At 44.4% G+C, this 114,499-nt stretch overlaps 5 protein-coding genes, 1 long non-coding RNA gene, 4 other non-coding genes and 1 pseudogene across 11 annotated transcripts; 3 read left to right on the top strand and 8 right to left on the bottom strand.

The window, feature by feature from the left end:
* Positions 1–1,152: 1,152 nt before the first annotated feature.
* Positions 1,153–3,539, bottom strand: nkx6.1 (NK6 homeobox 1). Its single transcript, XM_030724038.1, has 3 exons — positions 2,725–3,539; positions 2,434–2,606; positions 1,153–1,767 (listed from the first exon to the last, which is right to left on the bottom strand). The coding sequence occupies exons 1-3, from the start codon at positions 3,281–3,283 to the stop codon at positions 1,519–1,521; spliced, it is 981 nt and encodes a 326-aa protein (XP_030579898.1). The 5' UTR covers positions 3,284–3,539; the 3' UTR covers positions 1,153–1,518.
* Positions 3,540–7,845: 4,306 nt separating this feature from the next.
* rpl17 (ribosomal protein L17) lies at positions 7,846–14,409 on the bottom strand. Of its 2 annotated transcripts, none has more exons than XM_030723965.1 (7): positions 14,403–14,409; positions 11,790–11,839; positions 11,577–11,617; positions 10,208–10,342; positions 9,942–10,040; positions 8,849–9,040; positions 7,846–7,925 (listed from the first exon to the last, which is right to left on the bottom strand). In XM_030723965.1, the coding sequence occupies exons 2-7, from the start codon at positions 11,827–11,829 to the stop codon at positions 7,878–7,880; spliced, it is 555 nt and encodes a 184-aa protein (XP_030579825.1). In that variant the 5' UTR covers positions 11,830–11,839; positions 14,403–14,409; the 3' UTR covers positions 7,846–7,877. The 2 variants fall into 2 exon arrangements, with proteins under 2 accessions (XP_030579825.1, XP_030579824.1); XM_030723964.1 differs by lacking the exon at positions 14,403–14,409 and adding an exon at positions 12,215–12,278.
* On the bottom strand, positions 7,998–8,063 carry LOC115776409 (small nucleolar RNA SNORD58). Its single transcript, XR_004019452.1, has one exon. It is a non-coding gene; the product is annotated as a small nucleolar RNA SNORD58 (small nucleolar RNA).
* On the bottom strand, positions 9,385–9,452 carry LOC115776411 (small nucleolar RNA SNORD58). Its single transcript, XR_004019454.1, has one exon. It is a non-coding gene; the product is annotated as a small nucleolar RNA SNORD58 (small nucleolar RNA).
* Positions 10,104–10,172, bottom strand: LOC115776408 (small nucleolar RNA SNORD58). Its single transcript, XR_004019451.1, has one exon. It is a non-coding gene; the product is annotated as a small nucleolar RNA SNORD58 (small nucleolar RNA).
* On the bottom strand, positions 11,682–11,751 carry LOC115776410 (small nucleolar RNA SNORD58). The gene has a single exon (XR_004019453.1). It is a non-coding gene; the product is annotated as a small nucleolar RNA SNORD58 (small nucleolar RNA).
* A 4,952-nt stretch (positions 14,410–19,361) lies between the features above and the next one.
* LOC115776332 (E3 ubiquitin-protein ligase TRIM21-like) lies at positions 19,362–23,746 on the top strand. The gene is made up of 2 exons (XM_030723963.1): positions 19,362–19,469; positions 22,052–23,746. The coding sequence occupies exon 2, from the start codon at positions 22,061–22,063 to the stop codon at positions 23,714–23,716; it is 1,656 nt and encodes a 551-aa protein (XP_030579823.1). The 5' UTR covers positions 19,362–19,469; positions 22,052–22,060; the 3' UTR covers positions 23,717–23,746.
* Positions 23,747–28,425: 4,679 nt separating this feature from the next.
* Positions 28,426–43,741, top strand: LOC115776403 (E3 ubiquitin-protein ligase TRIM21-like). The gene is made up of 2 exons (XM_030724072.1): positions 28,426–28,518; positions 41,809–43,741. The coding sequence occupies exon 2, from the start codon at positions 41,818–41,820 to the stop codon at positions 43,471–43,473; it is 1,656 nt and encodes a 551-aa protein (XP_030579932.1). The 5' UTR covers positions 28,426–28,518; positions 41,809–41,817; the 3' UTR covers positions 43,474–43,741.
* Positions 43,742–49,859: 6,118 nt separating this feature from the next.
* LOC115776321 (uncharacterized) lies at positions 49,860–51,797 on the bottom strand. Its single transcript, XR_004019444.1, has 3 exons — positions 51,662–51,797; positions 50,429–50,516; positions 49,860–50,288 (listed from the first exon to the last, which is right to left on the bottom strand). It is a non-coding gene; the product is annotated as an uncharacterized LOC115776321 (long non-coding RNA).
* A 7,938-nt stretch (positions 51,798–59,735) lies between these two features.
* LOC115776320 (E3 ubiquitin-protein ligase TRIM21-like) lies at positions 59,736–66,963 on the top strand (annotated as a pseudogene).
* Positions 66,964–68,549: 1,586 nt separating this feature from the next.
* mfhas1 (multifunctional ROCO family signaling regulator 1) lies at positions 68,550–94,991 on the bottom strand. The gene is given in 4 exon segments (XM_030723942.1): positions 68,550–70,994; positions 71,534–71,834; positions 91,539–92,030; positions 92,033–94,991. Coding segments are annotated over 3 exon segments (3,078 nt in total). The 5' UTR covers positions 94,488–94,991; the 3' UTR covers positions 68,550–70,994; positions 71,534–71,703.
* Positions 94,992–114,499: the final 19,508 nt, after the last annotated feature.

Below are 114,499 nucleotides of genomic sequence, written 5' to 3'. Positions count from 1 at the left end.
TTCCGCTGCTTTGAACCGTCAGAGGCAAAAGTTTGTGTTTCTGCAGTTTTGTAAATAAAATGACACAAAAATAAAATTAAAAAAAAACTGAAGGTCTGGATTTGGAAGAATGCGGTTCTTCGTGTGAACTTTGAATAGCCGAGCATCAAAAATCAAAAACCATCAGAGAAAAATTAGAGTGCAGAAACAGAAAGAACCGGATTAAATATGAGGAAAATCCTATAAAAAAAATCCTGTAAAATAATTCTAAAAAAAATGGATGAAAAAATGTGATCTGATAAAAAAAAATGTGTTTTCATATTTTTAGCTGAGTTCAGTTAAGCTTCACATGAACTTCATCCGCGTTTCTGCTTTGCGGGTAAAAATGTACAAAACCGTAATTTAGACTCAGACGAACCTGCAGACATAATAAATGAGCTGAATGCCCAGGTGAGAAAAATAAATACTTAAATATATAAAAATGAGGAAAAATCCGGTAAAATCTCCGGTAAAAAGCGGCCTCGGTGACGCAGCCTCACGCGTTAAAATGAGCCTCAGACGTCGGTGTCCGCTGCGGTTTAAACGTTAATTATTGGCTCAAATTTATGGAATATTTTCAGAAGAAAAACGATCAAAATGATCGCGCATCAAAATAAAATGATCAGATATGAACTTCATCGCATGTTAAAGCGTTAATCAGACTCTCTGAGGTTCCAGCGAGCTGAGAACATAAAGAGCATATATTCATTTAAATTAATCATTCAGCAGCTGGTTTAATTTCACCGCTGATTTTAGCGCGGAGGCGCCGCGATTCAAGCCGGGAGAGAGCGGCCTGCAGCCCGCTGTGCCTGCACACACACACCGGTAGGCTCAGTGAAGAAAAAGAACCAGAAACTACAAAACGGGTTTCTCATCATTTACTGCGTTTCTTCTTTCTTTACATTCACACGTCCGGATCCTGCGTGTGATGGAGCCGCAGCGGCGGAACAGGTGGCTTCACGCCGCTGCGCTGCTACTCAGTCGGGACCGGGCGAGCCGGCGGTGCGGGGCTCTACAGCCCAGATCCGCGCCTGAGCTCCGGGAGGACCAGGACCAAAAGTTACCGGTGGAAACAGGAAGCAAACATTTGGAGCTTTTTTTTTTTTTTTATTAAATAAAAGTGCATTACAGGAGCCTGCGGGGTACACAACTGCGCAGGCGCAACTCACAACCCAGAACATATAAATAAAAATGTGTGCGAGCAGAAAAAAAAGCGCCGGTTTGTGTATGTACAAGTGCTGCGTTCAGGGTCTCCACCTCATGTGAATGAATGGAGAGGCCTTCAGGGACACGCAGCAGGAGGGGGTGGGGGGTAAACCCAAAGGAAAAATAGAAAAACACTTAAATTATTCACATTTCTATTCGTACACTCACGCTGGTATTTACAGTGAGTCCGCTGTGTGAGCGGGTCCGGGTCCGGGCCACCGTCCATAGAAGCAGGTAAAAATAAAAAGTGTGTTCAGGTGTTTTTCAGGTGTTTTTGGTGGAGTTCCGGTCCAGTTAGGAGCTGTCCGTGTCGGCCGCGTGCAGCAGCAGCGCGGAGCCTGCGGGTTTGTGTTTCTTCAGCAGCTGTGTGATCTTCTCGTCGTCCGAGTTCGGGTCCAGAGGCTTGTTGTAGTCGTCGTCCTCGTCCTCGTTGTCCGAGGTGCCCTTGAGCCGCTCCGTCTCCGAGTCCTGCTTCTTCTTGGCGGAGGCCATCTCCGCCGCGTGCTTTTTCCTCCACTTCGTCCGTCTGTTCTGGAACCACACCTGCGGCAGCGGCACACACAGAAGCGCGGTCACATTTACGCGTTTTAACTGCGATCACCGAGCCGTGAGGGCGCGCGCAGCGGCGGCCTCAGCGTCACGGTCAGCCCCCCGACAGGCTCATCGGCACCTTATTAAATATGAGCTAGAAGAAAACTTAATCCAGCTTTAGCCGATTATCACTTATCACCCACCAGGCCACCGTTAGGATTTGGGTTCACTTATTATCTCATAAAAAAAAAACAAAAAAAAAAAAACAAATATATATATATATATATATATATATATATATATATATATATATATATATATCTATATATATATATACTATATATATATAAAAAAAAAACATTTTTTTTCTTCCTTATATTGAATATTTATATCTGTAAGATAAGATGAAACGGGCTGAGCGCTCATGAGCTGCACAACACACACAAAAATATCAGAGCAGCGATTATAAAATATTTTTGCTTTAAATTAAATAAAATAATTTTGGCAACGAATACAAAAAAATTCAAGCTTAATTTTGCCTGAAAAATATGGAACTATAATGTAATTAAAGGCCCGCTTGGAAGGAAAACCTCCAAATTTCTGATGTAATTATTGATTAATGTTTTACGCACAAACACAAAGCAGCGGACACACTACATATTTCTGCTTCTTTGGTACCTTCACTTGGCTCTCCGTCATGCCCAGGGAGTAGGCGAGCCGCGCTCTCTCCGGCCCCGCCAGGTATTTAGTCTGTTCAAAAGTTTTTTCCAGAGCGAAAATCTGCTGTCCAGAAAACGTGGGCCGCGTGTGCTTCCGTTTGCCGTCTTTGTCCAGTAGGACGGAGTTCTGATCTGAAACAAGAAGCCGACAAAAGCGCATGAAGACACTCACAGCCTGCTTTTACTATTTTATTCTACTGCTTCTACTGGATTTTTCTGGCACATTTGAGCGGATGTTTTCTTCACTTACGGGGCGAACACGCAAATCTGGCGTCCCTCCAGTGCGGGCTCTGCATCACCCCCGGCCAGAAGATGGGCGTCCTGCCCGGAAGGTCCGCCAGGGGCTTCGGGTACCGGGCCACCGCCACGGCGGCCGCAGAGGGGCTGAAGTAAAGTCCGGGAGGAGGCGGCGGGCTGAGGCTGCTGAAGCGGGGCAGTCCCGACAGGATCCCCGCCGAGGAGGAGGCGGCGGCGGCCGCGACGGCCGTGGCCCCGGCGCAGGAGACGGTAGGTCGGTTCAGGATGTCGTTTATTCCGTGCGGGGTGGCAGAGGAGCACTGCTGCGGGGAGCCGAGCCCCGAGGACAGCCCCGTGGAGCTCTTGATCCCCGGGGAGGACACGGCCATACCGCCCGGGTTCGGGGAGGTGGTGGCCGGTGAGGTAGAGGAATTGGGGCCGCTGGAGGAGAGCGGGTAGGCCGGGTACAGCGGGGTCTTCATCTCGGTCATGCTGTGCAGAGCTGCCAAAGGAGGGGTGCTGAGGAGGAAGGCGCTCTGTCGGGACCCGTCCATCTGACCCACCGCTAACATTCCCTCTCTGTGGCGGACAGCAGCCGGGTTCCGGGGGGAGCAGGTCGGGTCCAGACTAAAGCCGCTCTGCTCTGGAGTCACGCTCAAAGCCCATCTCAGGCTCGGACTGCAGCCAAATCCCAAAATGTTCCACAAAAGCGCCCAAAGCCTGAATCCAGCTGGGAGAGTCCCGGATCCGGATCGTCCTCAGGACCAGGATGGTGCAGGGAGCCGCGCGCTGCTTCCGCCCCGGAGCTGCGTCAGGTAATAAAAGCTGATCATCTGCTCCGAGGACCAGCTCAGGTCCAAAGTTTGAGAGGAGGAAGAGGAGGGCGGCGGGCCGGGGGGCGTGGGGGGAGCTGAGGGGGGCAGTCCGGATTGGGTGACCTGAGGGTGACGTAGGCCGTCTGGTTTTAGGAGGGCCTCGTGATTGGCTCAGCTGCCGGGCTCTGATTTGTGCAGGAATGAGATGAGTGACGGGAAATAAAAAAATGGAAAAAGCTGCTGGAGTTTGAGAGCGAAAAATGTGAATTTAAAGGTCAGACAGAGACAAGAAAAATATGCTTTAAATATTTAAAGTGAAGCCGGATCAGAGACGCGCCTGTGTGGGAGGAGCTCCGGGTTAAATATATGCTTTAAATAATAAACATGACTTCACTGTTCATTAAAATAGCACAAAAATCACTTTGGTTGGATTTTAGTCATTTAGAGGCCCAGCAGAGAGACACAAACCAGCAGGTGGAGCTGCGATATCAAGCTTTACAACTTTAGAAATATTAGCAAAAAGTTACATTAATTTTATAATAGTTACTCACACAAGTCTCCCTGATTTAATGTGAGGAAAAAATAAATATTCAGGTTTGATACTGCTGACAACGATCTGAGGCCACAAACTTCATTTAAACCAGAGCATTAAATTCAGTTATTATTTTAGGTAATTAATGTATAATGTTTGAGTTTATTGATTATAACATTTACTAAATTAAAGCTGCATAAAATGTGTTTAACCTCAGATTAATCAGAGCTTTTTTATTTTGTATAAAATATTAAATTGATGTGATTTCTCCTGAAGTTTGAGTCTTCGTGATTCAGCTGCTTCATTCTTTAATCTAAAACAAGCTCTCAGATCTGCGTTTATTGGTTTTAGATAAAAGTTGGTTTCACTTTAAAAAAGAGCCTCAAAAACCAGCGAGTCAAACCCAGACAACGCTGTGCTGCATTCACGTGCCTCATTCACGGCACGGATAAATGAACACCGGCTTTATTAACAGCTTAAGCATCCATCAGGGACAAATTACAGACACATCCAAACATATTCATATCAGCAGATTCATCCAGGTGAAGGCTTGACTGTATTTTATTAATCGCCCATTTTTGTCCATTTTTAAACTTCTTATGAACATAAATGGAGCTCAGGTGTGTTTTTATGATTTGATGATATTTGCAGACTCTTTGAGTTTCATGGTCTGAAACACATTTCCTCAAAGTGGGAACCTGGTTGTCCCAGTGATGACCCCTCCTGGGTCAGGGACGGGTCAGGTCTTCATTTAGCAAATTTTACAATAAAACACAGAAAACGAATTATGAACTCGTATAAATTAAATTAATTTTCAGAGGAATATTTGAACATTATCATTTGTAAAAAATAAAGGTAAATTAAATTAACGGAGCACATTTTTTTTTAAATGTAAAAAGAGAGAAAAACTGGATTAATAAATTCTAATCTAATCTCTTCATGCTGTAGATGAAACCTGCAGGAATCTGCAGGATCTCTGTGCTTTAAACTAAAAATAGATTTTAGCTAAAAACACACCGAGATAAACATCTGAGTCACTTCCTGTCTGCTTTCATTCAAATAACTTTCAGCTTTTAAATCATTTGTCTAAATTCTCCTCTCTTCTCCATGACCCCTCGCAGGGCCTCGAGCCCTGGGTTTGGTACTCATTTCAGACTTTTATTCTGAAGGAATTCACTGAACGGGTGAATGGTGCAGCAGAAAAACCAGGAGAGCGTCTCAGAGCATAATTAAATTTTCTTGTATCAGATGATTTTCTATTTCTTTGCTTTAAAGCCACCAATAATCAATAATAATCTCATGATTTTTCTTATAATTACTGGGGTAAAAATATGATCAAGATTTAACATTTTCTGGAATAAAAAGTCTTGGTTTGATGCTCTAATTCAGACTTTTACTCTGAAATAAAGAAACCTCTGGCAGATGTTTGAGGGGTTTGTTCCTCCAACATGATACATTAGAGTCAGAACAAATGAGTCACAGCAAACAGTAACAGGAAGTGATGTCATTTCCAGCCCTGGGTCGCCTCTCAGGACTCATGTGATAAAAGTAAAAATACACAGTAAAAATACACAGTAAAAATACACAGGTGTTAGTCTTTCATTGAAAATATGAAGTCAAAGAATAATCAGAAAAAACTATTAATCTTATTTTTGGATGTTTTAATTTGTGAGCGACGGTTTCAGTCTCTGATCAGTCTGTTAATCAGCTGATCGAGGGTTAGGGTTAGGGAGCCTATCCCAGCTATCACAGGGCAAGAGGCGACCTGTACACCTGTACAGGTCGCCATCCTGTTGCAGGGCTAACACAGAGAGACAGACAACCATTCACATTCTCATTCACACCTCTGGATAATCTCAACACTTCCTGCTTAAATATCGATTGAATAAAGGTTATTAATAACTACAGCTCTGTGGGAGCCGTCAGGCCTGCACATGAATCTGTTTGATTTTACAGAACAGCTGATTTCTTCTTTCTGAGTAACTTGATGCAAATATAATTTAGCTCGCCCTCAGATTGTTTCTCATTTATTGATCAAAAACAAACTATAAATCCCCTGCAGCAGCTGTACAGATGTTCATTATTCTCTCTGTTATGATGCTCAGTGAGGAAGACGCTTTAGACGACCCTGAAACTCAGTGGTGCGCATGCGCCCCCCTGTGGTCAGGCTGCATCAGCACAAACTCAGGCTTCATTTCAACCCTCTTCAGTTTCATCATCTAATGTTTCAGCAGATGTCAGCTGATCTCTGACAGGAAGCTGCACATTAAAATCCATCAGTTTAGAATCTGTTTATGGGAATGTTGGAAATGTGAAGCAGGTTGAATTCCTGACCAGCAGGTCCAGTTTGGACGCATCCCTGAAAAACTCAGAAAAAGTTCAACCTGAAGGACTCTGAGCGAAGCTCTGCAGCCCAGCTGACACTACAGCAAGTTTAATCTGTCTGCAGATACTGATTTTAAACAGCTGACCAGGATCAGATCTGTATTTGTGTTATCTTATAATCATCAGTTACCTGGATCCACAGGTGACTCAGTGATTCTCAGTGTGAGGCCCAGACAAACAGGTGAACTTCAGAAGCTGCCAAAATTTCAAATATCTCAATTATGATACTTTATTTTGTCACTGAGAATAAAAAAACTAAAAACCTGAATTGAACTTTAAAGATCTGCATAAGAACCTTTTTCCATCATTTCAGTCTCACTGCAGCCCCCGGTGAGAGAACCGCTGTTCTAAGCAGGCTTTAAAGAACTACTCTCCATCCCGGGTCAAGGCCTGCCCACACCATACAGCTCTTCTGGAGACAAAAAGGTGTCATCAACCCAGCTGAGAGGAATCATCACCTCCCAGATGTGTGCAAATACCTGGGAGTGACCATCTCATGGGACCTGTCCTGGACTCATCACATTAACTGTGAAGGGGGCCAGACAGCGTCTCTACCTCCTCAGGCAGCTGAGAGACTTCAAGCTCCCACTCAAGGTGCTCAGGAACTTTTTCACCTGCACCATCAAGAGCATCATGCATGGGAGCATCACCACCTGGATGGGAAACTGCACCAAGCAGGACTTCATGGCCCTAAAAAGGGTGGTTCGTTCAGCTGAACGGACCATCAGAACCACCCTCCCCAACCTGCAGGACATTTACACCAAGCAGTGCAGGCTGAGGGCCATGAAGATCCTAAAACAGCCCAGCCACCCCGGACACTCTCTGTTCTCCCTGCTCCCATCAGGCCGGCGTTACCGCTGCCTGAGGGCTAAGACTGAAAGGTTGAAGAAGAGTTTTTACCCACAAGCCATCCGTCTGCTCAACTCTGAGCCCTAACTGGACCATTATTGCACAATGTAATTATAATATTCTATAATTCCATGTAAAGTGTGTATAGTGTGAATTACTTATATTCTTATTTGTGTGTATATATGGTTGCAGGTACAAAATACATTTCAGTGCATAACTGCACGTGTGACAAATAAACACTATCTTATCTTACAAGCACCTGGAGGATCACCTGTGCTGAACACCAGTCACATGACAGCAGCAAGGTGTCAAACAAACCTTACAAAGTACCACAGGTGGATGCACCTGAAAAAACTTTATTTGAATCCTTTTCAGTGGGAGTATAGCAGTAACAAAATGTGGACTTAAAAACTTTTATTATGGAAGGCAGCGACAGGAAGAGGCTCTGCAGGGAAACAACCATCACCTGGGGCAGGTAGAAGGTGCTGCTGAGGTGATGAAGGTGCAGCGCGACCCTCCGAGTGCACAGAGAAAGAAAGGAGTCTGAGACCTGTTCATAACAAGTTTTCAGTTTTATTAGAACGTTTACTCGCGTGCCATCAGCTTCTGCTTCTTCAGCTTCTTCTGTGAAACCTGCGGAGAAAAAGGGGAGGAGTTATTATCTCATCAATCAAACAGGTGGCGCGGCAGCAGCCTCCACCGACAGTCGCTCAGTCTAACAGGTTGTTTTCATGGAGAATCCAAAGGTGTCCTAAGGAGTCATCACTGCAACACATGAGGAGGACGAGGCAAAGACGAAGGTGACGGTGACTTCAGACATGCAGCCGGAATCATTTTGGATCAGTACTTCATGAACCCGCAGACCTGAGGGGGGGGGGGGGGGGGGGGGGGTTCATTTAAACACCTAACCGAGCTTTTATTTTGAAAAACGAGCAGCTTGATCTGCATTAAACTCGTTTCTCAGGAAGCTTCAGTCCAAGAACCGCGTTTCACTAAAATCTGAGCGATGCTCGAGGAGCTCGAGTTTTACCAAATTCCAACCAGCGTTTGTCGGCCCTTCGGCTCGACGAGCCAAAAATCCGACATTTGTCCGCTGAGACGACTGCAGTAAAATCTCAAAGCTAAACTTCCTCCTGAGGGTTTTACAGACCGAGCGCTGCCGGCAGGTAACGCAGCGCCATCAGCTGTGGTGCAGCGAGACGGCGTGCCGTCCTGTGAGGATGTCAGTGGGAGGAAATCAGCTGAACTGATGCTTCTCACTTGTGTGAACACTAAGACGTTACCGGTGTTTAGACCAGGGAGCGAACGAGCCAATCAAATCATCGGGTCAGTCCTGCTCCTGAACGACTCCACGATGGAGCAGCTCAGGTGAAGCCTGAGTGCTTCCTGCTGGCTCCCAGTGGCTCCCAGTTTTCTGACCTGAGTCTTGATTCAGTCGAGAACGATATAATATTTTGATCACCATTTTCTTTTTTTGGTCCCTAAACGCGCTCTGTGCTGCACGCCTGAAGCCGACGCCCCCTCGCTTTCCCTTCAGTGTTTTTGGGGTGCTGCACCTTTTTCTTCTGGGCGACCTCCTCCTCTGGCTTGGGGACGATCTGCTCCTTCTCCGTCAGGATCATCTCGATGTGGCACGGCGAGCTCATGTAGGGGTTGATGCGGCCGTGGGCGCGGTACGTGCGCCTCCTCATCTTCGGGGCCTTGTTGACCTGGATGTGCTCGATGACCAGAGAGTCCACGTCCAGACCCTGAAAGCACAAAACGGGTCAGAACCACAGAACCGACACGGGGCCATCAGCCTATTTCAGGTCATGTCAGAGCTGAAACATTCAGACAAACGAGTTATCAAAGATGACATTTGTTCTGCTTCTGGTCTGAACAAACAGACACTAGAGCCTCCTTCAGGGCTCTGCTCCACCTCACCCTCACACATAACACCAAGCTGCTGTGTTACATCAGGTGTGCGATGGTTAAAGGTTCAGGGATGCTGAAGGTCAGACTGGAACAGCTGAGCCGTCCTAACACACTTAAGAAACCACCTGCAGGTTAATAACCAAACTCTTCATGCTCCAGATGCTTCAGTGAGCCTCAGATCGCTCAGACGTTCTCACGTTCTTTTCATGGTTCATTCAAAGGTGTCCTAAAGAGTCATCACTGCAATCTGCTGCTCACTGATCACAGCCTCAGCTAAAATCCTGGAGAGCCTGCAGACAGACTGTTCGCCCTCACAGGGAAGCCCCGCCTCCTTTAAGCTGCCTGCAGCCATCACACCTCGGCAGGTCAGAGCAAAGCATTTTCCTGCAGTTTGTTTTCTTACTGATCACTTTAAGATCCAAGATATTCAGGTAGTCTTTTCTCATGTTTCACTAAAACGTGTCACTGAAGAAGCAGAAATGATGCACCTGTAAAAATACCTAACCATGGACCCGCCCCCTGGAGCTACTCAGCAGCACATGGAGGACATTTTGGGGTATTTAAAGCTGCTTTTAGGAGCAGACAGATGTGACATCATCTCCTCTAAAATGCTTCGATAAAAGCTTCTCGTGACCGACGTTTCCTCCCAAACCCAATCTAACTGGAACCTGTTTCATCCTTTAAAAATACAGCCTGTTATAGGATCCCATAAACCCTCCTCCCACGTGACCTCACCTTCAGCTCAGCGTTGCTCTCAGCGTTCTTGAGCATGTGCAGGAGGAACTCGGCGCTCTTCTTGGGCCAGCGTCCCTGAGTCCAGCCGTGCTGTTTGGCCTGAAAACAACAAAGATTTAGAGCAGCGCCCTTCATCTCTGAGGCAGCTTTAATCCTGCCACTGCTGCTCAGATTATTAGATTTTAGTTTCATCTTTAATCCAAAGGTGTCCTAAGATGGTCATCACCGCAGCTACCAAAGCAGCTCCACGCGCTCCGCAGCCTCACCTGAGCACAGCGGCCGACGCCACCGTTGTAGCGGCGGAAGGGGACGCACTGGTGCTTGACGATGACGTCCCTCAGGTACTTGTTGGCCTTGCGGATGTGCATGCCCTTAATGGCCTGGGCCGTCTCACGGGTGTTCTGAAAGGAGCAAACAGAGGGTCAGAGAGCGGGACAGAGCCACGCCGCCAAACGACCTTTATTCACTCATACTACAGCAGAGAGCAACTTGGGGGTCAGTATCTCACCCAAGGATACTTTGGCATGCAGACTGGAGCAGCCAGGAATCGAACCACCAACCTAGTAGGTGACCTGCTGACGTACAGCCACCCCAAAGACTTTAACATGTTTCAAAGGTCTGAAAAAGCTTTACTGGGATTCATGCTGCAGCAGGAAATCTACGGCATCACCCGATGAGCACTTCCCAGAAACACAACTGCACATTTAATCAGCCTACAACTGTGATTGGCCCGTTCAGCATCGTAGACCATTTTCAGCTACTTTTCACTGCAGTTCTTGAACTCATCAGTGAAAAAAATCATCATCTCGATATAAGAAACAATAATCACAGCAATAACATAAGGACTCACAGATATCAGTAAATTCCTGGAGGGAGATTTCTGAAGCTATGGTAAATGGACTTGTTCTTATATATTGGGGTTACATATCTTGCCCAATGATACATTGGCATGCAGCCCTGAGTAGCCAGGAATTGAACCTTCCGATCATAGGTGACTTGCTCTACTTCCTGAGCTGCAGCCACCCCAGCTATCAGAGTGGATGAGAGGGAATGTATAAAGTGGAGAAACTAGAGGAACAAACATGTTTACAGTAAAAACCAGCTGACCACAGCAAAGAGGATCCAGGATCCTGGCATTTTATTTGTTTCTATAGGCACCAGTTGACCGTGTGGTGATTAATGCATAACGCACAAGAATAAAGGTGAGGGCAGCTCTACACAGCAGACTGAATCCAGCCGTCCTGCTTTGGCGCAGGAGTGAAGATGAGGATGGGAACATCGTGCTCTCCTCTCACCGGGTCTGAAGGTTTCCCATCATTCCCTGTGACTGTGAGCTGTCTGTGGGACTTTTCCTGTTAGAGCCACGCGTCTGTAAACTAGCACAGACTCATTTTTAATGGCTATTTTTCCTCTGTTGTGTTACTCTAACATGTTAGAGTAACACCATCTACACACACAGCACCAACAACACTAACCACATAAGGTACGACTGGCTGCTCATCAGTTTAAGGAGCTGCTGCCTCTGTTACTCAGAGCAGGTAAACTGGAGCCTGTGTACACCTGAGAGCATGTAGGAGAGCCCCCCCTCCCAAAAAAAACACACACACAAAACAAAAAATCCACGTGGCCTCTTACCTTGAAGTGCACCCGCAGGTTGGAGCCCCTGGACTTGCAGGCTGAAACACGGAATGAAACGTTAGCGCTCATAATCACCAGCCCGCCGCACTGCGCATGTCTGCGGCAGCTCAGGTGTTTCATGAGTTTGTTTTCATGGGGAATTCAAAGGTGTCCTAAGAAGTCATCACAGCCGCCCGCTAACCCCCACAGATATGGTTCCCCTTTACTCACATTTAGTCGGGTTCTCGGGGTCGAGCGAATAGCGGACCATCTTCAGAGATCTGAAAGAGAGACACGCGTCAGCTCAGGTGAGCACACAGCAGGTAACAACCGTCCGAAACCACACAGCCAGCCAGCAGGTGAGTCCGTCAGGTCTGAGAGCCGCTGCGGTGGAGAGGAGAGCCGCCATGGCTGTTTTAAAAGGCTCAGCACCGCCACACGGAGCCAACATGGCGGAGAGTACCGGAGCCACAACCCGGCGCCTCCGCAAATATCCGAATATAACCCAACGTAACGGCCCCAAACTCACAATTCTAACATCATCACACACATTTACACACAACAAACACAATCCAGCGGGTTACACGGAAGGATGCAGCAGATTTATTCAGATTAAAGACAGATTCTGCTCCCCGTGAACGGGACTGAGCTCCTACCTCTGAGGCCGCGCAGGGAAGAGGAAGTGCCGCGGCCGCGCGCCTCTACTTCTGCCTTCCTTTGGCCTCCCGCCCCCTGGAGGTCAGGAGGAGGTGGTGCAGAGAGGTGGGGCCGGTTCACGCCGCAGTTTTCATGGTTTTATTTTCGAGTTTCCTAAAATATTCTTTCACATCAAGTTTTAGTTTAAGTTGGCTGTAAAACCGCGTTTCACTCTTTAATAACCACAGAGTTCATTTTATACTTTATTAACTCATTCAGCCCGACCTTTTCTATAAAAATGTGCCCATACTTATTTCTAAAATATTGTCTTACATTGAACCCCCCCCCCCCCCCACCACCACCACCACAGAAAACTATGACCTGTACCCAAAATATTTATTTTTTACAATAGTCACTTATGTGTTTCAGCACGAGGAGCCTAACCCCCCAAATAACTCATAGAAATCAAATGAATTACTGTTAGTATTATAATATTCTACACCAAATGTTATGTTTTCTATGAATGTGAATGAAGACTCTTCCCTAAGCTCTGGTCATGAAATCAAACCTAAACTCATTGGTTCAGTAAAGGGTGGGCGGGGTGATGTCGCCTTGTCACCTGTATGAGTTCCCCAAATGACCTAATTAAAATAAAACATCTGTGTGGTTCACTGAAGGGAAAACATTCACAAAATGTAACAATTAAAAAACTGGAGCAAATTCCACTAAAATGTCTTTTTACTCTAAAACATGTGGACTGACTCAGTCAGCCAAAGTCAGGATGCTGCGGCTCACTCTAATAAAATATGAGAGAAATCTTTCCCTTGAATATTTTATTCATAAACAGCGCAGGCAGTTGGCTATAACGTGCTAATGTTATATGTGAAATGCCAGTGTGTGACTCAGCTGCCACAGATACAAACTTCAGTGCAGAGCAGTGCAGGTCAGAGTAACTGTCAGTGTGTGTGTTATTTGTGAAGGAAGACACCTGAAACACTTTAATTAAAAAATGATAACATTTAATCTGTTAAAGAATCAGGAGAATTATGTGTACATGTGGACAAATCTTGCCAGCAGCTGCCTGTACCCCCCCCCCCCCCCCCCCCCCCCCCCCCCCCAGAAGAGCACTGCTCTAAGTTAAACGTAACATTTTATACTACAAGCGCTATAAATTCAAAAACAGTTGGAGAGAGGTTTAGAGAGCTGTGGTTTAGACTTGGCCTTCTCTGATTGGTTCGTCCACTGGTTGTTCCGGCATCATGGCACAAGCTTCTCCAATCAGCAATAAAAGCTCCATAAAAGAAACACACACACCTTCCTGTCTTCATTCCTAATCATGACTCGGCAGTTTTATTCTCCTTAGCAGCAGAGTACGATGACCTATGCACACCCTTCATCCTCAGACACAGATGTTCATGTTTTGGTAAAACCTTTAAGCTCAACATCTGTCTGCTCTCTATCTGATGTATTTATTTAATTGTCTATTATTTGTTTCAGCCACTGCTTATTAATTAATTTCCTGGAGTTTATTTTTAAACAGTTGTCATTTTATTCATTGAATAAAAAATAAACCCCAACATAACATCACAAACCTACCACTTCCTGTCACCAGGTTTAATTCACTTTCATATGAACATTTATATAAATATGTAACTGTACATACTGTTGTTACTGCTGTAATGTACTTATATTGTGTACTAAATAGACAGGAACGAGGCGGGAGCTTGCTCTCAACTGGCGCTTTCTTTATTATGAACAAAATGGCAGGATGCCTTTCCTAACTGCCTCGACAGCTAGGCACGGATACCCATTAGGGGCATACAGAACGCGTACCACATACGCACTTTCCAACAATACATTACATCCCCCTTTCTCAATAGAAAACAAAATGCAGTGCTACATGTAACAAACTGAAAGAAAGCATTTCCCAAAACACTACCCCATACCCGGGTGTAACCATAACCGAAACAATACTTTCACTGATATCTGTAATCTTAATACACAGTGAATATTTAGCTTATCAAATGAACAAGTAGTCAAACTAAACTAGGAAGGAGAGGTTGCTAGCACATCACTTCCAACAGACGTCTTACCACGCCTGTCTCTGACTAAGACAGTTCATAAGTTGAGCCTTTCAGGTGGTCTTACTGCTCTACCCAGTCTAGTGCGAAAGAGTCCACCTGTTTGGGCCTGCGTGAGCTGGGGTACCTCTGAGGGTGATGGAGGGGACGCTGGCAGGCCTGCTGATGACTGTGGCTCCTCAGCCGCTGGTTCGTGCCAGGGATCATCAGGCAGATCATGCTGGGACTGATTGGCAGTTTGAGTGGCACTGCGGAGATGTTGCATTTTGCGCAGAAACAGCTTGCCCTTACTGTCCACAATGTATGACTGTGGTGAACTGTGTTGCCGAGTGATGACTCCAGGGATCCATCTCTGATTACAAGGATACGGTGCCATCCTAACCTCGTCCCCAGGACGTAGGTCTGGTCGCGAACGACTTGCTCTTCTGTCGTATTAGAACTTCTGGGTGTCTTTAGTCTTGTCTAGTAGGCACTTTACTTTGATGGGGTCATAGGTCATCAGTCTAAGTAGTGCACGAGCAGTTGGCAGTTTATTGCGGGGTCTCCTGCCCATGAGCAGCTGTGCTGGCGACAGGCCAACTGACTCAAGAGGAGTTGTACTGTAGTCCAGTAGAGCCAGGTGTTTGTCAGTTGCTTTGCTCCACAGTCTCTTAACTGTTTGTACTGCCCGCTCTGCTTCACCATTGGAGTGTGGCACGTGAGGTGAAGATGTTTTATGTATAATGCTGTAGCTTTCGCAGAACTCTTTGAACTCCTCAGAAGCATACTGCGGTCCTTTATCTGTCCGTAGAATGGCAGGGATTCCATGTCTGCTGAACTGAGATTTCAGGGCTTCAATAGTAGTGCGGCTGCGCTGGTCTCTTAACAGTTCAACCTCAATGTATTTAGAATAATAGTCCACTAGTATGATGTACTCTTTGTCCTCAAACTCAAACAGATCAGAGGCCACTACTTCAAATGGTAGCTCAGGTGTTTCTGTTGGAATGAGTGGCTGCTTAGGAAGTCTGTTTTGAATCTCAGCACACTTACAACAATTTCTGTTCACGTCTTCAATTTCGGCACTCATACCTGGCCAATATAACACTTCACGTGCTCGTTGTTTGCTCTTCACCATGCCCAGGTGAGACTGGTGTATTAGCTCCAGCATGTGTCTTCGCATGGTGGGGGGGACAACGATGCGCATTCCTTTGTACACTACGCCGTCGGTTACAGCCAGCTGACTTCTTGAGTCCCAGTACGGCTGAATAGGGATGGGTAGTTCCCTCCTGTTGTCTGGCCAACCTTGCTGGATGATTTGCTGGAGAGGACTTAATTCCTCTTTTGTGCATTTCTGCAGTTCAGTGTACTTGTCGTTACTTACAGACAGAAAGTTGAGCATTGAGACACATTCCAGGCTGCCTGCCTCTGGGGGTCTTATCTGACAGCTGTGCCCTGGACAGTGTATCAGGGAGCTCCCTCTTCTGTACTTAACTGTCATGTCATACCACTGCAGCCGCAAGCGCATCCTCTGTATGCGCATCAGAGTTGACAGTAACGGTTTCTTATAGATGTCCTCCAGTGGCTTGTGGTCATTGTATATTGTCACATGTTTCCCTATTATGTAGTGGTGAAACTGTGACAGGCATGAACAATGGAGAGCATCTCCTTCTCAATCTGTGCATAGCGCGTCTCAGCATCAGTCATTGACCTAGATGAGAAGGCGACTGGTTGATCATCCTGTATCAGAACAGCTCCCAGTCCTGTGCTGCTTGCATCACAATACATTTCCATGGGTTTTGTCACATCATAAAACTTCAGCACAGGGTGACGAGTGCATAAGCGCTTAAGTCTGTCAAATGCCTGCTGCTGTGCTGGATCCCATGAGAACTCCACATCACTTTTTGTAAGTTGTCTTAAGGGAGCATCGATCTCACTAAGGTTTGGAATGAACTTGGACAAATATGTCACAAATCCCAAGAAGCGGCGAACATCTTCTTTGTCAGTTGGTGGTGGCATGCATCACACAGCTTCTGTTTTAGCAGGGTCTGGTTTTAATCCATCAGCTGTTATTAAATGTCCTACATATGGCACTGCTGGCTGCCGGATGTGGCATTTGCTGAAGTTTAGTCTCACATTGTAGCTCGTGGCTCTCTCTACAACTTTTCTGAGTATTTTGTTGTGCTCTTCCACTGTGGGTGCTGCGATGAGAATGTCATCCATTATGCCAGTTGCCCCACTGATGCCCTCCAGCATCTGGTCCATGATGTGCTGGAATATTTCCGGTGCGCACTTTATGCCAAAGGGTAGCCTCAGCCATCTGAACCTCCCTATAGGGGTGTTGAATGTTGTCAAGAAAGATGATGCTTCGTCTAACTCAATCTGCAAGAAGCCTGACTTTGCATCTAGTACAGAGAGCACCTTTGCATTGGGCATAGTAGATAGAACCTCTTCGATTGTGCGCATTGGGTAATGTTCCCGTTTGATAGCATGGTTCAGGTCACTTGGAGTTTGTCTTTGTTTGTGACCACAACCATAGAACTCACCCACTCAGTTGATCAGTTGACTTTGGTGATGTAGCCATCATTTACCATCTCATTGAGCTTATTCACTATTTTTGCTCTGAGGGCTACTGGTTGTCGGCGCACAGGATGCACCACTGGTTTTGCTTCAGGGTCGATCTTTATTGTATATTTGCCTGGCAGTGTTCCTGTAGTACGTGTTAGTTCAGGAAAGTTTTCTAGACCGGCAGGTGGGCTCGGGTTTGTGGCGGTGTTGTTAACTGTGCTCACATGGTCTGCCACTCTGCCGACTTTTAGAGAGTCCAGTCTAGCAATTAACCCAAAGGCCTTGGCTGTTGTGCTACTGAGCACATTCTCTTGTGCATTGTCCACTATTTCGAACTCTGCTGTGCATTTACAGTCCTTATACTTTAGTGGAAGGTCGACAGCAGCGACTGGTTTTTGTGTGTGATTTGAGTAGGTTCTCAGCACTCTTTTGGAACTCTTTAGCTCCCCCATGTGGTTCAGCAGCTGATAACAGTTCAGAGTCAGAGTATTGCATTTTGCACCTGTATCTATTCTAAACTGCACTTTGTGAGACAGGACATAAATGTCCACCAACCACTTATCATCTGTAAGCATTGATGTGGGAACATCCTCTGTTGTCAGGTTTATGTCCAGAATGTCCTCTTGGCTCTGTAAAGACGTTGACTCTACATTAACTGCACCTACTAATCGGCTTTGGCAGACTGATGCCCAGTGATTTGGTTTTTGACAGCATGAACATAAAGAGCCTTTTGCTGGGCATTTTCCTCCATTCCACTTGTGTTTGGGGTCTTTACCGCATCTTGAACAATTATTTCTTTTATTTGGTGCAGTTTGCATTGGTTGTGTGGGCTTATGCTGCTTGTGACTGTAAATCTTTTTGTTTTGGTTATAGTGCTTCGGTCTGGTTGACACATGCACCACCTGTGCATCTTCCTCTCTAACAATTCGCATCTGTATTTGAGACATTTCGTATTGCTGGGGAATTTCAACTGCTTTAGCCAGTGTCAAATCCTCACCTTTATCCAGCAGTCTCTCCTGGACACGTTTCTCTCTGACTCCTGCTATTATTGCATCGATCAGCATGTCATCTGCGTTTGGATACTCACAGTCCATTAGAAGCAGCTTTAGATCCTTCACGAAGTGGTCAAAACTTTCTGTTGTGCCTTGCTTTCTCTGCTTGAAGCGGTGTCTGGCGATCCGTTTTTTTTTCTCGGTCTGATGTACCCGGCGAACTTATCCAGCACTTTCGCGGGGTCGTCTTTTTCGCCATCTGCCGCCTGAAGAGTCTTGTAAATCTCTCTCCCTTGCTCGCCTGTCCACGTACCCAGCCAGCCGGCTTTCTGTTTCACTCCCAGCGCGGCGAGGGGTCCTGCGAACACGAAGCTAACGTGGCAGCTGAACCGCTGAAATTCCTGATATAAATCCGCGGCATCCCAGTCAATTTTTGGGTGTTCAAACTGTGTAGTCATGGCGGCATGGTTGCCGTTCTTAATAGACTTCTGACACCATGTAATGTACTTATATTGTGTACTAAATAGACAGGAACGAGGCGGGAGCTTGCTCTCAACTGGCGCTTTCTTTATTATGAACAAAATGGCAGGATGCCTTTCCTAACTACCTCGACAGCTAGGCACGGATACCCATTAGGGACATACAGAACGCGTACCACATACGCACTTTTCAACAATACATTACAACTGCGACCCACATGCAGTACCTCCGTGGCCCACCAAGGGCCCCCGGACCACACTTTGGGAATCAGTGCTTCAGATGGCAGCTGTTTATTAGCAACCTGTTACACACCAGCAGAATAAAGTCAGCAACATTTCAGCTCTCAGAAAATATAAATATGAAAGAGACTGTTCATTCAAAACAGTGATTATAGACACGAGAAGGTCCAGATCGATCGCTCAAATCCATCCATCCATCCATCCATCCATCCATCCATCCATCCATCCATCAGAAAATATTCAGAATAAATCAAAACTAGAAAATCCATAAACACAAGACACTGGATCAACAACCCAGGACTGTGACAGCCTCCATCATCTGAGGCTGGTGGTTTTAAAGCAGCGGCTGACAGTCTCATGGATAAAGGGATAATTCATGCTGGAGGTGCCCCCTCCCTGAGGACAGTGCTGTTAGTGAGGGCATGAGGATCTACCCTGTCAGGACTCTGGTGCTTCAACAGAAACTAAAGAGGTGGTACAGGAAGCAGCTGGAAGGAGATCAGAGCTTTAAAGAATTCATTTCTAACATTTTCAGTTTAAACCATCGTTTCAGCTCAGAGAGAACATCTGTGACCTCCTTCAGTGGCCACCAGAGGCTCTCAGTCTGCTGTGGAAAAAGGAAATCCAGGTGAGTTTCATCTGAGGCGTCATTACTGTGTGACCTTTACCCTCACAGCACTCCTCACTCCTCCCACCTGCTGCACAAAGTCACTGAGTATAAACCGGCTGATTCCTCCTCCTGTGAAGGGAAGGGCAGGAAACACAGAGCAGCAGCTGCAGGAAGAGGCGGAGCAACATCTGAAATATGAGAAGTTCAGCTCATTTTCCAGAAGTGAAAGTGAAAGTGTGAGAGAGCAGCAGCAGCAGAGCTGCAGTCGAGTCCTGTTTGTCTCTAAAAGAAGATTCACAGAGTCCATCAGGGTCCTCTCAGCAACAGTGGTGAGTGCAGCTGATCACATTTCCTGTTTCCACACAAATCTGCAGTTCACTCTGTTCATTTCATGCTGATCATCACAGTCACACTGTTCAATAGGAATCTGCTCATGTAGCCACAGATCCTCTGCAGAAACATGGAGCTGCTGTTTGAAGCAGTCTCACTGCAGCACTGCTCAGGACTTTGGACTGAACCTCTGTGCTGTGGACTTCAGGCTGACTCCACACTTCCTGCTCTGATCGCTGTTTATTCATCACTTCCTGCTCTGATCGGTGCTTAATTCTATTCTAGATTTAACAGGGAGCCAATGAAGAGAAGCCAATATGGGAGAAATCTGCTCTCTCTTTCTAGTCCCTGTCAGTACTCTAGCTGCAGCATTTTGGATCAGCTGAAGGCTTTTCAGGGAGCTTTTAGGACAGCCTGATAATAATGAATTACAATAATCCAGCCTAGAAGTAATAAATGCATGAATGAGCTTTTCAGCATCACTCTGAGAAAGGATGTTTCTAATTTTAGAAATATTGCACAAAGGTAAAAAAAAGCGGTCCTACATATTTGTTTAATATGTGCATTGAAGGACATATCCTGGTCAAAAATGACTCCAAGATTTCTCACAGTGTTACTGGAGGCCAAAGTAATGCCATCCAGAGTAAGTATCTGGTATGACACCATGTTTCTAAGTAGTGTTTCTCAAACTATGGGGCACAGAGTCATGATAGGTGGGGTGTGAACGACCTAGGAGAAAATTTATGCGGAACAAATGTGCGAAACATTGGATTAATTCTGACGGTGAAAGAAGGAAACATTAACAGGTCACCAAAGGCGACTAAAACTAAACATGACATAACCAAGAAGATGAACCAGAATCCAATCAGATTATAAACAGAGGAAGTCATAAATGACTGAGGAAGATCGCAACCAAACTTAAACACAAGAGGTTCTCAAAGGTCCAAGACCCAGGAACATTGGCATTAACACTTATCCTCCTCCAGGGGACTACACCCACTGGGGTTTAAATACCTGGGTCTCTACACCTTTTGGTCTGAGAACTGAAGAAGCCTTTTGGATGAAAGGTGAAACGTCTTCAAGAAACAGCCCATCGCCGGATGATTGCTGACATGTTTTCCACGCCTCCACCGCTCTCTGCGTGTTTGTGTGGTGTTCTCGCGGTGCTGAGAATTTCAGATGTTATTTTTTTCTCTACTTCAGCTCCCAGAACAGATCGCTAGAACCGCAGTTTGCTAGCGAGCACCGCCATTAGCACTAGCCATCATCCGGTACCGGAAGGACCCCTTCCCCATCAAAATATTTTTTATACTTTAATCCCTGATTAGTGACTAAATATAGACCTGCAGTATAAACGTATTTAGGAGAACGTGTCACGGTCCTGGGCTGTGCCCAGTGTTTTTGTGTTTGTGGTTTAAGGTTTGTCAAGTTCTTGTGTCTTAGTCTTGGTCTTTGTGTCCACTTTCTGTCTCATTTTGGTGGCATCTGGTTTCTTGTGAAATGTGTTTAGTTTTTCTTCCCCTTCTCTCGTCAGCGTAATTTTGTTCCGCTGTGCTCCTCACATGTTTCCACTCCCGTCATTACCTAGTCTGCATATATTGTCTGCATCCTGGTTAGTTTTTTGTTGCATCGTTGTTTATGTCATATTGGAGTGCTCGTGTGTTCTTGTCAAGCTTGTTTTGTTTTTGGATTTCGTTCTGCGTTTGGCTCCCAGGGGCATTTTATATTTTGTTTGGTGTTCACCTCAATAAACACTTTTTAGTTATGTCAGTCTCCGGAGTTCTGCATCTGGGTGCATCCCTGCCTGTCACACAGCCTGACATGATAGAATGCTTGTGAATAAAAAGCATTACAAGATTACACTCACGCAGCCCACAGTTTTTCAACATAAACACTGATAACACAACAGCAGCAGGCAGCTGTTTTAGGTGCAGTCAGTCTGCACAAGTGCAAAGAGGCGGAGCCCTTATAGAGACAGTGAGCTCAGGTGGAGCCTCCAAAAGTAGCTTTTCCCCCAATAATCTCCATTAAACCTTTACTGGGAAACAGCTGGAGGTCCTTCATCAACCAGCTGATCATCAAGTGAAGAAAAGAGAACTTTGTAGCTGCTCCATCCACCCTGATTGTTTCACACAGGGAAAAACTGCAGTATGGAAGTTAAAATATGCAGATGAACTGTTATTACCAAAAGGTTTCGTATCCAATTACTCGAGTAATCAATGGAATAATTGATGGAATACTCGATTACTAAAATAATCAATAGTTGCAGCCCTAATGAAATTTACAACATGCAGTAAGCCAATGCATCACCTTCTCACATAGGAGCAACAGGCTTCAGGTGATAGAGCGACTGTTGTGTGAGAGACTGTTGAATTATGTAAAATGTATGCTGGCATTTAAACACAATTGTTTTTGATCGGATTCGTATTCGTATCGGGGATATCCAAATCTAAAATACTGGTATCGCACATAAAAAAGTGGTATCTTGACATCCTGAATACTGACACTGGTTTCTTTCTTTTTAAAGATGAACTTTAACCTGAAGTTTAAATCCAGTGTGTTTCTCTTCTTCCTCCCTCAGAGTGCAGACATGTCTGCTGCCAGCAATCTGCGATCTGAAGATCAGTTTCTGTGCTCCATCTGTCTGGATGTGTTCACTGATCCAGTCAGCACACCATGTGGACACAACTTCTGCAAGACCTGCATCACTCAGCACTGGGACATCAATCAGAGGTCTCAGTGTCCCATGTGCAAAGAGACTTTCTACACTAGACCTCAGCTGAGGGTCAACACGTTGCTCTCTGAGATGGTTGCTCAGTTCTGCCATGAAGCTCAGCAGAAAGCCAGCAGCAGCAGCTCAGAGCAACAAGCTGCCAAACCAGGAGAAGTTCTCTGTGACGTCTGCACTGGAACCAAACTGAAGGCCCTGAAGTCCTGCCTGGTGTGTCTGACCTCCTACTGTCAGACTCACCTGGAGCCTCATCTGACCACAAAAGGTCTGAAAAGACATCAGCTGGTGGAGCCTGAGGAGAACCTGGAAGGAAGGATGTGCACGAAGCACGATAAACCTCTGGAGCTGTTCTGTAAGACCGACCAGACATGTGTCTGCATGCTCTGCCCTGTTTTAGACCACAAGAACCATGAGTTTGTTCCTCTGAGTGAAGAATATGAAGGAAAGAAGGCAGAGCTGGGGAAGACAGAGGCTGAAATTCAGCAGATGATCCAGAAGAGACGACTGAAGATTCAGCAGATCAGAGAGTCAGTGAAGATGAGCAAAGATGCTGCAGACAGAGAGGAAGCAGAAGGTGTTCAGGTCTTCACTGCTCTGATGGAGTCTGTTGAGAGAGGCCTGAAGGAGCTCATGAAGGAGATCAAAGACAAACAGGAAGCAACAGAGAAACAGGCTGAAGGTCTCATCAAAGATCTGGAACAGGAAGTCTCTGAGCTGATGAAGAGAAGCTCTGAGGTGGAGCAGCTCTCACGCTCTGAAGACCACCTCCACCTCCTCCAAAGCTTCTCCTCCCTCAAAGCTGCTCCACCCACCAAGGACTGGACAGAGGTCAGCATCCATCCACCATCATATGAGGGGACTGTGGTGAGAGCTGTGGCTCAGCTGGAGGACACACTCAGGAAAGACATGAAGAAGCTGTTTGAGGCTGAGCTGAGGAGGGTCCAGCAGTATGCAGTGGATGTGACTCTTGAGCCTGATACAGCACATCCTAAACTCATCCTGTCTGATGATGGAAAACAAGTACACGATAGTGATGTGACGAAGGAACTTCCAGACAACCCAGAGAGATTTTCTCAGTGTGTTTGTGTTTTAGGAAAGCAGAGTTTCTCTTCAGGCAGATTTTACTTTGAGGTTCAGGTTAAAGGAAAGACTAAATGGACTTTAGGAGTGGCCAGAGAGTCCATCAACAGGAAGAGAATAATCACACTGAGACCTCAGGATGGATTCTGGACTGTGTGGCTCAGAAATGGAAATGAATATGAAGCTCTTGATGATCCTTCAGTCTGTCTCTGTCTTCAGCCTGGTCCTGAGAAGGTGGGGGTGTTTGTGGATTATGAGGAGGGTCTGGTCTCCTTCTATGATGTAGATGCTGCAGCTCTGATCTACTCCTTTACTGGCTGCTCCTTCACTCACAAACTCCACCCATTCTTCAGTCCCTGTCCGAATTATGGTGGTAAAAACTCTGCTCCTCTGATCATCTGTCCTGTCAATCAAACTGAGTCGATCAGCGACTGATTTTATTTGATGAACTGATTGATTTTTCTTGAAGGGACCAATGAACATATTCAGTGTGGATCCTCTACAGTTTCCATGTTTCCTCTAGAATCGGATTATCGTGGACTCTGATTCACACTTTGATTTGATTCTCCTGGAATTTGATGCAAACAGAAGAAAAGTTGAATCAGGAAATTTTCCCACTAATCGAGACTCGAGCTGAAGACAAAATCTCAGAGAATAAATGTCAGAAAGCTTCATTTCACAATAAAGTTTGTTAAATGCTGTCAGTGAAACAGAAACGTGTGTCATTGTTATACAGAGCGGGGGGCGGGGGGGGGGGGGGGGGGGGGGGGCGTGTATGTTGGCTAAAGAGTGCTTTGGCTATTCTGGGTCTCTGTGAGCATTTTGGAACTGCTCACTCAAAACTGATCAGACGGGAAAATATTCAAAGAAATCTGTAAATATTCATCATCCATCTTCTTCTTCTTCTCCAGCTGATGGTCCCTCAGATACCAGCTGATCTCTTTACTGTGTCATTAAACAGGAAGCAGCTGTTTTCATCTCTCTGACCTGCTGAGAACAAAAGCTTGAATGAATGAACCATTAAACTTTCACTCAACAAAAAAAAATCTAATCATTTCTAATCTGGATTATTTATAAAAGAGATTTGTGTTCCATAATTATTAATTCTTTAAACATCTCAAAACATTTTCAAAGCCAATAAAATGCATTTTAAGTGCTCACTAATGATAGAAAAATCTGCAATTAGCAGGAATCAAACCCTGCAGTTCCTCTGGTGTCCAGCAGAGGGCCCACAGTGAGTCAGTCCCCATAGATCTTTTTCCAGCCTACGTCATCAACGGATGCTCGCGCATTCTGGCAACACAAGTGAACTGCTACTCCATTCAAATCAATAAAGACAACGAGGCTGCACAGCAGTTAAACTTGATTTAAAAGTGATATCAGCATCACCTGATAACACAGCTGTGACCTATAAAGAAACTACATTTTCCAATAAAAACTCTGTGTTGAGAGTGAAAGTGAGTGACAGACACGGTGTGCAGGTAGTAAAGCAGTCATTGGTTTATTTGGTATTTCATGATGAACTGTGAGACGCTGGAAGGAGCTACATAGAAACCTCACAGTGAGTCATGCACATCATTGCACTGTAAAGAAAGTCAAAGCTCGAGTGGAGACACTTCGGGTCGACATACAAAAATAGAGATATTATTTACAAAAAAGCAACATTTCCCATCAGCAAGTGTTTCACATCAGAGAGTGAAACAAAGTTCAACATGTGGTGAAACGAGCTGCTTCCTCCTCTCATAAATCACTGTGGGTTAAATATCTGTACACGTCCTCACCGTAACGTGTACAGAGATGAACGCTCCATCAGTTCGTCTCAGGGAGGAGTGCGTTCATCAGTTTGTCTGAGAGCGAGTGCAGACCACAGGGCTCTGAAACCTCATGACTTTACCCCCCACTGTCAGAGACAAGCGATCTCTCTGAGTCTGAACTCCCAGCATTCCTGCTTCTCCTGTTTTACACAACAATATTTAACAGAAAACCCAGAGAAATCAGTTTTATTGTGTTCAGATTGGTTTCATTTTGGTGTAAATTCACTGTGAAATATCTCGTTACCTGTTCAGTCGCCTTAAACTGAAACTGTGTGTTATGAATGATGAGAGCTGCTCTGACATAAACACAACTGTAAACTCTACAAATTAAATACTGGCAGGTTGGTGGTTCGATTCCTGGCTGCTCTGGGCTGCATGCCAAAGTATCCTTGGGCAGAATGTGAATGTTATATAATAAAAGCACTCAGCCACCTGGAAGAGACCTGAAACACTTTAATTAAAAAATGATGACATTTAATCCATTAAAGAATCAGGAGAAATATGTGTACATGTGGACAATCGGTTCAGGGAGACAGGCCTTCCCAGCAGCTGCCTGTGCCCCCCCAGAAGAGCACTGCTCTAAGCTAAACGTAACATTTTATACTACAAGCGCTATAAATTTATAAACAGTTGGAGAGAGGTTTACAGAGCTGTGGTTTAGACTTGGCCTTCTCTGATTGGTTCGTCCACTGGTTGTTCCGGCATCATGAGACAAGCTTCTCCAATCAGCAATAAAAGCTCCATAAAAGAAACACACACACCTTCCTGTCTTCATTCCTAATCATGACTCGGCAGTTTTATTCTCCTTAGCAGCAGAGTGTGATGACCTATGCACACCCTTCATCCTCAGACACAGATGTTCATGTTTTGGTAAAACCTTTGAGGATAAGATAAACATATTCTTCTAAATAAGATCAACATCTGTCTGCTCTCTATCTGATGTATTTATTTAATTGTCTATTATTTGTTTCAGCCACTGCTTATTAATTAATTTCCTGGAGTTTATTTTTAAACATTTGTCATTTTATTCATTGAGTAAAAAATAAACCCCAACATAACATCACAAACCTACCACTTCCTGTTACCAGGTTTAATTCACTTTCATATGAATAAATAATTCATATAAATATGTAACTGTACATACTGTTATTACTGCAACCCACATGCAGTACCTCCGTGGCCCACCAAGGGCCCCCGGACCACACTTTGGGAATCAGTGCTTCAGATGGCAGCTGTTTATTAGCAACCTGTTGCACACCAGCAGAATAAAGTCAACAACATTTCAGCTCTCGGAAAATATAAATATGAAAGAGACTGTTCATTCAAAACAGTGATTATAGACACGAGAAGGTCCAGATCGATCACTCAAATCCATCCATCCATCCATCCATCCATCCATCCATCCATCCATCCATCCATCCATCCATCCGTCCGTCCGTCCATCCATCCATCCATCCATCCATCCATCCATCTCTCCAAGCACCTGAAAATATTCAGAATAAATCAAAACTAGAAAATCCATAAACACAAGACACTGGATCAACAACCCAGGACTGTGACAGCCTCCATCATCTGAGGCTGGTGGTTTTAAAGCAGCGGCTGACAGTCTCATGGATAAAGGGATAATTCATGCTGGAGGTGCCCCCTCCCTGAAGACAGTGCTGTTAGTGAGGGCATGAGGATCTACCCTGTCAGGACTAGGGTTTAATATTTTTCCCGAAAATGACATGAATCAAATCCCGGGAAATGACGAGCCATTTCCCGGGAATCCCGGGAAAAAGTTTATTTATTTTTTATTTTAATTAGGCCTTCTGTAGCCTGTGTCGGCCTTAACCTATTGTGATATTGTAGATGTAGCTTTCCAGCTATGTCCTGTTATGCCCAGTAGGGGGCAACGTTGGCTTGATTAATGCAATAAAACCTACATCTCGACATTCGAGTGCTCGAGCTATGCGGTGTTGTATCGTTCCTCAACACTCCCTTAACAAATATAATTAGAATATTCCTCCATTGTACATGGAATTATACCAAGATATTTTACAACTGCTGGTGCAAAACAATACGGTTCATCTCCACAGCATTGATAAAGGCTCAGCCACGCTGTCGTGGCGACATCTGTTGCGCTATATCTCCACCAGTGGAACGCTGTAATAGTCATTGAAAAGTTAACTACCGTACTACACTATAATATGACATAACACAGGGCCTTGAGTAATGCACTACGACTTGGTCATTGCCATTCTGGCAACAGCAAATTTATAACACCGTGTCTGAGGGTTAAAGTAGGTTCGCTGTGAATCGTCTTTTGAAAAACTGGCCAATCCTTATAGCCTAAAAAATATACATTTTACTCAACTCCATTTTAAAAGCGAAATATGTTAAAGCAATCTATTTCATGATACTTTCTTCACACATTAGGCCCGCATCCTAATTCATGATTGTTAGTAAGCGGCTGCAAACGAGGAAAAGAAACACTCGAAGTTAAACAGATATTTCTTTATTGTTCAGGGCAGGCATATTTTATAGGCTATATACTGCAATATAACAATATATAATAATATAAAATTATATAATACAAAATACCTTAGGGTAAACACATTGCCTACGATTTCAACAAATTAAAGAGGAAAAAAGCACAACTGTGTAATACCTCTATTAAAACGCTTGAGATGAAGGCTGAAGCCTTAAACGGAGGCTGAACGTGCCTGAAATGAAGAGTAATGCTTTTCGCATTAAACGAACCCTTCTCTCAATATTTCCTTAAATTTAACATTCTGAAGCTTTCTTTTCTTTCTGAAAGTCAAATCGACGCGCGCGACTTTTTTCCCGGTTTCCCGTCTAACGTTTCCCGGGAAACGGGAAATGGTTCTGATCGCATTTCCCGGGAATCCCGGATCCCGGGATTAAACCCTAGTCAGGACTCTGCTGCTTTAACAGAAACTAAAGAGGTGGTACAGGAAGCATCTGGAAGGAGATCAGAGCTTTAAAGAATTCATTTCTAACATTTTCAGTTTAAACCATCGTTTCAGCTCTGAGAGAACATCTGTGACCTCCTTCAGTGGCCACCAGAGGCTCTCAGTCTGCTGTGGAAAAGGAAATCCAGGTGAGTTTCTTCTGATCACCTGAGGCCTTAATTACTGTGTGACCTTTACCCTCTCAGCACTCCTCACTCCTGCCACCTGCTGCACAAAGTCACCGAATATAAATACCATGATTCCTCCTCCTGTGAAGGGAGGGGCAGGAAACACAGAGCAGCAGCTGCAGGAAGAGGCGGAGCAACACCTGAAATACCTGAAGTTCAGCTCATTCTCAAGAAGTGAAAGTGAAAGTGTGAGAGAGCAGCAGCAGCAGAGCTGCAGTCGAGTCCTGTTTGTCTCTAAAAGAAGATTCACAGAGTCCATCAGGGTCCTCTCAGCAACAGTGGTGAGTGCAGCTGATCACATTTCCTGTTTCCACACAAATCTGCAGTTCATTTGATTCTAGATTTAACAGGGAGCCAATGAAGAGAAGCCAATATGGGAGAAATCTGCTCTCTCTTTCTAGTCCCTGTCAGTACTCTAGCTGCAGCATTTTGGATCAGCTGAAGGCTTTTCAGGGAGCTTTTAGGACAGCCTGATAATAATGATTTACAATAGTCCACCCTAGAAGTAATAAATGCATGAATTAGTGTTTCAGCAAATACAAAAAAATAATTCCTACATATTTGTTTAATATGTGCATTGAAGGACATATCCTGGTCAAAAATGACTCCAAGATTTCTCACAGTGTTACTGGAGGCCAAAGTAATGCCATCCAGAGTAAGTATCTGGTTAGACACCATGTTTCTAAGCAGTGTTTCTCAAACTATGGGGCACAGAGTCATGATACTGTAGGTGGGGTGTGAACGACCTAGGACAGGGGTCAGCAACCGTTAACACTCAAAGAGCCATTTGGACCCGGTTTCAACAGAAAAGAAAACACTGAGAGCCGCAAATACTTTTTGGCATCTAAAATGTCGATAACACTGTATATATTATTATTATTTTACCTTCACGCTTTGTACAAGCATAGTATGTCGTTTATGAAATCCATGAAGTACTACAGAGAAAATGGAATTTTATTCATGTCATGAACATATTTTGAACTCTTAACAAACTAATAAAAAAATTCCCTTAAAGAGAGGAAGTGAGGACTTGCTTGAGAACATTACATTTATGACATGGCAAGGTAAGGGTATTTGCTCCCTCAAAGATATGTATATTGATGGACATTTAGTATCATTTCAGCAGCTAAGAGTGAAATTTAATCTTCCAAATTCACATTTCTTCAGATTCTTCCAGCTGCGAAATTTTATTAAAGCCTCGATCCCGCATTGTGAAGTGATTCCCCAGCACTCGGTCCTTGATAGCTTTGTGTCTCTTGAACCATACACTAGAGGTGCTGTTTCTCGCTATTATACTGTTTTATTAAATATAAATAGTCCCTCATCTGATAATTATAGGGAGCAGTGGCAAGAAGAATTGGGGGTGGAAATTTCAAGTAATGCTTGGCAAAAATGCATTGAAAATATATATCATAGTTCTATCAATGCTAGGCACAATTTAATTCAATTTAAGGTGGTGCATAGGTTGCACTTTTCTCCCATTAAATTAAAAAAAATATATAAGGAGGTTTCCACTGTCTGTGTTAAGTGTTGTAAGGATCAGGGGACTTTGGCTCATCTTTTTTTTCAGTGTCCAAAACTAGGGTCCTTTTGGTGTCACTTGTTTGAATTTTTGTCTGGGGCAGTTGGTAGGGAGGTCCCATGTACCCCCCTTACAGCGTTGTTTGGACTGACTGAACCAGGAGGGGTGAGGGACAAGAAAGAGGCACAGGTTATGTCATGGTCTACACTAGTGAGGTGATATTGCTCTGTTGGAAATCAGACAAACCGCCTTCTTTTGAAATGAGAGAATTAGGAAACGTGCTTCATCTGGAGAAAATCAGATTCACCTTGACTAACCGAGAAAGTGTGTTTTATAATATTTGGCAACCAGTACTTAGTTTGATGGAGAGATTTAAATAATATGCACTCTGTATGTATTTTATGTATATGTTCTGATATACCACCTGTTGTTTTGTGTCCTCCCACTGTTGGGTGTTAGGTTGGGAGGTGGTTGTTGTGACAGTGCGCCTCTCTGTAAATTTTTGGCAAACACCAGAGGTGGCAAAAGTACTGACATTTTATACTTAAGTAGAAGTAAAAAAAATACTTTGGTAAAAGTTGAAGTACTGGTTCAAGTAAAAATAAAGAAAGTACAGGCTCTGAAATGTACTCAAAGTAAAGTAAAAGTAGCTAATTTCTATCAGTTATTTTTGTGTAAAGCTACCTGAACCTGAATTATTGTAATAATATAAATGCCGATTAGGTAAATGATTTCTCTAATCGGCATTTTCTGTATTTAACAGCTGTGCATATGATATGATCAAGAACAGGGGCACAGCGCTGATTAGGTACCCCTGTACTCCTTCACCTTCCCTCCTCCTGCAAACACCACACACACACACACACACACACACACACACACACACACACACACACACACACACACACACACACACACACACACACACACACACACAGTCAGAGTGCGCTTTCGAGAAGCGCTGGATCACGACTGTTTATTTGAATTGCGCTGACGTCAGGCAGCTAAAGATGGAGAGGCAGGAAAGAAAGCTCTCCAGGGCAGAAAACGGAAAAAAGCTTTTCAAATTGGTTTAAAGAGTTGGTAAAATATGTCATAGAAGTCTTGTATTATAAGTCCATGAATAAGTGAGATCTGCACACATGACCACAGTAAATCTTGGGAGGGTGGTCTTGTGTGTGTGTGTGTGTGTGTGTGTGTGTGTGTGTGTGTGTGTGTGGGGGGGGGGGGTGTTAGGTGGGCGTGTTGAGTGCAGCATTGCGCAGAGGTCTTTGCGTTGCAGAGATGGAGATAAATGAGTCACTGGATCTCTTCAGCCTCTTTCTGGCATATTTATTTACAAAACTCCAAACACAGTCTGTATGAAACAAATCTCTCTCAGAGCGCCATTATTCCACCACATCACGCAAGTCATGACGTAACGACCTCACATATATGTACATCAGATGCAGTAAAGAAAAACAACAGTAGGTGTCAGTATTGTGACACATTCTTCGAGTAAGAGTGTCAGTAACAGTAAAATTTAACAGCCCCACTCGCTCGTAACTCAATGAGTTATCTTGAAAATATACAGAACATAAGGTTTGCCTTTCTACCTCATCAGGAATGAAAATATCTCTGCACGTTTATGTGCCAAATGTGTTCTGAGCAAATTTTTTCAGTTTCAACTTAGTAGCAGGATTTGTCATCAAGTCTACAAGCATTTGATCAGTAGGACAATATTCCAGCACTATGTGTCCATTGTTCACAACTTCTCTTACAAAATGATACTTAATATCAATATGTTTGCATCTTTGCCTGTTGAATGGGTTCTTAGCGAGTGTAATAGTACCTTGATTGTCTTCATACACTTTTGTTTGAGCATATTGGTAACTGTCTATACCTTTTAGAAGTTGCTCCAAGTAGAGACATTCTTGAATAGCTGAAGCTAATGATATGTACTCTGCCTCGCAGGTAGACAGTGCCACTGTTGTTTGTTTCTTTGTCTTCCAATAGATCAGTGAGCTTTCATCATTTAAACTGGCACAATACCCTGTTGTGCTCCTTCTATCGGTTGCATCTGATGCCCAATCAGCATCACAGAAAACTTTTAGTCCTAGATTTTGTGAGTCGTTTCCTTTAAAACTCAACTCTTTTTCTGCTGTGCCTTTAAGATATCGCAAAACATGTTTCACAGTACTCCAGTGTTTTATTGATGGTTCAGTAAAGTGCTGGGAAAGTTTGCTGACCACAAAGCTTATATCAGGCCGTGTACAAGTGTACAAGTATATGAAACTTCCCACTGCCTCTCTGAACTTTCTTGGATCTTCCATTTTGTTTGCATCCTTTAAGTATTCTAGCTTTGGTTCACATGGGGTTTCCCTGAGTTTACAATCCTCCATTCCAAATCTCTTTAATATTTTGATCACATATAGTTTCTGTGACATTTTAATTTGTTTTCCTGTTTGGTCAAAATCTGTTGCTAGAAAATGCCTCAGTTTTCCTAGATCTTTCATTTTAAATCTTTCGTTTAGCATCTTCTTTACTTCCTTCAAAACTCTTTCACTGTCTGCTGCAATGATAAGATCATCTACCCAGATCAGTAAGATAACCTTTTCACCATTTTTCTCTCTAGTATACAAACACTGATCACTAGGATTTTGTTTGTAACATTCTCACACAAGTATGCATGCAGTAAAGCATTCCAGTTTCTGCCAGATTGTTTCAGACCGTACAAGGACTTTTGTAGCTTGCAAACTAGTTTTTCTTCTCCTCAAAACCTTCTGGTTGTTCTATGTAAATTTCATGATCAATAGGTGTGTGCCAATATGCAGTTTTACCATCCATCTGGTGCAGGATTAAATTTTCTTGTGCTGTTTTTTGCATGACCACTCTTACACTCGTCATGTCAGCTGTTGGTGAAAATGTCTCTTCATAGTCAATGCCTTGTTTTTGATTGTAACCTTTTGCTACATACCTTGCCTTGTATTTATCAGATCCATCAACCTCATTTTTAAGTGCAAAAACCCATTTTCCCCCCACTGTCTTTTTACCTTGTGGCAGCTGGTTGAGTATGAAGGTCTTGTTTTCTCTCAGAGACTGCATCTCCTCACTCATGGCTTTTCTCCACTGCCTTGAATTAGGTGATGCAATGGCTTCCTTATAGGTCTGAGGAATACCACACACTGCTTTGTAACAAGAGTCTATGCTCATTTGCAGTTTGTCTCCTGCTTCCTCCGTCTCATAGTCCTGTAGATGTGCTGGTTTCATTCTGTTTCTTGGTGGGTTCCTTCTGGTTACAGTCTGGTCAGGTACAACCTCAGAACCATCACTTTCATCAGGTACGTTTTTAACATTTTCATCCTCTTTTTCATCTGTGTCAAAAGTATTGGTATACAGTTCCTCTTGAACATACTCTATGTTTGGGTTAGTCTGTGTCTTTCTCTCTTTTGTTGTCTTAGTTGTGAATTTCACCAGTCTATGTTTCTGTATCTTTTCAGTGCTTGGGTAGTACACTAGATATGCTGGGCTGTTTTTGTCATAACCAATAAAAATACCTGGTTCACATCTAGAGTCAAGCTTGCCCTTCTCCTGCTTATAAGCATAACACTGCTTAACATAACAAATATCTGCAGCTTGGACACATCTGGTTGTTTTCCTGAAAACAGCTCATAGGGAGTCTTATCTGTGCGTCTGTTGTAGCACATGTTTCTTACATAGGCTGAAGCTTGCATAGCATAGTTCCAAAATTTACCTGGTAACTTGCTTTCTAGTAGCAGGCATCTGCTCATTTCATGGAGTGTTCTCCATCCTCTCTCTGCTGTTCCATTTTGGTGTGGTGAATTATGGGTAAATAATACAGGCCACCACACTCATATATGTCAAACCCGAGTCCATCTTTGTCCATCACGTGACAGTTCCCCTGCTGGAAGGTGATAGTCGCTCCTCCATTTGTTGCTCTGGCGACCGAGAATATCTCTTGTGGGTACGATGGCATGTAGAGTGCTTCTCGCAGCTGTGCTCTGTGCTGTCGTCCCTGGTTGTCTAGAAGGTAGATCACTGCCGTCCCTCTTTGCTGTGCCATCCCGGTGCACCTCGTCCCATCTGCTAGTTCCACAGAGTGGCTCTCAGGCTGAAATGTGCTGTTGAAGCTTATAAACTTCTGGATGTCGTTGATTATGTGAGATGTTGCACCTGCATCTACCATAATGCCTTTCTTCTTTACATTGTCTGGTGGCTTGCGCTCTTTTGTGTGCTTGGCCTTGAAGAGTCTGTCGTTTTCTTCCCCTTGTTGTTCTGAGACTTTTCTGGTACTTTCCAATCCCTCCTTTGTCTTACATACAGATTCATTGTGTGTATTATTTCTGCAGTAGTTGCACCATACCTTCCGGGAACACATCCTGGCCTTGTGTCCTTTTAGACCACATTTGTAGCACTTCATGTTGGAAAATCATCTTTTCTGCTGGTGGCGGGGGCTTTGCTGGAGCTTTTGTTTGGTTTTACATGCGTTTTCATCACATTATCTGTACACTCTGCTTTGCTCATTTTTTCTGTTTCTTCATAAACCCTTAATCTTCTTTTAAAGTCTGTGAATGTAACTTGATCTACATTTTGAGTCACATGTACAGCCAGCGGATTGAATGAGTCTGATAGGCCGTTTAGTATCATGGCTATAATCAGCCCATCACTTAAGGTTTCACCAGCATCCTTCAGGGCTGTAATGATGTTCTCTGCCCTTATTAGATAGTCAGTTACAGTCTCATTGTCAAGACATTCTTAGATTGGTCAAAGATGTATACAAGTTTATTATTCTTGGCTTGCTCCTGTCGGAATAGTGTTCTTTCAGTATCTTCAAAGCTTTTCTGCCGTTATCTGCTGCTTCATGTCTTATTAAAGACAGGCTTTTATTGTCTATTAGCCTTATTAGCTCAGCATAACAATCAGTGTTTTTCTGATCATCTTGTGCTCGCGCCGCATCACTCGTAGGCTCTTTCAAGATAGTCTCTTTTAACTTCAAAATGTGCAAATGGCCAAGGAATCTTGTTTCCCACAAGTCATACTTGTCTTCTGATCCATCGAAGAAAAGTTGTGGTGACGCCATTAGCCCTGTAACTCTGTTTGCCATCTCGTGGATCTTATAGCTTCAGTAGCTCCTGCGTAATATGTCGCATTCAGCTCTATGGATGTACTCACTTATCTCTAAGCTAGTTGGTGTAGCTTAGCTTGCAGAAGTCCCGCTCAATCCGTGCGGCTTTCTTCTTCAAAAACAGTCCTTTGATCGGTGCTCTGTCTCCTGGGCCCATAACCTGTTGAGTGCAGCATTGCGCAGAGGTCTTTGTGTTGCAGAGATGGAGATAAATGAGTCACTGGATCTCTTCAGCCTCTTTCTGGCATATTTATTTACAAAACTCCAAACACAGTCTGTATGAAACAAATCTCTCTCAGAGCGCCATTATTCCACCACATCACGCAAGTCATGACGTAACGACGTCACATATGTGTACATCAGATGCAGTAAAGAAAAACAACAGTACGTGTCAGTATTGTGACACATTTTTCGAGTAAGAGTGTCAGTAACAGTAAAATTTAACAGGGAGCCTAAAAATGTGTCCGCATACACCTCAGAAAGTATATAGCTGTGCCCCTGTTCAGCGTGTTCAGGTTCGCTGTCATGTCCACCATGAAGTGCCGCTACGTGATTGCGGCCACCGGCTTCCGCGAGTGACACATATATTGAGAGACGAAAAAAATAATAATTTTATTTTAATATTTCAAGATCACAATGTTCCAATTTAGAACTACATCAAAACAAACTAACAAAAATAAAATGCACTTCAATTGTATACTTATAATTTACTGCTCCAAGCCACACAGAGCCACAGCATAAATAAGGATGAAAGAGCCGCATGCAGCTCCAGAGCCACGGGTTGCCGACCCCAGACCTAGGAGAAAATTCATGCGGAACAAATGTGTGAAACATCGGATTAATTCTGACGGTGAAAGAAGGAAACGTTAACAGGTCACCGAAGGCGACTAAAACTAAACATGACATAACCAAGAAGATGAACCAGAATCCAAACAGACTATAAACAGAGGAAGTCATAAATGACTGAGGAAGTTTGCAACCTAACTAAAAGCAACCAAACTTAAACACAAGAGGTTCTCAAAGGTCCAAGACCCAGGAACACTGACATTAACATTTATACTCTTCCACGGGACGACGCCTACTGGGGTTTAATTACCTGGGTCTCTACACCTTTTGGTGAGAACTGAAGAAGCCTTTTGGATGAGCAGTGAAACATCTTCAAGAAACAAAAAGAGGTCCAGTTGGCCTTTTTCAAGCTCCAGAGATAGAATTCAATTAAATTCAATTCAATTTTATTTATATAGCGGCAAATCACAACAAACAGTCACCTCAAGGCGCTTTGTATTGTGGGTAAAGACCCTACAATAATACAGAGAAAACCAACAGTCAAAACGACCCCCTATGAGCAGCACTTGGTGACAGTGGAAAGGAAAAATTCCCTTTAACAGGAAGAAACCTCCATCAGAACCAGGCTCAGGGAGGGGGGGTCATCTGCCGCGACCGGTTGGGCTGAGGGGAGAGAAAGACATGCTGTGGAAGAGAGCCAGAGATTAATATCAATTAATGATTAAATGCAGTGTGGAGTATAAACAAAGTAAATAAGGTGAATGAGAAGAAACAGTGCATTATGGGAACCCCCCAGCAGCCTAGGCCTATAGCAGCATAACTAAGGGAGGGTTCAGGGTCACCTGATCCAGCCCTAACTATAAGCTTTATCATAAAGGAAAGTTTTAAGCCTAATCTTAAAAATAGAGAGGGTGTCTGTCTCCTGAATCCAAGCTGGGAGCTGGTTCCACAGAAGAGGGGCCTGAAAGCTGAAGGCTCTGCCTCCCATTCTACTCTTAAGTATCCTAGGAACCACAAGTAAGCCAGCAGTCTGAGAGTGAAGTGCTCTGTTGGGGTGATATGGTACTATGAGGTCTTTGAGATAAGATGGTGCCTGATTATTCAAGACCTTGTAGGTGAGGAGAAGGATTTTAAATTCTATTCTAGATTTAACAGGGAGCCAATGAAGAGAAGCCAATATGGGAGAAATCTGCTCTCTCTTTCTAGTCCCTGTCAGTACTCTAGCTGCAGCATTTTGGATCAGCTGAAGGCTTTTCAGGGAGCTTTTAGGACAGCCTGATAATAATGAATTACAATAATCCAGCCTAGAAGTAATAAATGCATGAATTAGCTTTTCAGCATCACTCTGAGAAAGGATGTTTCTAATTTTAGAAATATTGCACAAATGCAAAAAAGCGGTCCTTCATATTTGTTTAATATGTGCATTGAAGGACATATCCTGGTCAAAAATGACTCCAAGATTTCTCACAGTGTTACTGGAGGCCAAAGTAATGCCATCCAGAGTAAGTATCTGGTTTGACACCATGTTTCTAAGATTTGTGGGGCCGAGTACAAGAACTTCAGTTTGATCTGAATTTAGAAGCAGGAAATTAGAGGTCATCCAGGCCTTAATGTCTTTAATACATTCCTGCAGTTTAACTAATTGATGTGTGTCATCTGGCTTCATTGATAGGTAAAGCTGAGTATCATCTGCATAGCAATGAAAATTGATGCAATGCTTTCTAATAATACTGCCTAAGGGAAGCATGTATAATGTAAATAGAATTGGTCCTAGCACAGAACCCTGTGGAACTCCATAATTAACCTTAGTGTGTGAAGAAGACTCCCCATTTACATGAACAAATTGGAGTCTATGAGATAAATATGATTCAAACCACTGCAGTGCAGTACCTTTAATACCTATAGCAAGCTCTAATCTCTGTAATAAAATGTTATGGTCAACAGTATCAAAAGCTGCACTGAGGTCCAACAGGACAAGAACAGAGATGAGTCCACTGTCAGAGGCTGTAAGAAGATCATTGGTAACCTTCACTAATGCTGTTTCTGTACTGTGATGAATTCTGAAACCTGACTGAAACTCTTCAAATAAACCGTTCCTCTGCAGATGATCAGTTAGCTGTTTTACAACTACTCTTTCAAGAATCTTTGAGAGAAAAGGAAGGTTGGAGATTGGCCTATAATTAGCTAAGACAGCTGGGTCAGTGATGGCTTTTTAAGTAGAGGTTTAATTACAGCCACCTTGAAGGTCTGTGGTACATAGCCAACTAATAAAGACTGATTGATCATTTTTAAGATTGAAGCATCAATAATTGGAAAGACTTCTTTGAACAGTCTAGTAGGAATGGGATCTAACAAACATGTTGCTGGTTTGGAGGAAGTAACTATTGAAGTTAACTCTGAAAGATCAACTGGAGCAAAAGAGTCTAAACAAATACCAGCAGTGCTGAAAGCAGCCGAACATGAAGATAAATCTTTGAGATGGTTATGAATAATGTCTAAAATTTTATTTGTAAAGAAATCCATGAAGTCACTGCTAGTTAACGTGAAAGGAATACTCGGCTCTACAGAGCTCTGACTCTTTGTTAGCCTGGCTACAGTGCTGAAAACAAACCTGGGGTTGTTCTTATTTTCTTCAATTAATGATGAGTAGTAAGATGTCCTAACTTTACGGAGGGCTTTTTTATAGAGCAACAAACTCTTTTTCCAGGCTAAATGAGCATCTTCTAATTTAGTGAGATGCCATTCCCTCTCCAGCTTATGACCTGGATGAAGGAGAACCTACACAGACTAAATCTATATGTTTAGTCTGATTATCAAATGTTTTTGTTTAGTGGTTTATTTTTTCTGTATTGCTGCTAAATGGTTGACATGTGAAATACAATTTCATTTTTGGGGTGGCTGTAGCTCAGGAGGTAGAGCAGGTCATCTACTAATTGAAAGGTTGGGAGTTTGATTCTTGGTTGCTCTGGGCTGTATGCCAAAGTATCCTTGGGCAAGATACTGACCCCCATATCGGTCTCCGACACAAGCGTTGGAGTGTGAATGTTAGACAGTAAGCACTTAGATACATATGGAAGTGCTTGTGTGAATGGGTGAATGTGTTGTATAAGTGTTCTGAGTGCTCGGTTAGAGCAGAAAAGTACTATAAGGTCGAGTCCATTTACCATTTTTATGTGAAGCATAAAAATGGTAAATTAGGATTCTGAAGCTGTCACATTGTCAGACTCAGATTTGGTTGATTGTTGGAACAAAAATGTCCATCACACATTGTTCAAAAATCATCAGTAAGCTGAAAATCTGCTAATCACACCTGTTGCGGCAAAAAAATTGTATCATTTTGGTGATTTCCACCTTTGACTCTCACCTGCAGGTTTGGTCATTCAGAGGGTTAAACTGCTTCACTCTGCTTTTTACAAGGAAATAAATCCCATATCAGCAGAGCACCAATAACTCAAACTGCTCATAGACACATGTAAAGCATTCAATACTGACTAGGGATGCACTGATCCAATATTCAGTATCAGTATTGATCCATTCCTGACCTAAATTACTGGATTGAATATCGGGAAGGAATAAAAAATGCAATTCAATCAATTAAATATCACAAAAATACTTGATGAAATTTAGGGCTGAAATGATCCTTTGAGTAACTCGAATGTTGGCAAACCAGCTTAGAGCTGCATTACCGCCACCTACTGGACTGGAATGGGGATCAAGAGTTAGAAAAAAACTCAGATTCTAAAAAGTTCTACATCACTGCGATAGATTCCCTTTAAGAGGCCCGACACACGGGGAGCGACGTCGCTCCCTCTCCATTTACTTCCTATGGAACTTGTGCGATGAGGCGACAATCGCTTGCCCTTCTCCGGTCAAGCGACCGGCGAAACTCGTGTATGTAAAATTTCGTACATGTAGACATGCACACACAGGCAGGCGACACGACAAAGTCCAAAAATGTTCTACTTTTGTCGCTGTCACATGGCACTAAAACCAATCAGCAAGGGTTTCATTGACTGACCAATGAGCGGAGATTATGCTACACGCTGCAGTCTGCAACACTTTCAACATGGAGGAAAGCATCATTTTAGCTGTGTTTGACTTTCCTATATTATATGACACTTCACACAGTGATTATCGAGATACACATGAATACACATGAAAAGGCACCTGTATGGGAACTTGTTGGCGCCATCATATCAATGATGATATTCACCATGCTGTGTCCTTGTCTGTAATATAGGATGAACCCAAGGTTGTCTTTTTCTTTTGTACAGGAGACTTAAGTTCCAGTAAAATCTTCTGACTCCTCATCTTTATAGCCTGTCTGTTACTGGGAAGCAGCTGGAAGTCCTTCATCAACCACCTGATCAGTAAGTGAAGAAAAGAGAACTTTGTAGCTGCTCCATCCACCCTGATTGTTTCACACAGGGAAAAACTGCAGTATGGAAGTTAAAATATGCAGATGAACTGTTAATACAAAAAAAGTTTCGTATCCAATTACTTGAGTAATCGATGGAATAATTGTTAGAATACTCAATTGCTAAAATAATCAATAGTTGCAGCCCTAATAAAATTTGCAACATGCAATAAGCCAATGCATCACCTTCTCACATAGGAGCAACAGGATTCAGGTGATAGAGTGATTGTTGTGTGAGAGACTGCTGCTGCTTCAGCTTTGTTACATCTCTTAAAGAAAACCATATATGGAGTTTAAACACAGGCATATCAGAAACCACATTCACAGTCTCATTCTTTCAGTCACTACCCAGAGCTCCTGACCATAGGTGAGGGTAGGAACTTAGATCGAGCGGTAAATCGACAGCTTCGTTTTTACGCTCAGCTCCCTCTTCACCACGACAGACCGGTGCAGCGTCCACATCACTGCAGACGCAGCTTCGATCTGTCGGTCGATCTCCCGTTCCCTTCTTCATCGCTCGTGAACAAGACTCCAAGATACTTAAACTCCTCCACCTGGGGCAGCAGCTCCCTGAGCTGGAGTGGGCACTCCACCTTGATACCATGGCCTCAGACTTAGAGGTGCTGATTCTCATACCAGCTGCTTCACACTCAGCTGTGAACCGTTCCACTGTGAGCTGGAGGCCACCACCTGATGAAGCCAACATCATCCACAAAGAGCAGAGACGAGACTCTGAGGCCACCAAGGTGGAAGCTTCCACCAACTGGCAAAACAAAGCCTTTAATAAAGAAGGAAAACATATTTATTTTTATTTATTTAAAGACATTTTGAATTAACTGAGAATTAAGTCTAAGGATGTTCCAGCTTCTAGCTTTGTTGGTGTGAAACAAACCTGATGACATGAACTCCAGAAAGCTTAGAGTCAACCAAACACATCCAGACTCTGAGGGTTTCCCCGAGGCCATGCTGACAGGAAACGAGGCAACTAAAAACTGAAACAGCCTCACCAATGACAACAGAGAGAAAACTATTTACTGACACGTTGTTCTTTACAATCACAGCTACTGTTACGGGAATTTCATAATCATATAATCATAATTATTGATGGTTGGTATAATACGCAGCTTTGTTTGGGACTGTGCCGGGCTTTTCTGTGTCACTGTTTCACAGAGCAGCGTTATCAAGATGTGGTGATTAGCCAGCAGGTGTCGCTGTGCTCATCACTAACAGAAAGGCACTGGCTGAGGGGGACACAGAGGCAGGTGGCCGGCTGGGTGTTGCAGACTCTCACAGGAACACCTGGGAGACTTTTAGGAGACCACGAGGGAATTCCAGGCTGGAAAAACACGGATGCACAAAAAAAACAAATTCCCATCATGGTGGTGACAAAGAAATGCAGCCCCAGCAGTGATTTAGTGCACAGCCTTAATGAGCAGACACACAGCAGGTGTGGAGGAGCAAGCTGAGGCAGCTCCACCCATCATCAGCACCCAGACTGACCCACTTCTCCACCCTGCAGCCTCACTGACACCCCCTCACTGTTCACACTCATGCAGTCTGTGAGGAGATGCAGTAGCATGAGCTCACAGCAGAGCATCCATAACTCAAACTGCTCAGAGACACATGTAAAGAGTTTAATACTGACACTGGTTTCTTTCTTTTTAAAGATGAACTTTAACCTGAAGTTTAAATCCAGTGTGTTTCTCTTCTTCCTCCCTCAGAGTGCAGACATGTCTGCTGCCAGCAATCTGCGATCTGAAGATCAGTTTCTGTGCTCCATCTGTCTGGATGTGTTCACTGATCCAGTCAGCACACCATGTGGACACAACTTCTGCAAGACCTGCATCACTCAGCACTGGGACATCAATCAGAGGTCTCAGTGTCCCATGTGCAAAGAGACTTTCTCCACTAGACCTCAGCTGAGGATCAACACCTTCATCTCTGAGATGGTTGCTCAGTTCTGCCATGAAGCTCAGCAGAAAGCCAGCAGCAGCAGCTCAGAGCAACAAGCTGCCAAACCAGGAGAGGTTCTCTGTGACGTCTGCACTGGAACCAAACTGAAGGCCCTGAAGTCCTGCCTGGTGTGTCTGACCTCCTACTGTCAGACTCACCTGGAGCCTCATCTGACCAAGAAAGGTCTGAAAAGACATCAGCTGGTGGAGCCTGAGGAGAACCTGGAAGGAAGGATGTGCACGAAGCACGATAAACCTCTGGAGCTGTTCTGTAAGACTGACCAGACATGTGTCTGCGCGCTCTGCCCTGTTTTAGACCACAAGAACCATGAGTTTGTTCCTCTGAGAGAAGAATATGAAGGAAAGAAGGCAGAGCTGGGGAAGACAGAGGCTGAAATTCAGCAGATGATCCAGAAGAGACGACTGAAGATTCAGCAGATCAGAGAGTCAGTGAAGATGAGCAAAGATGCTGCAGACAGAGAGGAAGCAGAAGGTGTTCAGGTCTTCACTGCTCTGATGGAGTCTGTTGAGAGAGGCCTGAAGGAGCTCATGAAGGAGGTCAAAGACAAACAGGAAGCAACAGAGAAACAGGCTGAAGGTCTCATCAAAGATCTGGAACAGGAAGTCTCTGAGCTGATGAAGAGAAGCTCTGAGGTGGAGCAGCTCTCACGCTCTGAAGACCACCTCCACCTCCTCCAAAGCTTCTCCTCCCTCAAAGCTGCTCCACCCACCAAGGACTGGACAGAGGTCAGCATCCATCCACCATCATATGAGGGGACTGTGGTGAGAGCTGTGGTTCAGCTGGAGGACACACTCAGGAAAGACATGAAGAAGCTGCTTGAGGCTGAGCTGAGGAGGGTCCAGCAGTATGCAGTGGATGTGACTCTTGATCCTGATACAGCACATCCTAAACTCATCCTGTCTGATGATGGAAAACAAGTGAATCATGGTGATGTGAAGAAGGAACTTCCAGACAACCCAGAGAGATTTTCTCAGTGTGTTAATGTTTTAGGAAAGCAGAGTTTCTCTTCAGGCAGATTTTACTTTGAGGTTCAGGTTAAAGGAAAGACTGAGTGGACTTTAGGAGTGGCCAGAGAGTCCATCAACAGGAAGGGAAAAATCACACTGAGTCCTCAGGATGGATTCTGGACTGTGTGGCTCAGAAATGGAAATGAATATGAAGCTCTTGATGATCCTTCAGTCTGTCTCTGTCTTCAGCCTGGTCCTGAGAAGGTGGGGGTGTTTGTGGATTATGAGGAGGGTCTGGTCTCCTTCTATGATGTAGATGCTGCAGCTCTGATCTACTCCTTTACTGGCTGCTCCTTCACTCACAAACTCCACCCATACTTCAGTCCCTGTCCGAATCACGGTGGTAAAAACTCTGCTCCTCTGATCATCTGTCCTGTCAATCAAACTGAGTCGATCAGCGACTGATTTTATTTGATGAACTGATTGATTTTTCTTGAAGGGACCAAATGAACATATTCAGTGTGGATCCTCTACAGTTTCCATGTTTCCTCTAGAATCGGATTATCGTGGACTCTGATTCACACTTTGATTTGATTCTCCTGGAATTTGATGCAAACAGAAGAAAAGTTGAATCAGGAAATTTTCCCACTAATCGAGACTCGAGCTGAAGACAAAATCTCAGAGAATAAATGTCAAAAAGCTTCATTTCACAATAAAGTTTGTTAAATGCTGTCAGTGAAACAGAAACGTGTGTCATTGTTATACAGAGCGGGGGGGGGGGGGGGGGGGGGGGGGGTGCTTTGGTTATTCTGGGTCTCTGTGAGCATTTTGGATCGTTCACTCAAAACTGATCAGATGGCAAAATATTCAAAGAAATCTGTAAATATTCATCATTCATCTTCTTCTTCTCCAGCTGATGGTCCCTCAGACACAAGCTGATGGTCCCTCAGATACCAGCTGATGGTCCCTCAGACACCAGCTGATGGTCCCTCAGATACCAGCTGATGGTCCCTCAGACACCAGCTGATCTCTTTAGTGTGTCATTAAACAGGAAGCAGCTCTTTTTAGCTGTTTCCATCTCTCTGACCTGCTGAGAACAAAAGTTAGAATGAATCAACCATTAAACTTTCACTCAATAAAATAAATCCTAATCAGTTCTAATCTGGATTATTTATAAAATCAACCACAGAGTTTTTTGTTCCATAATTATTAATTCTTTAAACATCTCAAAACATTTTCAATGCTAAAAAAATGCATTTTCAAAACGACAGCAAAAACTGCACTAAGCAGGAATCAAATCCTCCAGTTCTTCTGGTGTCCAGCAGAGGGCCCTCAGTGAGTCAGTCCCCATAGACTCCCATGTTAAACCTTTCCAGCAGAAATAAACATTTAGTGTGTGTGTGTGTGTGTGTGTGTGTGTGTGTGTGTGTGTGGGGCTGGGTGTTAAGAGTCCACATATATAATGAGCCTCTAAAGGTCTGACCTGAAGTATTTTAGATCCAAACCAGTTTTACTGAAAGCAGTAACCATCAGAGCTCTGAGTGTTTTTCTCACAGCTCGTGGTGTTCCACAGGGCTCTGTTATTGGTCCTTCATGTTTAAATTATATTTTTGTTTGTCAAAGCACAAAATGTGTCCTGTTTCATAACTGTACAAGGGGAGAATGTGTTTGTATCTCACTTGTTTAAATTGGATTAAGGCTTAAAGTTTGCATTATTAGGGGCGTGGCCTCTCTAACTGACAGGTGGATGTGACACAGGCGGCTGTAGCTTCATCTCAGCTAACTGGAGTCCTTGAACTGGACCTCTGGACCGTGTTTGTGCTGCTGTGACCTATAAAGAAACTACATTTTCCCAATAAAAACACTGTGATGAGAGTGAAAGTGAGTGATGGACACGGTGTGCAGGTAGTAAAGCAGTCATTGGTTTATTTGGTATTTCATGATGAACTGTGAGCCGCTACATAGAAACCTCACAGTGAGTCATGCACATCTTTGCACTGTAAAGAAAGTCAAAGCTCGAGTGGCGACACTTCGGGTCAACATACAAAAATAAAGATATTTACAAAAAAGCAACATTTCCCATCAGCACGTGTCAGTGTGTTCATCAGACAGTGAAACAAAGTTCAACATGTGGTGAAACGAGCTGCTTCCTCCTCTCAAATCACTGTGGGTTAAATATCTGTACACGTCCTCACCACGAAGGCTCGTCTGCTGATGCTCCATCAGTTCGTCTCAGGGAGGAGTGCGTTCATCGGTTTGTCTGAGAGCGAGTGCAGACCACAGGGCTCTGAAACCTCAGCAGCTCCACACGACTTTACCCCCCCCCCACACACACACACACACACCGTCAGAGACGAGTGATCTCTCTCTGAATCTGAACTCCCAGCATTCCTGCTTCTCCTGGTTTGCACAACATTTAACAGAAAACCCAGAAAAATCTGTTTCATTGTGCTTCAGACTGGTTTCATTTTGAATAGAATAGAATAGATAGAATAGAATGCCTTTATTGTCATTATACAGGATGTACAATGAGATTGGAGGGCCACTCCTGTTCAGTGCCATGTAACAGAAAATCAAACTCTCTAAAATAAAAATATTATAAAAATATTATAATCTAGTATGATCAATATAATGAAGAGATATACAGAAATAAACAATGTGTAAAATATACAAAAAATAGAATGTATAAAAATATATACATACATTGGTGCATCTGTACATTGTAAGAAAAGTAAATGCGTGTATACATATAATAATGAAGATGATGAATATTGCACTTGGTGAATGAATATTGCACTAGTGAATGAATACTGGATATTACACAATATAGGAATGTCAGATATTGTTCAGTATGAATAATATAATATTGCACAGTTACAGTGGGTGAGTGTGTGAGTTCAGGGTGGTGATTGCTCTGGCGAAGAAACTGTTCCTGAGTCTGTTTGTTCTGGCTTTGATGCACCTGTAGCGCCTGCCAGAGGGCAGCAGGTCAAACAGGTCAAAGCCAGGGTGTGAGCTGTCCTTGATGATGTTCCTGGCTCTGCTGATGCAGCGGGAGGTGTAGATGTCCATCAGGGAGGGGAGAGGGCAGCCAACGATTCTTTGTGCTGTCTTGACTACCCTCTGAAGCCTGACCCTGTTTGCCTCAGTGCAGCTGCCGTACCATACTGTGATACAGTACGTCAGCAGGCTCTCAATGGATGAGCGGTAGAAGGTCAGCAGCAGGTTTGAGTCCAAGTTGTTCTTCCTGAGGACCCTCAGGAAGTGAAGTCGCTGCTGAGCCTTCTTGATAACAGCTGTGATGTTATCTGACCAAGAGAGATCAGCAGAGATGAGGACACCAAGAAACCTGAAGGTGTGGACCCTCTCCACATGCTCGCCGTTGATGTAGAGGGGAGCTGGGTCAGTCCTGTGCTTCCTGAAGTCGATGATGATCTCTTTGGTTTTCATGGTGTTCAGTACCAGGTTGTTCTCTGAACACCAGGCTGTCAACTTCAAGACCTCCTCTCTGTAGGCTGCCTCATCTCCCTTCGAGATGAGTCCGACCACTGTGGTGTCGTCAGCAAATTTGACGATGAGGTTGTTATTGTGGGCCGGACTGCAGTCATGGGTGTAGAGGCAGTACAGGAGGGGGCTCAGCACACAGCCCTGTGGGGAGCCAGTGCTCAGTGTGCGGGTGGAGGAGAGATGGGGGCCAAGTCTCACAGTCTGGGGCCGGTTGGTTAAGAAGTCCTTGATCCAGGAACATGTGAGAGGGGGGAGGCCCAGGGTGTGCAGTTTGGTGGTGAGAATGTCCGGGATGATTGTGTTGAACGCTGAGCTGTAATCCACAAAGAGCATGCGAGCGTAGCTCTGCTGCTGCTCCAAGTGGCTCAACACAGAGTGGAGAGCTACAGCGATGGCGTCCTCTGTGGATCTGTTTGCTCGATATGCAAACTGATGGGTGTCGAAAGTGGGGGGCAGATGGTCTTTGATGTGCTGGAGAACCAGCCTCTCAAAGCACTTCATGATAACCGGTGTGAGGGCCACAGGGCGGTAATCATTTAGGCTGGTGACAGATGACCTTTTGGGGACAGGGATGATTGTGGCTGTTTTTAGGCAGGGGGGGATGACTGCTTGGGCCAGGGAGCGGTTGAAAATCCTGGTGAGAATCAGGGTGAGCTGGTGGGCACACGCTCTGATCACCTTGCCAGGTACTCCGTCTGGTCCGGTAGCCTTCCTGGGGTTCACTGCCAGGAGCACGCGCCGTACCTCATGCTCCTGGACAGTGAGTGGGGTGCAGCCTGGTGGGGGGGGCAGGACTGGAGCAGATGGGTGGTCCTGAGGCATCTCAAAGCGAGCAAAGAAACAGTTAAGTTCCTCTGCTAGTGACACACTCAGGTCTCCTGCAGTCACATCACAGCCTCTGAAGTTTGTGATGTTCTGAATGCCCTGCCACACCTCCCGTGTGTTATTGCTGGACAGATGGGACTCTATTCTCCTCCTGTAGTCCGTTTTGGCTTTTTTAATTCCTCTTTTCAGGTCAGCTCGAGCAGCACTGTACAGAGCTCTGTCGCCTGACCTGAAGGCAGCATCGCGGGTTTTGAGGAGTGAACGGACCTGGCTGTTCATCCAGGGTTTCTGGTTAGAAATTCACTGTGAAATGTCTCGTTACCTGTTCAGTCGCCTTAAACTGAAACTGTGTTATGAATGATGAGAGCTGCTCTGACATAAACACGACTGTAAACTCTACAAATTAAATACTGACAGGTTGGTGGTTCGATTCCTGGCTGCTCTGGGCTGCAAGCGAAAGTATCTTTGGGCAGGATGTGAATGTTAGATAATAAAAAGCACTCAGCTTAGTTAATCATGGAAGTACTTGTATGAATGGATAAATGTGAACGTGTTGTATAAGCACTTTGCGTGCTCAGAGTAGAAAAGCGCTATATAAGAACTAGTCCATTTACCATTCACTCTAATAAAATATGATAGAAATCTTTTCTTTGAATATTTTCTTCATAAGCAGTGCAGGCTGTTGGCTATAAAGTGCTAATATCACAGATACGAACTTCAGTGCAGGTCAGAGTAACTGTCAGTGTGTGTTTGTTATTTGTGAAGGAAGACACCTGAAACACTTTAATTAAAAAATGATGACATTTAATCTATTAAAGAATCAGGAGAATTATGTGTACATGTGGACAAATCTTGTTCAGAGACACAGGCGTTCCCAGCAGCTGCCTGTACCCCCCCCCCCCCCCCCCCCCCTCCCCCAGAAGAGCACTGCTCTAAGCTAAACATAACATTTTATACTACAAGCGCTATAAATTTATAAACAGATGGAGAGAGCTGTGGTTTAGACTTGGCCTTCTCTGATTGGTTCGTCCACTGGTTGTTCCGGCATCATGGCACAAGCTTCTCCAATCAGCAATAAAAGCTCCATAAAAGAAACACACACACCTTCCTGTCTTCATTCCTAATCATGACTCGGCAGTTTTATTCTCCTTAGCAGCAGAGTGTGATGACCTATGCACACCCTTCATCCTCAGACACAGATGTTCATGTTTTGGTAAAACCTTTGAGGATAAGATAAACATATTCTTCTCTGAGACCGAGGAGGTCATAAATAAGATCAACATCTGTCTGCTCTCTATCTGATGTATTTATTTAATTGTCTATTATTTGTTTCAGCCACTGCTTATTAATTAATTTCCTGGAGTTTATTTTTAAAATTTGTCATTTTATTCATTGAATAAAAAATAAACCCAATATAATATCACAAACCTACCACTTCCTGTTACCAGGTTTAATTCACTTTCATATGAATAAATAATTCATATAAATATGTAACTGTACATACTGTTGTTACTGCGACCCACATGCAGTACCTCCGTGGCCCACCAAGGGCCCCCAGACCACACTTTGGGAATCTGTGCTTGAGATGGCAGCTGTTTATTAGCAACCTGTTACACACCAGCAGAATAAAGTCAACAACATTTCAGCTCTCAGAAAATATAAATATGAAAGAGACTGTTCATTCAAAACAGTGATTATAGACACGAGAAGGTCCAGATCGATCACTCAAATCCATCCATCCATCCATCTGTCTGTCCATCCATCCATCCATCCATCCATCCGTCTGTCCGTCCGTCCATCCATCCATCCGTCCGTCCGTCCGTCCGTCCGTCTGTCCATCCATCAGAAAATATTCAGAATAAAAAAAAACTACACTTTGAAAACTAATTTGTTGACTCAACTTGACTCAGTCAAGTAAACTTGTTGCTTTGACTCAGTTAAGTTTTGAAAATGTAAAGCTTCAAGTAAACTACACTTAAATAAATGAGTTGACCCAACATGCAGTTTGTTGAATTTATATAAAAAGTTAAGTAATTTGGATTAAAAATGATTAGTTAGTTGAACTAAAAGCATGTAATCTGAACTTGATAAACTGAGTTCAGATTACATGCTTTTAGTTCAACTAACTAATCATTTTTAGTTCAAATTAATTTATATGAAAAGTTAAGTCAACAAACAGCATGTTGGATCAACTCATTTATTTCAGTGTCGTTCACTTGAAGCTTTACATTTTCAAAACTTAACTGAGTCAAAGCAACAAGCTTACTTGACTAAGTCAAGTTGAGTCAACAAATTCGTTTTTACAGTTTAAGTTTTGGAAAAGCGTATTTCCATGAGAAAACTAATACCTACAAAACTACTATAATTCAACAATGAACAAATCCATCTTAAACATAATGATAATGCACACAAAAATATCTCAAGATGTATTTCAGTCAAGAATTTTATTGCATTAATGTCAACAAGAGACTTGTTCAAAATTCTTAAATTCAAATGTCTCAAAGACAGTTATTCCTGAGAGCACACAGAATATAAAATAAACTGCAGTATGTAGTAGCAGTAGATTTATAAAGCTCTTCAGTGATGTTGGCACCAAAGGACAACATCACGAGTACAGTAACTTTACGACAAGTGCAGAAACATCTTCCCATCCCTGAGCAATTTATTCTTCAGAGTGGACTCCTGCAGTACACAAGTCAAAAGTCACTCCCATAAAAAGGTGCTGGATTACCTCAAAAGTGTACTTCAAGTCTTTTGGACATTCAAGGTTCAGAATGTTCAGCAGTCCCATCAGGTTCACAAAAGCTTTGGGGGCATCACGCAGGTGACGGATGACGAGTTTTTCCTCGATTACAATGTCGACATCGTTGTAGGAAGCTGGAAGAGGTTCCCTCTCATCGTCATCTTCCAGTGATCATTCCCTTGATGTTGTCTTCAGGATCTGTAGGCTTCATGAAAAACAAAACAAAGGTGTCAGTGCTTATGTAATCCTTTGTCATATCATTCAGCATCCAGGGGGCACAAGTGTTACCCTGCTCACTGTGAACTAGTTTTGTTTTTTGTCTGATTTTAAATGATAAACTCTTACCTCACACATCTTCAGGAATGCAGGATTCTTCCTCATGTACCCTGGTAGGCTCTGCAGTGCTGCTGCCCAACTGTCTTTGATTCGATGCCTGCCAACAGGGCATACAGCTGCCATCAGAATTATATGAGCCCATCAGTCCACAAGTGATTTCAAGGACACATTTTGGTTCCACACTGTGATGCTTGAATTTTACAAGACAATATTTATTCAATAAAAAATATTTTTATATACAAACTAATAATAAATGTAAAAGAAAAAATAAATCAAGGAAGCATTACATGATTAAGACAAGTAGAACAGAGAAGGGACTTGGCAACATTAAATCTACCTTTTTAGTATTTAGGTTCACCCGCTCTCCTAATTCCCATCCGCTTCACTCCTTTCATTTCCATCTTTCCTCCTCCTGCCTTATCCCTATTGATACATTCTCCTTCTTTCAGTTGCTTCGTTTAGTGGTCACCACAGTGGATCATCTGCCTCCATGCCACCCTATCCCGAGCATCCTCGTCTGCCATGCCAACCCTCTGCATGTCCTCATTCCATGAGTCTTCTGAGGTCTTCCTCCTGCCTTGCAGCTCCATCTTCAGCTTCCTTTGTCCAGTATATCCACTATCCTTTCTCTGCATATGTCCAAACCATCTCAGCCTTGCCTCTCTAATCTTGTCTCCAAGCTGCTCAGTTTAAGCAGTTTGGAGACTAAGTTGTTTCCCTCTGATGTCACTATTTCTGATCCTCTACATCCTGGTCACTCCCAATGGAGAGCTGAACATTTTCAACCCAGCCACCTCCAGCTCTGCCTCCTGTCTTTTTGCCAGAGCCACCGTCTCCAAACCACATATCACAGCAGGTCTCACTACCATCTTGTAAACCTCCCCCTTCACTCTTCTACTGGCTTTCTACTGTTGCGCTCATTTTCTGCATGAAACCATCCTGCTGCTCACTGACCGTCACCTCTCTTCTACAACTCTTTCCCATACCTTCATGGTATGGCTCTTCGGCTTTATCTGTAGCTGCTACAGCTCTGCATAAGACAACCCCAGCTGATGCTGTATAGAATTCTCATTCTTGCTGATCTACATGTTTGATTTGGCAAAGATTTTACACCAGATATTCTTCCTGATGCAATCCTCCCCATTTATCTGTGCTTGTGACAAACACTGAGTATACTGGCAAGTCTCTAGTCTCAAGTCTCTATTGCACTGAAACAATTTCAAAGTAAAGAAATGTACTCACATCCTTGTGAAGACGTTCCAGTATGGATGTAATTTCTTTAACCCCCTCATTTGACCTGAACCACTGAATAGACGGCTGTCCAGATGCTCATAGAATGAACTGAGGTCCATCAGCCTTGTGAATTACATGAGGACCTATATGAAGAGGTGACATTACATAATTTTAGTACAATATTTTCATTTTAGTCCATGTTAGGTGACATTACAGCAAGATGTCTAGCAAACATTCAAAAAATGCATAATTACCAAATAGTCCTCACCCAGTCAAAGTACTCTAAATACAACACTTGCAAGACCACCTCATTGACTGCATGCACAGCCTGCATTGAAGCGTAAAATCATTTTTTACTAAGAAGAAAAAAAAACTGTTTTCCAGGTTTTAATGTATTTAGATATGGAGACACTTCAGTTTATTAGAAACTACACTGAATGACAACTGATAACACTGCAAAAACAGAAAAAAAAATTAATAATGTTAAGTGAACTGATTTTAATGATGATTTAACTGTAGTAAAATTAATATGAATGAATAGAAAAATCAAATACATTAAAATTTAGCAATACCTTTTGCTTCTGTGTGTAGACTGCAGCTTGGCTTCTAAAAAACTGCAACTGCACAAAGAGAAAGAGATGATCAAACTATCTGTAACACTGTAACACTTTGATAACTTAATACACAAACTTTAGCTAATGTATTATTTTTTTACATTGAAACAATTCAATAATTAGCACCTTCTTTGAACCAGTAATTAGTGCTGCCATAATTTGATTTTTATAAATTATACTGTCAGAGCTGATTGTCATGCCTTATGAAATATGATACAATGATGTGTGTATTTTATTATATATACTATATAACATATAGTTTGTGTCACAAAATGACTTAATGAGAAACAAAGTAATTACATTATTAATATTAGTACTCCTATTTAATATCAATAATAATATCATTTATGAAAAGTAAAACTATCAATTCACCAATTATTAACTGTGGTTATATACAGTGTCACCCAATTTCTGTATCTCACAGAACTGAATTTAAGTTTCAAAGCCATGATGGAGAAAACCAAACTCTCCTCCTCCTGCCGCTGACAGCAGACAGGAGGAGAGGACGTTAAGATGATGATGATGATGGTGGTTCCATTCTAAGAGACATGCAGCAACCTTTACAGCATGCACACTAATATAATTTTAACATCACATTACAGAACTTCAGTCATCAGTACAGACAGGCGTGTGCATGTGCGCGCGTTCTCGTCAAATCACCCACAGCCGTTTTTGTTTGTTCAGTACAAAATGCAGAAACCCTTTCTGCAGAGGGAGGTGGAGCTGCAACGGTTTGTGCATGCATCCGAGACAGCTAAATATCAAGAAGGGAAATATTTACAATAAAGACTATATACGCTCACCAAAACTAACCGCAGATTTAATCAAATCTGACATTAAGTCAACAGGTTTTGCAAGCTAGCTAACCAGCGAGCAAGCTTGTACTGCCTAAAGCCACAACGAACTAAACATGAAATATGCATTAAAAGTTGTGGTGACTGACTGAGGCAGAGTATGGATGTTTAATGCTTCGGAATAAAAAAGCTAGAAATACTTACTTGATAATAACGTACAGTCCACTTCTTAACCAACATGGCTGCCAGGTTCTTCGCTAAATTTCAAATGTGACCCGCGACTGTGAGCATCATGTGACCATGACGTTATATTAAGGGCGCATGCGTATTACATAAAATACGAATCCTAACGCGATTTCTTTAGTTAACTGAACGGATGATTTTGAGTTTTTACGTATTTTTTCAATTTGAAGTTGTTGTAACTCATCTTCGTTAGTTGTAATGGGCACTGAGTTCACTCAGCATAAATACATGAGCCCAGCTGACTAAAACCCCAAATCCCTTTTTACAGTGTAGAAAATCCATAAACACAAGACACTGGATCAACAACCCAGGACTGGGTTGTTGTTTACATTATACATGCTTCCCTTAGGCAGTATTATTAGAAAGCACTGCATCAATTTTCATTGTTATGCAGATGATACTCAGCTTTATCTATCAATGAAGCCAGATGACACACATCAATTAGTTAAACTGCAGGAATGTCTTAAAGATATTAAGGCCTGGATGACCTCTAATTTCCTGCTTCTAAATTCAGATCAAACTGAAATTCTTGTTCTCGGCCCCACAAATCTTAGAAACATGGTGTCTAACCAGATACTTACTCTGGATGGCATTACTTTGGCCTCCAGTAACACTGTGAGAAATCTTGGAGTCATTTTTGACCAGGATATGTCCTTCAATGCACATATTAAACAAATATGTAGGACCGCTTTTTTGCATTTGTGCAATATTTTTAAAATTAGAAACATCCTTTCTCAGAGTGATGCTGAAAAGCTAATTCATGCATTTATTACTTCTAGGCTGGACTATTGTAATTCATTATTATCAGGCTGTCCTAAAAGCTTCCTGAAAAGCCTTCAGCTGATCCAAAATGCTGCAGCTAGAGTACTGACAGGGACTAGAAAGAGAGAGCAGATTTCTCCCATATTGGCTTCTCTTCATTGGCTCCCTGTTAAATCTAGAATAGAATTTAAAATCCTTCTCCTCACATACAAGGTCTTGAATAATCAGGCCCCATCTTATCTCAAAGACCTCATAGTACCATATCACCCCAACAGAGCACTTCTCTCTCAGACTGCTGGCTTACTTGTGGTTCCTCGGATACTTAAGAGTAGAATGGGAGGCAGAGCCTTCAGCTTTCAGGCGCCTCTTCTGTGGAACCAGCTTCCAGCTTGGATTCAGGAGACAGACACCCTCTCTATTTTTAAGATTAGGCTTAAAACTTTCCTTTATGATAAAGCTTATAGTTAGGGCTGGATCAGGTGACCCTGAACCATCCCTTAGTTATGCTGCTATAGGCCTAGGCTGCTGGGGGGTTCACATAATGGTAAATGGACTAGCTCTTATATAGCGCTTTTCTACTCAGTATGAGCACTCAAAGCGCTATTACAACATGTTTACATTCACCCATGCACTCCCATTCCTACAAGCACTTCCATGTTTGCTAAGCTAAGTGCTTTTTTAATTAACTATCATTCACACACATTCATACTCCGACGGGACGGTCGGAGAGCAACTTGGGGTTAAGTATCTTGCCCAAGGATACATTGGCATGTAGCCTGGAGTAGCCAGGAATCGAACCTGCTGACCTTCTGATCAGTAGGTGACCTGCTCTACCTACTGAGCTACAGCCACATGCACTGTTTCTTCTCATTCACCTTATTTACTTTGTTTATCCTCCACTCTGCATTTAATCATTAATTGATATTAATCTCTGGCTCTCTTCCACAGCATGTCTTTTCTCTCCCCTCAGCCCCCTCTCAGCAGATGACCCCCCCTCCCTGAGCCTGGTTCTGCTGGAGGTTTCTTCCTGTTAAAAGGGAATTTTTCCTTCCCACTGTCGCCAAGTGCTGCCCATAGGGGGTCGTTTTGACTGTTGGGTTTTCTCTGTATTATTGTAGGGTCTTTACCCACAATACAAAGCGCCTTGAGGCGACAGTTTGTTGTGATTTGGCGCTATATAAATAAAATTGAATTGAATTGAATTGAATTGCTTTGCTCCACAGTCTCTTAACTGTTTGTACTGCCCGCTCTGCTTCACCATTGGAGTGTGGCACGTGAGGTGAAGATGTTTTATGTATAATGCTGTAGCTTTCGCAGAACTCTTTGAACTCCTCAGAAGCCTACTGCGGGCCGTTATCTGTCCGTAGAATGGCAGGGATTCCATGTCTGCTGAACTGAGATTTCAGGGCTTCAATAGTAGTGCGTCTGCACTGGTCTCTTAACAGTTCAACCTCAATGTATTTAGAATAATAGTCCACTAGTATGATGTACTCTTTGTCCTCAAACTCAAACAGATCAGAGGCCACTACTTCAAATGGTAGCTCAGGTGTTTCTGTTGGAATGAGTGGCTGCTTAGGAAGTCTGTTTTGAATCTCAGCGCACTTACAACAATTTCTGTTCACGTCTTCAATTTCGGCACTCATACCTGGCCAATATAACACTTCACGTGCTCGTTGTTTGCTCTTCACCATGCCCAGGTGAGACTGGTGTATTAGCTCCAGCATGTGTCTTCGCATGGTGGGGGGGACAACGATGCGCATTCCTTTGTACACTACGCCGTCGGTTACAGCCAGCTGACTTCTTGAGTCCCAGTACGGCTGAATAGGGATGGGTTGTTCCCTCCTGTTGTCTGGCCAACCTTGCTGGATGATTTGCTGGAGAGGACTTAATTCCTCTTTTGTGCATTTCTGCAGTTCAGTGTACTTGTCGTTACTTACAGACAGAAAGTTGAGCATTGAGACACATTCCAGGCTGCCTGCCTCTGGGGGTCTTATCTGACAGCTGTGCCCTGGACAGTGTATCAGGGAGCTCCCTCTTCTGTACTTAACTGTCATGTCATACCACTGCAGCCGCAAGCGCATCCTCTGTATGCGCATCAGAGGTGACAGTAACGGTTTCTTATAGATGTCCTCCAGTGGCTTGTGGTCATTGTATATTGTGACATGTTTCCCTATTATGTAGTGGTGAAACTTGGCACAGGCATGAACAATGGAGAGCATCTCCTTCTCAATCTGTGCATAGCGCGTCTCAGCATCAGTCATTGACCTAGATGAGAAGGCGACTGGTTGATCATCCTGTATCAGAACAGCTCCCAGTCCTGTGCTGCTTGCATCACAATACATTTCCATGGGTTTTGTCACATCATAAAACTTCAGCACAGGGTGACGAGTGCATAAGCGCTTAAGTCTGTCAAATGCCTGCTGCTGTGCTGGATCCCATGAGAACTCCACATCACTTTTTATAAGTTGTCTTAAGGGAGCATCGATCTCACTAAGGTTTGGAATGAACTTGGACAAATATGTCACAAATCCCAAGAAGCGGCGAACATCTTCTTTGTCAGTTGGTGGTGGCATGCATCACACAGCTTCTGTTTTAGCAGGGTCTGGTTTTAATCCATCAGCTGTTATTAAATGTCCTACATATGGCACTGCTGGCTGCCGGATGTGGCATTTGCTGAAGTTTAGCCTCACATTGTAGCTCGTGGCTCTCTCTACAACTTTTCTGAGTATTTTGTTGTGCTCTTCCACTGTGGGTGCTGCGATGAGAATGTCATCCATTATGCCAGTTGCCCCACTGATGCCCTCCAGCATCTGGTCCATGATGTGCTGGAATATTTCCGGTGCGCACTTTATGCCAAAGGGTAGCCTCAGCCATCTGAACCTCCCTATAGGGGTGTTGAATGTTGTCAAGAAAGATGATGCTTCGTCTAACTCAATCTGCAAGAAGCCTGACTTTGCATCTAGTACAGAGAGCACCTTTGCATTGGGCATAGTAGATACAACCTCTTCGATTGTGCGCATTGGGTAATGTTCCCGTTTGATAGCATGGTTCAGGTCACTTGGAGTTTGTCTTTGTTTGTGACCACAACCATAGAACTCACCCACTCAGTTGATCGGTTGACTTTGGTGATGTAGCCATCATTTACCATCTCATTGAGCTTATTCACTATCTTTGCTCTGAGGGCTACTGGTTGTCGGCGCACAGGATGCACCACTGGTTTTGCTTCAGGGTCGATCTTTATTGTATATTTGCCTGGCAGTGTTCCTGTAGTACGTGTTAGTTCAGGAAAGTTTTCTAGACCGGCAGGTGGGCTCGGGTTTGTGGCGGTGTTGTTAACTGTGCTCACATGGTCTGCCACTCTGCCGACTTTTAGAGAGTCCAGTCTAGCAATTAACCCAAAGGCCTCGGCTGTTGTGCCACTGAGCACATTCTCTTGTGCATTGTCCACTATTTCGAACTCTGCTGTGCATTTACAGTCCTTATACTTTAGTGGAAGGTCGACAGCAGCGACTGGTTTTTGTGTGTGATTTGAGTAGGTTCTCAGCACTCTTTTGGAACTCTTTAGCTCCCCCATGTGGTTCAGCAGCTGATAACAGTTCAGAGTCAGAGTATTGCATTTTGCACCTGTATCTATTCTAAACTGCACTTTGTGAGACAGGACATAAATGTCCACCAACCACTTATCATCTGTAAGCATTGATGTGGGAACATCCTCTGTTGTCAGGTTTATGTCCAGAATGTCCTCTTGGCTCTGTAAAGACGTTGACTCTACATTAACTGCACCTACTAATCGGCTTCGGCAGACTGATGCCCAGTGATTTGGTTTTTGACAGCATGAACATAAAGAGCCTTTTGCTGGGCATTTTCCTCCATTCCAATTGTGTTTGGGGTCTTTACCGCATCTTGAACAATTATTTCTTTTATTTGGTGCAGTTTGCATTGGTTGTGTGGGCTTATGCTGCTTGTGACTGTAAATCTTTTTGTTTTGGTTATAGTGCTTCGGTCTGGTTGACACATGCGCCACCTGTGCATCTTCCTCTCTAACAATTCGCATCTGTATTTGAGACATTTCGTATTGCTGGGGAATTTCAACTGCTTTAGCCAGTGTCAAATCCTCACCTTTATCCAGCAGTCTCTCCTGGACACGTTTCTCTCTGACTCCTGCTATTATTGCATCGATCAGCATGTCATCTGCGTTTGGATACTCACAGTCCATTAGAAGCAGCTTCAGGTCCTTCACGAAGTGGTCAAAACTTTCTGTTGTGCCTTGCTTTCTCTGCTTGAAGCGGTGTCTGGCGATCCATTTTTTTTTCTCGGTCTGATGTACCCGGCGAACTTATCCAGCACTTTCGTGGGGTCGTCTTTTTCGCCATCTGCCGCCTGAAGAGTCTTGTAAATCTCTCTCCCTTGCTCGCCTGTCCACGTACCCAGCCAGCCGGCTTTCTGTTTCACTCCCAGCGCGGCGAGGGGTCCTGCGAACACGAAGCTAACGTGGCAGCTGAACCGCTGAAATTCCTGATATAAATCCGCGGCATCCCAGTCAATTTTTGGGTGTTCAAACTGTGTAGTCATGGCGGCATGGTTGCCGTTCTTAATAGACTTCTGACACCATGTAATGTACTTATATTGTGTACTAAATAGACAGGAACGAGGCGGGAGCTTGCTCTCAACTGGCGCTTTCTTTATTATGAACAAAATGGCAGGATGCCTTTCCTAACTACCTCGACAGCTAGGCACGGATACCCATTAGGGACATACAGAACGCGTACCACATACGCACTTTTCAACAACACATTACAACTGCGACCCACATGCAGTACCTCCGTGGCCCACCAAGGGCCCCCGGACCACACTTTGGGAATCAGTGCTTCAGATGGCAGCTGTTTATTAGCAACCTGTTACACACCAGCAGAATAAAGTCAGCAACATTTCAGCTCTCAGAAAATATAAATATGAAAGAGACTGTTCATTCAAAACAGTGATTATAGACACGAGAAGGTCCAGATCGATCACTCAAATCCATCCATCCATCCATCCATCCATCCATCCATCCATCCATCAGAAAATATTCAGAATAAAACAAAAATAGAAAATCCATAAACACAAGACACTGGATCAACAACCCAGGACTGTGACAGCCTCCATCATCTGAGGCTGGTGGTTTTAAAGCAGCGGCTGACAGTCTCATGGATAAAGGGATAATTCATGCTGGAGGTGCCCCCTCCCTGAGGACAGTGCTGTTAGTGAGGGCATGAGGATCTACCCTGTCAGGACTCTGCTGCTTTAACAGAAACTAAAGAGGTGGTACAGGAAGCAGCTGGAAGGAGATCAGAGCTTTAAAGAATTCATTTCTAACATTTTCAGTTTAAACCATCGTTTCAGCTCAGAGAGAACATCTGTGACCTCCTTCAGTGGCCACCAGAGGCTCTCAGTCTGCTGTGGAAAAAGGAAATCCAGGTGAGTTTCTTCTGATCACCTGAGGCCATCATTACTGTGTGACCTTTACCCTCACAGCACTCCTCACTCCTCCCACCTGCTGCACAAAGTCACTGAGTATAAACTGACTGATTCCTGTGAAGGGAGAGGCAGCAAACACAGACCAACAGCTGCAGGAAGAGGCGGAGCAACATCTGAAATATGAGAAGTTCAGCTCATTTTCCAGAAGTGAAAGTGAAAGTGTGAGAGAGCAGCAGCAGCAGCAGAGCTGCAGTCGAGTCCTGTTTGTCTCTAAAAGAAGATTCACAGAGTCCATCAGGGTCCTCTCAGCAACAGTGGTGAGTGCAGCTGATCACATTTCCTGTTTCCACACAAATCTGCAGTTCACTCTGTTCATTTCATGCTGATCATCACAGTCACACTGTTCAATCCACGGGTTTCTGGAAGAGCACATGTAGGCTCCATGACAGACGGCTACTTCCGCTGTTCGGTTTTATACTTCCGGTTACCCAAAGTCAGAGCCAGAGTTAATGACAAAATTCGGTTACTTTGTGCTGTAACAGGCGGCTTTATTAGTTGGAACATGATTGTTGGTTGTCACTACATCAGTCTGTACATTTTTTCAAATAATTTTATTCTGTAAATTTGTTCTTTTTCCCCCAAATTATACTACTCAGTTGCACATCCTATTACTGTATGTTTTCCTTATGTTTTAAGTTTTCCTTTACTGTACAGCCTCTTATTTTTTATGTTATTTTATTTATAGTGTGACACTACAGCATACAGCCTACACAAAGCTTAAACAATGCCTGCCTTCGTGTAAACACGTAGCAGGATGACAGCTGCGTGTCTCCTCGATCACAGCCTTCGGCCAGTCCAGTGTGTCTGTTTCAGTGATCTGAACACTCTGATATCCACATCAGTGATTTACCTTCCACAGAAGAGCTGCAGCATCACTGCATGATTTCCCTAATCAGAGATACAGGAACAGCTGACTGTCTCCACCGCTCCACTTTCCCTTAGCATGACCCAAGCTTTTCTCCCATTAAATTAAAAAATATATATAAGGATGTTTCCACTGTCTGTGTTAAGTGTTGTAAGGATCAGGGGACTTTGGCTCATCTTTTTTTTCAGTGTCCAAAACTAGGGTCCTTTTGGTGTCACTTGTTTGAATTTTTGTCTGGGGCAGTTGGTAGGGAGGTCCCATGTACCCCCCTTACAGCGTTGTTTGGACTGACTGAACCAGGAGGGGTGAGGGACAAGAAAGAGGCACAGGTTATGTCATGGTCTACACTAGTGAGGTGATATTGCTCTGTTGGAAATCAGACAAACCGCCTTCTTTTGAAATGAGAGAATTAGGAAACGTGCTTCATCTGGAGAAAATCAGATTCATCTTGACTAACCGAGAAAGTGTGTTTTATAATATTTGGCAACCAGTACTTAGTTAGAGATTTAAATAATATGCACTCTGTATGTATTTTATGTATATGTTCTGATATACCACCTGTTGTTTTGTGTCCTCCCACTGTTGTGTGTTAGGTTGGGAGGTGGTTGTTGTGTTTTTTTCTTTATTTTTTTTTTGGTTTGTTTTTTCTTTATTATGTGGGAAAAATAAGTAATCAATAAAAATATTATTTAAAAAAAAAAAGGGGGGAAGTGAGACAGTGCACCTCTCTGTAAATCTTTGGCAAATACCAGAGGTGGCAAAAGTACTGACATTTTATACTTAAGTAGAAGTACAAGTGCTTATGTAAAAAAATACTTTGGTAAAAATTTGAAGTACTGGTTCAAGTAAAAATAAAGAAAGTACAGGCTCTGAAATGTACTCAGAGTAAAGTAAAAGTAGCTCATTTCTATCAGTTATTTTTGTGTAAAGCTACCTGAACCTGAATTATTGTAATAATATAAATAATATTACATGAGAATAGAAACATTTTTCCAATCTAAATTTTAATCCTAATGAATGCACTCAGCTTGAATCTGTTCTGTAGGACACAAACTGTGAAAGGGAATTTAAACACAGCTCTATTCTCTGTGTCCTCCACAGTAGGGTTTAATATTTTTCCCGTAAATGACATGAATCAAATCCCAGGAAAAGACGAGCCATTTCCCGGGAAAAAGTTTTTTGAATTTTATTTTAATTAGGCCTTCTGTAGCCTGTGTCGGCCTTAACCTATTGTGATATTGTAGAGGTAGCTTTCCAGCTATGTCCTGTTATGCCCAGTAGGGGGCAACGTTGGCTTGATTAATGCAATAAAACCTACATCTCGGCATTCGAGTGCTCGAGCTCTGCGGTGTTGTATCATTCCTCAACGCTCCCTTCACAAATATAATTTGAATATTCCTCCATTGTACATGGAACATGTACCAAGATATTTTACAATTGCTGGTGCAAAACAATACGGTTCATCTCCACACAGCATTGATAAAGGCTCAGCCACTGGTGCTGTCGTGCACACCGTTCCACAAGTGGAACGCTGTAATAGTCATTGAAAAGTTAACTACCGTACTACACTATAATATGACATAACACAGGGGCTTGAGTAATGCACTACGACTTGGTCATTGCCATTCTGGCAACAGCAAATTTATAACACCGTGTCTGAGGGTTAAAGTAGGTTCGTTGTGAATCGTCTTTTGAAAAACTGGCCGATCCTTATAGCCTAAAAAATATACATTTTACTCAACTCCATTTTAAAAGTGAAATATGTTAAAGTAATCTATTTCATGATACTTTCTTCACACATTAGGCCCGTATCCTAATTCATGATTGTTAGTAAGCGGCTGCAAACGAGGAAAAGAAACACTCGAAGTTAAACAGATATTTCTTTATTGTTCAGGGCAGGCATATTTTTTTCCCGGTTTCCCGTCTTAACATTTCCCGGAATTTGGGAAATGGTTCTGATCGCATTTCCCGGGGGTCCCGGGATTAAACCCTACTCCACAGTAGAGGGTGACTGTGCCTCCACCTAAACACCAACATGAGGATACTCAGGGGTTACAGTGGGATTCAGAAGGTGGAGGAACCCTAAGATCAGCTGTAGTGGCTCTGCATGGGGAGAAGAATCACAGCTTTCTATTGTAGCTGCAGTAAATGATGTTGGTGTGCAGGCTGTGATCAGCTGACCTGCTGCTGCTGCTCTGAGGTTTACTGCTCTGTGTGGATGAAGTGAACTCACAAAGATGTAACCCAGTATTTCACAGCTCTCTGAGCTGATCTCCATCCCCTACACTGACAGCATACAGGCTGTAGAAATGTTGGATTCAGTGAATGAATCTCAGCATCAGCAGCTTTGATTCAAACTCATCTCTGCTGCACTAATGTAACCTGTAACTCTGACTATGCCTACTGGGGTTTAAATACACCTTTTGGTTTGAGAACTGAAGAAGACTTTTGGATGAGCAGTGAAACATCTTCAAGAAACAAAAAGAGGTCCAGTTGCCCTTTTTCAAGCTCCAGAGAACCTACACAGACTAAATCTATATGTTTAGTCTGATTATCAAATATTTTTTTTATTTAGTGGTTTATTTTTTTCTGCAGTGCTGCTAAATGGTTGACGTGAACTACAATTTTTGGGGTGGCTGTAGCTCAGGAGGTAGAGCAGGTCATCTACTAATTGGAAGGTTGGGGGTTTGATTCCAGGCTGCTCTGGGCTGTATGCCAAAGTATCCTTGGGCAAGATACTGACCCCCACGTTGGTCTCCGACGCAAGTGTTGGAGTGTGAATGTTAGACAGTAAGCACTTAGATACATATGGAAGTGCTTGTGTGAATGGGTGAATGTGTTGTATAAGTGCTCTGAGTGCTCGGTTAGAGCAGAAAAGTACTATAAGGTCGAGTCCATTTACCATTTTTATGTGAAGCATAAAAATGGTAAATTAGGATTCTGAAGCTGTCACATTGTCAGACTCAGATTTGGTTGATTGTTGGAACAAAAATGTCCATCACACATTGTTCAAAAATCATCAGTAAGCTGAAAATCTGCTAATCACACCTGTTGCGGCAAAAAAATTGTATCATTTTGGTGATTTCCACCTTTGACTCTCACCTGCAGGTTTGGTCATTCAGAGGGTTAAACTGCTTCACTCTGCTTTTTACAAGGAAATAAATCCCATATCAGCAGAGCACCAATAACTCAAACTGCTCATAGACACATGTAAAGCATTCAATACTGACTAGGGATGCACTGATCCAATATTCAGTATCAGTATCGATCCATTCCTGACCTAAATTACTGGATTGAATATCGGGAAGGAATAAAAAATGCAATTCAATCAATTAAATATCACAAAAATACTTGATGAAATTTAGGGCTGAAATGATCCTTTGAGTAACTCGAATATCCTCGAAGAAAATTTGTTGCTTCGATGCTTTGTTTAACTCAGCAGTGCTCAGGTGACTCAGTTTCACCCACATTAGCTGCCTTACAGTTCTCCATCATCGTCTTCTTTTTCTTCTTCTTCTTGTGAGCTTAATGGTGTTTGCAAACCAGCTTAGAGCTGCATTACCGCCACCTACTGGACTGGAATGTGGATCAAGAGTTAGAAAAAAACTCAGATTCTAAAAAGTTCTACATCACTGCGATAGATTCCCTTTAAGAGGCCCGACACACGGGGAGCGACGTCGCTCCCTCTCCATTTACTTCCTATGGAACTTGTGCGATGAGGCGACAATCGCTTGCCCTTCTCCGGTCAAGCGACCGGCGAAACTCGTGTATGTAAAATTTCGTACATGTAGACATGCACACACAGGCAGGCGACACGACAAAGTCCAAAAATGTTCTACTTTTGTCGCTGTCACATGGCACTAAAACCAATCAGCGAGGGTTTCATTGACTGACCAATGAGCGGAGAGTATGCTACACGCTGCAGTCTGCAACACTTTCAGCAGGAAGGAAAGCATCGTTTTAGCTGTGTTTGACTTTCCTATATTATATGACACTTCACACAGTGATTATCGAGATACACATGAATACACATGAAAAGGCACCTGTATGGGAACTTGTTGGCGCCATCATATCAATGATGATATTCACCATGCTGTGTCCTTGTCTGTAATATAGGATGAACCCAAGGTTGTCTTTTTCTTTTGTACAGGAGACTTAAGTTCCAGTAAAATCTTCTGACTCCTCATCTTTATAGCCTGTCTGTTACTGGGAAGCAGCTGGAAGTCCTTCATCAACCACCTGATCAGTAAGTGAAGAAAAGAGAACTTTGTAGCTGCTCCATCCACCCTGATTGTTTCACACAGGGAAAAACTGCAGTATGGAAGTTAAAATATGCAGATGAACTGTTAATACAAAAAAAGTTTCGTATCCAATTACTTGAGTAATCGATGGAATAATTGTTAGAATACTCAATTGCTAAAATAATCAATAGTTGCAGCCCTAATAAAATTTGTAACATGCAATAAGCCAATGCATCACCTTCTCACATAGGAGCAACAGGATTCAGGTGATAGAGCGATTGTTGTGTGAGAGACTGTTGACTTGTATATGTATCCTGGCATTTAAAAACAATTGTTTTTGGAAAAGATCGGATTTGTGTCGGTATTGGCAGATATCCAAATGTAAAATATTGGTATTGTATCAGACATAAAAAAGTGGTATTTTGACATCCTGAATACTGACACTGGTTTCTTTCTTTTTAAAGATGAACTTTAACCTGAAGTTTAAATCCAGTGTGTTTTTCTTCTTCCTCCCTCAGAGTGCAGACATGTCTGCTGCCAGCAATCTGCGATCTGAAGATCAGTTTCTGTGCTCCATCTGTCTGGATGTGTTCACTCATCCAGTCAGCACACCATGTGGACACAACTTCTGCAAGACCTGCATCACTGGGACTGGGACAGGAATGTCATATCTCAGTGTCCCATGTGTAATAAGGTGTTCAAGATGAGACCCGAGCTTCATGTCAACACCTTCATCTCTGAGATGGTTGCTCAGTTCAGACGTGAAGCTCAGCAGAAAGCCAGCAGCAGCAGCTCAGAGCAACAAGCTGCCAAACCAGGAGAAGTTCTCTGTGACATCTGCACTGGAACCAAACTGAAGGCCCTGAAGTCCTGCCTGGTGTGTCTGACCTCCTACTGTCAGACTCACCTGGAGCCTCATCTGACCACAAAAGGTCTGAAAAGGCATCAGCTGGTGGAGCCTGAGGAGAACCTGGAAGGAATGATGTGCACGAAGCACGATAAACCTCTGGAGCTGTTCTGTAAGACCGACCAGACATGTGTCTGCGCGCTCTGCCCTGTTTTAGACCACAAGAACCATGAGTTTGTTCCTCTGAGTGAAGAATATGAAGGAAAGAAGGCAGAGCTGGGGAAGACAGAGGCTGAAATTCAGCAGATGATCCAGAAGAGACGACTGAAGATTCAGCAGATCAGAGAGTCAGTGAAGATGAGCAAAGATGCTGCAGACAGAGAGGAAGCAGAAGGTGTTCAGGTCTTCACTGCTCTGATGGAGTCTGTTGAGAGAGGCCTGAAGGAGCTCATGAAGGAGATCAAAGACAAACAGGAAGCAACAGAGAAACAGGCTGAAGGTCTCATCAAAGATCTGGAACAGGAAGTCTCTGAGCTGATGAAGAGAAGCTCTGAGGTGGAGCAGCTCTCACGCTCTGAAGACCACCTCCACCTCCTCCAAAGCTTCTCCTCCCTCAAAGCTGCTCAACCCACCAAGGACTGGACAGAGGTCAGCATCCATCCACCATCATATGAGGGGACTGTGGTGAGAGCTGTGGCTCAGCTGGAGGACACACTCAGGAAAGACATGAAGAAGCTGCTTGAGGCTGAGCTGAGGAGGGTCCAGCAGTATGCAGTGGATGTGACTCTTGATCCTGATACAGCACATCCTAAACTCATCCTGTCTGATGATGGAAAACAAGTGAATCATGGTGATGTGAAGAAGAAACGTCCAGACAACCCAGAGAGATTTTCTCAGTGCGTTTGTGTTTTAGGAAAGCAGAGTTTCTCTTCAGGCAGATTTTACTTTGAGGTTCAGGTTAAAGGAAAGATTGGCTGGGATTTAGGAGTGGCCAGAGAGTCCATCAACAGGAAGGGAGACATCACAGCGAGTCCTCAGGATGGTTTCTGGACTGTGTGGCTCAGAAATGAAAATGAGTACAAAGCTCTTGATGATCCACGCGTCAGTCTCTGTCTTCAGCCTGGTCCTGAGAAGGTGGGGGTGTTTGTGGATTATGAGGAGGGTCTGGTCTCCTTCTATGATGTAGATGCTGCAGCTCTGATCTACTCCTTTACTGGCTGCTCCTTCACTCACAAACTCCACCCATTATTCAGTCCCTTTCTGAATGATGATGGTGAAAATTCTGCTCCTCTGATCATCTGTTCCGTCAATCAAACTGAGTCGATCAGCGACTGATTTTATTTGATGAACTGATGAATTTGATGCAAACAGAAGAAAAGTTGAATCAGGAAATTTTCCCACTAATCGAGACTCGAGCTGAAGACAAAATCTCAGAGAATAAATGTCAGAAAGTTTCATTTCACAATAAAGTTTGTTAAATGCTGTCAGTGAAACAGAAACGTGTGTCATTGTTATACAGAGCATTCTGAAATCAGCTGGGCAGGGGCGGTTCTAGGGGCGGGGCCACAGGGGCATTGGCCCCATCTGAAATCTGATTGGCCCCCTGAAGTGCCCCTTTCCAGTCACTCATCTGTTGTTTGTCTGAGAGCGAGGATCAAATTATAGGTGGATGCAATTCCGTGCTGAAACACCAGTAGTGCTAATGAGCCAAATAGGAATGTTCAGTGTGAATAAAGCTTAGAGAAGAAAAAGAAGATTTGAACGATCTCGTGGAGAAAGTTTTTTTAACCGACAACCGATGCCAGTCCACAGTTCAGCAGTTTTTGAGCAAAAGAGTTAGTCTGCCAGCTGAAGATGAGCAGGGTGAGAGGAGGGAGAGAGCAGCAGGACACAGCAGACCAGAGGCTGGTTAGGAGCAGGACACCTCCAGTCCCTTTTCATCAGGTCAGAAATCATTTAGGCAGAGCAACAACAGTTAATGCTGTAATGTATGAAATGTTTGATATTGTTATTTAGTGAAATGGCATATAAGTTCACTGAATTCTGAAATCGGTGCATCTACCACAAATACTTGTCCCCTCTATGAATACTGTGGCCCCTTGATGGCCCCTTAATCAGAAAAATCCTAGATCCGCCACTGCAGCTAGGGGTAGGGGTGGGTGGGTGGGGGCTTTGGCTATTCTGGGTCTCTGTGAGCATTTTGGATCGTTCACTCAAAACTGATCAGACGGGAAAATATTCAAAGAAATCTGTAAATATTCATCATCCATCTTCTTCTTCTTCTCCAGCTGCTGGTCCCTCAGATACCAGCTGATCTCTTTACTGTGTCATTAAACAGGAAGCAGCTGTTTTCATCTCTCTGACCTGCTCAGAACAAAAGCTTGAATGAATGAACCATTAAACTTTCACTCAACAAAATAAAATCTAATCATTTCTAATCTGGATTATTTATAAAATCGACCGCAGAGATTTGTGTTCCATAATTATTCATTCTTTAAACATCGCAAAACATTTTCAAAGCCAATAAAATGCATTTTAAGTACCCACCATTTAGAAATGATAGAAAAAAACTGCACTAAGCGGGAATCAAACCCTGCACATCCTCTGGTGTCCAGCAGAGGGCGCACAGTGAGTCAGTCCCCATAGACCTTTTTCCAGCCTACGTCATCAACGGATGCTCGCGCATTCTGGCAACAGAAGTGAACTGTTACTCCATTCAAATCAATAAGGACACCGAGACTGCACAGCAGTTAAACGTGATTTAAAAGTGATATCAGCATCACCTGATAACACAGCTGTGACCTATAAAGAAACTACATTTTCCAATAAAAACACTGATAAGAGTGTCAGGTAAACAGGTTTTTTGTGAAGGAACACACCTGAAACACTTTAATAAAAAAGCAAAACATTTAATATATTAAAGGATCAGAAAAACACACATGCATGCGGGGACTCAGAGGAAGAGACAGACCTGTGTGCTCTCTCTCTGAGCCCGTGTTCCTGTCTAACTAAAACATCTTCATACTGTCAGCCTCCTCTTATCTATACATAAACAATCTCTGGGTGCTGCGAGTTGAACTTCGTCACTCAGTCTCGTCCAAGCTGGTTTTCATGACTCATGATTCCTCAGCTGTGGAGTCATGAAGCACATCATCTTCCTGATGTTTTAGTTATGTGTCCTTGTGGCCGTTCCTCAAGATAAGATGCTCTGAAACAGAGAAGTTAGTCTACTACGTTCTGATCTGTTGCTCTCTGTCTAATGTATTTATTTAATTGTTTATTATTTGGCTGATCCACTGTTTAGTATTTAATTTACTTGAGTTTACCTTTAAACATTTGTCCTTTATTCACCGAGTAAAAAATAATCCCTAACAAGAGTGAAAGTGAGTGATGGACACGGTGTGCAGGTAGTAAAGCAGTCATTGGTTTATTTGGTATTTCATGATGAACTGTGAGCCGCTACATAGAAACCTCACAGTGAGTCATGCACATCATTGCACTGTAAAGAAAGTCAAAGCTCGAGTGGCGACACTTCGGGTCAACATACAAAAATAAAGATATTATTTACAAAAAAGCAACATTTCCCATCAGCACGTGTCAGTGTGTTCATCAGACAGTGAAACAAAGTTCAACATGTGGTGAAACGAGCTGCTTCCTCCTCTCATAAATCACTGTGGGTTAAATATCTGTACACGTCCTCACCACGAAGGCTCGTCTGCTGACGCTCCATCAGTTCGTCTCAGGGAGGAGTGCGTTCATCGGTTTGTCTGAGAGCGAGTGCAGACCACAGGGCTCTGAAACGTCAGCAGCTCCACACGACTTTACCCCCCCCACCGTCAGAGACGAGCGATCTCTCTGAATCTGAACTCCCAGCATTCCTGCTTCTCCTGGTTTACACAACATTTAACAGAAAACCCAGAAAAATGTGTTTCATTGTGCTTCAGACTGGTTTCATTTTGGCATAAATTCACTGTGAAATGTCTCGTTACCTGTTCAGTCGCCTTAAACTGAAACTGTGTTATGAATGATGAGAGCTGCTCTGACATAAACACGACTGTAAACTCTACAAATTAAATACTGGCACTGTGTGTATAGTTACACATGTGATATCATAAATTATCAATTTTTCATTTTTGTCCTGGTCTGAAATGTTTGAGGAGAAAGATTCACAAGATATTTGCCAAAAAATATCAAAGAAAAAAGAAATGTTCAGTAAATGACCACATGGTGGCGCCTTTGGTACTTTTTCATAGGTTGTGAGGAATCCCCATAAACTGAACCTAATTTGATGAGTCAATAAAAGTAAAAGTCTGAGAGGGAGAGACAGTAAAAATGTGTCTTCTGTGACTCTAAACTGGTCACAGGTGTGAATGTGAGTGTGAATGGTTTTCTGTCTCTGTGTTAGCCCTGCGACAGGCTGCCAACCTGTCCAGGTGTACCCTGCCTCTCTCCCTATGGCAGCTGAGATAGGCTCCGCCCCCCTGCATGACCCTAAAAAGGATAAGAGGACAAAAATGGATGATGTCCTCGAAGCCCTGACAGTGTCACAGAGGGGTGAACACAGCGGAGAGCTGCAGGGAAACAAAAAGGCAGAACCACCCCGTCTTCACTTCCTGTTATTACTGCGACATGTGACCCATGGAAGGACCACGCCCTGCCATCGGTCCCCCGTTAGCATTCTCCCTGTTCTCCCAGTGCTAACCATGGTTCTCCCAGTGCTTCTGCATTGTTAACCATTAATATCCACAGTTTCCCTTTGAGATTATTTCCCACTGGTGTGGATGTTTTCACATTGCTTCCATTTAGCTAACCCTCAACTCCCAGTGGTTCCCATTGGTTAGCATATTTCCCAGTGTTTCCTCCCAGTTATGTGTGAGCTGCTGGTATTTCCCATGCTTGTGTGGAACCTGTTTAATGAGACGGAGCTGATGAAGGTGTCCAGGATGAAAAGTCCTCAGACTGGAAAGCTGAGCAGTTCCTGATGCCTGATCTGTTTGGGATCAATACTTGGACGCACTCTGACCCTGAACCTGTGTTTACCTCCTCCTGCTGAACGAGCTCTGCTTCTGAGTGACGTTACAGGGAAACAAAGAGCTCGTGTGTGTGTCTGTGTTTAAGTCCTGCAGTCTGCACTGTCATGATGTCACAGAGACAAACTGTGCGTACACATCGATAACTGTGGCCGCCGTCCGTCCCACGGAGACCTGAGACCTCCTGCAGAGCGCGTCTCCGTGCCTTCAGCAGGAACCTGAACCTCCACCTCACAAACTGCACAAAATAACAAAAATGTCCTCCAGTCTTTTTACACTTGTAGCGTCACACAGAAGAAAGTGGGCGTGGCCATTCAAGGAGAGAAATGAGCGACGCAGCGTGGCTCAGTGAGGGACGCCTTCTCAGATGCTACAGACCGTGGATCGATGCCGCTCAGAGAAGAGACGTCAGAGGTGAGGCCGAGCAACCTGCAACACAAACAGGAAGTTAAACAGGTGAAATCAGAGGGTGGATACATACATTTACAGTTTTACATGCATACTGTGTACTGCACTGCACACACTTAGGGTAGTAAACATACAACACACACACACATCACCAAATCACAACAACAGTGCTTTATATTATAAGTAAAGAATCTACAATAACACAGAGCAAACCCAACATTCGACCCCCCCATGAGCAGGAGGAAGCCTCCAGCAGCATAAACAAGCTGTCAGGTTCCATCAGCAGCTCGTTATATTCACAGCATTGTGAATGATAAATGAATCAGACCCCATTGAAGAAGCATTGCAGAGATGTAAATGATAAAATATGATTCTGATCCGCGGCGCAGCGTCAGAGTTTTCTTTACAGGACTTTTTATGAAGCTGATAAATGAAAACTGCTCCTGCCATTATTTATTTTTTATTTATGACTTGATCGTTTGTAAATTAATAATTTGTGGATGCGATGACCTCTGACCTGTGATCACTGGCAGTTTCTGGCTGACGAATGTGTGACGTACCCGTGAAGCAGAGAGCCGGCGAGCTGCTGACTCTGACTGTGGAGGACGATGAAGCGGTGGTTGGTGGTTCAAACGGGAGGCAGACGACAGAAGCTGGAGGTCGGAGGTCGAGGTTCTGGTGTCGCAGTGAAGACGAGCCAGATCGGGGTAGTAGACGGGTGGGCGGGGCTTCATTTGAGACAGGGGCTGACCACGGTGGGGGTCGGGGGGTAAACGAGAGCCACGTTGACGCGCTCAGAGCCGTTCTTTGGACAAATGATCTCGGTGAGACCTTCGGGCCGCGGCTGGCTCAGCAGCTCACCTGCAACAACAGCAAGAACATCACAGACGGTTTAACGTGAGCAGGAAACAGGAAACAGAAGAACATGCAGAACGTTCCCTACATCATGAAGAAACCAGCAGGAAGCCCACAGAGGACACCCAGATTCAGGTTAACATCTCCTGAATGTCCAGAGCAGCAGAACTGCTCTGCAATGAAATATAAGTGTGTGAGCTGAGCAGATGTGGGGATTGACCCGGGACTCTGAGGGGGCACAGATCCACCTGTCAGACACGTCTGCAGGTAAATCCACCTCTGGCTTCTGCAGGTTTCTTCTTCTCTGTTGCTCCTTTGCATCATTGTTGATTTTAATAATAATCCACTGATAGAATTTTGTAACTGTTAAATTAGTGGATCTGATCACAGACGTGCATCAATAATAATAACCTGCTCTTTTGTTTTCCTTTAATGTGCACAGAAGCTCTGCGGAACCTGCAGAATTACAAATTCACCCACAAGGTGGCGCCAACGTCACGCTGTGACTTCATGCTGCAGAGCAGAGTCACAGCAGCAGGGGGCGCCCTGTCCTCCTGCTGGAAACCAGAGCTGAAGGTCAGTCCTGGGTTTGGTGCAGGCTCAGCCGGTGACACAGCAGGGGGGTCTCTCAGATACCAGGGCGAAGTTTGCCCTGGATTCGGCCTCCCAGGGTGATGAAAAGCAAACTGCAGAGGAGCAGATGTCGACTCTGACCTGAGTTTGGGCCCGACCTGCTGCTAATAAGGAGGTTTCAGGGAGGAAAGGTGTACACCTGGTTATAGTTAGTTTAGTTCTGGTGTCCTGTGGGGAATTTTGCTTCTACTGTTTTCTGCTGTTAGAAGTTTTTGTAGTACAAAGAAAAATGTAAAAATGTAGTTTCTGAGCTCCTAAAAATCCCCCAAAGTTGAACTTCCTGTCTGCTCTCTCTGGGCTTTCGTGGGGATTTTGGCTTGTAGAGATGTAAGAACTGTTTGTGATGGAAAATTCTCTGAAAATGAAAGTGAAACTCTGTGTTTGTGAGCACAAAGATGAGATTTCTGCTCTGTGATGCAGTCCCAGGTGTGAGGCCTCAGCACTGCTGCTGCTCCTGCACACAGCTCTATTTTTAAGGCGTCCTCGGCCTGCTGGTGTTTCCACTGTGGATATAAATAAGAGATTAAAATCAGTATGTGTATGTGTGTGTGTGCTGCACACATGCACACACTTCCTGTGTGATCCCTTGCATGTTTTTCCAGAAACAAAGCCAAGCTGCAGTCTGCGGGTCGCTTTCCTTCATCCCTGCTCCCTCCTCATCGAACAGCTCCGAGCCCAGTGGGGGGGGGGGGGGGGGCGACCTTCGCCTCCCTGAGGAGGTCCACACGAGCTCCGGCGGATTCACAGAGTTTCACTCACACTGGTTTTTAATCCTGTTCTTCTTCTTTAGCATCTCCGAGTGTGAAAAATAGACTCAAAGAAACAAAGTGAACTTCAACCTGTTTGTAAAAAGCTGCAGAGCTACAGGTTAGTGTGACCTTTCAGTCCCATCATACTACACAAACTAACCAGAGGGCCGGGACTCGAACCCGCGCTGCCCGCACCGCAACGTGGCATATGTATGTGGGCGCCGACTTCATCCCTGATCCCTGAGTGTGGAAATCCACGCGTGGAAGGTTTGAAGCTGCAGAAACTGCTGGAAGCAAACAAACCAGCTTCAGCTCCTGCTGAGGTTTCATCAAACCAGGATGAAACCACACTGGCTGACGGGTTTAATCGCCTCACAGGTCTGAATGTGTGTTCATGGGGGCGGAGCCGGCGCTGACACCTGGAACAAACCTCATGTGAAGAGTTAAAAAGCTGCTTATGGTCTGTATCTGTCTGGGCTGCATGGCCATGAAGGTGAAAGCATCTGGAGACCCTGCTGGTCGCTCAGCGGGCCACATGAACAGGGCGGGGCAGCTCTTGGATCGCTGCAGTGAGCTGTGCTGCATGGAAGTGATGCTCACACAGGCCTCAAGGTTTCTGCCTTCACTGGGAAAGACGGACGGATGCTGCCAGACCTCAGGAAGCATGTGGAGACTCTGAGTAACCAGAGATGTCCTGTTATCACCTGCGGTTAGAAAACACTTCTGGTTGATGGTTTTGAGTTGCTGTTATTTCCTGTTGTCATCAGTTTCCACATTTTGAGCTGGTTTCCTGGTTGCTGTTTGGGTTCTTCTCGTTCTGCTCCAACACCGAGCTCCACCTGGATCTTTGAGGCCTTTGTTGTTGTTGTTGTGCAGGCAGCTTCACTTACAGAGCGCTCAGCCATCAGGCACCGCCCAGCAGCCTGCACTGCTGACACAAACGCACCCACCCCACATTACACCACGAGCAGCACTGAGCACGCTCCGAGTCCAGCCCTGGATTACACTCACATCATTTTCAGGGCATCAACAGCAGAATAATAATCTGATCTGGCTTTATCTGACACACACACACACACACACACACACACACACACACACACACACACACACACACACACACACACACACACACACACACTGACCTAATATCCAAACCTGCAGGGAGATAACAGCACGAGGAGCCTCCTGCCGGTCGTCTGAAGCCACAAACACACTTTTACACACTGTGTGAGTGTTTCTGTCACAGTGGAGGGCGGGACGTGAAGATTTACTCAAATTAAATTCCAGATGTGATCGTGATGCCAGATGATTTGTGGCAGATGTGCACGGTGGTGACCTGCCATATTTTGAGCTGACCAATGTCGAATCTCCAGGATTTTCAGAATAATTCTTCCTGGTCAGATCCGTCCTTTAATCAGGCTTTCAGTGACCATCAGTCAGTCTGATCCCACACAGCAGGAGCCTGTCCGGCCTCCTGGATCTCCAACAGTGAACGAGGAGGAGATAAAACCCAGCATGACAGATCATTTTGCTTCAAGGCCACCTTCAGGTAAAGGCTTTGGGCCGTGACCTTCTACTAGCAGCTCCCTGTCATCATCCATTATGAGTCAGAGATGTTATTCAGCTGCACACAAACACTCTACAGCTGAGCAGGAGAAGCTGAGAACCAATAATCGAGCTCCAGAGCTGACAGCCAAAAGCTGCAGTTCCTCTGGCGTCCAGCAGAGGCCACAGTGAGTCAGTCCCCATAGACTCCCATGTTAAAGCTTCCCAGCAGAAATCAGCATGTTTACAGCTGATACAGAAACTGCTTCATAACAGTGTAACTGTGGTAGAAGTGCTTTTGTTGGCTATAAAACAGGTGATCATGAATCTGCAGGTACGTCCCAAACAACGAGGCAGAAGTGGAGTTTGCGTTTAGCTCGGCTGCCTCAGACACCATCACCCCGCCCGCCCCCCCAGCAGCACTTAAAGCATTAGACTATTGATCGTGCTCTCTGAGTGTGTGGAGCTCTGCTGGTCTCAGGCCAGCGGCACAGATACACTCAGAGGCAAAAATGATCTGCAAATAAAAGCAGCTCCATAATGATTTTTTAAGGCTGAGTCCTGCAGAGCAGCTGGGAATTCTGGGATATTTTACAGCCGAGTATTTCTGCAGATCTTTGCTGCAGGCTGCCCTGGAAACAAAATCTGGGGCAAAAACATGAAAGTGCTCCTGGAGGAGACAGCGTTCACTCTGACCTCTGACCTCTGATCTCATTTTTACAATCAAAACCTCGCTGTGACCTTTGGGGAGCTTCAGTGTGAGCGTTTCTGCTCGGCTGGAGATCAGATGTTTATTTCATCAGTGGAAGCAGCTGACGGCTCACACATCCGGCTGTGTGTCCTGAATTAGCCCACAGCCTGATAACTCCTCCTCCTCCTCCTCCTCCTCCTCCTCCTCCTCCCTCTGACTGAAAGCAGTCACACAGAAACCCACAAAGACCTGATTTCAAAGATCAGGAATGTTCCTCCCCCCTCCAACACCACCAGCAGGTAAAGGAGTCATTTCCTCTCTCCTGCTCCTCTCCTGTTAGGGAGAGGGAGCGGCCCCCGCTCACAGAGAGGAGGGACAAGTGTTCCCGTCTCCAGGAAACTCCCACTGGGACGTTTGGAAAATAAGTGAAGTAGTTTCACTTCATTCACAAACTGCCCAGACGTCCGATTTCACTTCCTCCTCCATTGTGGGGAGGACTTTGAGGATGTGAGGAAAAATCTGGAGCGGTAACCATCGACGGTTATTTTCTCACAGCTTCAGTGAAGCTTATTCCAGAGCTGGAACAGGAAGTCTGCAGCCGCTCTGACCATCGGGAAGTTTTTCAAACAAAAATGTGATGGTTCTGCTTTTTAAGCAGTTTCAGCTGAATGTGTCTGAGCTTAATGAAGGCGTCATTACTGCTGCCATATTTGACTCACTCACTAAAGGAGAGACTTTCTCATTATTTCAGCAACGTTTTTGGCCACAGCTCAGAGGTCAGTGAAGGTTTAATGAGCGGTTAGAGGTCCAAATATTCACACAGAGCCTCCATCAGTTTTAATCTAACACATAAAGTTACTCTATAACTCTACCTGGACAAGAATAAATAAGAAACAAGCTCATATGAAACACATTAAATACATAAAGCCAAACTCACAGTCTGCTGCTCTAACCTGTTTCCCACCTGCTCTGTGTTCACACTGACAACAGTGTTTAACCTCAATAATGTCCCGTCAGCACGCCTCACCCATTACACCCTGAAAGAAGGACATTTAATGAGGTTTTAATCAGCTTCAAGGCTCCACAAACAGGCTCCTCATCACCGTCACGTCCCCCTCCTCCCGCTGTCACTCATCCTGCATTTTAGAATATTTGCTGTTTAAATATTTACAGCCTTCGACCTGAAATAGAAATGTGTCAGGAGCAGCCGGAGAGACCGCACGCTGCAGAGTCACCATACTGATGAGGGACGATCCCGTCTCTGCTTTCACAGAGAGAGCTGTTAACGAAGTCACACCGACGGCTCGGCTCAGCTTAAACCCCCGCCAAGACATTTCAGGGGAAATCAGCGACCTCAGCCGACCGTCCCGCTGACAGCTGAGAACCTGCTGCTGCTGTGGAGCATCTGATGAAGACGTCCTCACAGATCTGAACACATCTACAGACTCAGTGTGCAGAAACCTCAGCAGCAAATCTGATGACCTCAATCCCTGTATTTATATTTCTAAGCCAGCATCTGTATAATGTATATAACAGATGAATGTGGCCACCATGACATCAAGACTCATACAATGAACTGCAAAAGGCTCCAGCAGCACAAACACGGTCCAGAGGTCCAGTTCAGGGACTCCAGTTAGCTGAGGTGAGCCTAGCAGACAGCTAGCAGCTACAGCCGCCTGTGTCACCATCCACCTGTCAGTCAGAGAGGCCACGCCCCTAATAATGCAAACTTTAAGCCTTAATCCAATTTAAACAGCTGTTATGAAGGGGAAACGTTTTGTTCTTTGACAAACAAGAATATAATTTACACATGAATAAAAAGTAGAGGATCGATAATCGAGCCCTGTGGAGCTGCAAGAGAAACTCTGTGAGGCTCCATTCCTGTTTCTGAGCTCTGATGGGGACTGCTTCAGGCTCATTATACATGTGGACTCAAACCACCCACTATTTTCAGTGCTCATTCTATTATTAAGATATACAGTAGGTCTGGTGCTCATTAACTCAAAAAACGTCTGTTTCTCTGTGTGAAACTGAAGCCTATCTTCAGCAGAGATGGGAAGTAATGAAGTACAAATACTTCATTACTGTACTTAAGTATATTTCTCAGGTATCTGTACTTTACTTGAGTATTTATTATTCTGACTACTTTTTACTTTTACTCACTACATTTTTACACAAGTATCTGTACTTTATGCTTCTTACATTTACAAAACAGACTCGTTACTTTGGGTTTAACGTGTCTGAGAAAAGTTTGCATTTCCGGTCAGTGCGGGAGCCGGCTCCTGATTGTGAGCGGTTTTTTCTTGGAAGTCGGAGGAACAGGGAGGGAGGGAACAGACACCCCACAGGGCAGAGGGAGGGGCTCCTGCAACGCTCGCTCAGAGACCGGAAAGAGCCAGAGGAAGGTGGACTTCACATAGAAGCTGGAACGGTGAGAAAAACGAGTGACAGAAAACGTAAAGGACAAAAAAGTGTGTGCAGTTTGTCACACAGTGTGTCTGCAACTAAAAGAACAGCTGCTGTAGTTCAGGGAGAGCAAAGGATGAGCGATAACTTCACTCTGATGGAGGAAGATGGAAGAAAGAGGTAGAAACGTCCTCCAAGGAGCTACTTTTACTTTCTTACTTTGAGTAGAGCCTGTACTTTTTTACTTTTACTTGAGTACAGAAGTTGAACCAGAACTTCAACTTTCACCAGAGTAGTTTTTAACACAAGTACTTGCATTTCTTATTAAGTACAGAATGTCAGTACTTTGGCCACCTCTGATCTTCAGTATTTTTTATCTAAAACTGACACGTGGGAGTCTATGGGGACGGACTCACTGTGGCGCCCCTGCAGGACATCAGAGGAACTACAAATTTAATTTGAAAACGATCCTAAAAAAGGAGGAGTCTTTAAATCCTGAGAGCACAGCCAATTTCAGGAATCACTGAAATCTCTGATCAGTATTTGAGTTTGAATCCAATCCAGGACCTTTGGATGAGCTCTCTGAGTCCGTGTCACGGTGAGGGGCTGTGTGCGGAGGGAAGGACCCAAATGCAGGACATACGCAGACTTAAACTAAAACTGTTTTATTTCCAGGGACTCGAATATTACAAGATACAAAAAACCCGAAATCTCAACCAGGGCAAAAAACAAACTGGAAGCCTGGGAGAAAGCAAAAACAAAACACACAGCTAGGAGGGGAACACTGGGGAAACAATGACGACGACGCGACAACGAACAAAGGAAGACTCAGGGCTTAAATACACACCAGGGGATTAGGGCAAGTGGAAACAACAGGGGACGACAGGTGAACCAAATGAACCTAATGACAAAGGGGAAGCAAAACTAAACACAAAGCACAGGGAACACGAGACTGTCAAAATAAAACAGGAACTGACTAAACATAACAGACGCAGACCTAACACTGAAAACTTGACAAAGAGAACATGCACAAAAACAACAAGGGAAACTAAACATCATACTCAAACAACAATGTAACTATAAGAAACACTAAGAAACATAACCTAAAAAGTATAACAAAGAAAGCTACACAAAAGAAACTCAAAACGCTGGCTCAGGACCATGACAGTCCATCTCAATATCAGAGATGATCAATATCAAAAGATTTGATCATATCTTTAATAAATAGACACTTTTCCCTGCTGAATGAGGAGACATCACAGAGTGACACCACACAGCACGGATCTTCTGAGGGTTACTGAGCACGTGCAGCCACACACACGCACGCACGCGCGCGCACACACACACACACACACACACACACACACACACACACACACACACACACACACACACACACACACACACACACACACACACAAGTGTGTTTTGCTATCTTTGTGGGGAATTTCCATTGACTTCCATTCATTTCTACAGCCTAAACCTTACCTTTACCCTTTTCCTAACCCTAACCATCACATACCTAACCCTAACCCTAACCTAAACTCAATTCATACCTTAGCCCTAACTCTGACCCCTGACCCAAAAACAGGGTTTCCCCTTGTGGGGACAAGGTTCCAGTCCCCACAAGGAGCAATTGGTCCCCACAACGTAGTATATGTCAGGAAAATTGTCCCCACAAGGTATTATAAACATACGCACGCACACACACACACACACACACACACACACACACACACACACACACACACACACACACACACACACACACACACACACACACACAGATCCTCCACAGTGAAGTGTTAATCCTCAGGCTGAGCTGATGGCCTCTGTCAGCCTCTCAGCAGCTGCTCCTCACTCATTCATCCCCTCCACTCGCTGCCTGTCACTGCACGCTTTTCCTATTTGAAGGCGACCTGTGAGGTGGCCGAGCTCCGGTTTCTGCTTTAAAGGTCACCGAGTGTAGCTGCACATCTGCTGGCGGTGTGACGACTGTGAGCGGCTCAGGACACAAAGGTCAAACGGGGCCTCACGTACGGCCTTTTCCCCATTTCAGCCAAAAACAGAGAGCAAAGCACCCGAGCTCAGACTGCAGACACCAGGAACTCTCCATAAATATCAGAGAACATGCTGCACGCTGAGGCAGAGGAAACCAAGGTAACCACATGAGGACTGAATTTTAATCTTTAATTTCTCTTTATTGTCACTGCACAGGCATACTTTGTACTGCCTGTGCTAAAAGAACAGGAAAGAACAGAGGAGACAAATAAAAGGGTTCACCCAACGTTTCAGGAATATGTAGTAGAATATATTATTGTATTATTATTATTAACTGGCTCAAATGAAGTCTCTTTATCAGCTTCTTATTCAAAGGAATGAAAGCAGAGCGCTCTGACTTCCTTCTTTGCTGTCTGTTTGAACCTTTTTCCAGAAATGCCGCCGTGAGCTCTGCAGCTCCACGGCTGCTGGACCGAGCAGAGGAAGTGCGAGAGGAGGATCCGCACTCGATAAAATCCCGGATATGTGAAATGGAGCAGAATGAGGCGGCGGGATGAGTCTGGGAGAGCCGGATCAGGCTGCGGCAGACCCGGATACCGTGACCGCACAGCTAATCTCCTGCGATCAGCAGCTGTACTGACAGCGAGGCCCGATCCTCAGGAATGCGTGGCCTACTTCCAGAGCAGGAAAAACCACCAAAAATAACAGCAGCCGCCGGTCAGCCTGCAGGTCTGAGCTGCTGCAGGCGTGAGGGAAATGTGGTTGAAGGTTTAAACTGCAAACGATGGACCGACTGTGTTTATGTTCCAGTTCTTCACAGCCAGAGGATCTGAGATTCACACAGAACTATTAAAAACATTAAAACCAACTCAGGACCTCCACAGCTGCTCTGAAACAAGAACACTGCACTTGTATTTAAATACAAAGTGCAAACTTTGATACGATCGTTTAAATTTCAAGCGAAGGATTCATGCTGATCTTTAAATGGAACAGACGTCAGAAACTTTCACTTCTCCTGTGCAGGGAAGCCTCAGCGCTCTGCAAAGCTCCGGGATTCCCCCGAAATCTGCTGCTAATAATCCTCCACACGCCCTCTGTGTGTGTGTGTGTGTGTGTGTGTCCAGCTGTTGACATCTGCTGTGTAATGAGATAAAATGGTTTACAGCTGAGCGGATGATTTTGGTTTATTTCAGTGGTGTGTGTTTCCCACCTCCTCTAACACAAAAATGAGTAAATGAGGGGATGGTGTAAGCCACTAAAAGCCTCTGATGGAACTCCGGCTGCTCGTTTCTGTGTTTCCCTTCAGAAAGCAAACATTTTAAAGAGCGCTCTTCTTGGAAAGGTCACGCTTCGCCTCGGTGCACTGCTGTAGTCCAGCTTCTGTTTCACTAAATGACCACAGAGACCGCCGGGCAGTAAAGAAAGTTACTGTTACACAACAGAAAGTCTGAACGGCTCAGGAACAAATGAGGAGACAACGACCTGACAGTGAAGACCGTACAGGCTGCACACCGAGCAGAGGGATAACACAGCACGGGTGAACCCAGGACTGTAAAAACAATATGAAAATGAAGACAATAACAGGGTGGGAACAGAAAAAGAGAGAAGTTCAAATGGTCAAAGTGCTGTTATTGGAAATTCAGTGAACACGTGTGTGCAGTTTGTTGGGCCTCGCTTAAACAGGATGCACTTATGGTATCAACTTAAACATCCTGGGTCATGTTGCTCTCAAGTTATGGCCAACATTAAAGATTTTGTGCAACTTGACGTTCAGTTAAAGTCACCAAGATTTGAAATCATCTGAGCTTTTCGGTGGTGTGTCTATGGATGTGAATATGAACATGCTAGGTTCTCGAGTTATGAACAATGTTAAAGCTTTTCAGGAACAAACACTGAGGCTACGACAGCATGACAGGAAAAGAAGTGAAAGAAGAAGTAAATACAGGCTAATAAAGTACAGGTGAACTCAACCAGGTCAAATACAAATACAGGAAATAGAACAAAAATAAGGAAGTAAAAACAGGATAATAACGTACAAGTGAACTCGCTCAGGAGACCACAAAGGGCAGGAAAAGAGGAAAGTAAAAATGGAATCAGGATAGTAACAAAAGTGAGTGCAGGAAGTAAAAATGGGATAGTACAGGGTGGGTGAACTCAGTCCAGACAATAACCAGGGCATGAAAACGTACAAAAGCAGGAAAATAAAAACCACATGAGGAATTAACCTTCAAAATAAAGCAGGAAGTGAACTAAAGAGAGACAAGAATAACTCAAACAGACAAACATGAAGAAGCAGGAAACACAAAGAAAGCTTCATATTCACCTAAAGCTCAGGAATAAAAGAGGAAGATCACAAATGATGGATAACTAATGAGACCATGGAGCTCAAAGCCCACAGAGATGCACACCAACAGGAAGTACACAGCAGCACGCAGACGTCTCAGCAAAGAACCAACATTCAGAGGCTGTTTGTGAGTTAAAGCTCATCTCTGAGCGTTTCTGCAGCACTGATTTCATCTGTAATAAACAGATCAGCTCATTCTCATTGCTGCAGCTGGACTGTGTTCACAGCTTCAACAGAAACAGCTGGAGGGTCTTCACGGCCCTCTGCGGTGGGCTTCTGTAAATAGAAGCGGAGTCTTCATCCCGCAGGCCGCTCACACCACCCCACAGCTGTTACACAATCTGCACAACAAGCAGAACGCTAAATATCAGCAGCAACACAATCACAGTAAAACACACACACACTCCTCCAGTGTTACTCGACTACAGGCCATCAGACAGCAGATCCCCCCCTCATCCTCACAGTCCAGAAAGATTTCAGCTGCTCCGACAGACCCCCCCCCCCCAAAAAAAAAGATCGGATTGACCGGAAACTGGAGGAGATGCTGGGGGCAAAAAGCCAGAAGCCAATGTTACCAGGATCTGAAGGACGACCTCACGGTTAAATTAGAGCTGAAGCCACTCAGAGGGCACGACCCGGGAACAACAGGAAGTAAGAAGGGACGCAAAAACTGAAAATGTGACGGCGCTGATCTGAAAGATGGATTCAGAGTATTCACAGGACTCACAGGAATATAGTTACATATTTATTAGAAATGTTCTGCCTGTTTCATCCAGGACTTCACCAAATGTTCAAACATGGCTGCACTCTGATCCCAGCAGGAAAACTGGTGTCCACCGGAGCTCGAGGCCTTATTGGAGTATCCCAGTGAAAACATATCAAATATGAACTCTAATGTGATGTCAGGAGTTTCTTATTTGCAGAATTTAGATCAGATTTAACTTTGTCTCTGTGCAAAGTGCTGATACATGAAATCCAACCAAGCGCAGTTTGTATGTGAGCAGCACAGGAACAGCATGACCTGCAGTCAGAGAGCTGCAGCGCAGCATACACAGTTTGTGTTATGTACACAATAACTGAAGGATGTGCGGTTGGCTGTGTGTGCAGTCCAAACAGAGGCAGGCGGGTTCGAGGGAAATCAGACTGTAAATAAGCTGCTCTTCAAAATAAAACACATTCAGTCACTGCTGGAAAATCAGCCCAAAGATGCTGCGGGTCAATGAAAAAGCCTCTGTGTGTTTAAACTGCTGCCTGAAAGATTGAGGCTGAGTTTCCGTCTGCAGCGAGCTCGGCGCTGTCTAAATAAAGCTACTGCTGCCAGGAATAAACCTGGAAGGAAACCGCGGAGACACGAGAAACGGATGTGCTCTTATTGTGAGACTCGGGAGTCGCTGCAGGGCTGATGTTAGCAGGGTCAGGGAGTCCCGAGTTACTGAGCTGTGCGCTGACACATGATTGGCTGCTTGCAGGGAACACCTCGTCTCTGCTGCTGTTTCGCTGTCGGCATCGCTCAACGTTCAGATAAACTCGACTCTCAGACTCAAAGGCGACGCTGAACTCAGAGACTGAAACCTGCAGGAGAACTAGGTCACCTTCAGCTTAAGGCGAGCCCAGTGAGAAACAGTGACGGCAGGTCGATGACTCACCCACTCTGAGCATGAGTAACTCTGAGGCACATTACACACTCAAACAGCTAAAGGCTGCTCTTTCCTGCCCATCCCTCCTATGATGACTCTCAGGTCCACTCACCCCACAGTCAGCTGATGAGGCAGCGCTCAGGAGGAGATCCTCCACCCTGCCGATCACATGTCTGAGCAAACAGGAGGATTAGCTCGTGGTGATGTAACAGGATAGTCTTCCTCACCGTCTGACACGTTTCACTCGCAGACGCTCATCAGAAACCGGACGAGTCTGAAACCAGAGCAGTCGCTCTTCATCCTGACGTGAAGCTCTGCAGCCTCCTCATCAACCATGAACCTCAAACCTTCTGCTTCTTTATCCCAACATGGATGAAAAGGTCTCAAAGCATCTGCTGAAGATCAGGTGACTCACTGAAGCTTCCAAACAGCCACAAATGGACCTGAGAGCTTCTAAAAAAACCTGCTTTCATCGCTCTTCATGACATCACGAGTTCCTCTTTCAGTAAATAAACTGATGTGTTCAGACACGTCGCTCCTCATTCCCACACAGGTACCTGCTCACCTGAGTCTGTCACCGAGCCCTCTGATAGGGCGTGTTTCTCACAGCTGTGTAACAGCAGCGGGTTCTTTATTCAAGAAAACATGAAGGTGAAGAAAAGTGAAGAAAGCGACCATCGCTGTGCCAGTCTGCAGCGTCTTAAACAGAGTAACCAGGGGTCAGATCAGAAAGCATCAGAGCAGCTTTACAGGCCTTTTTAAGCCTGGTGAACTGCTGCTGACAGCAGTCACACAAAAGCCTTCAGCCAGCAAACAAAAGGTTTATTATCAGCCACACAATCTGAGCCTCTGCTTTCTGTCCTCCAAACTGACTCAGAATCAGCTGATTACATCTGCTCAGTCACACTAACGGAGAAGCTGCAGAGAGATGAACGTGTCAGGAACAGAAATCATGCAGCGGAGATATCAAACATGCTGTTTCATGCAGTATTTCCCATAATAATAAACCCTCACTGTGGGTCCTGCTGCAGACCGAGCTCATGTCAGCAGAGTGGTGTTATGGGCGGGGGGGGGCTTTCATTTTTCCAAACGTCCTCCATGTGGCACTTAAACATCAACCAGCGTATCCACTCTGTTACTTCAGCTTAATATCGAGTCAGACTGAAAGTGAGCGAGCTCAGTCTATGAACAATAATCCCCGTGAGCTCTGACGCCTCTAAACACACCAAACCTTTGGTTTGTGAGGGGCAGCCAATCAGGAGAACGTTGTCTTTGGGGGGAGAATGAACTGATGGGCTGCACCGAGGTTCAGGAAAAGAACCGTGACTCATGGAGAGCTGCTCCAGGAGAATCCCAGACTGAAAATATGGAGATGAAAATGAGGCCGCTTCAAGGTAGCAACGGCCCGTGTCATCGGCACGGAGACTGAAGAAGAAATGTGACTTTAAAAAGTGTTCCCAGGAGGCTCCGCTTTAATATTTCCATATCAAATGATTTAAATGTGATTTATGTCCCGTCTAATAAACCCTGCTGAGACAGACGGCTCAGGCATCCAAAGTCGGAGCTTCCAGTCTGAACATGTTCAGGCTCATACGACACAAACAGGAGCGGCAGCCCGAAGCTATCGAGCTCTGTGCAGTGACAACAAATAAAGCGTGGGAGGACGGAGCCTGCATGGCGGGAACACCTGTGGGGCAGGTAGGTCTGTTAACGTGTCACACTCAGACTGACCCGGGTTAATCCCAGCACATCCTCTAACTGGATTAGGAAGAGCTGCACTGAGACTCACAACAAGAGTGAAAGTGCTCGGACCACAGCGACACACACACACACACACACACACACACACACACACACACACACACACACACACACACACACACACACACACACACAGGCTCACATTAAGTCCTTCCTGTTGGGTCTGATGAAGCCAGGATGTTCGAGCAGAAGTTATTTTAGCTTCTGTCTAATTTAGCACCATCAGGACTCCCCGTGAGGCTCACAGACGGTTTAACATCGAGCGCTTTGGGAAACACCCGCCCATCACGGCTGCACCACCAACCAGGTGAAGGTCCAACCCCCCCAAGGCCCTGACCTCCAAGACAAAGTTAGCTGCAATTCAGAGCTGAAACAATCAGAACACATTAAACTATGAGGATCATACATGATGTCCTGAATGCTGGAAACTGTTAAAGCCCAACATGGGCTGGAAATTAGCACCAGCTGTAACAGAACTGTGTTAAACTCCAGTTAAAATCAGCTGATGAAGAACTGAAGAACCCTTTAATGTGATTATACAACAAGAAGCATCTGACACTGAACCCAAGTCAGCTCTGAGTGCTCAGAGGAGAAAAGCAGTGCCAGGTGAGCGCCTCAGAGGTCTCAGTCAATAACCACAGTGCTGTGAGCAGTGGGGGTCCGTGGGAACGCCGGGGCCCCTGAGGATGGGCACCGGGTCCAACCTGCTGCAGAACAGCGTGTTTACAGCTGAGCAGCACACACACACACACACACAGAGCCGAGGCAAATGGAGGAAACAGCCTGAGAAAGTCAAACAGCAGCCTGACTTTTCTCCTTCCTCAGAGAACAAACCGTGTTTAGTCTGCTGGACTCTGTGGAGCCCGAACCGATCAACACTCTGCAGCCAAAAATATCATGGCCATAAAAGGCCCGAAGAAACACTCTGCAGGCCGGCATCAACACCGAGATCTCCTTACAGAGGTATGTGTGTGTGTGTGTGTGTGTGTGTGTGTGTGTGTGTGTGTGCGTGTGTGCGTGGACATGCTAGGAGGAACAAAACAGGAGGAATCAGTCGGGCTGTTTCAGAGCATTTCTCTGCTTTTTCTTGCTGCTGGCTGGTCTCACTGATCCGATCACATCTGCTCCTCTTTAACAGCACAGTGAACACACCTGACACAAACACACAAACACACCCACACCTGAGGAGCGACGGATTGTTTCAGCAGAATACCAGTTTGGGTGTTTTCCACCCTTTCAGGAGCCTCCACTCATAACTTAATATCTACTTTATTCATACCTGAGGCTGCACAGACTCAGCAGCACAAACCACAGGTCCAGGTCAGCCTAGCAGACAGCTAGCAGCTACAGCCACCTGTGTCACCACCTGTGTCAGTCAAACAGGCCACGCCCCCATTAATGCAAACTTTAAACAGGTGAGTTATACCAGCTGTTACCACCAGAGCAGTTTCTGTTTCAGGCTTTAACATGGGAGTCTATGGGGACTGCCTGACTGTGGCGCCTCTGCTGGACAGCAGAGGAACTGCAGCTTAGCTCTGCATGCTGTTTGTCTCCCTCTGAGTCCTTTCAGGGGCTCCGGGCAGCACGCCGAGCTTCGACCTGCTCACCATCACGTCTGCTTGTTCTGTTCAAAGTTTACTTCGGTTAATTTTTAAAAGAGTCTGTATCTTTTTTGTTCTGTGACCTGAAACAAACCTTTATACAGCAAAATAATCTGAAGGACTCTAAACAGTCCACTTTTTGTTATCTAATCACGATGCAGCGCCTGCCCCACATCAGCCTTTCCTGCTTTGCTCTGACGGCTGCTGCTGGACTTTCCCGGCTAAACAGCCTTTTTCTGAGTCTGATCGCTGACAGGAAATGACCTCACAGCTGCCTGCAAACAAAGCGTGAAAACAAATGGAGCTGCTTTATTTTTTCAGCCGGGAAAGAAAAAAATTCGAAAGAAGTTCCTGACATGCTCGAGCTCACGGAGCCCTCCGGGAGGACTTTCCCTCTGAGCTGTAAATGACTCATCAAACATCAACGCTGTGATCGTAAAGCACCTCAGACACCAACATTTCAGAGCTGCGCGGCATTCAGACACCTGTAAACTACACAGGTGTCTTCAGCCATCTGTGAAGAGCCAGCACTGCTGTCATCAGCCTGTCTCTGGGTCATTTTAAAGTTCACTTTTTACACTCAAACCTGACACTGTTTTCATTCCCAGAGTATCTCCATCTGAAGCTGCTGATCTGCTGGGATTTCCCCTCACAGCATCTGTGGGGTTCACAGAGAAGGTCTGAAGCAGAGGAAATATCCAGCGAGCAGCAGCTCTCTGGGAGAAACACCTCGTTGAGGTCAGAGGAAAATGATCAGACTGCTTTGAGCTGATATAAAGGAAACAGGAACTGAGTTAACTGCTTGTTACAACCAACATATGCAGAAGAGCATCTCTGAATGCACAACATGATGACCTTTGAAGCAGACGGCCTGCAGCAGCAGAAGACCACACCAGGAGCCCCTCCTGTAGGCTAAGAACAGGAAACTGAGGCTGCAGTTCACACAGCCTCACAGCACAGGACAACAGAAGACTGAGAAACACCGCCTGGTTCAATGAGTCCATTTCTGCTGCAGCGGTCAGACAGTAGGGTCAGCGTGAAAGCATCGATCTATCCTCCTCGGATCAGGACCTGCTTCTGCTGCTGCTGTGATGGTGTGGGGGAGATTTTCTCAGCACACTTTGGGCCCGTCAGTACCAACTGAGCATCATTTAAACCCCACAGACTACCTGAGTATTGTTACTGCCCATGTCCATCACTTTACAACCTCACGATACCGTCCTCTGATGGCTGCTTCCTGCAGGATGTCACAGATCATCTCAGGCTGTTTTCTTGAACATCACTGTGAGTTCACTGCACTCAGACGGCCTCCACAGTCACAGATCTCAGTCCAGCCGAGCACCTCTGGGATGTGGAGGAACGGGAGGTTCTCATCAGCAGCAGCTGTGAGGCTGTCATGAGAACAAACTCTACAAACAACCTTCGTCTCTGACCTTCAGGCCTTCAGCGCTCTAACACACGTCACTGAACACAACAGTGAAGACACTAAATCAGCTCTGAAAGTTAAAAACTGAAGGAGATCTTTGGATCTTCAATAGAGGAACAAAGTTCAGGTTTCCCTCCACATGTGCTTAAAGCAGACACAACATCTACGTCCATCCTTCCCTTTAGTCACATGACAACATGTATCACATGACCTTCACACCTATGTGAAGTGTAAACAGGAGCTCACTGGATATTTGTAAAAAGTCCCAGGAGAAGAAGAACAGCAGAAACGTGTCACCGGCGTTTCAGGAAGTCCTCAAATTCTGACACCGCGTGGAAAATAATTTGACTCCGCCCCACGTCGGAGGGCTCAGCTCGCCAAAATAAAAAGCTCTGCAAAACGAAGAGACTCAAACTTTAAAGAAAGGACAGGAAGCAGACACAGCTGCAGAAATAAACCCGTTAGCCAATCAACGGCGAGCTCATCAGATCCATCCAATCAGGATGCGTCGCCTCCGGGAACTTTAAACTGAAACATCAGAGAGACTTCCTCTGTGCGGCACCCGGCGACAGCGAGGAGAAGGAACCCCATTGGTTACATCTGACCGTAAACTGAGCATCAAACTCAGGCCACGCTCCTTTAATTTAATCAAGAAATATTCTGCAGGTTGACTCCTAATATTTTAATAAAAATGAATAACTGAGCAGATCACAGCACTAAACTGAGACTGCTTCATTACCTGCATTCACTTCATGAGCAACAAATTAGTGCTTCCACCTCCTTTTTTTGTCCTCTAACTTCCTGTCTGCACAGGAAGTGAGGCGCTGGTGCCGCTCCTGATCAGAGATCTGAAAACCCAACAGAGCAGAGGGAGACTTCCCAGCATCGCTCTGATCATCGATCGATCTTCACACACTAATCAATATTACTGATGATGTCAGCTGAGTATTTGGCTCGTTTAGCTGCCAGCTGCTGACGGTAAGCCCCTCCTCCACCTCCTGGAGCTTCAGTTTACCTACAGAGGAACTTCTCCACAGGAGGAGGAGCTTCTCCTCCATCACCCTGAGAGTGTAGGAAAAAAGGATCACCTGATTTTAAAAAGAGTGAACTTTTCCTTTAAAGGCGCTCTGAGCTGAAGTCAGGCTGTGCTGAGCTGCTGCTGATCTGATGAGAATAAATCCAATAAAAGCAGCGTGATGTAAGCGACACCTTATATCGCATCATGTGACCACCGAGCAGCAGTGAAAGCAGGTCACTCTGCAGCTGCAGGCACAGCCAGCCCCGAGCATTAACTCTGCTCCTGAGGCAGGGAGGGGCAGCCTCCGGGCACCTCCTCCTCCTCTGTGTCTAACCTGATGTCAGAGCCTTTGTTCGGCGCTCTCAGGCATCCTCTGCGTGTTTCATGGAGCCTCGTTGAGATTCAGGGCGTGACTGAATCCGATTAAGAGAAGCTGCAGAAGCACTAAAGGAGGCAAACGTCAGGCTCATGTTCCAACAGGAAGCTGAGATGGAGTCAGACAAACCCTAAAAACCCTCGTTCGTCCACCTGAACCACTCTGCTGAGGGTCGTCCAGGTTCACAGATCAAATTCACTATAATGGAACAAGCGGCCCTATGTAAAAATAAGTATAACTATATGCTTATAACTATAAAAGTGTTTAAAAAAAAAAAGAATCAGTGAATTACAAACCCGGCGTAACTCGACCTTCCACCAGGTTAATAGCCTGCTGTTGCATTTTTACACATAACAGCTTCAAAAGTCATAAAAGGGAATAAAAAACAGGAACATGCTGTTCAGGTGAAATCAGAGGTCGGCATCATTCTGCATGAACCTGAGCCCCACCCCTCAGAGTCACACCCTCAGAGCCACACCCCTCAGAACCACACCCACAGAGCCACACCCTCAGAGCCACAGCCACAGAGCCACACCCCTCAGAACCACACCCTCAGAGCCACACCCCTCAGAACCACACCCACAGAGCCACACCCCTCAGAACCACACCCTCAGAGCCACATCCACAGAGCCACACCCCTCAGAGCCACACCCCTCAGAGCCACACCCTCACATATTTACTCTGAGGCGTCTGCAGGACTGAGAGCAGCCAGTTTCCCACATAAAGGAAATTTGAAATGACCCCTGAAAAAAAGATGCTATGAAAAGGTTTGAAACCAGCTCGACCGTCAAAACTAAAGACAGCAGGGAGTGAAAATCATCATCATTCCTAAATGGGAATGTTTCCCATTTTATTTTGTCATGCAGTTCCTTTTCCTGTATTCCTGTCATTCTTATAGTTTAATTTAACTGGTTTGAGCTTTTATGTTTGTCACTGTTGTGTTTGATGTCAAACAAAAGCTGCTTTTATGTTTCTCTGTGACATAAATGAAGAGCTCCTGTGTTACAGCAGTGGCCAGTCAATATAATCAATAACTACAATTATGGAGCAACAATAGAGAACGTGACAAAACAATAAAGTAGAAAAAAGCTCAACAAAATAAAAATTAAAGTAACTCAGTAATTACAAAAAAAAAGATTTTGAAATATTAAAAAATAACATCATTAAATTAAAAAATTTGATTTTAAAGTACAATAAAATCAACACAGGAAGTGTGTCTCTGTCTTCCTGTTGTCTGTTTTGTCTTTTGTTAAATAATAATAATGACATGCATATTGGGGGGGCTCACCCTGCCCAGGAGCCCTGCAGGAGTTTAGCCCGGCCCTGCGTAAGGCTGTTTCAGGTCTCCATGTAATTTTACTTTTGTTCTTCTCAATCGTAACAGTAGTATTACAGCACAGCATCAGTACCATCCCTGCAGTAAAACTTCTGTGGGTCACATGACTGATCTGCATGTAAATGAGGGTAAAGAGGCATCCTGACATGCTGGTGGGTGAAGCAGAGATTAATGAGAGCTTACCTGGGAAGGCGTGTGGGTTGGCCGACCCTCTCTTGAGGCACTTGGAACAGAGAACATGTACAGAGTAGTGCAGGCCCGGCCACTCCTGCAGCAGCGTGTTCAGCTCCTCCACCAGTGGAGTGATGGCCTGCCATGCAGTCCAGATGTTGGGCAGTGAGGCGTGGCTGGCGATGGAGAGAGTCTCCACCTGCAGCTTCCCTTTGGCGGGCCGGTGGCTGATCACCACGGGGACTTTACCCCGGTAGGCGAAGATCTGGTGCTTGCTGTCTGACCGCTGCACCACGTGGCTGTTGATCTGCACGCTGAAGCGTGCAAACAGTCCAGGAGGAAACAGGAAGGGGAAGCTGTACTGGACGTGCAGCTGCTCCACGGAGAAGAAGTTACACAGAGGCAGAGAGCTCCCGCCGGCCGAAGCCTCCACCTGGACCTCCTCACTGCTGACGTAGCTGGGGAACTTGTACCACATGGTGGCCCCGTTCAGAGGCTTGCTGCGGGTTTGTTGATGCAGTAGCAAATCCCCATCTTCTCCAGTAGCTCCATGATGAGGTGGAGGTCCTGCTGGGTCTGGATAAGCGGTCTGAGGAGCAGGCGGATGATGTTGGAGGGCAGGAGTCCGTGCTGCAGGAAGCCCTCCACGTGGTGCTGCAGATGGGTGACCCTGAGGTTCTCTCCCTTCTCGTCCTCTATAACCAGACTCACCCTCCCCTTGTCCCCCCTCTCCCCCTCGGAGAGGAGACGGTCCAGCAGTGTGGACTCGTCTCTCTGGAAGAACACATTGAGAATTGCGATGAATCGTGGAAGATTGTGAAAGACGTACTCCTTCAGCGTGAGGCTGTCTTCAAAGTAGAGCAGCTTCCCGCTCTCGTGCAGGTAGGATAAGGCGCTCTGCAGTCGGTCCTCGGTGAGCCCCGCCTGGAGGCCCAGTCGTGCTGAGTCCCACCATGAGAGCCACAGGTCTTTGAGCTTAAAGTGCAGCTCCTCCAGCATCTGCCAGGACTTTGGGAGCACACGATGGAGGTTGGGGAAAATCTCCCTGTGCTCTGCAACGGACATGAGCTTCTCCCTCAGCCTCTGGATGTTCCTCTGAGTCTCTGTGCAGCTGACTCTGAGGACAGGAGAGAGAATCTGCAGGCGGTGGTTCAGCATGTACTGCAGCTGCGCTTTCCGGCGCCTCAGGTTCTTGTCGGTGACGCCATAAAAGAGGACGTGAGGGCTGGAGGTGCGGACATTGTAGCCCTGCTCCAGAGCCTGGTCCACCTGCAGAGCCAGCCCCCTCAGGCTCTGGATGTCCCTCTTCTCCTGCAGGCCGATCTGCCTGTGGATGTCCAGAGTCTTCTCCTCCACCTCCACCTCTCCACACAGGTCTGCATGCGTGCCCACCAAGCACACTACAGCGTGGGGTACTTTGGCACAGAGCAGGTGGAGGAAATACCCGACGTGGGCGTAAAAGTTCTTGGGTGAGTACGTTTTGAGATTGATGACTAGAATGTAGAGAGCACCGGGGGAGAGAAAAAAGGGTTTGATCAGGTCGTAGTTTTGCTTCCCTGACAGATCGTACATGAGGAACGTGAGGTGGCGATCAGCGTCCGCCACCCAGTTGGTGACTTCGATTCCTCTGCTTCCCTGGTTTCCTCTGGCGTCCTGCTGCGTGCTCACCAGGCTCTGCCTCAGCTGGGTTTTCCCTGCGTTTCTGTCTCCCATCAGGACCAGTTTCAGCCGCGGCTTCACGGCGAGCTGAGAGTGTGCCAGCTCCTTCTGATACACGGCGATGTAAGGGATCCCCTTCATGCACACCTCGTACGGAGGCTGGATGAGAGGGTTATCCTTCACTTTCCAAATGTTCACTTTGGAAAGCTTTCCAAAATTATCTGGAAGAATGGCTATTTGGTTACCCTGCAAAACAAGTTCCTCCAGATTCTCCAGCTCCACGATAGAGTCAGGCAGATACGTGATGCTGTTGTTGTCCAGCCAGAGGTTCACCAGCTTCCCCAGCAGGCCGATGTCCTCTGGAATATGAGTCAGTTTGTTTCTGCTCAGGTAAAGCTCCTCTAATCCTGTGATGCTTAAAATAACCTGTGGAAAGTTTTCAAAGTCATTTGAGGACAAATTGATCATTTTGAGTCTCTGCAGGCTACCAAAGGAGGGGGGCAGTTGTGTGAGGCAGTTCCCATCCAGCATCAGGCTCTCCAGGTGGTGCAGGTGGCAGAAGGTGTGGGGTAGGGAGGACATGTGGAGGCTGCTGAGCCACAGGATTTTGATGGACTGCAGTGTCCTGATGTCGGCCGGTAATGTCTCAAACTTGTTCCCGGAGCAGTCGAGCTCCTCCAGCTCACTGAGGGCCAGGATCTCTGGGGGGAACTGGTTCAGCTTGTTGTGATCTGCATCCAGAGTCCGCAGACGGGCGAGGCTGGAGAAGGATCTGGGGAAGTCGTGCAGGTCATTGAAGCTGATGTCGAGCTCCTCCAAAGACTGCAGCGCTCCGATCTGAGCCGGCAGGTGCTGGATTTTGTTGTGACTGATGCACAGCTTCTTCAGGCCCCTCAGCTGCCCCACACCTTCAGACAGGCTCCTCAGGCTGTTGTGGCTCATGTCGAGCTCCACCAGCTGCCCCAGCTCAAACACCACCCTGGGGACTGAGGTGAACTTGTTCCTGCGGAGCACCAGGACGCGCAGGTTGTTCAGGGAGGATCCCAGCCCGTCTGGCAGCTCCTGGAGGGAGTTGTTCCCCAGGTTGAGCACCTCTATGTCGGCTATGTCCTCTGGCAGTACGATCTGGTTGTTTTTGGAGCAGAGGGTGAGCTGGCGCAGGTTGCTCCGCAGCTTCCTGGAGCGGAGGGCGGCATCCCTCCACAGCCTGGCCGTTTTCAGTTTGTTCTCCTTATCCTCCATGGCGCTGCAGCCGGACCCCTCCTCCTCCTCCTTCTCCTTGTTTTCATTGAGAGTTTTCATGGATCCTGAGCAGGCAGCATGGAGGACGGAGTCCTTCAGAAACCAGCGCGCTCCTCAGGCATAAACCCTCCTCCTGAGAGGGGAGAAGATCCGCTTCGAGCCGGGAAATAATCAAGTTTTTCGACGGGAGCGGGAGGAGTGTGCGCGGCCGCGGAGGCATCCTTTTCTCCTGCGCCACTCAGCACACAATGAAGGCAGACCTCCGCGCTTACAGCTCCGGCTTTAATCCCGAGCCCCGGAGCCCCGGAGCCCCGCTTCCCCTCCGATCATCACGGGCGCCCTCATCGCCTCCAACAGCCGTCCTCCGCGTGTCTCCGTCCGGGTGGATGTGCGCGTTTGAGAGCGCTTTCCGAGCCGCCGTGTCGCTTCCTGGCAGCGGAGAGTGGAAGTGAGGGAGCAGCCGCTCACTGCGTCAGATCTCTGAGCCCTCCTCCTCCCTTTCTCCTCCCTTCCTGCTCTGTGGGGAGCAGCAGCAGGAGGAGGAGGCGGAGGAGGGAAAGTGAAAGCTGCTTAAACCGTGCAGATAAATTCAGACGCAAACATAAAAATCAGTGCAGGTTCAGACAGAAGCATTCACACAGAGAGGAACGATCAGATGATGAATATGGAGAAGATGAACATCTGCTGTGAACATGCAGCTGTACACATGCAGAGGTTTACGGGCTGAAGGGGGTGAAGAGGTGTAAACATAAAGACTCAGAGGTAATGAAATGAGTGATGAGGTCTCACTGAGCCTGAAAACACTGACACTGCCGCCACCTGCTGGTCATGATGCGTAAGTACCTCAAACAGCGTGTGTGTCCCGCAGAGATGATGCGTTTACCTTCTCATGACCTCCACCTTCAGGTGGCGTGTCCTCGTCATTCTATCTGTTTTCAATGAAAATGGTTTTGAATGGATTCTGATAAAACTTTGTAGGGGCGCAGAGGTCAAAGGTCATGTTAACATCCACTGAAATTTGGCTCTTATCCACCACTGAGGTCTCCAAGGTCAGCTTCATGATTTATTGGTCCAAAATGATCAAAAAGCCTTAAAATGAGAAACTGTGATTCTCACCGGTGTGGTGTGTAATAACAACATATAGAAAATATTTAAACTATCCTTTCACATTTGACCTCTGACCTCACATTTACATTCACAGCTGCCTTTCTTTCAGGCTGACCCCAAACTGTGTTTGCTCTTTAAAGACAGTGTCAGGAGAAAGAGACTGAGCTGCCTGGTTAGTTAGAAATACACTGCAGTATGATATTATATAATAAGCTGCAGTTATTGCTGAATCAGTCCCTGTAATCACCACCTGCTCCTGCATGTTTGTGTGATCAGAGTAATCGTCTGTCACACCCTGATCACAAACTTTTAAAAAGAACAAAGAAAATAAAATGAACAGAAACATTTTATTTAAACATCTCAGTTTTCAGCTGTTGGGTTCCCAGAGTGCTGCTTTGGTTTGATCAGTTCCAATCTAACTTTTATACTCAATATTTAAAAGTTATTATCACTGCAGTAATACACTGAAACACCTTGGTAACCTCAGCATCAGCTGAGGGAGGGTCAGCTAAAGAGGAGCAGGTTGATACTGAGGGCATAAATCTGGAAACACACCTCATGGACCTGAAGCATGTGTAGACACACAACACGATTCCTCATCTCCTGTTTGTGAGCTCCATGTAGGAGGAGGTCTGAGCTCCTCAGGAGGAGAGAGAAGAGGAGGCTGCAGGATTCACAAAGCTCAGATATCCATCACACTGATGTAAATTTAATTAAAGTGGCTCAAAATATAAAACATGTCACGATCACTGAAATATCTGAGAGGATGAAGTGCAGCTGTAGCTGAGCTATAAAAATAATTCATGAGTTTGAGTCAAATCTCATATTTTAGTACTGAGGAGGAGGATCACCTGCTGCCTCGACTCCTCTCTCCTCATCGCTCTTCCTCACTTCCTCTGCTCGCATCTCTGATGGGAGAGACGATGATGTGAGGAGAGGAATTAAGGAGACAAACCGAGGATGAAGAACTGAGGTGCAAATGCACACCTGTCAGGTAAGAAAACAGCAGCTGTGAAGGAACCGAGGCCAAAGACAAAAATGAAACTGGATCAAAGCGAAGGCAGAAAGCATTAAAAAAAAAGAGCAAAAAGACTAACAAAAAATTACAGATTATTTATTAAAAACTTAAGTTCACCCAAAGTGCTTTCAGTCAGGTGTCCCAAAACTCAAATTAAACGTGACAAACTGATCTGAAACCAGCTGTTTTTTTTTTGTTTGTTTGTTTGTTTTATGGAGGTCAGACCCATAGTTGGTGGAGACGGCCCCTCCTGGCCCTTAACCATGGGGCGGTGAAGGAGCACAGGGGTGCTTAATTTCTCTGTTACTGATTATATAACATGCACAGCTGTTAAATGCAGAAAACGCCGACTAGCGAAATCATTTCGTCACATCGTTTTGGCGCAGCCCTCTAGTGCGGCGCCCTTATGCATATAGTGCAGACCCACTTTTAGCGCCACTGTCATGTGAGCTCGGATCCATTCTGTCAGTGCGCTCTCTTTCTCCCACTCTTTATTATATTTTTTCTATATTTTCACCGCTTACTGGAGCTCATTCTTATCCTGCCTCCTCACTCTGGGCTGTTATCAGTGTTGCCAGATTTCGCGATAGAAACAAGCAACCAGCTCTATGAAAACAAGCCCAAAATAAGCCCAACTGGCAACCCACAACATTGTGTAAAACTGAGGCCGCTTCTAAGCAGTATACCTTTAATGCACCTTTAGCTCATTTCTTTGCTTTGTCTCATTGTGTTGTGGAGCAGTCAAACCCATGTTTCTTAGCCTCATAGCAGAGAAGGATGCACAGTTTGTGTGTGTGCTTCTCTGTATCAGCATGTTGAACTAAATCAGCATGGTGAGCACATATTTCACACTAGCAAAATCTGCAGAATGAATTTGATTCGTCTCCCATCAGGACCGCAGCTACTTTCAGAGGTGTATGCGGAACCAAATTTTAGTCCCCCCAAAACACACACACACACACACACACACACGCACACACACACGCACACACACACAAGGATTACTGTGTTCATGCGTGCAGATCTCACTTATTCATGGACTTATAAAATACAAGATTTCTATTACAGGCTTTTATTGTCCATCAATCACAAACAAAAAAAATGTGTGTCTAAGGGGGCGACAGGAGGAGGGGAGGTGAAGGAGCACAGGGGTGTCTAATTAGCCTCTGTTATTGATCATATCATATGCACAGCTGTTAAATACAGAAAATGCGACTACATAAATAATTTCGCCGCATCTTTGGCGCCCCTATGCATTGCATTTAGTGCACACCCACTTTTTGAGCCACTGTGTCCCATCTGAGCTCGGATCTTTCTCCCACTCTTTATTATATTTTTTCTATATTTCCCCGCTTACTGGAGCTCATTCTTGCGCTGCCTCCTCACTCTGGGCTGTAATCAGTGTTTGGGTGTGCGCCCGGTCAACCTGTGCGGGAGCGATAAACACGAAACGGGGGCTTGGAAGGGACAAACTACCTACCACTGTCTTTTGCTTTAATATAGAGCGCCGAGAGATAATCAAGGAGTTTCACTTGGAAAGAAAGTGAAGCCCAAATAAGCAACTCCACGTTCAAAAACAAGCCCAAAAAACCACAACCCGCGACTCACGAGATTTACAAGCGACTTTAGAAAAAAACAAGCCCAAAGTCGCTTATAATAAGCGGACTTGGCAACACTGGTCGAAGCTGCTCTGCAGCTCCAGAGGAGCTGAATGAGTCAAATGAGGAGACGGCAGCAGTAAAAAGACTTCCTGTTGCTTTCTGAACCAGTTCCTGAATCAGTCACGTGCTACAGTCGGCTGCGCGGCTTCGGACGTCACGAACACCGACGCCTCAGCCTCCGAAAAGACCCACTCTTGTTCACGGATCTAAACATCTTTTACGTGGGGACGAAAGGCCAAAAGCGCTGATTAGCAGAACACCTGTGTACCTGTGCACCTGCGGAGTGTGTGTTTGATGCTGGGATGGACGCTGACTGATGGTAAGTGAAACTTTCTGTTTCGAGCTTGGATTTGAACCTGTTAATAATTATTTAAATCATTAAACTACATTTTCTATGAAAGTCCAGCAGAGTTGTGACAGCTCGGTGAAAGCATTAACAGTAACCTCTGAAATATGAACAAAAGATTTAAATCGTAACTTTGCTGCTAAATATTTTGTTTCTGTTGATGTGAAGCAGTTTTAAAGGATCCTCACAGCCTGCTGCAGAGGTCAGAGGGAAAGAGCAGCTGAGCTGATGAAGGCTTATATGGAGTCATATTTGTTAGTAAAGAAGAAATGCGCAGAAATTCATTAAAAACAAAAACGACATCGACGATAAGGAAGGAGGAAAAGTGGAGTAAACACAGTAGCTTCGGTGTTGTGCCAAAAGTGATTTTTAATGTTTCTGTGTGCTTTTATGTGTAATGTCTTTGCTTATATTGGTGAATAGAGTGCAGTCAACAGGATTTATGAAGGGCTTAGATATAAAATGAAGAAATGACCTGTTCAAGTATGTTTATGACTCTGCATTATTGCACGTACATTATAATAAATGCAGTCCTCTTTGGTCACTTAAAATATCTTTATAGAGTGTGATGTCATATTTGTTCTTTTTTCTAATCCCTCTTGGCCACATATCTCTTTAAAATCTGGCCAATCACAGTTTTTATCCTGATAAATAAAGAATATATTAAAGCCGCTGCCAAAAACTGATTGCAGCTTCTACCTTGTGACAGAAATGTTGTTTCTTACTCAAAATGACTTGATATCATTCATGAGAGATATGTTTGACATATTTTTCACAGATTATAGGTCACAAGTCATTTAAAACAGTTTAAATATGGCCAATCATTTTCTGGCAATCACTTTTTGGCAGACGCTCACTTTTTGGCACAACACCTGTTCGAAGAAACTGCTGACTGATATCAATGTGCTAAATGATTCAAATAAAAAATGAGGTAAATAATTAAATTAAGTACTTATGTGATTTTATGGTATAATAATAATAATAAATGGGTGGACATGACTCAGGTAAACTGGATCTTATTATTGAATGATTTAGATTAATCACTCCATAAAATGAACTGAGTTTACAACCACTAATATACATGTGGGTCACATGCCAAAAATAACAAGAAAAAATAAATAAAATCACACCAAATCATGTAAAAGAATAATCACTGCAGGGACAAATGAGTCTGTCTGCTCATCCTGCATCTTGGCAGCAGATGTCTGGAAGGAAGCAGCCTAAACTCATGGTGCAGTGGGTAGTCTGAACCTACCAGGATCAGTCTGGACTTGTTCACTGACCTCACCATGTGCAGGTCAGTGAGGTTACTCAGGGCTGTGCCAGCACACCTTTATGATTCCCAGCAGTTTGTTCCTGTTTTTATGTGTTTGAACCAGCAGATGAAGTTAAACGTAAGTACATAAATTTGCAAAAATGTCTACATTTCTGTTTTTTTTTTTTTTTCTGTCAAGATGGAGTGCTGAGTGAACATTAATGAGAAATGAAATGAACATTTTTGATTTTAGCAAATGGCTGCAATGAAAGAGAGAGTTAAAAATTTGAAGGGGTCTGAATACTTTCTGTACCCACTGTAACTCTGCACGCTCATTCAGGATGAGCAGCTGATTGCTGCTGTGGATTTCCAGTTCATAAAGGTTGCTGTGAGGTGTGCTGAACGCAGCGATGTTATGAACGCAGCGATGTTATGAACGCAGCGACGTTATGAACTCAGTGACGTTATGAACACAGTGATGTTATGAACGCAGCGATGTTATGAACGCAGCGACGTTATGAACTCAGTGACGTTATGAACACAGTGATGTTATGAACTCAGTGACGTTATGAACTCAGTGACGTTATGAACGCAGTGATGTTATGAACGCAGTGATGTTATGAACGCAGTGACGTTATGAACTCAGTGATGTTATGAACTCAGTGACGTTATGAACTCAGTGACGTTATGAACGCAGCGACGTTATGAACGCAGTGACGTTATGAACGCAGTGATGTTATGAACGCAGTGATGTTATGAACGCAGTGACGTTATGAACTCAGTGATGTTATGAACTCAGTGACGTTATGAACTCAGCGATGTTATGAACGCAGTGACGTTATGAACTCAGTGACGTTATGAACTCAGTGACGTTATGAACGCAGTGATGTTATGAACGCAGTGATGTTATGAACGCAGTGATGTTATGAACGCAGTGACGTTATGAACTCAGTGATGTTATGAACTCAGTGACGTTATGAACTCAGTGACGTTATGAACGCAGCGACGTTATGAACGCAGCGACGTTATGAACTCAGTGACGTTATGAACTCAGTGACGTTATGAACGCAGTGATGTTATGAACGCAGTGACGTTATGAACTCAGTGATGTTATGAACTCAGTGAGGTTATGAACTCAGTGACGTTATGAACGCAGCGACGTTATGAACGCAGTGACGTTATGAACGCAGTGACGTTATGAACGCAGTGATGTTATGAACGCAGTGACGTTATGAACTCAGTGATGTTATGAACTCAGTGACGTTATGAACTCAGCGATGTTATGAACGCAGTGACGTTATGAACGCAGTGACGTTATGAACTCAGTGATGTTATGAACTCAGTGACGTTATGAACTCAGTGACGTTATGAACGCAGTGATGTTATGAACGCAGTGATGTTATGAACGCAGTGATGTTATGAACGCAGTGACGTTATGAACTCAGTGATGTTATGAACTCAGTGACGTTATGAACTCAGTGACGTTATGAACGCAGCGACGTTATGAACGCAGCGACGTTATGAACTCAGCGACGTTATGAACTCAGTGACGTTATGAACGCAGCGACGTTATGAACGCAGCGACGTTATGAACTCAGCGACGTTATGAACGCAGCGATGTTATGAACGCAGTGACGTTATGAACTCAGCGATGTTATGAACGCAGTGATGTTATGAACTCAGCGATGTTATGAACTCAGCGATGTTATGAACGCAGTGATGTTATGAACTCAGTGATGTTATGAACTCAGTGACGTTATGAACGCAGTGACGTTATGAACTCAGTGATGTTATGAACTCAGTGATGTTATGAACTCAGCGACGTTATGAACGCAGTGATGTTATGAACGCAGTGATGTTATGAACTCAGTGATGTTATGAACGCAGTGACGTTATGAACTCAGCGATGTTATGAACTCAGTGATGTTATGAACACAGTGACGTTATGAACTCAGTGATGTTATGAACTCAGTGATGTTATGAACACAGAGACGTTATGAACGCAGTGATGTTATGAACTCAGTGATGTTATGAACTCAGTGATGTTATGAACGCAGTGACGTTATGAACTCAGCGATGTTATGAACTCAGTGATGTTATGAACACAGTGACGTTATGAACTCAGCGATGTTATGAACACAGTGACGTTATGAACTCAGCGATGTTATGAACTCAGCGATGTTATGAACGCAGTGACGTTATGAACACAGTGACGTTATGAACTCAGCGATGTTATGAATGCAGTGACGTTATGAACTCAGCGATGTTATGAACTCAGTGATGTTATGAACTCAGCGATGTCTGTGTGCTTGTCCTGGTTGTTGGTGGTGGAGGGGGCTTGGGTGGTGAATACCGTCTTGGGGTGTGGGCCTGGGGGCTTGGGGTGGTGGCCCTTGACCAGGTGGCTGGTCTTCTCTGTGGGGCTCTGGGTGCGGGGTCCAAGGCCCGGGGCCCTGGGGTTGCCGGGCTCCTGGTGGGGTCCCTCTCTGCACTGGGGTGGTCTCTGCTGTCCTGAGCACGCTATCATGTGGGGTAGGTTGGCCTGGCCCGCTTTGGGATGTCCAGTGTGCACTTTGGTAGTTCTAGCATATCTGCTGTGTGGGGTATGGGGGGGCATCATGGGGTAGATGGAGCATCGTGTTTCCAGCTCAGGTCAGTATGTCTTGTCTGTTGTTTGTCTGTTGTCAAATGAACAGGTGTCTGGTATTGAGCAGGCTACCCTCTGCAGTGGGGGCGGTGGCGCAGATCTTGGGTGCTGCAGGATGCTGTCACCGGGCAGGATGTTACCCTGAGGTTGATCAGATAGGGCTGCTGAGGTGGCCCACTCAGGTCTTCACTACTGTCTAAACCTCAATTTTATTTGTACTTTAGACATGGAGGGTTTTGAGGGGATGGTGTGGGTGAGCACGGTGGCATGGTGGTTAGCACTGCTGCCTCACAGTTAGAAGACCATGTGGAAGGCCTGGGTTCGATTCCACCCCTCTCTCTCTCTGTGTGGAGTTTGCATGTTCTCCTCGTGTCTGCGTGGGTTTCCTCCCACAGTCCAAAGACATGCACTTACTGAGGTTAGGTTAATTGGCCACTCAAAAATTGCCCATAGGTGTGAGTGTGGATGTTTGTCTTTCGGATTCCAAGTCTGCCAGATGTGCCAGGCTTAAAAAAGAAAAATCCCATGTTAAATAATTACATTTAAGCACAGGTTCAGTTATACAAAAAATATTAGAGTTTTGAAAGATGAATGCAGATTCTTTACATTAAACTGCTTTATTTTACAAACTGTAAACAGAGGATGTGATGATCTTTTTAAATTCATCATTGTAACCAGACTTTATTTTATTATCTCACAGTTAAAAGTTGTGTGTCTGTGAAGCTGATTCCCAGAGAGCCTCAGACACATGAGACATGTTTCCTGCTTAAACAGCAGTTTGAGGACACCTGAAGAAACCTGCAGGAAGGAAAAAAAAAGAATAACTTTATTGATCCCAGAGGGAAATTCAAAAGTTATTCTGCATCAGAGTCAAAAATGTTCTCTCTTTTTTTTTTTTTTAATTAATCTATTGTTAGGAAACAATGGGCAGTAAGGAGCTGCTTTTGAGGACACTGGAGAAGCTGGGAGATGAAGACTTCAATAAATTCAGATGGTATCAGGAGCAGCAGGATCTCCTGGATGGCCTCCCATCCATCCCAAAGAGTCATCTTGAGAATGCAAAGAGGACGGAAACAGTAGATAAGATAGTGCAGACCTACGGCCAGCAGTCTGTGGAGATGGTGAAGCAGACTTTAACAAAGATCAGCAGAAATGATCTGACAGAGAGATTATCATCCATCAGCACAGAAACACGAGGTGAGAACAGCAAAGGTCACATGGTTCTTACTCAGGGTCAGAGGGCCTACTCTTTAAGGCTGATGCTGCAGAAAACGGCAGAACTTCAGTCTGACAACACAAAGGAAACAGAGGCTTTGATTCATTTATCAAAGTGTGTGTTTGATTTGTTGTTTTTATCACCTTTAGACGCTGTAGACTTACATAGTTCATGTTTTTATCTCTTTACATGTAATGAAATGTTCTGTATGAATCAAACTGACTTTGATAAATGAGGCATTTAAGTTTGTTTTTACAGATTCTACAGATGTGAAGTCTGAACGTGTCACATGCTACAGAGAAAAGCTCCAGTCAAACCTTCAGGTCAGATTCATGTGCAAACAAGAAGGGTGGAGAGCAAAGAAAGATGAGAAGAACCTGGATGACATCCACACTGAGCTTTACATCACAGCTGGAGGAGAAACACACACCAGCAGGCAGATTGAAATGGTCTCTGGAAGACCTGCAGGACCTCAAATCAGCAGCATGTTCACACACGCTTCAGGCATTAAAAAGAATATCAGAACTGCGCTGACAGTTGGAGATGCAGGAACTGGTAAAACTTTCCTGCTGCACAAATTTGTGTTGGATTGGACTGAAAGAAGATCCAATGAGGATGTGGATCTGATGTTTCCCTTCATGTTCAGTGAACTGAACTCACTGAGGGAGGAAAATCAGAGTTTTGCCAAACTCATCCACACATGTATCCCTGAAAGTGTGCACATCAGAGAGGAGGATCTTAACAGCATCTTCGCAACTCTGCAGACATCAGGAAACTCAGACTTTGAAAAGAGTGAATACAAACTGGTGTTTGTGTTGGATGGACTGGATGAGAGCCGCCTTCAGCTGGACTTCACTGTCAGAGAAAAGCTGCCTGTTGATGTGACAAAGTTCACCTCAGTGGATGTGCTGCTGACAAACCTCATCAGGGGGTCCCTGCTTCCCTCTGCTCGTATCTGGATAACCACACGACCTGCAGCAGCCAATCAGATCCCTCCTGATTTTACAGACATGGTGACAGAGGTCAGAGGGTTCACTGAGCCTCAGAGGGAGGAGTACTTCAGGAAGAGATTCAGAGATGAGGAGCAGGCCAGCAGGATCATCTCCCACATCAAGACATCACCGAGCCTCCACTTCATGTGCCACGTCCCAGTCTACTGCTGGGTCACTGCTACAGTTCTGCAGGAGGTGCTGAAGAGCAGAGAGGGAGGAGAGCTGCCTGAGACCCTGACTGAGGTTTACACAGAACTCCTGGATGTTCAGATCAGATATCTGAAACAGAGTTATGGCACAGAAAAAAGCGTCCAGTTCATTAAAACACTTTCAAAACTGGCTTTTAACCAGCTGCAGAAAGACAACCTGATCTTCAGCGAGGAAGAACTAAAAGAGGACAGCAGCTTCAATGAAGTCTTAATGCATCCAAAGATGTTCTCATGGTTCTTTAAAGAGGAACATCAGCTGAAGAAGGGCAGGAACAAAGTGTTCAGCTTTGTCCATCAGAGCGTGGTGGAGTTTCTGGCTGCTCTGTTTGTGCTCTCAGATGTTAATACCAAAAACATGAAGGCTCAATCAGATCTCCAACCTTCAGCAGTTGTTTCCAAACAAACACATCTACCACAGATCTGCAGCAGCACTGTTGAGACGGCCGTACAGAGTCTGGATGGACACCTGGACCTGTTCCTTCGGTTCCTCCTTGGCCTTTCACTGCAGACCAACAAGCCTCTGCTACAAGACCTGCTGCCACAGACTGGAAGTAGCTCACAGACCATTGAGGTAATAGTAGAACATGTGAGGAAGAAGATCAGAGAAAATCCATCTCCAGAGAGAAGAATCAGCCTGTTCCTCTGTCTGAATGAGCTGAAGGATGGTTCTCCAGTGGAGGAGATCAAGCACTTCCTGAGATCAGGAACTGTCACCAGAGATGAACTTTCTCATGCTCATTTGGGTGCATTTGGCTGCTGCGGAGCAGGTGAAAAAGTGGTAAAAGAGACATTACTGCCAAGTTTTGCCTGTGATGGGCCCCTCAGTCTTGTGGAGGACAGAAACTGTGTTTTGAGGTGGCATAAATAATTTGTGTAGCATCTTAATGTGAGTCCTGATTGCTCTGCAAATAGTTGTACACAAAAACACCTGAGGCCTTTCCTGCATTTTAATGTGAATAATTGTATTTAACTTTATTATTTACTATATTTTTACACAAGTTTTGCAAATTTACAACTTATATTTGCATTTTAATTGTAAAAAGAATTCGTTAAGCATGTTTCTGATTTTTACAGTAAAAAAATTAACTTTTTTTCTACTCTGAATTTATGTTTTTATGTGATTGTAAGTCCAATGTCTTAATACAGTATGTCAAAATGAAAGAATAACTATACAGTCACACACATGAGGTCGTGCTGGAAAAAACAAACAAACAAACAAGGCAAGAAAAACAGTTTCTAAGGTCAACTATGAAGCTAAAAACAAAAGTAGTCAAAAATGGCCAAATATACCCCGGACCCCAGAGGGTTAAGCCGGTCATGGGGAATGATCGAGAGGCGTTTTGTAAAGTGTCCAGAAAAAATATAAATTTGACCTGAAACGGTGTGACGGTGATTAAATCACATCGAGCATCCACCGTTCACCAGCAGCGGATTTGCACGTAGGGAGCAGATTCCTATTTTGTTTTTTGGTGCTACACAAAGCACTGCAACTGCAACCTCAAGGTCAGCTACGAGCACAAGTATTGCCGTCATACCTCAGCAGCAAACCAGTATTCCAAGATTTTATTGGAAAATAAAATAATCGGCTTGTGAAACTTGAATTTCATTGCATTTTGTTTATGTTCTTAAAAAAATAAATTGAGATGGATTCAACTCATTGTCATTGTGCGCACAACGAAATGATCGTTCCAGATCACTCATCCAGAGACGAGCATCTGCGGTCATGCAGCCAGAGACCGGCACTACTGTTAGGCAATGTGGTTTAAGTGTCTTGCCCAAGGACACAACGCAGCACAGGGACAGGGACTCAAACCGGCAACCCACTGGCTGCAAGACGGGCGCCTACCTACTGCGCCACTTTTTGAAATGTTTGGCATATTAATGTTTATGAGGTCTTAGTCAAGACAAAGTCACAGTTACACCTTCAAGTAAGTGGGATACAGTTTTGTCTTTGGTGAGAGATGGGCGATCATCTTACATGGCTTAGTGCTGTGAATCCACCGCTACCCCAAACAAGGCTGCTGCTCGATTTCATCCTGGTAGTAAAAATATTTTAGAGGTAGTAAAAAAAGGTAGTAAAAGGTAGTAAATTTAACTCTAGGATTCCTGTATAAACCCTGGTGCAAACCCCCACCTCAACCACCTTTTCCAGCTCAACCACCTCCCCCACAGTTACAGGGGGAGTTGGTGCAGTAATTAAATTTAACAGCAGGAAGGATGGGGCGACATCTAAGGATATCTATCTTTTAGGAAAAATAAACTGTAGCATTATTGAGCCATGGGCCTTACCGTGCCTCAACAGGGGGGAATGGTAAAGATAAGTAAATACTTCAATGTAAAAGGCTTTAATAACTATTTAAAAAAATAATAAATTTTAGAGCATGTTTAACTTGCTGTAAAAATAATCCACATGCATTCTATAGAATTGAATCAATGTAGGTTGTAAAAACTGTCCAGATGAGCATTTCCTTATCTGTAACCTATACACACCCTTCCTCCCTCAGGATCTCATGTGTTAATGGGGGTCACATTAGTTAGTTTTATTGTCCTTTTGGTTAGTCTCTTTTAGGCAGGAACATGTAACTGGGGGAGGATCTCCTCTTCTTTATGGTTGGGTTAAGGAGGGGGAGAACAGGGGGGTGTAAAAGGGTATAAGTGCATTGTGTTTCTGTGTAAGAGGCAGAACTCATATACATTCCTTGGTATGTATGTGACTTCTCCTCGTACGAGTAATAAAGTATGTAAAGGAATCTTCTCTCCCTCATTTGATAAGTAAATTTCTATAACAATTTTGGTGATTGTTGGTAAGATCCAGTGAGTTTTTCCACAAAGATTGACGAGTCTCTGGCCCAGCTGAAGAAAAAAAAAAGCTTCAGTCCTCCTGCATTTGCAAATTATGGAGGAACTCGAATTTTCACTCTTTGCTGGACAGCCACCTGGATTCAAGGACCCTGCCTTAGAGGCACGGCCGTAACACATCGAGTGAGAAAGATTCCAAATAATTTAAAAATAGGAATTAAAAAAAATAAATAAATAAATTATTTCAAAAGTAAATTAAAATTGCATCTGTCACTGTCGGGGTTGAATAGACATTGGGAGTCTGCCTATAGGGTAACACCCATCGCTGAGCGGGTGACACGCAGACTGGGTCACATGTAAAAGAGGTCAAAGACAAATTGTGTTTAACCTAAGGTGATTAGGCTCCTCGAACGTGTCCTTTCTCTGTTTTCTTACACGTAGAAAGAAGAAAACCTGTGAGAGACGTCTCACTAGGAAAAATGGGATCTTAGAGCAGTGATGTTAATCCTTCAGTGCCACATGCAAATGATATAAAGAAGAGATATGGATCCAAATAATTTGAATGAGTAAATTATTGGGTTAGAGTGTGCATAGGGAAAAAGTGAAAATCTGTAAAATGGCTGAATATGAAAGATAAATGAAATGTTTGGGAAAATGGAAATGGGAACGTAGGAATAGAAAATTAATAGTTAAAGAACTCGGCGGAGAGCGAGATCTTAGCAGAGCTTGAGCGGCAGAACAGCTGATGCTCTAATTAATGAAATGGCGGTTTTGGGGCCACCTCCATTTGTTGTTACTTGTGATAACTCATCTCTCTATGCCCTTTTTGCAGGCAAATTTATAAGCGCTGAAAATCTCTGACCCAGATCTGGACTCCTGCCCTCCGATCAGACATCGTCCGGACCAGAATGATTGTCAGTAAAAACGAGACCCACCACCTCCACCTCTTCATTGAGTCGCTGCTGCACCACAACCTGCAGACAAGCAGTACAGCTCCACCTCAGAAGAGCCCTCAATACTGCTCTCTCCTGTATGGAGACAGACCAGATCGGCTGCTCAGAGCAGAGACCTGAAGTGTGACAGCTGTCACACTGAACTGAGCGTCATGTGCAACATGCGCAGGAGATGGTTAATCAGAAGAAGAAGAACCACTAGAAGAAAAAAGGACAAATAAGATGCTGACAGAGAACAGCAACGTTGACTCTGTACTGAATCGTTGTCACTAGGTAAAGTGTTGCCCGTGGAAGAAGAAGGGGGGAATTTTCCAGGTGTGTCGAGATGACAGATGTTAAAACTGCAGCCTGACGGGTCATTGGTGAAACGAATGCCCAAGACTGGTGAAGGGAACACGGAGTAACCAGACTGTGTCACACTGATCGGAGAGAAGGACTCCAGACAAGTCAGATGAAGGCGAGTTGCCTGATCAGCAGAAAAGGGAAGTGAGATATCACCATCACACACACACACACAACTCACACTCATTACTGACGTATGGTCACCTTCAATTTCATGTTACCAAAAAAAAAAAAAAAAACGCCTTCTGTGGTGTATACACTGTGCACAGTTGAGCTTCTATCGGATTCAGTAACTTTGAGCTCATCTTCACCCACATCAAATTCTCAAATCCCAGATTCTGTCCTAGCCTAAATTCAAAAAATGTGTGGGTAATTTTTAAGTATGATGTAGGTTTATTAGGGATAGTGAACCTGTTATCACACTGAAATCTTCTTTTTGCCCTTGTTAAAAATAATATCCTCTCAAATCAGAGGCTGTTGCCGGCACAACACCAGCATTTAACTCTATACTGGTTACTGGAGATATTGTTTCATGTCTGTCTTCTCCTGTTTGCATTCCTGTGGAGGGAAAAACGGGGATCATGGACAACCCACTGAGTGGTGTTTGGTCCAAGATTTACAAGCTGTCAACAGGGTTGTTGTGGCCAGAGCTCCTACAGTACCTAATCCACGTACTATTCTTTATGGCTCTTCTCACAGATCTCCTGATGGTGTCATCCATGTTGGCTCTGTTTCTCTACACAGCCTTTTAATCACTCTGTTTCAGTGACTCAAGCCTTTGCTACTCAAGGGGAGGGTCATCTTTGAGCTAAGTGTACCTCCACCCTTCGTGGATGGTTTCTTCAGACAAAAAAAAAAAAAAAAAACCTTGTCTGCCTTCCCTTGGTTTGCAAAAATGGAGTCATGGGTCAGACCATGTCTCCAAAGGGGGAATACTGAATGATACTTTGAAAAACAAACTAGCCAAATGTTGTGAGGGGACAGGACTTTCTTGGGTTAAAGCTTTGTTATTAGTGGAAATGTACAGGCACATAACACCATCAGAATTAGTACTTACTCAGTATGAAATAGAATAGAATGGTTTTACTGTCATTATATAGGATGTACGATGAGATTGGAGGGTCACTTCTGTTTAGTTCCATATAATACGAAGTCAAAACTTACTAAAATGAAAATAATATAATCTAAAATAAAATAAAGAAAATAAGAGATGTATAAAATAGACACTGGTGCATATATACATTCATAAGAAATATATTCATTGTAATAGAAGGCAGAAGAGAGCTGTGATTTGAGTGAGTTTTTATAAAGCAAACAAGTAACTGATGCTAATAAACTGCCAGAAGCATCTTTTCTCTCTGATACAGCCAGGAGACTGGGTGCTGGTTAAGGTCATCAAATGGAAGTGCTGGTCGAACCCGAGGTGGGACGGCCCATATCAAGTTCTACTGACCACACCAACAGCAGTGAAAATCGCTGAAAGGTCTACGTGGATTCATCTGAGTCACTGCAAGAAGGTGGAGCCACTTACTTCGGAGTAAAGGTGGAAGTCTGGTTACAAAGAGGGAAATTCCTTATAGTGGTTTTTCCGTCTCAACCCAGTGAAGAAAACAAGTGATCCCTACTCCTTTAGAATGGCGCCCTTCTGCAGCTTCATAATTATTCTCAGCGTGAGCACACTGCTAGTTTTAGGAGGAACATCTTCATTAAATTACACCCAGTACCCACATGAATATGCAACCAATGAATGGTGGCAGTTAATGAATGTCACAGCTCATGTTAATAATTGGACAAATTGTTGTGTGTGCACATGTCAGTGGCAGGACACAATACTGGACTGAGGCCATACAATGTTAGCTGGGAGCACTCATGGTGCCTCTATGGGTTGGCTACACATCCAGGGAGAAGAGCTAAATGGAGTGAAGCAAATTTTATTATAATTCTTAATGTAAAGGGGGTAAGTTCTCCCATTAATAGTAATTATTTCATGTTAACAGATTTGCTCACCAGGCATCAGGTAGCCACCCCCCTGTCTGAGGTGCTAATGTTGAATCATTTGCCAGAGAAAGCTTTTCCAGCATGTGTTATAGATAATGGAACCACCAAGAGGGAGGACTGTCAGTCTGACCTGGCCTACAGAATACAGATGGACGCTGGAGAGCTGAGTCAGTGCTCACGAGTAGCACCAGGACCCAAGGGAACAAGAGTGTTAGCGGACTGGTATTTCATCTGTGGTCACAAAGCGTACATGTCCCTTCCCTCAGATTGGGGAGGCCTGTGTAGTGTTGCATATGTGTCAGATCATGTCTTTTTCATGCAGTACCAGGCCAGTCATCCACATCACAAGACGAAGCGACAGGTTGGAGAGTGGCTCACGAGCCATTCAGAAGTCCCAGAGGAGCTCCGGATCTGGGGAGTCGGAGCGAAGATTGCCCAGTCTATCTTTCCAGGAATTGGACTGGGATTTGTGCGTGACCAAGTGGAAATAAATCACTATGCACTATTACGTCTGGTAAATGCAACCATAGCTCTAGGACAAGGAACTTTAAAAGAGTTAAGTTCACTCAGAGCAATGGTGATGCAAAACAGGATAGTATTAGATCTTTGGACAGCTTCTCAGGGTGGCGTGTGTAAGATCATTGGTAAGACATGTTGTACTTACATCCCAGATGAAGATAATGCTGGTGGAGCCATAAGGGAGGCACTCGATAGACTGACTGAATTACAGAAATATGTACAGCAGCACACTCAGGAAAGCCAAAGTGATTGGTTTTCCTGGCTAAATGCAGGAACTTGGTGGCAGGTATTGTTGAAATGCCTGACTCCTGTTTGTGTGTGTTAGTGTCGATTTGTGTATTTACAATGTGCATTCTGCCCTGCATCAGATCCATGATAACAAAGATTTTCACAGGTTATGTTGTGTCATATTTGCAGCTTCAGATGGTCGACCAAGATGCTGAAATGACTGCAGATATTTTGTAAATATGTAAATATTTGGCAATGAATGAAACCCACACTGAAAATGTGCAAGCAAGTGGTGTGGTAAAAAGATGCCAGAGAAGTTATGATAAACAGGGGGGAAATGTTGGAGTTATGGTATAAATTCCATTCTGTTTATTATAAATTATCATATCTTCTGTTTGTATATTTTTTATAAGTTGTTTTATGTACATATGATACTGTTGTTTTTATGTTTGAAATGGGAACACGTGGTGACATTTCTTACAAAGGAAGTTGTAGTTACCTGCAGGCTGTTTCAAGCCTGCAGAGAACACATATAGGATACGTGTCTCGTATACGCCATGTTACATGCGCACATGTCACATTATGCTTACGACCATATATGGTGAGGAAAAAGCCAAGAATGTTGTTTATTACATGCTGTAAACTGCGTTTGGTGTAACCCACGTGATCTTATTGTGAAAGTCCGAATAAAAGCGCTGCGCAGGAAGCGGTCCTTCAGGACAGATAACTTCCGCTCAGCTGAGAGCTGAGTTCAAGGAACGGATCTCTCCTCCTTGCACAAGCTCAAAAGAGTTGTGTGTTTGTTCTCTGAGTTATTAAAATGATCTGAACCTATCACCCCCACTTCTCTGTGCTGTGAGTGCGCGTGTTTGAATGTGCACGCGTGTTGTGCAGGAGGATGTCAGCTGTTATTTTTTCTGCATGTCAGCTGTAGCCACCAGAACAGACCTATAACCACAGTGTACTGGGGAAAGGGGGGCTGCCCCCCCCCCCCCCCCCCCCCCCCCCCAGTACAGAGGGGATCCGTCAAAATGTTTTTTATCAACCACCTGATCAGCAACATGAAGAACAGAGAACTTTGTAGCTGCTCCATCCACCCTGTTTGTTTCACACAGAGAAACATCTGCAGTACGGAAGTTAAAATATGCAGATGAATTGTTAAAATGAAAAATTATTTCTTATCCAATTACTTGGTTAATTGACGGAGTAATCAATTGAATACTTGATTACTAAAATAATTGATAGTTGCAGCCCTACTTGTATTTAGAAAGCCATAGTCAAACATTAGTTTTCAGCACCAGTAGAGCTATGAGAGGCCTTCAAGAATAAAATAACTACAGTTCCCAGCAAGATGATGTCACTTCCTATTGTTGCATTAAAAACGTGATAGTTTATGCTCACAACATGGTGGCTGATATTCAAATGTAGGAAATGCTTTTAGCAGCTGAGGAAACTGGATTATGTTTTTGTTGTGTATGTTTTTTATGTGATTTCTGCAAACACAGTGGAAGGAAACGGCACTCTGAGACACATTAAATGCTTGATAGATAAATGTAACTTTTCTGGATTATATGCAAAAATGATCATTCTATCAATCTAATAAGGCCTGATTTAGAGTTCTGCATTGATCCTTTGTGCATAACTGAAAATCCTCTCTGAAGCAAACCTGACATGCACCTCGAGAAATTTAACTACACGTCCAAAAAACCTGATGATGATGATGATGATGATACTTTATTGATCCCACAATGGAGAAATTACAGTTAACAGAACACCATCCAAGAAGACAAACAGAACAAACATTACTGATTACTGCTTTCCAGTTACATCTTAGGCCCCATCACTCAATTAACAAGCGGGAACGGCATTTAGCGGTTAGCATTAGCTTACTAATTAGCATTAGCTTTAGCGCTGGGGTGAGAAATATTTCTTGCTAGAATCCTGAAGTTACCATGGCCACCACCAATGGTAACGGCAGAGAAGTAAGTAAGTTGTTTCTCCGCCATTAGTACATTGAGCTAGTGGTGGGCAGATCGATCCTAATATCGATAATATGGATGCCAATGTTGGTATTGGTATTGATCAATATCAGTGTAATAAGATCGATACTTTGGCTTGAGTTTCTCTCCTGTATGCAGTGCTGTGGTTTCATCAAAGATGCGAGCTGACTGTCGAAGTGTCGCTCCTGTCACAGCACAGAGCACTTTGCTCCTCCCCTCCCCACAGTGTGTTTTTATACTGTCATGTGACTCATAACATATTTTATTTGGGAAAAAAAAGGATTTTGCTATGAAACATTTAAATCAAATTTCAATTTGTAGAAAATTAGTGAATGAATGGACATTTTTTATTAAATTTTTTATTATACTTTCTGAACGATCTACCTGGAAAAACAGTTTGCATTTGTTCCTGAGTGATGATTTTGTACACTTAATTAATGAAAAAAAAAATCCAGACATCAATGTATGGGGAAAAATGTTTTGTTAATGTTCTATTGTTTCAGAACAATAACTTTTATTTGATAAAGTATTTTCTACTTACATATAAACTTTGCCCAATTCTATCCTGGGTTTTAACTAATTAATGATCCAAAGGAAAAAATCTCAAACCAGTTAAACTTCATGGAAATTCTTCATAATTATTAAAAAGTATTGGTATCAGTATTGGTGATAATGGCCCTGTGTTTACTTGGCATAGGATTGATACCAAATCTTGAAGTATCGCACACAACTACATTGAGCAGCATACACCAGGAGTGATTGACAGTGCTAAGACCCTCCTC

This window comes from Archocentrus centrarchus, unplaced genomic scaffold (assembly GCF_007364275.1).
Source record: "Archocentrus centrarchus isolate MPI-CPG fArcCen1 unplaced genomic scaffold, fArcCen1 scaffold_30_ctg1, whole genome shotgun sequence".
In the NCBI taxonomy this organism is placed as follows: Eukaryota; Metazoa; Chordata; class Actinopteri; order Cichliformes; family Cichlidae; genus Archocentrus; species Archocentrus centrarchus.
This window is presented reverse-complemented; position numbering and strand designations above follow the sequence as displayed.

What these genes read in the sequence shown, in the direction of transcription:
- nkx6.1 (XM_030724038.1), bottom strand. Translation starts at nt 3,283, where the DNA reads ATGTTAGCGGTGGGTCAGATGGACGGGTCCCGACAGAGCGCCTTCCTC. An exon ending in CAGATTTGCGTGTTCGCCCC is followed by an intron (nt 2,607 to 2,724) that starts GTAAGTGAAGAA and finishes TTCTTGTTTCAG; the next exon opens with ATCAGAACTCCGTCCTACTG. An exon ending in TGACGGAGAGCCAAGTGAAG is followed by an intron (nt 1,768 to 2,433) that starts GTACCAAAGAAG and finishes CCGCTGCCGCAG; the next exon opens with GTGTGGTTCCAGAACAGACG.
- rpl17 (XM_030723965.1), bottom strand. Translation starts at nt 11,829, where the DNA reads ATGGTCCGCTATTCGCTCGACCCCGAGAACCCGACTAAAT. An exon ending in CCCCGAGAACCCGACTAAAT is followed by an intron (nt 11,618 to 11,789) that starts GTGAGTAAAGGG and finishes TCCGTGTTTCAG; the next exon opens with CCTGCAAGTCCAGGGGCTCC. An exon ending in AGAGCAACGCTGAGCTGAAG is followed by an intron (nt 9,041 to 9,941) that starts GTGAGGTCACGT and finishes TTGTGCTTTCAG; the next exon opens with GGTCTGGACGTGGACTCTCT.
- LOC115776332 (XM_030723963.1), top strand. Translation starts at nt 22,061, where the DNA reads ATGTCTGCTGCCAGCAATCTGCGATCTGAAGATCAGTTTCTGTGCTCC.
- LOC115776403 (XM_030724072.1), top strand. Translation starts at nt 41,818, where the DNA reads ATGTCTGCTGCCAGCAATCTGCGATCTGAAGATCAGTTTCTGTGCTCC.